The 144,179-nt window shown below is 37.2% G+C and overlaps 1 protein-coding gene across 3 annotated transcripts; it reads right to left on the bottom strand.

Annotated features, from left to right (window-relative positions):
* Positions 1-79,542: 79,542 nt before the first annotated feature.
* BRD1 (bromodomain containing 1) lies at positions 79,543-139,853 on the bottom strand. Of its 3 annotated transcripts, none has more exons than XM_030961034.1 (13): positions 139,446-139,853; positions 133,951-135,330; positions 122,436-122,592; positions 116,051-116,182; positions 112,821-112,949; positions 111,578-111,890; positions 110,541-110,801; positions 106,840-106,944; positions 91,705-91,840; positions 90,402-90,529; positions 88,428-88,537; positions 86,022-86,176; positions 79,543-83,303 (listed from the first exon to the last, which is right to left on the bottom strand). In XM_030961034.1, the coding sequence occupies exons 2-13, from the start codon at positions 135,297-135,299 to the stop codon at positions 83,120-83,122; spliced, it is 3,159 nt and encodes a 1,052-aa protein (XP_030816894.1). In that variant the 5' UTR covers positions 135,300-135,330; positions 139,446-139,853; the 3' UTR covers positions 79,543-83,119. The 3 variants fall into 3 exon arrangements, with proteins under 3 accessions (XP_030816894.1, XP_030816893.1, XP_030816892.1); XM_030961033.1 differs by lacking the exon at positions 139,446-139,853 and adding an exon at positions 136,266-138,959 and having other exon boundaries at positions 79,544-83,303; positions 106,840-107,328; XM_030961032.1 differs by having other exon boundaries at positions 79,545-83,303; positions 106,840-107,328.
* Between the last annotated feature and the right edge of the window lie 4,326 nt (positions 139,854-144,179).

Below are 144,179 nucleotides of genomic sequence, written 5' to 3'. Positions count from 1 at the left end.
ATGTATGCCAGTAGAGATCTTGCTTCGCTTCAGAGGATGTGTGTCTTGCTAGATAAAGCCCAGTTTTGTATATAAAAGGGGATTTCTTTTGGGATATTTAATTAGGTTGAATACACCTTGAATTACAATGAAAGTTCAAACAGAATTAATCCATTCAGTTCTATTTCTTGTGTTTTCAGGATTCCATTCTGATTTGTGAAGCCTACATTGAAATACTCTAGGGGTTTGGACTTGTGAGTACAGTTTCACTTAATTACAGGTAGAATTATGTGTTTGAATTCATATAATATACATCTTGCTAGAAAAAGTTCTTCCTGAAACTGTCTTTATAAGCCTTGCAAGGACTCATGAGGACCATTCAGCTACTTCCTGAGAAGATTAACTTAGAATATTTCTTTACAACTGGAAATTTATGCACCAGCTTGAACCAAAATGACAAGAGAGACCCCTGGGATATTCTTTGGAATATATTTTAATAGCACAGTTGCATCAAGCTTTGCATTTAGAACAACATAATATCAGAATGATTACTAAACAATGCATTTTTCATGCATGCAATATAGCAAATCCTTTTACATTGTGTCATGAAAACTAAATTTATTGATCTAAAAACTTTTGTAAATGTTGTGTTCCTGCATAAATTACATTTTCTTTTATTGTTCCTATTACAAAGGGAAGATAAAGAGGAAGTGCTTTGAATAAAAGTGATAGGGCACAAATGAAGCAAACTTACACTTGGGCTAAAGCTCTTTTGATTACCCAGAAATAAGTGATGAAATATTTCACTTAATGCACAATAGAAATGACAAGCCTCTGGTGCCTCTTTCTCTCCCAAGCAGACAGGGTGAATTTGTATTAGTCAGGGGATTTTATTCATTCACCTTATTTTAAATGCAGAGGTCTGGAAAAACTGTATCTGCAAGTCTTGTGAGAAGCTTCTGTCTGCCTCCTTATTCTTTAATTCTCATGCAGTTTAAATGAAAGTAGAGATGCTCTTATGTAAATTTCATTTAATTACATTGCAGTCTTTTGAATCTAATCAGTAATATTCAATTTGTCCAAGGAATTGGTGGCCATTATCAAAAGGGTTAGATGCAATGTTAGCTGTTATTTATTTGAATAGTGAAGATGCAGTTAGTGCCTCATTTCTGCACTAATCAGGATATTTTTCTGAAGTGTGTGTACACACACACACACACACACATATACACACACAGATATGCACCCATGCAATACTTGAGCTCTCCCCAAACACTACAGTTTTCTGTCATACAGATATTATTTATTACCAATAGAAACTAAATCTGCGTAATTATGAGGTGTTTTAATGGAAATCCATTTACACATTTGACATGTCTAATGACACTTCATTTTGTAGAAAATAGCATTTTCATGAGATCCTACGAATAAAACTGTTGCTATCATGATATTTTCAGCAATATTACCACAGGTTAGTATGTACAGTAAGAAAGTAGCCCTTGTTTTCTTTTCCAATCTTCAGTTTCTTTGATGAGATATTATTTTTCAATTCAAAATTTTTGATGAAGAAAATGAAGATGTTACAATGATTCAGGTAATCTTTTTTGCAGTTTGATTCAGTGTTTGAAGCAATTAAAACAAAGCATGCATTTTGCTAATTACAGTGTGTATTGCATACAGTTAGCTTACAGGTAAATGCTTTGCTGCACATCAAAGCAGTATTCATTTTCAGACAAGTAGGACAGTCTTACAGATGCACAAGCATTTTAATTGCAGTTAATCAATTTGTCCACAGTCTTATTCACTGCTAATGTCCACACTCTTATTCACTCACCATATATAATACAACATAATTAAGAGTTGGATTTTGAATCCTGGTATTTGTCCAACTAAATGAACTTCTCTGTCAACATATCTTAATGAAGGGTGTGACTAGACTTTACATAAACCTAGCAAGGGTGTATTAAACATTGATCACCTACTGTGCTGAAGCAGATCATGTGTTCATTTAATCTATTATTAAATTAGCTCTTTATTTTAGGATTAATGTTTCTGAGCACTTGAATACAAATTTTACTGTAACTAAGCCACTTACAACATTAATTTTAAATGGAAAACCAGTCAGCAATAATTTATTATTACAGTCCTAAGCCATATAATTTGTATGCAATTCCAAAATTATACAATACTATGAATCAAAAGTTCAACAAAATACTTTGGGACATGATTGAAGGATTCCATTCTTAAGAATCAGGACTGGATCAGTGACAAGACCTTGCAGGGCACACAGAAGATTTGACAAAATTAAAGAGAGAAATCTTTTTCCAGTTTACTAAAACAGTGATCATGAAGTATACATTAAAAGTTACCTTCAAATAAACTGCCATGGGACTGAGCCTGGGGATGTTCAGTCACATTTGACCAAGTTCTTATCTCCAAGCACATGCTGCTTCTCCCTGTCACCAAAGCCAGGACATTGCTTGTTCAAATCATCCCAGTGTCAGAAGCCTCCGTGCAAACCTGAACCAGGAAATCTGTCTCCCTATTCCTTTCCTTTCTCCCCAACCCTCTCCCTGTATTTTAGAGAGCACACACTGTTTTCCTGACCTTGAGTGAGCTGTCACACTGTACAACTGAGCTGGGTGATACTGGAAGGACAGCACACTCTTGATGTGCTTCAAAAGGGTACTGAAACAAATATGAATTGTTCCTGTAATAAGTAGCTGGATAGATCTGAAATAGTTTCTGTGAGCTTTGAAATATCGTCTGCTTTAGACAGGTTTTCCAAATTTTTCACATGATCATACCACATGGCTGCATATTCATGTTCTGTAGCTACTGCTTTCTTAATAACTTTCAAAACTATTGCTCAAATCTAATGAATGGGATAGAGGCTTCAAGGATGCTAACATAATAATAATGTAAAATACATTTACTGCTGTGCCTAATAAAGAAAAATGCTAATAATCTGACAGAGGTCTATAAGACTCCACAAAGAGGGAGTATTCAGTGGTCTGTACTTTTCTCAGCTCTGCTAACAGTTATTTTTATTTACCACTCAGGGAGGAAGAAATTAAAAATGAAAAACAGCTTAAGGCTCAAACTTTTCTTATATGGTATTGTAGCTGCAGATTTAAAACATCTAACTGGACATCTTCTAAAAGAATGTATTAAACCAGCACATCAAGAGCCAAAGAGCTTTACCAATTTTTATACCTTCCTGACAGTGCCCTTAAAGAAAGAATGAGAATCAATGGACTCAAGGAATTAATGGACCTGTCAGTTGTCTGAACATCTCTAAGAGGCATGATCTAGACAAGTGACCAAAGATAATGGAAGGAGAGGAAAACAAAGGCACCAGAGAGAGGAGACTGAAATCTCTTCTGAAGTATTTCAACATTTTTTTTCCTTTCTTCTTTTCTACTGTGTTTTTCTGCCTTTGTCTCTTGACTATCTGTTGTAATTTAGTTCAAATTACTAACCTATTTGCCACAATTATTACAGGTTGCTATAATTAAATTGTGAAAGGATCACATATTTTTGTTTCTCAGGCACTCAATAAAGGAACCACATCTTGAAGTGCATTGTGATTGCAGTATTTGCTGCGCTTTAACAGGGCAGCTAAGCCCCACACAGATGCTCACTGAGTCCGCCTCAGTGGGTTGAGGAAGAGGCTCAAAAGGGTAAAAGTGTGAAAACATGTGAGTTGAGACAAAGACAGTTTATTGTGGAAAGGAGAAGCTGTGGTCCCAAGCAAAGCAAAACAAGGAATCCATTCACCACTTCCCATGTGCAGCCAGGTGTTCAGCCATGCCCAGGAAAGCAGGGCTCCACACATAACAGTTACTGTGGAAGAAAAATACCACCGCCACCACTCCAAATGTCACACCTTCCATGATCTTCCCCTAGATTATATGCTGAGCATGACACCATATGGCCTTGGGGCATTTGGAGTCAGCTGTCCTGGTTGTGTCCCCTCCCAACTCCTTGTGCACCCTGAGCCTCTTTGTTACCATGAGGAACAGAAAAGGCCCCCACCCATTCAGCACTGCTCAGCAATAGCTAAAACACTGCTGTCTCTGATTTGTTTTTGTCACAAATCCAAAACATAGCACCATGCAAACTGCTATGAAGAAATCCTTGAAATTTTTGAAGACAAAATAGAGTATAGGTTTTCTGGCACTTAGGCTCTAATGTCAAGCATACTTTTGTGTACAGGGACAGAAGAGCGTAATTGTGTTCTCATTCTCTGCTCAGAGTAGTTTCTTAGAACATCAAAACAATGCTTGCCTTATAATTAACAATGAAACTACAAGAAAGCTTTTTGAAGAAAATCTGCAGTTTATATATTTTCTTGGATAGAATAGACTTTTTCTCTAGTGATGTAACTTTCATTATTATAATATCTTTATTACTTGTCCTAGCAAATACTTCAGTGATGCACTTTCACCATTCTCTCTGAAAGCCATTCCTTAAAGTACACTGTACTTCAGGCAAAAAAAAAAAAAAAAAATTTTCTGTACTCCAGCAAGATGCTGATAAAATAAAGAAAATCAAATCACAAAAAAGAATACTTCTACCTCAAGAAAAACAAATCAACAAAGAAAAATCCTGTCAAGACACAGAAATGTGCTCTTTGCCATGTCCTTTTTCTCCCTCTACACCTCTTACAAATCTTTCTTTGCCTCTGACTTCTGTTCCGAACTCCACTGTGATTATCCAATCATTATCAGTGAAGTGAAATTATTTTCTTGATTGGATTTAGAATTTGGTCTCCCAACATTAGATCTTCATATATATTGAGAGATCACGGTTACTTCTACTCTAATACTAAGCACATTTTAGAACATTTGAGATAACCCAAACCCTTCTCATCTGTTTCAGAAAGTGACCTAGTCTGAGCTAGGTGCAAACAAAACTTTATTTCATGTAGATAACCCAGCAGAGATCCTGACTGTGTAAAATAAAATTTCAGGGAAGGAAGCATTATCTTCAAAAAGGCAAACACTCTACACTCTTGCTTTGGTTGGTTTTCCTTTGCATTTCTCAAGCTTCTTCATGATAATGCTAGGCTAAATTAATTTTTCAGTTCCTTGAATCATTCAAAATGTATCCAGGCTACAATTCCAGTCTGAAGTCTGTACTGGTGTATAGAACAGAGCACAACATTCTGCTCATCTGTGAATGTCTCTGCATTTCGACGTGACCTTTTTGACTTAAGCATAATAGAACAAATCAGACTGAAGATAATTCTTATTGATAGCTGACTTATACAGTGCAACTTCACTCATTTCAGGGGAGAAGATGAACAGAGAGCAATAGTAAAGGAATAGGAAAATGGGAAAATAATATATGGATATGGAGCACATGTAACTGAAAGCAAGAAACTGACATATTCTCATCCTCCCTAGAAAGGATCTGTGGCAAAACAGAAATGGATGTAGGGTATGAAACAGACTTGTCTCTCCAAAGAGAAATTCCAAATAGATATTTTCTGCATGGAAGAAGAGGTTAGAATTAATAAGGGAAAGTATAATTAGAGTATCAGCAAAGAGAGAAAGGGCAGGTGCAAAGATGGATTAAGATAAAACAAGAAAAACAGAAACAAAGGAATAAATAAGAAGAAATACATAAATAGATAAGGTCAGAATGCAATATGCAAATGTCAAGGACAAAAAGCTGACTGGGAGATAGAAATGAAACTACAAAGTAAAAAATGGGTAAATAAGAACTAGTAAGAAGAATATGTTTTGAAGGATAACTAGATAAACATAATGGAGCTTAAGAAAAAGACAGACAAGTATGGAAAAGAAGAAAATACTTTTTACCAAAGTGAAAGGATGCTAAATATTCCATGTGCTGCTCAGCTGCTCCCACAGCCTAATGCAGCAATATTCAGACAACAGTATTTTGGGTAAATGGAGAAAATTGGAGCTAAACATCCAAACACCATTGAAACAAAAGGTGATGCACATGAACATCCATCTGAGCAATGTAGCTCTTAGCAATTTCTTCCTCTATAAGGTGTTGATTTAACAGCAGTGAATAATAGAAAAGGGGAAATAGGTTTGAGTTATAGCCAGAAAGGTGTTATTTCTCTTCAGATATGTGATTCACAGTTCTTAAAACTCGAAGGGAACTGAAAATTTTTCCTCCTCATACAGGTTCGGATTATAGCAATGCATTCAATGTATAGGGCATCTGTCAGGCAAAGTCCTTTCATCTTAAGGGAAATCTGAGAATGTAGTAGTTACCCTAAAGGCAGAGGGAATAGACCAGACCAATGCCATACCAATTATCCTGTTTCTCAGAGGGATCCATTACAAGCATTCAAACTCCTTCAATTCTACTTCATAAAGGCAGTCTGTGTCAAAAGCTGAAAGCCACTGGTTGAATTCTAAGCTGCAGATCTTCACTCTCAAGGATTTGGAGAAGTGGAATATGTCTGATGCCTCCCATAGTGATGAATAATCTTCTTTGAAGTGTTAACAATTGTGCTTCGTGTCCCTCATTTCTTTATTTGTGCACAATTCATATGCAGGTAATGGTGGATTAAACATGCAGGGGAAAACAGCTATAACTACAGCACTGGTTTTCACTTTTTTTCTTTTCCCCGCAAAAAGAAAAGAACAAAGCCAGTGAAAATATTTTCTATACTTTAGTTTGAATTTAAAAGGCTTTCTTTTTTTCTCCTCCTTGGGCCATGCTCATTAATGATGATGACTATCTGTTAAAAATCAGGTCTTTATAATCTTTCACTTATCTCTGTTGTTCAGCTGTTGGTGAAGTACCACTGGGAACTTTATGTGGGATACCAATCTACCCAGGAGGGGGAGGAAGAATGTACTCTGAGGTAGGTAGCAAGATCCCCGTTCTGTCCTTACACAGCTTGGGAAATGGGAAAGGTCACACTACAAAAAAATAATTTCTGCTGGAGGGGACATCTGGAGGTCCCCTTATCCATTTCCTACACAAAGCAGGATCAACTTAAAAGTGCTATTCTGTTTCTAAGGGCCTTGTCAAGTTACTCTCTGAATATATATCTAAAGATGTAGACTCCACAGCCTTGGACAACCTTTTTCATAGCTTAACCATTCTCTTGGAGAATGTATTTTTTCCTCCCTTGAGTTCGATGTTGTATTGCTACAGCTTGTGCCCACTGTGTCGTGTCCTTTTACCATACACCTTTGAGCCAAGGTTGTCTTCATTTTCTCTATAACCTCTCCTTCAAGAGTTAAAGACAAGCACTCTTTCTTTAGCCTTATCTTTTTCAGACTGGAAAGTATCAGTCCTCTCACATCATATGCTTACCTAAATCTCTGGGTAACCCTCCTCACTGCAACTGCTTCAATGCCGTTCTTGTGTGGGGAGCTCAGAACTGGACACAGAACACCCTGTGCGGTCTCACCAGGGCTGAATAAATAGGCATAAAGAGGCACTCGTTCTGTACAGGCTCTGACCACCTGCCCCACTGACATAATAACTCTCCATTGGAGTAGGATGATGTGGGTATGCACCTTTTCCCCCCAGAAAGTTGCAAAAACAATGCTTATGAGAGATAACAGTGGCAACTTTACATTAGCAAAGAAGCAGAAAATCAAGGAGGACTGTCTTGGTTTGAAAGACAGGTGACTGCTGAGGAAGGCAGGAGCCCCTCTTGGAATGGAAAATGTAAATTTCCTCCCTCTGAATTTTATAATTCTGAAATTAAGGGGTTCTCAGGCAAAGTTCTGGGCATAGGAATAGCAGTTCTTTACTAGTATGTGTAACAAGGCAAACGAACAACAACAGCTCTGGCACTGACCCCACACAGAGCCCGGTGCCCCGTCCCGCCCTTTAGGCCGCGGCATGGTCAGCAGGGGCGCTGCTGCTCACGCGGCGCGTTCCCCTCGGTGCCGTTCCGGGCACGGCCAGCAGGGGCGCTGCTACTCCCGCGGCGCGTTCCCCTCGGTGCCTTTCCGGGCATGGCCAGGAGGGGCGCTGCTGCTCCCGACGGGCGGGGCAGTGCAGTGATTCCTCCGCGACTGCAGGGGGCGCTGTGGCGCACACGGCAATGGCGGCTGGGCCCGGACGGGCAGGGATGGAGGAGATGGGATGTTTGCTCCACAAACCCTGGGGCAGCCGGTCCCGGTGTGTTATGAATAGAAAAAGCTGCCCATTTTTTTAAAAAGGTTGCAGAGTTAACAGGTTGGGCCAGTTGCTGCCAGGGTGGAGTTCTAACTGTTTGTTATTGTAATCACCGGTTGGTTTCATTAACTACCTGTCGTTGATGGTTAAGAATTCCCCCTTTTGTCGAGTGACACTCTGCTGCTTCCTAGAGGATGACACCCAGACGGTGAAAGGGAAGGGGCATCGAGTCAACATGCAAATGACATCGGATCCAGCTTGCAGCAGGAGAGACCCCTCACCAAACCCAGCCCTAAAAAAACCCCTAAAAAAATGAGCCAACACAAAATTGACGAATCAAAGTGATTACCAGACATGAAGAACAAAGTCCAGAGCCTGCAGAGACGCTGAGACCCTTTTTTATCCCTCGCACCCTAGCCACAGAGGACCTTGGCTAGAGGCAGGACCGTGGAGGTCAAACCAAAAGAACAAAAGATTTCCCAATGCTCTCGTGAGGATGGAACTCCCAGCTCTGCCCACAGACCAGTGGGCAAAGCTGCAGTCTTCCTCCTCCTCCAAGTCACCCCTCGGAGCAGTGGTGGCGTGAGTGCGGACCCATCGGTTCTCCCCACCCGAGCTGATCACTTTTAACAAAGGCATTAGAAAGGAGAAAGGTCTCCTGCCCGTGTTTATTTCAGCTGCACAGGCAGGATGTCTCAGCAGGCAGGGAGTGAGGGGCTACAGTGCAGCGAAGTCTCAGAGCAGAGCTGAAGAAGCAGCGGGATGGGGCAGCAGCGGCCCAGCTCCCAGCAGGACAGGGAGAGAGCGAGCTCAGGATCCTGCGCACCGAGCAGATGGGCAAAAATGCCTCTTTTAGTGAGGTGCGTGTTAATGAGGTCCCAGTCCCGTGGCTCCTCTCACAAGCAGAGGCAGAAACAGCAGCTCCAGGCTGGGTTCCGGCAGCAGCAGTGAATTCCCTTTCCCAAGCATCAGTTTCGACCATCCTCCTCCAAAGTGAAGCAAAAAAAAGCACCAGCAGCTGCCCCAGCCCCGTCCTTTACCTGCCCAATTCCCATGGATCTCCCTCCTCGGAGAGAAACTCCCAGATAGGAGAAGGGCAACCAGATGCTCTCCTCCCCTGAGCTTGGCCACTCTTTTTGTTTTCTTAAGTACCCAGTTGTTAATGTGTCTTAGCAACTTATGGGAAAAAAATTCTATAAATAAAAAGGAACAAAAGGAAAGAAACCTAGCCCCCAAAGGACCATTCCCAGAAATTAGGCTCAGGACCATAAAATAGGAAAAGGCATCACCATTGGCTAAGTCCAGATTTTCTCTTTTATGGTTCATGAACAATTTTCCTAAGTGTAAAATTAAAGGAAGGTTGATTTACTGGGGCTTTCCAGAGACCAAAAAAATTCGTTCAATGAGGAAAACACGTAATTTTCTATGGATAATAGTTTTCCTAAAAGAGGAGAGAGCAAGGGTGTCTCCAAGAGGGGCACTAGAGACTAAGTGCGGAGACTCTAACTCCTGAAGACACCGTCTCATGCCAAGCCCAGTTCTCCAAAGGGCCTTGCAATTATGTTCCCTTTCTGAGTGCTGACCATGGAGTAGGTGCCCTTGTTGAGACCAGAACCTGTCTTCATCTGATGTCAAGCTGTGTTGCTGCCTAGAGCCTGTATATGTATATACTGTAGTATATGGTAGAGATAATTCATGCTATTTATGTATAAAATATTGTAAAATCCAAGCTATGTCTTTGACCACCCCAGCTGGGGGCAGAGTCTTATTTTCATTCAATTCATTCCGGAAAACTTAAGATAATATCAAGTCTGTTAACGTGTGAATGGAACCTTCCTGGGCCATGATCACTGACTTCCCTGGAATGTCCAGGCCACTCAAGAGTGATCTGCTCAGTGGAGATTGCATCTACGACCAGCACCACCCTTTACACGTGAATACTGACTTCTCCAGAGTGCTCTGACATCATCTGGACACCTGGAACTGGACTTTTGTCTATCCCTGCACATGTATGGCCCCCGTTCTGCATGTGAAGAGACACAAAGGAACATTCGGTCATCTCTGCCCCAGGCAGAATAAACTGTATATAAGCTCACTGTGAGAAGCAATCGGGGTGAACCACAGGGGAGACCCTGGCACTTTGTTGGTCTGATCCAGGTTCACCCAGCGCCAATCCCGGGGTTGACGCTGCCTTGGCTGTGGTGGTTGCTTTTCAAAATTCTATTTTGCTGACAATCTAATAAATCATTGCTAAATTTTCTCATAAATTTGACTTCCGATTTGATCATTTATAACATATACCAACATTGGTATATACATGTTCACAGAAATCAGAGATATTCCTCTCTATCCACCAAATTTAGCTTCTGTTCTTTGTGGTATCTACTCATCTTTTGCTGTATGAAGAGAGAGATGCCTTCATCAGTATACTTCTTCTCTAATTAAAAATCTAGATCAATGCCAAGTAATAAAATTATTTACTAGGAAAAGCTGCAGGGAACACTTCATTTTTTATGTTCTGTTTGTATTTAGTGCCAGAATGAAAGGAGACTGGTAACAGAGAACAGAAATCAATGAGCACCTGAGGCACCACTCTAAATTGGATGCAAATTGATAGAATAAGAATTAAGAGGAGGCAGTCATGCAAATATTTAAACAGAGCAACCTGCCTTAATCTATAAGGAAGTGTATTCTCAGGTGTTGTTGTCCTTACCTCTAGGTATCAGCTCTGTGTACTTTGTTAGCTTTGAGCAACAGAAAAAAATTAAAATCTCTTTCTTTGTTACAGACATGGGGTATTGACTAAAGCTACTTGAAAGAAAAACTGTTTTATTACATCACACAGAGGAGGAGAGACTGTTTTCCATATTTTTTTAACTAATCACTGTTTGAAATTATTCTTGGGATGGTTTGTTTACTTCTCTTCCCCATCCAAAAAACCCATAGAGGTTTACTTATCAAAAAACAGTTTTCACTAAACAATTGATAACAATCACAATTAAATTTAACCTGCAATTTCAAGTAACTCAAATTATGCCTCTAAGCTCTGTGGCATATTCACTACTGTTCCATCAAGTCTCACTCCTCATCAAACCTTGAAGTTTTGCATTCCCCTTGGACTGCATTTTCTTTTCTATCTTTTAATGCTATAAACACTTCTAACAGTACAAAAGTAAATAATTTTTTCATTAATAAGTTTAGTCAGAATGTCAGCTTCGTTTATTTCTCTTGTAACTTGCCAAAGTAGGATTTTTATTGTCTTTGTTAAAATGCATGTACCTTGCAAGTATTCAAAATCAGTTTTATTATTTCATTTCCTTGTCTCATTCTTACATGGTGGTACTTCTTGTTGAATAATATGAATGCAATTTCCATAAAGAAAATATAAAGACAAATTATGTGTAATTTGTTAAACATATGCAATATGGCAATATCCTGCTGACACCATTGCACAGATGTGGAAGCAATTTAATTACCAAGATGTTATTCTCTCAGTAAAATATTGAGAGGTGCTGAGAAACAAGACATACACAACACTTGAGCTTGGGTCTTTTTTCCTATTTCACCTTCATAAACATCACATGTATTTAAAGATAATGAACATGGGACACAGACCAAACAACCTTACTCAACCCTTTTCTAGTATGACTGTTCAATCATGGCGCTAAATTTATGTAATTTAAGTTTTAATGGTCTTCAGAAGCATTATTAAAAAACCTCAATTTCTATTTACTAGTTATAATCTCATCAAAATTAATTTCTAAATCAAGTTAAAATCTCAATGGAAACATTTCTTTTCATTAAAGAGCACATATGAAGTTCAGGAGATATATTCCTGTCAAAGTGAAAACACACTTTTACATTGATGAAGCTGGACTTCAAAGATCAGGTCCTAATGATGAAATTATTAACCACAATACTTGTGACTCACCTAAATGTCCTGCAAAGCAGGAGGGAAGGGGTGCAAAGAGTATACCCACAGATTATATTAATCCAGACATATTGGCAATCTAAGGTTCCTGAGTATAAAATATCACAGAATCACAGAAACTCTTAGGTTGGAAGAGACTTCCAGGATCATCAACTCCAGCCTTTGAGCGATCACCACCTGTGATCTTATCAACTAGACCATGGCACTAAGGTCCTGTTATTTCTTGAATTATGATACATATACTCTTGAATAGAGTCACAGGGATAGTGACTCTACCACCTCCCTGGGCAGCCCATTCCAATGCTTGACAACCCTTTCAACAAAGAAATTGTTCCTGATGTCTAACCTGAGCCTCCCTCTTGAGACCATATTCTCTTGTTCTGTTGCTGGTTGCCTGAGAGACGAGGCCAATCCCCACCTGGCTTCAGGCTCCTTTCAGGTTCTTCTAGAGAGCAGTACAAGGTCTGTCCTGAGCCTCCTTTCCTCCAGCTAAACACCCCCAGCTCCCTCAGCCACTCCTCACCAGACTTGGGCTCCAGACCCTTCACCAGCTCTGCCACCCTTCTCTGGACACACTCCCAGCACCTCAAGGTTTTTCTTGTAGTGAGGGGCCCAAAATGAACACAGCACTTGAGGTGTGGTCTCACCAGTGCCCAGTACAGGAGGACAGTCCCTGTCCTGGTCCTCCTGGCCACACTAACTCCTGACACAAGCCAGGATGGCATTGGCCTTTTTGGCCACCTGGGCACATGCTAGCCGATGTTCAGCTGCTGTCAATCTTCACCCCCAGGTCCTTTTCTGCTGGGCTGCTTTCCCCCAGCCTGTGGCCCTGTCTACATTTCTTGTGACAGAAGTGCAGGATCAGGCACATGGTTTAGGGGAGCCTCAGCATTTCATTTACAAGAAAATTATGTCTGCTAATAGTACAGCAAGTATATTTTTAGGAAAAAGACAGCACTCATAGTTACATTACCACATACAAGACCAGCTTTCTTCAGAAAGCTGACTTATACATGATTCTTTGTCAGTCCAGTTTAAAATGGATTTTGAATTCCTGCTGTCTTCAGTGTCCTGGAGGCAGTGACGCAATCTCCACCTCATGAAAAAGCAGTGGTACAGCAGTAGGTAGTGATTCATTACAAGCTATTGCCCAACTCCCATTGCTAGCACGATGAAACTTCATTGCAAGTTAAAGCTGGCTTCTTACTGTTTGCTAAATGAGTTAAATTGGAGCACTGTGAATGCCAGAATAGGCGTAGGAGCAGTTGGCCTTCTACACTTTGCAATTCAGGTTTCATTTGGTTCTAAGGTAGCTAATTAGCAGAAGACATCACCCTTTTTCCTCAAGTCTGACGCGATGTATCTGTTGTAAATGCAAGTGGAAAAGTGTTTGAGAAAGGCATTCCTGAGGAAGAGACTTGTAATAGCTCAGCTCTACAGATTTGTGTACATTAGCTGAAGTGTTATAGGGCCAGCCCTTCAGCTGGCCTTTCAGCTCCATTAACTTTCAATAGCACTATAACAAATTACATGAGCTCATGATGTGCCCCGTGATGTTTTATATCTGACAACTGGAGAAAAGTGGATTAAAGCAACATCAAAGCATAAAGGCTCCTAACTCTATATAGATCAGCATGAGTTTAAGCTTAGATTTCTTTTTGGGTTTCATCCTTCACTTATTACTTGTTTCAAGTGTCATATTCAAAGGCAGTGAAAAATTGCTTAGCTCAGATTGGGAATCAGGATGATTATCCACTTATACCATAACACAATATATTAAATAGTTTTCTACTTATTCAAAAAATAATTTTGAATTTGTTTAGAAATGAACATATTTTGTGTGTTTTAGTTTGTCATACTATAGTATGTATGTAAATATAAAACATTTAACATGTCTATATTTAATTGCAATGAGGATTATATGTATAAAACTTCAACCATCAGTTGCACAGACTTTCAGAACATTTATGTAACTATTTCTGACGATACAGTACCAATTCTGACAATACCCTTGTATCGATAGTTTGGTATCAGACTTGAAGTCTGATTTTAAAAATAAATAAATAAATAAATAAATAAATAAAATAAATAAAAAGTTACACAGTGAAAGGAAGTAGTTACAAAGAAAATAGACTTGTTCTATTTAAATAATGCCTACCTTTGCGAAGCACTTTTCCCTCCAAAATCCCGAAAGCAGTGTTTGACAACAGTAAATGTATCCTGATCACAGACTGAACTAGTGTGCACCATTATCTAAGAGGTTTTCCACAATAATAATTCAGTTTTTTTAAAAATCAATAAAATCAGACAAACAAGCTACAAAATAATAACAAAACCATATAGAAATTATTTGGTGTCAAACTCAGTTTCTAGGATATTTAGTGTACTACCCAGACTGTGTAGGATTGTCACAACACAGGTTTATCCTGGATTCTTTAAATTTCAGTAACTGATTTTACCTTTTTCTAGCCCGTCCACCTTCTCCTCTGCACCAGAAAGCATAGCAGTCATTTACTGCTGCTCCACTGAGGAACAACCACCAATACAAAAAACTGGATTGTGCCAAGATACACACCAAGCTCCTCACACTTAGGAGCAAATTTAGTCATATGAGCAATGACCAAAAACCCCTATTTCCACATTAAATGAGAAAGCTGCTGTGCAGTCATCTCTTTAGCACTGACTGGTAACAAAATGAAGGCCAAGCAGCTTAGTGACCCAGTTGCATTAAGTAAGATAATTTAAATCAGTATTTCTTTGAATACCTTCATTCTGTTTGCACAAAACTACTTACAGTGTGTCCTGGTAATAAGAAAGCAGATTAGAAAAAAAAACAGCTCTGGGACCTTTTTCATTGTAGAGAGGATTATTCCTGACAATTTTTGTGCTTAGATTTCAGAATCATCAGTGTGTTTCTGCTTGCCCATGAAAATTTTAGTAATACGCTTGAAATCCTTGTTTCCAGTTACACAAAGGCTAGATGGAAGCATTTGAAGCCAAGGTCAAAGCACAAGGACCAATGCACAGGAAAGCACTGGAATGCAAGCACCATTTGGAAACAGTGAAGAAAGTAGTGGTAACTAAAAAGAATCAAAAATTGGTTACAATTTCTTCTTCTAGATATTTTCCTCACTAACTTTACCTTTATTAAAGCCATTTTAGCTGAAAAAAAAAGTGAGTCAAGAGGATACTTCAAAAGTACTCTATCAAAACTTGATCCAGAAATTACATGGAAAAGTATTCATGATCACACAATTATAATACATCTTAACCCCATGAAGGAAAAATGGCAAACAGTTTGAAATATAACATACAAGAAAATCTGACCCAATTCAAGTGTTGTTAGGTGTGATATTAAATTCATGTCACTGGAGCAACACAAAATAGCAAAAAAATCTAAAACCACAAAAAGCACTGCAGGTTTTCTAATTTTACCTGGAATAAAATTTATTTGAATAATCTGCCTATTTTCAATTTTCAGTTTTGACAAAATTCCTCACTATGGGACAGTGCTGGAGGCTGTGCTAATACTTTAAAGTACAAATATGCAAGCTCAGCATCTTCCTCGGAAGTGTATAGGGTTGAGGAGAATCAGGATCAGATGATAACTGCAAACAGAGGGATTAGCTACAGTCCTCCTATAAAATAATACTCATGGCTGCTTATGTTTAAGAAAAGGCTGAGGGTCATTTGGCTGAATATTGAATATATGGCAAATAAAATTGAATTAGTGACTCAAAACCATATAGTGACCATTTTTTTTCACTGTCTTACAGATTAAGTCAATGTGTTGACCAGACTAGAACCATAGTTTTTATAATTTTTCTGTATATATCAGCTGTACTCAGCTATCATTTGAACTGGATACAAATTGTCATCCATTTAAATCCTCACTCTTAAATCTGCAGCAGAATTGCACATGAATTTGAACAGGTAAGAGATTTCCATCTCCTATGGTTAACACAAAGTGCTTTATAGTACAATTCGTACATTTATATTTGCATCATTTATTAGGATATATTTTGAATCTGAATATGACAATTGAGCTGAAAATAATTATGAAAAACTATGTTTTATTGCATAATGTCAATAATGAAATTGAAAAATTATTGTCTTTTTTCTACTCTTATTCTTGCTCATGTGCTAGGAATCTCTGGAAATATGGTCTTTTAATTTAAATGACCAGCATTTCATAACTAGATTAGTAAAACCAATAAGAATGCTCTTGGCCTGTTTTCTCCAAAGAAAGTAAGGAAGCCTGATATTTCCATATATATATAAAAAAATGTCTTTGGGAAACTGACAGTTCTGACATGTATCAAAAGAATATTCATATGCCTTTATGCTAGAAAGTCCATTAAATCCAAAACTGTAATCCAAAGAAGGACACCACTTTGTTCATGGGCTTCTACACTGGCTTTCTGTAGGCTATTAAATAAAAAACAGTCATATTATCTGTGTTATCTAGATAGTGAAATCAGGGTCTGCTGAGGTTAATCAGTGTGTGCAATCAGACTCTATTAAGCATGATTCTTAGCAGACAGTTTGGCTTCCAGAGAGATTAAAATAAAGTTCTGCAGGAGCAACACGGCAATTTATTGACCACCAAAATAAATCTGCATGTTCATTTAAAGTTTTTGCGCTTGATTAGCTTCACTAAATCAACAGGGAGGGTGTATTAATGTTTAAAAAATTAAGTACAGGTGTAAATTTCTGCAGAATCTATGTCCACATGCTTCATATATTTTGTAATTCCAAATGGTCACATTTTTCTGTTATTCAAGATAACCAAGAATGTATGATATTCATAAAAAACTTCTGACTTTCATCATTTTAGGAGCATTAAAAACCTTTTAAAACATACAATATATCTTAAAAAAATCAAGTGTTTGTGAATCTCTCATTTTTCTGTAACTAAAATATGGCTAATTCAAGATGTTGTCAAAAAACTGTCTTTTGGACTGAGAATATGAATTCCAGGTTTAAACCCAATGAGGATTACAATGAGATTTACAATGGAAGCACTGACAGATCTTCAGTAACAGTAGAGCTTTCAGGCACAGCAATAATACTAGCAACAGTTGTTTGCAGATGTTCCTGTCATTTTAATCATCCTGTTAACAGAATTAGCAATGATCCACAGTTGACTTTAGTATTCTGTCTGCAAACTGTTACATTGTGAAAAGATGAAGGGAGTCATAACAGCTTAATAGAAAAACATTAAGTCTTTTCCAAATTTATCACTTACAGTATTTAAATGTGGAGTGCTGGTAAAACTAATAAAACTTTTATTTAAGGAACATTTCCCTTATATTATTTTACTGCAATTTCCATCTAAAACAAAGACTGCTTGCCTTCTATAACTGTTAGTGCTAGATATTCTTGCACATTAATGCCCCAGCACATAATACCAGCTTAGCTATTATACGCATTGCAGCCATTGCCTTTAGTGCTCTCAATTATGTATCAAACATATGATAAAAGCCTTATTGAGATGCAAAAGGAATGAAAATAACGTCCACAGAGTTAAAGAACAGACAAAAAATGTATTATGGCGAACCTGGATTTTATTTTTCCAGTAGTCTACTCTACACCTTTGTCTAGAAATTTTGTAGCAAATTTTGGTTGAGACAGGCTCAGGTACCAAAGGATTCAGCTGCAAGAGATATGAAAGGCACACATGAGGTGCTTCTGAGCACAGAAAGCCCCAATTATCATGGCTAAACTGCTGTCTGCCCCCAGGCAAGCTAGTTTTAAAACAGAATTGGCATGTTTACATGTGGTACAGTCAAGCCACTAGACTGAAACACAGACATATTAAAGATGTGCTGTAAGTGAACAGAGAGATCATATAGGCTGACAATTTGGGCCATACTTTCATGATTCAAGTCATCTTCCTAAATACTACCATTAAAAGAGTGCCTGCAGTCCAGCCAAGAATCAGACTCCAAGTTGTGTGAAGCACATTGTAAGCACAGACTAGGACTGGATGCTCCCCGAGGCAGGATTTAACTGGCTGGCTCATGGACAGCCTGTTGTTCACCAAGACCCCCAGCTCCTTCTCCATGGTGCTGCTTTCCAGCAGGCCAGCCCCAAACCAGTGCTGGTACATGAGTTTATTCTTCCCCAGGTGCACAACCCTGCATTTGCCTTTGCTGAATTTCAGTTCTCTGTCCATCCCTCCAGCCTCTCAAGGTGCTCCAGGAGGGCTGCACAGCACTCTGGGGCATCAGTCACTCCTCCCAGCTGTCATCAGCAGCCTTGGTGAGGAGACATCTGCCCCTTCATCCAAGTCATTGATGAATAAGTTAAACAGTACTCGGTCCAATATTGAATCATGGGGGTCACCATTAATGACAAGCCCCTAGCTGATCCTTGTTCATGATCATATCTTTGATCATGACCCTCTGGAGACTGCCATTCAGTCAGTTCTCATCCATCTCAGTTCCTAAGTTTGCCTATGAAGATATTGTGAAAGATGTGCTCAATAATCTTACTGTAGAGTAATATAATACTATATCTAGGGAAAAATAAACGAAGCCATGTCTGTGCAATGCTGACCACAAAAGTAGCAGTTGCAATTCAAGAGAGAGCCATAGAGATCATCTACAGTTCACCAAAATCATGAGATCTGTATGCAATGGCAGCCAAAATGATATTTGGAAGAATACTGGGACCAAGACAAATGTATAATTTTTATGTCATATAAAATCAACAGGTGTCTGTCCATATCCCAAACGGTGTGTTGCTCTAATGTTGGAGATTAGCTGATGTGCTAAAAACAATAAAGCAGCTATGTTAAAAAGAGAGACTAAAGATTCTGACTCTCTAGTTTGGAAAGCAGGTGGAAAAAAAACATGATCAAAGTTTACAAAACTTAGGGTGTCAGTGGCTAAGACAAATACAAAATGAAATTGACTAAATTCCTCAGTGCAGAATGGGGAGTATTTGATAAAAACAGTAGGAGTTCGATTTCAAACAAGTAAAAGAATAGTCCTTTGAACAGAATGTAAGGATGAAAGTCATATTACTTTTCAAAATGTATTAAATTTATGGAATGTAGAGGTTTCAAAACCAGAGGAGGTTTTGAAAGCAGACAGCATCAGCAGGTTTGGAAAGGTACAAAAATTCCTGAGTGGCAAAACCATAAACAAATACAAGTAAGCAATAGTAAGGAATTCTTCCATCTGTAACAAGACATCTGTAGGTGCCAAAATGCCTACATGGAGAACAGATCACAGGAAGTGGTGAGGCTGGTGCTCTTCCTAAATAGCTCTTTTTTTTGCTACTACATTTTTCCCTATTTCTGGAAGGATTGGCATTAATAAAAGGTAATGCACAGACTATGCAGAGCTAGCTTACAGTACCACTCCCAAAAACATAGTTCCCAAACCAAGGACTATCAGATATTCAACTGTTAATAGCAAAAATTGAAGACTAGATTGATTGGATGGATATTTTTTGTATTCTTAGACAAGATTAAAGCCACAATTTGATAACCTCTTAACTAATCCATTTCTAAGGCTGCCAATCTTCAGTACCATATCCTATAAGAGTACTCTTCTATTTTCCACAGTACTCTTATATTTATATTCATCAGTCCCCATGCCTTCAAGCAACAGTGTTTATTTACTCTGTAGCCTCAGTAGGTTGCTTACACATCCTTTGTCTTTCATCCAATCCAACACCCAGCACTTCCTCACTTCTTTTTTTCTCCAAAAGTCCTCAGGTTTTCCTTTAGGAAAAGTATAACAACAAAAGTCAGACAACAGCTTCAGGCTTTCCCATGTGAAACCATCCTGCTCCTAAAAGCTTTCCTGCTTGTCTAATTCAGAACTTCCATCCTGAATAACAAAGTCCCTTCAGGTATGGAATACAGCTTTATACTGTAGCCATTCAGGGGAGAAAAAAGTTAACAACAGCTAGATGAGAAGATTAAACCTTCATTTCAAAGCTTGTCTCAAATTAGTGTGCTCCAAAGAGAATGCATCAACAACCATCCATACCATAAACACTACTGGGAATGCAGGGGAAGTTGTAGGTAGTTACACACAAACACAAGATGATTCAGGTATTCTACTGTGCCCTGTGCAGCAGACTACCTTGGGATTTGTACTATATATTAAAAAAAAACCCCACAGTTGCAGTGCAGTGTAACACAAATATCCAGCAGAAGCTGGAACTGTCTGATTAAACAACATCTTGTTTATACAAGAACTAATGTATCTTAATTTCTCCTGGTTGGAAACCTTGCAGTGACATTGTGTAGGGACATACTGCTCTTGTATAAAGCAGTGATTTGCAGCTTCTCACCCCATGGGGTAATAATACTTACCTCAGACGTTCCTTTTCATTAGGCTCTGCTAGAATTATCCTAATGCACATGGTAGAAATAAGACTTAGGTGTTTGGCTGAAAATTTGGAAGGCTGATGTATTTAAATTATGACTATGCATCATCATTTTACCACTGGATTCCAACTTAAGCCCTAAATGGTTAAAGTCTTGAGCAAGGTGCTGTTGCAGCTGTATATATAAATTCTGACTTAGTTGAGAGTTCTCATGTACTTAAAACATTTTATGAAATACAGCTTAAACCTATTAGAAAAGTCAACTATCTGAAGCTTTGAACTTTTGAAAAGAATCTATAGTCTCTTTATATACTATGCACTTGATCTGATTGAGTGTTTACAAAGGAAAAATATGGATCCAACAATACACTGGAACCAAATCTGTGTTTTTTCTATTCGCCCCAGAAAAGACAACAAAACCAAGAATTAACACTTTCATACCCTATCAGGAGAGCTTTTGGCAAGTGCACTCAAATCAGTCTGAACATAGGCAGAAATTGAATTACATGAACTCTGCTTGGCCAGCTGTCAAAAGTATGCTGTATACTTACACAAAATATTTTTCTTCCTTTTTTTTTTCTTTGATACGGCAACTCGGGCAGTCTACCACTACTTTAGTACTTTAAATATATGTTCTGAAGCTGAGTGGGGATTCCCTGTATATTAGGAAGTTAGAGAAACAATGTTGAATCTCATTAACACTGGATCTTCTCTACTTCTTTTAGTAGAAAAGCACAAAAAAGGCAGTCTCCTTAAGGAGCAAAACAGGATACTTTATCATAAAAGTGTGTATAAACCTGATTTTGTTCCATTTTCTAGAATTCTTCACTGTCCTTTCTTTCTGAGCTGAAGCAAGTAGCACCCATCATAGATGATAGCTTATCTAAAGTCTAGTTTACCCTCCCCATCAGTATTATTACAATAGTTCTTTGAAGAGATCATGGTGCTTTAACCTCATGGTTAAATTAAGAATTTCACCTGACCTCAGAAAAAAACCCCAATAAAATAGCTCAGAAAACCTAAAAATTTGGGCATTGTGCCTCTTAAAACCAACACACTGAGAATCTCTCACAAAAGGCCAGGTAAGGTCAGTAAGGTTCTGTGCTCAGTTCTCCCTGTGAGGCTCTGGCACACTGCATTCTATGCATTGCCTGTTAGTTCTTTATCCGCAGCCTCCTACAGCAAAAAATTAAATAAAAAGAAAATAAAACCTTCCCAAAATTATTTTAAAAGTATTTATATGTATGTTATGATGATACTGAGTTGCTTAATTTCTTTTTACCTAAGTACATTTAAATACCTCTATAAAAAATAAGCTTTTTTGTTACTGTAACATCACTTGACCTGGCAGGTTAATACTATTGCCTGCAAAATCCAGATATTCTTACTCAAAGCCAAATCACTGGCATTTAATTAATAGAGAGAAACTTTATTTCACCAGACAGACTTTATATAAAATTTGATCTCCCAGAGCTTTGTTTTATATCTCATGGAAATACAAAATGTGCTGTGCACTTTGATTCAAACACAATCCATGACTTACAAAACATATCACTGTTTGAGTAATGTGATGGAAAAGATAAAATAATGTTCTCTAACCAATATCAGTGAATCACCAGATAAGGAAATAGTTATATATTAATCTTCCCTTAATCTTATAGAAAACTACAACTTGATAGAGAAGGATTACATGACACAAACAAATCATCTGACATTTACTTCTAGTTTATCAAAAAATATTTGCCCCTCCTATACAGTGAGCTGAACCAACCTGGAGCTATAAAGAAAGAAGGGAATGAGAGTAGTCTCCTTACTCTCATGTTCAACACAGACATCAAGAGCAGAACATCCTTTGAACAGTTTAATTTAAACATGTTAAGGTATTGATAAGTGTTGCTGCTTTAAGGTTTGTACTACTTATCAGCAGATTTATCAGATGGTCACAAAATCTTTTACATGAAGAATAATAAATATTTTTCAAAAAAAAACCCAGTAAAGCTACACATTATTATTTTGAAAAAAACCCCAAAACTAGAACAAAACCAAACTAAACTAAAAAACCATTAGTATTTCAGATGGCTCCTCCAGAGAAATCTTGTGTACTATCTCTACCCTTCATTTGCAAAAACAATTGATAAAAAATTATAGTTCAAATTTTCCATGCACTTGAACCATTTTTTGTTTAGAACTGTTCCCTGTCTTCTCCTTGACTAATTTAACAGCTAGCAGTTTTTATGGCAGCTGTTGTAAAAGATCTTGTTATTCTTGTTATTCTACTTGCTGTTATGAATAAGAAAATTGAGTTGCATGTAAAATAACCATTATTAGGAGTAGCTCCTCACCTTAGAATGGATGACTGTCATTCTTAGATATAACTATTCCTTCCAGTAACCTTATGTGGAAGGAGGGAGAAAGAAACACTTAACCATGAAGAAAAATGTAATTTTTAACTGCCAAAAAAAATGTAAACTGAAGGTAATTCTACATGCACTGTAGAAAATTACAGGATATAAAACTACTTGCATGATTTATCAATATGTCCAGGAGAATGTGGAAAAAGCTTTTAATCTTGTGCATTCTCCATTAAATAACCATTTAAGTTGTAAAAAATTGTGAATGATCTCTTCTGTATTTCCAATATGGCAGAAAATAATTCAACCCTAAATTTAGGTGGTTTATCTGAAAAGTACTTTTGAAAATGATTATCCAGATTTATAAATAGGTAACACTGATGAAGAATTTCTTTATTGACATCAATAATTCTCATCTTTTAAATCCTGTTTATGTATTTGTCCAAATTTGAACAGTTGTGCTTTTCCAGAATATTAATAACTGTTCTTGTTATTACTTAAAAATCAAAGAAAAATATTTCAGTGTTACAGTGTATTATTTTTAAATCCAGAATGTCAGAAATACATCATTGTAGACTTCACATTGCTCAGATATTAGTCAATGAATGTCAGAACTCCTGTTGATTACAGAATACAGGAAGAAATTCCTTTAAACATATTCTCAGTTTAAAGTGTCTACCTATGTGTATGTATTTGCTTCTATTTTAAAACAGAGTAAAAAAAGCAACAAAGAGCACAGAACAGAACGTCTACTAACACCACCACTGCCCTTGGCTGTGGAATTGGACTGAATATTCACAGCAGTGTCAGGTGGAGTAGCAGAGGCTTATTGTGAAGGACAGGACAGATCACTGGGTTGGTTCTTAGTGTATCTCAGCTTGGGACAGTTTGTCATACCTCTTATAGGGTATCTGAGGCCTCTGCAATCCCTACTGTGAGCTCCTCAAGTGAATGTCTGTTATTCTATATATCACATCTGGAACAAAGAAAACTCTTCTCTCTTGGCTCTTGGGCACTACTGTAATGTGAATAATAGGGATAACATATTACAAATGAAGTAACAGCTGTGCTGGGGAGCCTGTGGAAGTAAAGTAAGGGCCACATTACCTAAGACAATCTTTTCACTGAAGTCAATTTTAGAAACTGCATTTTATAATGTGCAGCATACGCCTGTTTTGATAGAAGGGGGGCACTGCCAAGGCAGGAATAACAAGTACAAGAATCAAGTACAATAGCACTGCACCCAGTACTTTGGGCCAGAATATAAAAGCATTCAACAGCAGCTATTTAGTTTTAACCACAGTGACACCAAAAAGCCACTTTTGCATTTTCCATAACGGTGTGCCAAAAAACCATGATCACCTTTAAAGAAATTAATTGAAACTCTGTAAGAACTCTCCTGCATGGGGCATGTGAAACCCAGCTGCAGAGTCAGTCATTATAAGGGATTCTGCTTGCAGCTGCAGCTAGAACTATATTAAATCCCACTAGCACATTTGGGGAAATGAAAAAGAGGATTTTCATTGTAAATTAATGCTAATTTTCTATTCTTGATGCATCTAAAATTTCCATGACAGTCAAGGAAACAGTCAGTGAGGCCTAGCTATAATGACAGGTAGGTGTTAAGGCACTTTGAACACTGCCAAGAGAAAGAGACCTGCCCTGTCACTCTGCCTACAGATGTAATTTGAACCTGTGAGTTCCAAATGTGGGAAGACTGCTCCATGCTATTGACTGAATTTAAGAACTAGGCACAATTAACTAGGGTTAAACCACAACAATTACAGAAACATTAGAAGAAAAACTTGAAAACATTACTGCAATTGGTTGACAATGACTAGCACCTGCCCACCCACATGCACCTTCATCCTTCTTCACCAAGACCACCAAAAACATGATGCAAAAGCTCAAGGATTGAGACAAAGACTAGGGGAAAATTAATTTTTTGCAAATTAAAACAGATTCACATAGCAAGAAACAAAAATAAAAAATTAAAACAATACCTTTCTCCCACCCAGTTTCACATCTCCATTTCTTATTCTTCAACATCTTCCCATCCTGAGTGGCACAGGGGGACAGGGAATGGGGCAGTCCTTAAAGTTCTTATTTGCTACTTTTTCCATCTCACACTTTTCCTCCAATGTAGGTCCAGCCATGAGCTACAGTTCTTCTTTGCTTTACAGAAATTTCTCCATGGGCTGCAGGGAAATCTCCACTCCATAGCCTCAAAATCCTCCTCCTCCTCCTCTTCCTTCTCTGACCTTGATGTACCGATGGCTGTGTGACATTTTCTCACTCCTCTTGCAGAGCTGACGCACAGTGGGTTTACCCTTTGTTAAACACGTTATCACAGAGCACCAGCACTGCTGAGGGGCCCAGCTGTGGGCAGTGCCAGCTCTGTGTTGGGGCTGCCTGGGATCCTCTCAGGGCAGCCCCATCCTCTCCTCACAGGGGCTGTCCCACAGTTCCCACAGTGACACCAGTACTCTCCCCTGTGGAAAATTGCCAGTTAGGTGCTCCTGGTTTCATCATATTGCTCACACCATAAAAGCCAAGAATGCTATTAATACAACTGTGATTCTACCATTCACTAGTTTAAGTGGTAATTGTTCACTGTTCTTAAAATCAGTGTGAATTGAGATGTTGTGGATATAAACTACAACTCAAGAGCACAGCTACAATTCACTGCATAAGTGAATTCATATTTACAACCATGTTTAAATGACTAATATTAATAAAAAAGTTTTATCTTTTTGAAAGGCTTTGACAAACACACTTTAAAAAGGGATTTTATAGAAAAAAATACTTAAGGAAGTGTTTAATCCAACCTCATACCCTGTAATTGTCTTCATTAATATTTGAGAGTCCATTTTTGATGCAGCAGCTAGCTCACAATAACTCACAATGTCTTTCAGAGGAAGAATCACAAATTATTGACATATGCTGTCACAGATACACACATTACACAAGACACCTTTTTCCTCAAATAGTAGAATGCAACCCTCTGTCTCTAAAACACCTATATCTGTCTGGCTTTCAGGACACTCAATTAGAATAGAAAGAGATATCAGAGACCACTCAATTCATATATTGTAACAATCAGGTTTAAAACAAAAAAAAAAAAACAAGAAATCAGAATAGAAAATCAACTCTATGAGTCTGGGCTAGACAGTTTCCTAAAAATTTCCCTTATAAAAAACCAGTAGCATTCAAGGTCAAAAAGCATTTGCAGTTTCTACTCATGCAAGCTAGTTATTGGGGTCTTTTCCTATGCTTTTCTGTTTTAAACATATTAAAGTAAAATATTTCCATACTCATTAAGCATTGTCCAGATGCTGATATCTTCATTCACATGTGAGGTACAGACCAATGTTCTAAAAGAATTCCAGCAGCACTCAGATTCATGGACAACAGTGTGACTTGAAATGAATGTGGATACACATTCACAAAAATCCACCCTATGAATGATCTTCAGCCTTTTTTTTGTTCTCTTCTAATTTTGCTGTTGAAAGAAAAATCCATAAGCACACCCTTCATTTAAGCTATGATAAATGTACCATGCCATCTCCAAAAGGGGCAGATCAGAGACTTAAAATGGTTCTATATGGAGAAGCTTACTCAAAACAGATTTTTAAGGGTCTTTTTTTCTCAGAATAGCAAATTTAAGTAATCTTCATTTGTGTCACTCTGTATGCAAAAAGGCATGTATACAATTGCTTTTAGATAAATCTCTGTGAAAATTATGGGGGAGTGAATCATTAAATAGAGGCAGATGAGGAGACTATTTTGAATTTTTTTCTTTAATGCTTATAGCTAGTGGGCTTTAGTAAGCAGCAGGTGTTTTGTTATCTTCCCCAGATAATCAGTAAATTCCCTGCATTGTGTATCTGTCACCTTTGCCATGACTCTTTCAGTGTCTGTTGTTATTTCATAGAATCTGGGGGTCTTCAGTGTAGCTTAGTCTCCTGACATCTATATTACAACTTCTTACCATCACATCTATTCTTCCAGTTTTCAAAAACATGGAAGTCAGACCTTTTATTTCAATACTATTCCCTTTAGGATATTTAATATGTTTTTTCTTAGAAAGGTGAGGCATTTACTGGTGAAGTTTAGTGCATCATTTTGGTTTGAGGTTTATTTTAGTATTTTTAATGCTTCAAAACTTCTGTGAGATTCTAACTAAAGGCATATTTTTTATTCTAGCAAAAGAAGCCATGCAAAGCTAGAAGAACAGCAGTGCTAAGTGCTCATACATGCTGGGGTGCTGAGGAGTAAGGGAGGAATTACAGTCCCTTGCAGGGGAGAAGAGGCTTTTCATCTTCACCTCTCAACACATTCAGGTGAGAAGTGCCCAGAGTCAATGTTCCAAGACCCAGGAAGTTGTGAACAACCTGCCCTAACACCAACCCTAACCCAGGGTGGGGCAGTAGGTCACCTACAACTCAAGCCAGTCTAGGATTCAGTTTCTTGCTCCCAAAGATACTATTCCTCAAATCCTGAAATCTTATCCCTGACCTACTTTGTCCTATAGGTCTTTCACCTTTCCCAGGCTAGGGCCTCTTTCAGCCCAAAGTGTCTCCCACACTAACTTACCGCCTTCATTTTCACCAGACAAGTCTATTCACTCCATCTCAAAACCCTCATGTTTATCTTGATTCCACACCAAATAGTTTCATTATTCTGTAGTTAATTCTTTTAAATTTTAATTTAATGTTGTAGTCTTCTAATTCTAAAAGGAGAGGTAGCATAAGTGTATGTGTGTGTTTGTGTGTGTGTGTGTGTTCAATTGGGAATAATTGGCACTTTTTCTGGATGCAGAAAAGAGAAGGCATCAATCAGCCTTCTTATGAGAAATTACTGACTTTCAGGTTTCACAGGAGTCACAGTGATTATTTGCTACTCAATAATGTCACTATTTACACCAAAATCAAACCTGTCTTGGTAAAGCTTTGGGAGAAAGGTGACTAAATGTTTTATTGCAAAGCAAGGATCAGGAACTGACTCACAAATGGATGATGGGAGCCTGGACTTCTGCACAGCCATTTTCTCCTACAGAATATTCCCTTAGCTTCAAGAGAGTTATAAAATGAAAAAAAACCCGAACAAAACAAAAACCCAAACAAACAAACAAACAAACAAACAGCAAAAAACCCACCATAGTCTGGCTTAAGTAGAAATAAAGACAATGTGTGTCAAATATTCAGTCATGTACGAGTTTCGATTTTTTGGACCATACCTTATTTTTCAACAACTGTGGTTTTCTTTTTCTTATGGAAAAGTCATGAAAGGCTTAAAAAGGAAAAAGTAATAGAGTCTGAAGTATTACTGCTCAGCAAATAGATCCTTCTCAATTCTGAATCCTGAGATGAGGCACTATACAATCGATTTTCTAATACTCAAAACTGAAACATAACTACTTATTGAAAGACACATTGAGACATTATTTATAATGAGATGACATCTTTTCATTGAAAAAATCTTGTAACATTGTAAAATCTTATATTTTTATATATTTTATATATTTTCCTTTTTCACAGAAAAAATCACCTATTTTTAAAGATTAATGTTTTTATATGGTATGTATTTTCTATTAAAAACATTTCTAGATTTCTATTAAAAACTAGATTAATTCTATTAAAAACTATTTTTAATAGTTAAAACTAGTTAAAATAGTAAAACTATTAAAACTAGTTAAAATAGTAAAACTATAAAATAGTTAAAACTATTTTAATTATATTAAAAACTAGCTTAAATCTATTAAAAATAGATTTCTATTAAAAACTATTTTCAATAACCAAGTAGTTGTATTAGGCCTGGATAAAGGGCAAAATCATTAACTATTCATAATTGTATTTTTAAATAGAATCACTAAATATAAATGTATAAAAGTATAAAGTAAACAATGGAGAAAATGAGAAATATTTACACAAAGGCTATTTATTCCTACTAAAAAATATTGACATGGAACTTTTTGCAGCTTTTTCTATTGTTTCAACCAATCATATCACAAGCAGAAATCTTCTAATCCATATCTCAATAATTTTGCTAAAATAAACTGCAGCAAATGGCAAGGTCAGACTAAATATCCATCTGAATATTCTTAATGCTGATCCTATAGCAGCTTATGCAACCCTATAGCAGCTTATGTTTAATAATAAAATCCAGGTTTATTTAAAATCCATGTATGTTTAATAATAAAATCCAAATTTATTTCTTTTTTCTAGAAGTGATTACATTCCCTGGATCTTCAGTGGGAAAGTGGAGACTAAAACATCAAAGCAGAAAGAAAAAAGTCTAGAAATACTTAGCAAGTGTGATGCTATGTCTGATCCAATCCAGTCTGAATAATAGAGGCTTTTATTTCAAGCTTCAGCCTTTGCAGACATGTCTTCTGCAAATGTTTTTCATACACATTTTTCTAATAATGAGGAGTTAACAAAAGAACATGGATTAACCAAAGTGATTTTTAAAGTATTTTCATACATTCTTGAGTGTACTCCTTAGAGAAAAGAAAAGAACTGAAGTGGTAATGTTTTAGTCTGTAATGTTTGCTGATAATTTTTCAGAATGCAGTTTGCCACTGGCAAATTTTTTCTATTACTTCTTAAGTAATCAGTAGATGTACTTTCTGGAGTCATTCAAGTGGCTTACAATTTTTAAAATAGCAAGAAATTGTTTCTTGCATTTCATATTTTTCAAGGGGAAGATAATCTCCAAATCAAGTGTATATTATGATATCCAAGTTTTTGGATATTCATCCTCCCAAAATCATGAGTTTTGTAAGAAGCTGTCTCACATTCAGTATTCTCCTTCAATAAGTAAAAGGGCTATTTATGTTTTGTAGAAGGCTCAAATCATGAAAATATATTCATTTCTACCTAATTCTGATTTATGGTTCTAACAGTTCCACTTTGTTTCTCACTGAGTTGCTTTACAGCTTTGTGTGTCATCAACAGAGCAAAGATTTTCCTGGCACCATCAAACTTTGCCATCTTTTGAGCCCCTCTCTTCATTTTTGACAAAAATATCTTCTTTCAATAAATTAATCTAGAAATATTTATGATTTCTACCATATATCTGTCATCTCCATTCATATGCAGTGGGACACAGTTCTAATGTTGATATTAAGTCTACAATTTTCTTTCATTTAGGTAAACAAAACTTTTGCATTACTATTTGAATAAAGTTCTAAACAGAAATTCTTACATGCAATCTCTAGTAAGTTATCTGAATCCCTGACATAAGGTACTGGAAAATTCATCTTCCCTTTTTTAATGTACAAGAGGAAAACATCTCAAGCTTTATCTGCTTTCAAGGGAAGGATGAAATGTTTTTTAGAAGACAAGTAGAGATATCAAGGAAAGTAAATATAATTCAAATCCTTTAAATTACTAAACCATCATTTTAAATACCAAATAATTTTCTAACTAAGGCATTTTTTTTCTCTTTTGCTAAAATTAAAGCTAGCTGAAACTACAATGGTACTACAATTTACAACCATGGCTGGATCATTAGGCAAAAAGATTGCCTTGATGATTTCTTACAAGCATTGAAGTGGTCCCCAATTACTCCTAGAACCTGTTTTATTCTACCTAAATGAGTCAATTTTTTTAAAAATCTGCTACTACTTTTTTTTTCCTGAACATTAAGTATCTGGTTATGGAAGCAGTTGAGACATCAGTGCCTTTCAAATGGTGCAATTGGTCATCTAGAATACATTCAGATGAGAGGTATCTATTACATGTGCTTGTGGAGATTAAAATCCTTGTCTGCTAGAGTCCATTTTTGGAATTGAATCACACAGTTAAAGAACAAACAAAACCTGGCATTTCTCAGACTACTTTTTTAAAAACATAAATGTTCAAAACACCAAACTCATAAATTATACAATTGCATATTTTTGTCTATTACGTCTTAAGTAATCAGTAGATGTACTTTTTAGATTCATTTCTTTACAGCAAATCTGATCCACTAAAAAGTTATATTAAGGAGTTATACCACATGCAGTGGATGTTCCCCCAGTAATCCATTTTTGTTCTATTAAACACTATTTTTTGAATAAACAATATCCCCTGAAATAAAAGGAGCGAAATTCATCAGCAAAACTATTTTTCATTTAATTAAAAGTTCAAACCTTCCATTAAAGCTGATTTTTGCTATATCATATAGTACCATTAGAGGATTTTCTTGGAATAGAACCGCTGAATTAGGTGCAGTTCTTTGTATTCTTGGAATAGCCTGATAACTTGGTGCTGACATGAAATTATAAATGCTTGTAAGACATAAATAATAGTCATATTCTATTTCTGCACAAATACTTCTAGCTGAAATAAAATTTACTTCTCTCTAGGTGACTTGACTCAAAGGAAATAAATTGTCCTTCCCTCAGATGTCTGTATAGTCCTCATGATTTATTCCTGTACCTGACTAGCACCTTTTTTTAATTTCTGATATCTATTAAAATAACTTAGTATTAGTTCATTCCCCTAGAAACTCTGTGTAAAGGGATGTACAGACAAGAAATGGACAAGCCTTGGCAGAAGTTTCTGTATATCTGAATTCTCCAGCTCTCACACAGGTACTCTGTATAGCCAAAAACCTGTATGGGACCAAATGCCAAATGCACAGGCCAGGGTGCAGCTTTGACTTAAAACAAGACCTAGAGCATCACATTTCCTATCTCACAGGAAAATAATAGTGCTTTCTTCCCATTTACACCTTCATGGGTTCTAAAACTGTTTAAGACCCAAGACCTTGGATCCAGCAGCTGCTACCAAGCAAGAAGAGTTTGGCTGATGTTCTGCTGACAGAGAACAAAAGGCGCTCAGTACACAGAGAGAATGTGCAGGCAAAGAACCATCACAGACATACCTGGGCATCCCAACAGCTTTCAAGTTCAGAGTTCTTACAGTCCCTGTAATTGTTTTCCAGCAGAACAAACCTTTTGCTTTTTGAAGAAATGAAAGGGAGAAAAGCATTCCAGGAGAAAATTTGCAGGGATAGTTTCTGCTTTACATTTTTCTTTCAATTTTTCTTCCAATTTTTCTCCACAACAGGGAAGAGCTGTCCCCATATTTCCCATATATCTCAGACCTGAAAGAAGAAAATCACTAATGTTGTTGTCTCATTGTTTTTTCATTATCATCAGGGAAAATTTTAGTTGAGCACGATACACTTAAAGTTATGTAATTATAGCAATTCTACCTTCCTAAATCCACTACATCCTTCAGTGTGCTGCTTAGATCTTCTAAGGTGGATAAGTGCATTTACTGATTTTAGGTATATTCACTATTATTTGCAATCACGGAAATTGCACAATTGTAGTCAATTTTAAAACAGAAAAAATGAGCAACTATTTAGTAATACTACATGTTCATATTAGAAGTTTATTGTGGAATTTTATTCACTGCAGTACTAAGAAGAGTGGAAATAAATGACACAGCACAAACAGAATGAATGTTGCAAAACAGATGTTCAACAAGTCTCTGTCTAGCTTTATTTTTTGCCATAACAATCATAGAATTCACAACAGGTATGAAGCTTTTTCAATAACAGGATCCCTCTTGTGCATGAAATAACTCTTTAATGTAGCTATTACTCAACAACATTGTTATATATTTAAGGATAGGTGAATCATCTCATTGCTGCTCTTTGTTTGGCATCATTTTTTTGATTATAGTCCAAGTTGCATGTCAGATAATACATCAAGAAAATTCTCATTCTAATATTCCTGCAAAAGCTGCATTAGGTTTTAGTTCAAATGAAATCCAATGGATTTACCTGGACTAGTTCCAACAGTGCTTTTGCATTTGTCTGATCTTAAGTTAGTGCAGAATCTAGACAAGTTAGCCTTTAATTTGCTTCAGATAATCATAGTCAATTCATCTGTAAGTACCCAGCAATCCCACAGGAGGTGGTTGTCATTCTTAAGACCTCAAAGAAAAGGATAAATGGAATATGAAATGAATGTGTAATGAAATGTTTAATACTCTGACTTATAACAAAAGAAGAAAGAATCAAAGTTTTAGTTCCCAAAATCTCTGCTCTAACCAGAAGCCATGAGGTAAGAAAACCCCACACCCTTGGTATAAGCATAGCAAGTCTTAATGGGATACAGAGATGCCCTAGAAGAAATAAAAAGGAGAGAAATACAGACCAACAACCAGACCAGTACATTGAGTCCCACTACTGAGCAAATACAGGCTGAAATAAATGTGTTTCTATCTAACTTTCTAAAGCAACAGTTCTTTGAAAAGCAATAACATCCTTCTGAATACTAGTAAGATAGGAGTCAGGCTCACAGTTTATCAACAATCCAACAGTGCCATCTATCAGATTTCATTAGCATTATATTTTTCCATATGGCAACATGTGTTATTTTCTAATGCTAAACAATTTCCAGATTTGAACTACAAAAAGGGTACAGAAGACTGTTTATTTATACATTTAATTAATGCATACAGAGTTCTAGGTAATCATAAAGCTATCAGGGTGGAGAGTGGGAAGGAAAAAAAGGAAAGCTTATCTTTTAAAAATGCTACAGCTATTTACAAGATAGCAATTGGTTACATTCTTTTTCAGCAAATTGGTTATCCTTTCTTCTCATGTGGTTGTCAACTGATTTTAGAAGTTGAAATCCTCTCTGAAACTTACCACCTAACAGGCTTACAAATACAGTCTGTGCCATCTAAAATAATGAAATAAGACACAGATCAATGAGCACAATTTTTTAAAGTTAGTATTTGAAAAATAACCATTAGCAAAAAATGTGTCATTTCTTCTCCTAAAAAGTCATCAGGCAGGATAAATATAAAAAGCTAACCTACTTTAAAATTCCCCAAACTCATGCTGAATGCAATTAGAACTTCAGAAGTACAAGACCTCTACGTTGTAGCCGACTTTCAATTTAACATGAAAGTTTCAGTTTCTTCTTCCTTCGATGAATTAAACTGCTTTGTGCAAACTTAAAATAATTCAAATAAAGGAAACGTTCATGTGAGTCAGAGGACAGGCAATACTCTCAAGATAGAAGGTGCAGGTAGGGAAAAATTCATGTCATCTGTACAATTAAATAAAACTGTGACTTCTTAAGATACATCAGGGAACAAAGCAATGGCATTTTTCAGAATTCAAGTGGAACTGCTTTCTCTTAAACCAGACTTGGAACAGACTAGTTGTCACTGGGGAGTAGTAAACATGAAAGAATATAAAAATCACGTTTCCAATAGGCACATAAGTTCTCTGGTGCTCAAGGGGAAAGCGAGTAGATTCCACTCCTCTATGCTGTATCTACAGAACTTGCAATTAGTTGCAACTGTAAAGTATTGTGCAAGGATGTTGCTATTCCCAGACCAGTAAGTAGTACAGGTCTATCACAAACCAATATGCAGATTTAAGTCATTCTATGATAAAATTAGATGTTTCTGGTCTTGAATTTATGTGATGAGTTTTACTCCAGACCACAGCTATCTGTGAGAAAATCAGATTAAATATTACTTGACAAATTCTATGAAATTCATTACATAAGTTATTCAGTAATATTTTTCTTACTTTTGCCAAATGTATAGAAATAGTAGGACAATTAGTAAATTATTCAGATATATATTAATTTCTCTTCCAGGACACTGGCTTTGAAACATTCTATAATGTATGTGAAATATGATATTCTTTAAGCAAAATACAGTAAGTTATTTGTTAATACAACCAATGTCTGAAATTTTTGATCATTTGTGTCTGTTTAAATTGACAATACTATAAAGCAGATTCCTGTGTCTCAAAATGTCAAGATTATCATAACAGAAATCCTTTTTTTTTTTTTTGCAATAAGTAGGAAAATTAATTCAGTTATATATTAAGTAAATAATTATGTCTTCTGTTCTTTTCTGGACAACTTCAGTAGGAAGATTTGTCTTGAATAGCATGCTGGTTGGCCTTGACTTGGACACCTAATTTTCCAGCACCTAAACTTGGATGAGACAAATTTCATCAGATACTTTGAAATCATTGAACTGCCCAAACTTACAGTTAAATCTATGGTTTTCGTCATGAATAATCTAATAATATTTTTTAAATCCACATGAAGTGAAATTTTCAAAAACCCACAGTATTTGCATAACTCTGCCTCCATTAAAGTCAAAGGAAGTTTTTACACTGACTTGAAGGGAGTACTAAAGAAGCAGAAGAGGGATGATCAAAAGCATTTGATATGGAAAACCTGACAGCAATAGCTCAGGACTAAGTGCTTTAAAAACTCTTGCCCCAAACTCAAATGCATTCTTAACTATTTCCATGCATTTACAAAGTATGAAAGCGAGTTTCATAAATAAAACTACAGTGGATCCATATGTTTACTTGAAGCTATTTGGGGGAGGAATAAACTAAATAAGAATTCAGTGTTTTCTTTTTCCCCAAGAGCAATGCCTATTCAAAAAACTATTTCTTAGTACAAGTCTTAAAACCTCCCTCAACATTATATTTCACTGTCTTAGCTGATATGAGAGCTTAAATCTTGTGGACTAAATGCAGGCAATAGATGTGCTATAAGGATAGTTTAATATCACACTGAGCCTGTATTTAGAGTAGAGAGGAATATATCAATTGCCTCTTGTGCAGATTATTTCTTCTGATTAAAGACTAGTGTATCTGAGATGAAGGACAACAAGGTCACAGAAGTTATTTTAGATCCAACAAATATATTTTGATCAGAAACATTTTCCACTTTATCTAGAAACGTTTATGATTTCTAGCATATATTATTGTCATATCTACCCTATTCCATCATATGACATCCTATTATAATGAGCATGAATTCTGTCATCTTAGGGGAGACCACAATATGGGCATTCAAAATCTACCCTTACAATTCCTCTATGCAAATTTAGCATAATGGTCATGTATCTAGCTGCAGTATACAGCCAAAATTGACCTTCTATGTTAGCTGTCTTCAGAAAAAAAAACAGCAAAACAAAACCAAATTTTAAAAAAAATAGTTCTGCAGCAGTAATTGATAAAAAGAGAGTACTGTTTTAAATGAGCTAAATGAAAAATTCCTCTGCAAATGCAAATATACAACAACTACAGTTCTAGCAGTGGTGCAGCAGTCCTCTGTTTATAACCAAACACATTGATATTCAATAAACAGTGCTGCATAAATTTCATCTCCCTGTGGGGAAAATTCAAACTTATTTTATTATTCCATTGGAATATATTAAATGAGAAAAAAATGAAGATAAACTGCAGTTGACCCTAGGCATTACAAATGCCATTAAGGCTCCCGCTCTGTTAGGCCCATCTGTTGCTTTTCAGGCCAGCTATTCATTAACCTTATTAGCACCAGCCCCCATAGCCTTGAGTTGACATTTCCCCGGTTAATATGGAAAGCCCATTTCCTAGCACACATGAACAGGCTGATTAAAGAATTTTTATGAATTTTCTAATAGATGCAGTAAGATACAGAAACAACAGATCTGTTTTTTCCAAATCAAATACAAAATTCCCTTCTGCAGGCTTCTAGGGTACTGCAGTGTTCTAATATATTAATATGTAGCTTTGCACAGTTACTGTCCTAATCAAATCAGCAGAAAATCAGTCTTCTTGGCATCAGTAATAATCTCTATCTGTTGCAGCAATATAAATCCAACTGGTATAACATCAAATTTTGTACTAGATTTACTGATGAGCCAAAAAAACAACAGCAAATGTATTCATTCCACTGATACACCCAGCAGCTTAAATTGATGTGAATACATAAACTGTTTATCATGTTTAACCCATTCATATGAAGTCACAGTAAGGTGAATTGTTTAGTATTTAATCTCAGTGCCTTTTCATGCTGGGCATTCATGCAAATTTTTTATCCACGCAGAGAATATTGTGAGCAATTAAATTTGCAGAATGAGTTTAGAGGAAATGCTTTTCTGTCTCCATTTTGGATTAGGTGTTGCAAGCATAAACAAAATTCTGTATATTTCTCAACCTGCACAAAATAGAACAAACATTTCAGAAAGTAAACTATATTAATTCCTCTCACATCATAGATTTGATGGCAACAGCTGACATAATTTCACACTCTAAAAGGAAAAATGAATTTTTCTGTCGAGGTTTTTTCAATTTTTTTTTCAGAAAAGTCTAAGAGTAAAACTAAACAAACTAATGGGTTAAACTAGAAAGGGACAGTACAGCAGCCTTTCTCAGCATCCCTTTGGCACTTCTGATTCTTCTTGTATCTGTGGCAATAAAAGGTAATTTCCAGATAATTTTTCTCCCATAAGTGGAATGCCAAGATAATTTATAGAGATGCCCTATTCTTCCTGACCAATTTATTTAGTTAGGAGTAAGCCTTTAAAGATTTTAAGGCTAGAATTAAGACTGTCCTTCTTAAAAACATCCAATTCAGCAATTCAATTAATTAAAAATAAGATCTGACCTACAGAAGGAACTACAATTACTATAGATAGAATGTATTGGAAAACATACAGCTGCCCAAATCTCTTTTAGTGCAAGGATCTATTCATCAAGTATTCTCCCTCTGTTAATCATTGTGTGTCCTTTCTTGTAAAGTTATCTGTCTCTCCCATACCTGTTCTAAGCCAGTGTAAGACATAGCCTTTCTTTTCACATCTGAGTCTTTTTCAACTACCAGCAGCCCAGCACTAGTTTATAGGTAAAACAAAAATAATAACAGTCATAAATGGTTCTGGTATTAATCAGAAGCTAGTGAAACCAATGCAAAGACTCGCAGAAACTGTGTGTGGTTTTGGAGAGTGTGGAGTCCACTGAGGCTCTTGCATAATGGTGTGTGTCACTGATAATGTTACCTACTCCTCCTCACGTTGTCATCACTGGGATAATCTCTTTCAGCTCAGTGTCTTGACTTTTGCACGCCTGAGGTCTGAGCCTGCGTCTTTATTCCCTCAAAGAAATCCTGACATTTACAAGGGTCAAGTAACCAAAATTTCATGTCATGGAAGCTATTTAAAAGATGGAGCTAATACAAATATAAAAAAGCAGCATCTGCTGGAATTTCTACCAAAAATGGATAATTCTGAAATATGCAATTCAAGCCTTATAAGCACCTCAAAGTTTGGATGCCTATCTGAAAGTTTTTGACTAAAAATCTGAATGACTTACAGCTGCTTGGTTTTGCAGGGAAGTTCAAGAAAATAATCTGCTTCTTGAGGCATAGTTAATAGATACAGCTGAAGACACTAAAAGATAATAATGAAGTAAAAGATCTGAAAAAAACCAAAAAGAAAAATGGATAAATTCTTCAGACCTCAGAAACATATTTGACCCAGGACATAGGTTAGGAAATTGACTCATTTATACATTTTATTTATGTCATCACTTGTAGTTGTTCATATTACTTCATTTTTTCATTTTGAAAAAACCCCAACCCTATAGCATGTTAAGAACTGCTTAGCATTTCAGTGAGACCCAGAGGGGGATGAAAAGAACAGAGAACAGGTCTGTCTGTTCCTCTGCCTTCATTCCTCTGCAGTGTGCTGAGAAACAAGCTGAAGCTCTGTAAAACAGAAAGCTTTCCTAGTTCTGGTGCAACAGATGTTTTCACAAATGCTTTGACTCCCAGAGAAGCAAGGCTGGAGAAAACTACATAAGTTTCCTCATCCTAACAGAACAGCACACTACCTGGCAATCATGAAGCAGCTTTTATGTGAGATTTCATATAAAAATATAAAGTACCAAAAAAAGAAGTTTCACACCTAGGAGACTACTGGGGTTTTTTTTTTTCCATGTAATGATTCCTTTTTTTTCCTGCATATGCAGCTTTTCCAGCTTCTGTGGATGTGACAGTACATTTATCCATTTTCTGGCTTAAAATTTGTGCTTTGCCTTAACTTGCATAGTGCTGCCTCATAATTCGGTTCCTAATTCAGAACAAGGTTTCTTTTACAGAGTCCTGTATACACAGAAGAAAAGGCTCTGTACCTTATCCCTTATAACTGAATAAAGATAAAATATATAAAGTGTGAGAAAAATAGATACTCTTATTCCTGATTTTAGATAGAATTTTCTTTTTTTTCTTTTCTGTGGTTCTTTGTTCCCCACCACAATAAGGCCTAGCCCAAAATTCTGAAAAAGCAATTCTAGTTACTACTGTTAAGAATTATCTAAGTGTGTATTAAAGAAGATATTAAATGGCATTTTTTTCCTAGACAACTAGAATAATAAGTAATCTGCCAACTTCTTTCAGCAAATTAAATAAAAGCAGAGATCTTTATTCCATTTCAAAACAATTGTTCAGAGTTTTGACTCTACTGGAATGTAAGTGTTTTTTTAGAGTATTTGAAGTTCATATCTAACCCAGCAGAATTTAATACATATTTCTTAAATAATCTATTTGAATGCGTATTACTCAAATACCAAAAAATCTCATTCAGTCTAGGAAGAGAGCATGTCTCAGTCTTAGAGGAATTGAAGAGATGGACTGTCAAGGTTTTAAATGTGCAGGTAGCAGGTGAGTTTGTAGTGCTGATAGCAAAAAAGCAACCCAATAACAACCATAAAGCCCTCCTTGTGAGCTAAGTTATGTAAATTGAAGAATGCCCTTACTGGCAGCAGGTATATTTTTTCAAAGAAGACAGACAACTGTGTTAATCTCCCTTCTGCTTAATCCCTGTCTCTCCACAAATCATCACGTTGACAGTTTAAACAGATTTAGATGTGACTGAAATCAAGAAGAGGAGATAGTCTCAGGATGCTGAGGCTGATGCAGGCCTCCAAGAGGTAATTTTGTTTGTGGTAGAGAGAGAACACAGGAGAGAGAGTAAATCTAACAAATCTAACAAAGCAGCCTTCTGGCCCAGCCCTAAGGATCAAATCCAATTCCACCAAGATACACATTAAGCCCTGTCTATCACAGCTTTGCCCTTGAAAAGACAAATAATGATGAGATTCACCTTGTTGTGCTTGTCCCTGGAGAGAGGAGACAGAAGACATTTAAGGAATCTGCTCTGTTGCTTATTTCAAATGCCTTTTATTATTTAATTCTTAGTACCTTAGAGGAGGGGTGAAAAAAATAGTTAACTCCGTTAGTTTAACCACTTGCTGTCCCTTCAGTAAGAAGCAATAATCACTAGAATAATACAAACAATCAAGAATCGAGTAAACGGTGGTCAGTGGAACAGTGGCTCATGTGTTATGCATCTTGACCACATTATTTGTTGCAAAATGCATAGTTTTATATTTCCTCTTTTAAGTGAAAAGGACCAATTTCTACTTACTGCTCTGCTGAAAATCATTGTGGAAAACATTTTCAAAAGACTGCTCTGAACTTTTTAATTTAATAATTTTCTGATAGTATGAAAGTTAGATTCCCATATATTCTTCCTGTGCCTGGGCTGTGTCAAAACCAATCCTTTAACACTATTTTCCAGTACTTAACAGTCAAGTTTTAGATGAAAGAATCCTTTTTCAATAAGATTTACCAGCATGCCACTCTTGAAGTTTTTAAACAAAAATTCTATCATTTAATCACTTTAGTGTTAACTTTTATCTGATCAAATTAACATTTGCTAAAATAACAAAAATTGTCTTTGGAATAATCTTCAATGCAAAGAAAATTATAATTACCTGGGTGGTCTGAATGATCACAGCCTGCAATACTGTGTCTTAGAAGAAAACCAGAAAATTAATTAGCTAATATTAGTGATACTCTTTGAAGATGAATAGCTATATGAAAGTGCTGAGAATTATTACAGTTGTTAGACAGCACAATAAGCTGCTAGCCACAATATTAAAATTGCAGTAGTTTAACTGAGCTAAAGGGGATGCCACTGTTTGCAATTCCTTGGGGCAGCTCCCCAGAGTTTAGATGGGTTGAGGGGAAAGCAAAACAAAATCTGGGCAGATCATAACTGTGCAAGATTGCAGGACCTTTTGTGAATGACCAAGAGTTCAGACTTCTGCACTGAGAGTGGCCAGGAGCCATTCTTCAGCTTTTGCAAGAGCAAAATCCTCTCTGTCCCCTTATCTCAACAGGTACTGCTTCCCTTCTTGCTCCTTGCTCTGGGGTCTCTCCTGCCTGAAGAAAGGCCCACAGAGGGCAAAGGTGGGTTTATCTCACCATATGGGAAATGGAGCTTGGGCTTTTATTCTCTTTGGAACATTTATAGTCTCCTCTGAAACCTTTCTAATCAACTTCAGTTGAAACTATTTCTGAGAAGGACTTCTGTGTTTGGCAAATTAGCTTTTAACAACAAAGAAAGACTTCCACAAAATGACTCTGACCTATTCTAGATGCAGAAGTTCACTCCCTGGACCACCAAGGTGCCTAATTTGGAAGACACTGCCTCCTCACTGGCAATTATTATGCTGTATTTTAGCATTTTTATCTGTTGGTAGCCATTCATTCATTGTGTCCTTTTGAATACATTACCGTGTCATTCAAACATGGCCATGCGTGGCAATTGCCACTTAGAGATTTTTTTATGAGGTTTAAATTGAGTTTACAACACCTGCTGTAAATTTCATTCTCAACCAGGTTTCTTTACTTCATGAAATATAATTTCTTAAATGCTTTTAGATCATAGGGAAGAAAGAACAAAGTATAAGATGCAATATTCAAATTATGTATAATAATATTAGTATATAATTCAGTTGAGAATGAATTGACAAATTTAGATTCCCCTTCTACACTGTGCACCACCTTTCCTGGAACTATTCATAATTCAGGAATATTAGAAGAGTCTTTAAATATGGTATTTTACGGACTGTTGAATATCCCTAACTTAAACCATACATATTCTTAAGGAGCTCAAAGATGCTACATAATGAAATTTCTATTCATTGATTGCTTAATTTTCATGAAGATTTGCTTGTGTCTGCAAAATCAGAAATAAGTTTTTGTTACTTTCTCATCACTTTTAAAATTTGCTTCAGGAAAGCACATTGTTACTTCAGGAAAGCATACTTTCCCTGGATACATGCCACAATACGCTAACCCTATTCTGCAGGGGTAAAGAAATTCCCAATGGCAAGTTAAAATTCTTTGCCACAGCCACCTTGAACTTTTATGTTTTCTTTTTCTATGTGCATAATTAATCAACGTTTCTATTTTTTAAATTGGATTTCTTTCAAAAAGTATGAAAGATGTGAATCATTGTGCTCATGTGTTTAGTGGCCCAATGCCACTTCAGTCATCACACACATGAATGGCATTGAAATCAGCAGTGAGCGAAAATGCAGATCCCTTAAAATAAAAAAAAATCACCTTGGCAAGAGAACTGGGTTTTGCAAAGATCTAGAAAATGTAGTGATAATTAAATGCAGTAAGAGAAATAGTCTCAAAGTTAATTAAATAGTCAAAAACACTGAAGAAAGCTGTGCCAGCTCTATTGCTCTCAACTATTTCTCTAAAGGAATTGTCTCTGCACTGCACTGGGGAATGTTTAAGGCTTGTGGCCACTTTAGATTGCCTAAATGAAACCTCTTTAGAGACTGAAGAACAGAGAGGGGGATGTCTGCAGTGGCTGAGCCATCATGAGTATTATAGTACCAAACAGCTCCACCTCAGAGCGGCACAATTAGACAAGAATGCCCTCTTAGGGTCATTAGCCCTCCTAGTGCCCAGATGCCACGTTAGTAACTGGGTGCCAGGTGTGAAAAGATTAATAATGCATCCTTCAAAATACAGATAACATAGGATCTGTCTCTGTCTGCAAAAGCACAGAACCACCACAAAATCTGAGCAGTTTGTGCTGTTTGTGCTCTTTGTTTGCACTGCCTGCTCAGCCCTGAAAATCAGCCTTCATGCAGATGAGCGCCAGGGTGTGACAGAGGGAGGTGTGTGCTAAGTGTTATCTGGCGATGCAGTCAGGCCCATTTCGTGTTGCATTGAGAGATTTTGAATTATTCTGCTGATCTTTATGATAGGCTAACAAAGTACTGCATTCACTGAGGAAGGAGGATGAGAAGGGAGTAGCTCCAGACCTGGGTAATCCAAAATGTTACTGTATTCCATGACTACCTGTACCCCAAATTGTTACCATCTATTAAGACCTGGCAGCCAGAAACAGAACCATGATGTCAGCAAAGGGGTGCTGCTCTTTTAAGGTTGGTGTTGCTCAGGCAGGAGCTCTCTTGCCTCACCCTCCCATTCCTGCCAGGAGAGCTGAGGCAGTGAGCACACGGCAGACAAGCAGCCACAGCACCATGCCAAGGAAAATGGAACATCCCTGCTCCATGCAACCACCCCAGCTCACCAGCAGGGTCAAAGTGGGAGGGCAGGGAGTCCCAGTCACTGCAAGCAGCTGCAGGCTGCTTTTGCCAAGGAGAAGGTGAAGTCCCTCCACAGGTTCCACCTACTAACACAGTTCAGCCACCAGAGAGTTAAGGGGCACATTTGGCTGGTTTTGGACTCCAGGTTTTCTTTTTGTTTTGTCCTTGTTCCCCGTTGGTTGTTATCTGGGGAGAAGAATGAGTTTTTGTAATTGCAGAGGTTCGCTGGCCATGTTGTTTTCTCTCTTTGTTCTCTCCGCCCATACACAGTGGCCTGTGGAGGGCATCATCTTGGGCGGAGGGGTTATCCACCACTTTTTTCTTTGTTCCAAGTCCATGAGATTCAAGAGCTTTGTAGCTGGTGTTTATCACTTTTATTTTTTCACCTGTTGTTCCATTTTTTACTAAACTGTTATTTTTTTACCTATATCTTCTCATATTTATCTCTCCTTATTGGTGAAAATGGAGTGGTTAAAAAAAGTGGAGGTAACTCATTTGGGAGTGTCCACCCCCTTAAATTGTCTTTATTGTTTTTATTGTTTCAGTGCACCCTGTATTTAAGCATTTTAAATACCCTTCTTGAACTAAAAGTAATCATCTTTCTGGTTTTTTCCCTATTCTTTAGTTTCTAAATTTTATTTCTCTGTTCCACAATCTAGATAACACTGATGAACAAAAAGAATTGTTATCATGCTTTTCTGTCCAGTCTGATTTTTTTTTTTTTTGGCTGAACCTTATTATGATGTTTGAATTCATTAATATCTTTGTGATTATATTTTAAGTCTTCATAAAGTAACAGAAGTAATTGCAACTGATTAGTGTGTTCTTAGACTACTCTAAGGCCTTTGACTTAACACGTTTTGCTAACAAAAACAGAGCAATAGAAAAAGAATGTGAAACCTATCAAAGGATTAAAACTGGCTGATAATTTTACAAATGGGTAAGAGCAGCTCCCACCTTCAAGAATCCACCTCACCTGCTAGTTTGATTTCCTTGGTTCTTTCTGTAGGTATCGGAGAGAATGAAAGAGAAACTTCTTCAGAGGGAAAAATGTGATTTGCATGCTCAGAAATAGTCTTGGAAATAATTACCTCAATTCTGTTAGGAACTCTAGGAGACTGGTAACTGAGATCACTAAAGATTTGATCCCCCAAACAGAGAAGGTAAAATAAATATCATTATTTGCGCAAAAGTGGACAGCAGCTAGTGTTTTAATATATGTTGCATAATGTGTTTGTAATTGCAGAGAAGTAAGGACTTAGAGGGGACATAAAATAAGGTACTTTACTTCTAGAAGACATAACAGTGCATAAAAGACAAACAATAAGGACAAGTCACTAACACTAAGAGTAGATCACATGCTAAAATGAGCAGCAGTGCAGGCATTCAGTATGGCTTTGGGTGCTTTTTAATGGTTTTAATAGATCCAAATGTAGCCAATGCTTAAAAAAACAGAAGAATTTGTCTCTTATTTTTTATCTGAAGTCACAGGTATTAAGAGACCTGTTCAGCTAATAGCTAATTCAACCTTCAAATGCAACAGCAAGATCAAAACCAGTCACATAAATCCTGTTTCACTAAACAGGATATTTATTTGGAATAGATAAGATATCTGTATTTCTGTGCTTGGCAGTGGTACAACACCTACAGGGATATTGTGTTGTCCAGCTTCAAGGCCTGCATTATTAGAAAAGTGTTCATAGTGTAGAAAATGTTTATACAAGTTCAATTGATCAGAAAATACCTCTCACAATACATGTCCTTCAGTAGCTAATTCATTCAGTCTTCCTTAATAAAGGGAAGGTTGGGTTGTTGCATGCCTTAAGTCTCCATACCCACATGACAAAAAGGCACTTCACAATATCAGATTCATCAGTGCAGCAGGTAATTCTGTAATGAGACCAAATGATCTAGATGAAGTAATCCAAATTCGGATCAACTGTAAAGCACTATAGACTAATAAAACATTAAAATAATTTGCTACTGATTATGGCAGACTTATCTCTGGAAACACTTTCAAGATTGGCTATTTCTCTAAATGGAACACTTTAGTTCATATGGGAATTAATTCCAAAATCTCCAATGGACTGTGTTATGCAGGAGGTCATAGCAAATGATCACAATGGTTCCTTCTGGCTTTTATGATCTATGAATCTCTGAACTTGGTTCAATAAAATAAGTACAGCTGCCTAGCTGCAGGCACACTAGATAATGGACTGAGCTTTCTCCTCACCACTGATATGTAAGCTTACATTCAAAACTCTTCAAAACTCCCAGCAAAACGTCCGCTGAAATAAATTAATATTCCTCTTGATACAGGTGGCTGGTGCGTAACACTGAAAAATCTGTGTTGATTGTGTTACGTTTAGACAATTTGGGCCTGAATTAAAAAGAAATTTAAGTACCTAGAAGAGGCAGCCTCCAGGGATGGAAAACAGTGCAGCAATGACTGGTAGTCAGTTACAAACCCAAGAAATTCATGTAACCTTTCTCTATAATCAGATGAGAGGTGTAGATACCCCAGAGAGGTGGCTCCAAATTCAAGTTAGATGTCCAGGAGAGTTGGAATGAGTGAGGTCTGAAAGTGCCTTTCTCCCTTGCTGCAACAAATGCCTTGCAAAGACTTAACAGCCAAAGTGCAGAGAACTAGGTAGGTGAAACCTGAGAATATGTGATTAAATTCTCTGTCACACTCTCAATGACTGCCTGACACTGGCATTCCAACTGAAAATACAGGAGGGTGTATTTATATATGTATATATACACACCAGTCAGAAAATTAGAGATCACTGTGATAGAAATATTTAAGAGACTGATAAGCCAGGCCAGTCTCAAATTTCAAAATGAGGATTGACTAGATTGCTGCACATGAACAACACACAGTCACAGTGGTTGCTTTGTAATCTCTATGAATCATTATCAGGACATAGTCACAACATTCAGTCCTTACCCATCACATCCTCAATTATCTGTGCCTGCAGAGTGCTGCTGAACTGACACAGTACAATTACCTGGCTGACAGCTATGGGCCTTGACAGCCCATCTGGCCCTCTGGCAGAGATGACCACATCCAAGAGCTCTTCAATAAACATAGAATCAAAGTTATAGAATGTTGAGGGTTGGAAGAGACTGTAAAGATCATCCAGTCTCAACCACCCCCTTCATGGCAGGGACAGCTCTCCCTAGACCAGAGAGGCCTATCTTGGCCTTGAACCCTGTCAGGGCTGGGGAGGCTGCAACATCCCTGGGTGACCTGTTCCATCCTGATCTCACCACCCTCATAATGATGAGGCCTATGGCTTTAAATAGTCAACAAATATCTCTTGGGATTTCAATACACAGAAGACCTTGCAAAAGCATTAAATTGAAAGCATTTAACCTAGAATTTGCATAAAATAATAACTGCTATTTATTGTCATTTTAAGTTCTACTTCTCTATAGTCAAAATATCCATGTAAGCAAAAATAAGACATCCCTTGCACATGGAGGCAGAAATTTATTTTTAGGCTAAGTAAAATCTTAAAATTGTTTGTTTTGATAGGGACTCCTTCTTCCTCAGCTCTACCGAGGTAGATATAATTTTACCATTCCTAATAAATAACCAAGTGGTTATTTAAGCAGATGTTTCAGCCTTCTGCATTAACTGGATGGTATTGCTTTATGTTGAATCACATAAGAAAAAGCTTTCCAAATAGATAGATGGCTTCCCTGTACCAGCACAGGTGGTATTGCCAATCCATTCCTACTCACTGAAAGATCTGACTGTAGGTATGACATTCGTTCTAGATACAGTTCGCTTGTTGGCAATTACGACACTTCTCCTGCTGAACAGAAAGATGCTTCATTTCTACAATACCTGTGAGAGTCAGGGAAGATAAACCTTAGAGAGCAATGAAAATTGTGGTGTACTAAACATTTTAAATCCAAACCCATAAAACTGCAATCAAATGAGAATTCCAGAATGTCTGTTTCAAGGTTGTGGAAGGACAAGAATGTATGAGTACAAATTCGTGTGGCAACTTTTCTTCTGAGTTAAAAGAGAGTTGTTCACTGTCTTGATGAAGGAACAGGGCAGGTGATCTACAGGAAAAGGAAGAATATACTCAGTATTTAACATATCAACATCACAATGACAGCTCATACTGATGGAGTCAAGATAAACAAGAAAGTCTCTGGTTATCACAAGAGAGAAAGCACAATACAAGAAAAGGAATATGGTAATGACACATCCCCTCAAAATGGTACACCTTCCATTATAAAACTGTGGTACACCTTCTATTAAAACACTGTGGTATACCTTCCACTATAACACTGTGGTATACCTTCAGTTATAACCCTAAGGTTCAGTTTTGAGTACAAATGACCTGAGAAATCATAGAATCACTTTAGCAACCAATTGAATAAACCACTCTTGGCACTAATTCAAAATATAAATGACACAGTGTGACCAATTCCTTTCAGTTTATTAACTTTTCCTAGATTTAACTTATAAAGAAGCAGAATCAGCCTTTCACATTTACTTTTCTGATGATCTTGGATCACCAACGAAAAAAGTTAAAGATGAAAACCCTGCAATCTTGTTTATCCTATACTATAAGAAATTGTTCTTAAACTGGATGAGTGAATAGATGGATGGATGTGTGGATAGATAAATGGATGGAAGGATGGAAAGAGAAAGATGATGTATATGTGAACATATTTATGCATACACATTTTTCATGTGAATAGAAATGTGTGTGTACACATGTAGCAAAAAACGTATTTGCTACAGACAAAGCTTAGTTCAGGCAGACCCTGAGGAAATATATTCAAAAAGGAAAAAAAAAAGGCTCTCATGAAGTTACCTGACAAGCATCAATTTCAAACAGATTCAAACACTGTGGCATGCAGGAAAAGTAGACAGTTGTGGAAAATAGAGCAGTTTTCAGTAGAAAGAAAATATGATGCTATGCAGTAGCTAAGGTAACACTTTTGAATTTAAGAATCAAAAACTAAGAACTTCAAAAACCCAGAAATTAAATAGCTGCAGTACAGCATATATAGCTTATTAAGTCAGTCACAACATTTCAGGTTTGTGCTCCTGTGTTAACAACAGACTTCTGATTTTTAAACAAAGCTCCTAATCTCATGCAGGGTTAGTCTAGATTTTAAATTCTGATAGAAGCACTTTCATATGTTAGAGAAAACTCAATAGATGGAAAATAGATTGTTTTTCTTCAGTGATTATTTTGTTCCACAGATCATGGAGTTGCTTAAGGCACTGGGATGCTCCCCTGTGGTGCTTTTTGCTTGGTGTTTGTCAAGTGAGTTGCAGAATTGTTCATCCGGTACTAATAAACAATCTCATTAATGCTGTCTGAGCCCTGCTGCCTGCTCCAGCAAATCTGTCCAAACGTTCATAGACTAGTCACCTCTACTGCAACACACTCTCTCCCTTGTGTGCAGGGAGAGCTCCTCCTCCCGGCTGCATTCCTCATCTCCCCAACTACCTCTCTGTGGTCCAGTCATTAAAAGAAAAAATTATGTAGCAAAACTAACATACTCATTTAACAAGTGTATATTGCTTTCAAAATGTACAATATAGTAAGGAATACAAGCCATGCGATCATGGGGACTGATAATTTTTCATCCCTCTATTATTCAGGGACCTTTAATATTCTCTGTAAACAGTCCATTAAGACAGTAGAGAAATCTGATAACCAGCAAGATATCAAATCCCATTTAAGGGTACCTTGGATCTCAGTCCTCTAGGAAAGTCATATTAATTTGCTCTGCTAGAGCTTAGAGTGGCTCAAAAAGCAAATAAGTGTCAGGATTCATTCCTATTGTCTGCTTAGACACTCCTCAAAATTACTAAACATTGCCCACAAGAACATTTTATGGTGGATCCCAAGGAATTCCACAGGTAGAAAGAAGGTGAAATAATGAACTACACTTAACTATAGAAGCATCCAACGCTTTTGTTTCTCTAAATAAAGAGGTAGGTAGATAGCCAGTTCTGTTTTTCTGAGAACAACATTTTTGGTTTGAGGATTTAAAAGCTTTAACTTGGGTTTTTCTTATTCAGTTATTATTTTTGTCCCATGTAGATTCTTTATATTGTATTTGTGCAATAGGCTTTACAGTTCAAAAATATATTTCTCTGAGTATGAGAAGAGGAACCATTAATGACAAAATGACAAGTCAGACTATCCTTAAAAGAGAAGGTCTGCAGATGTAAAAGTGTTGAAAAAAATGTACAGAGCATCTATACAATGCAAATATAAGATTTGAAGGCTCTTAAGCCTCCGGAGTGAACAAATTCAATGCAAGAAACATGAAAATAACAGAAGGTCATTACAGAGACTGTTTCTGAACAGCCAGAAATATCTACTCCTGTATTGAGGGCAAACCTACAACATGAAACATCCACATGACAGATTTCTTTGGGATCGGGGGAAGGCATTCATGTGTGTGCATTTCACATCATCCCTCTGCTCAGTCCATTCAGGTAGTGCAATTTCAGGACCCTGCTCTTACGAAATTGTGATGAGAGTCATTCCTCTCGGACTATGCTAGAGTGAATTCACATAAAGTGATAGCTCTTTCCAAAGGATCAGAAAATAACTGTTTAATGAGGAGACAGGTAGCCTACTTTGGCTTTCAAAACTTGCTTAGAGCAATAAGGGCATCTGGATTTTTGCAGGCTTGCTCAGAACTATTAATGTATATTGAAAATCTCATTTATTTTATTTTATTCTTATAAAATATGCTTGGCAATTTACTCATGTCAGACAGGGAAGGAAGAGGATTCTTTACCTTTATATTCAGATTCTGATTCAGAACTGAGAAGCAGATATTTAAAATTGGGTGGAGTTTCGTTGATGCTGTTTCATAAACTTTCCTCTTACATCCTTATCTGAAACTACATCCTGCCTGGCACAGCAAACCAAGGAGCCGTCCTATGACAGTCCCTGCCATGCCTAGATCCACCATTCAAGATGGGTGAAATAGGAAAGGCCTCATATTATGCTGTCTCTGCTTTCTTACATCTTTTTCTTTATTAAAAATATATTAAACATAAAAGAGTTTCCAATATTGTTGTATTTGAAAGGAGTTATCAAAAGTGTAAATGCTTTTAGCTATTAGTTCTTGGTGAATACAAGTCTTCTTGATATAAGAGAGAGATTTTGACTAAGCCTAAAATAGTTCTTAATGCCGTCATGAGGGGAATTCATGAGGGGAATTCCTGTGCATAAAAAGTTCATGAAACACAGGATAAACACCAGGAAAACAGTCCAATACATCTCATGTTCTTAACTGAATTAAATGCTTCTGATATAACTTGTGATTAGCTGATCGCCTTGTTTGCTACAGAAATGCAGCTTCTATCAGCTATCAGGATGAAATAATCCCAATGTATGACTCTGCTGAATATTCAGTCAGCTCAGCTATTTCAATACATCCCAACGCATAACAATCTACCAAAAGGAGTCAGAAATTAATAAACAGACTTATCATCAAATAAAACCAATTAATTCCTGATCAATTTTCTTCCTATTGCCATTGTCCAGGTTCTTCCTCACCATTCCTGCTCATTTCGCTAAATGCAATTATGCATTTTTTTATCTCTTCTTCCATTTTTACCTTTTGTCATTTCTAGTTATTTTCACCCTTTTTATGTCATCTCTATTTTCTTTTTTGCCTTTGCAATTCTCGTTTAAAGGCCTTCCTACATTCTTCATTTCTTTTCTATATGGTGATTTATTCAGTTTCTGCAATATCCTGCCTAAATTTTCTACACAATCTTGTGTTCTGAACATGCACTTCAAGGATTTATTTTTCACTTTTTTTTTACTGAAATACATTTACCCATGCTTATGCTACATTTTTCTTCTATTTTTCAATTCCAGTAGACATTAGCAATGTGCTGCAGATTTGTTAAGATCACACAATCACAGAATATTCTGAGTTGGAAGGGACTCACAAGGATCAAGTTCAACTCTTAGGTGAATGGCCCATATGAATATCAAACCCACAACCCTTGGTGTTATTACCACCATGTCAATCATTTCATAACAAAAAAAGAAAATAAAAGAAAAGAAAAAGAGAAAAGAAAAAAACAAGCCAAAACATATTCAGATAAGGAAGTCTTATATTGAATACAAATGTTTGGAAATTAATGTTTTCAGCATAATTGAACAGCAGAGGGGAAGATCTCAAAGGTAGTCTAATAATCAGCTGCAATTTAGAAAAAGTCTGCATTCTTTATTAATGCAACTGCATTTCTTTCAGTTCTGGACTGCAGACACATGACCTTGACTACTTAGAAATATGCAGGACTCCACAGCACATCAGAGCCCAACAGGAAGCTCTTTGGTTCTGCAGTGACTGCCATATTGCAGCGAGGGGACATGCAAATAAAACAGCCCAGGTCTGGAAGCAGTAAAATAACTTCTGGTCAGTACTTTATCTGAATAATTGATACCCATCTCCCCTTGCATGACTGAGCTACAGAAGAATGCAGCTGCACTTCTCTCCTTCTGGGTTCCAGGATCCCTTCTTCCTCACTGTCACCTAAGCCTTACTTAAGCCAAATATCTCTGCACTCTCAATGCTGTATGGCTCTTGAAATGACAAGGGACATACTCTTCTCTAGCAGTATGGCTGATGGCTTTTGTAACCTGAACAGAAGAAAAGCTGAACCCACATCAATATGCAATTTTGCAATATTTTATTAATATTTAGTTAGATGTTAAATTCATTTATTTATTTATACTATTAATTTTTGGGGACTCTGACGAATATATCTCTAAATCAGGATGCCAGTGTGATGAGGAACATACCAGAACCTTCACTGAATTCCATCTGGAAAAATACCACTGAGATGCCAAGGACTGGAAAATGTCTTAAAAATCGGTATCTGAAGAAAATTCAGTAAGTTATCCTGATAAATACCTAAAAAGCTTTAGCTGCCTATGAAGGGTTATCCACAGACAAGCAGCATATCACATTAATATAAGCAAGAATTTCTGACAGCAAAACCAGCTGTTTTGACAGTGTAGATGAAATCACCTCCGAGTTGTGTATGCAGGACTGTAGCAAACACTGCAGAAACGTGTTGGGACCCCTTATCTTCAAAACTGATTGCGCAGAATTGATTACTCTGATGTACAGTAGTGTACTGCTGTTTATGTTATCATAAAGCAGAAATCTAAGTCTCATATTTTTGTTGCCATTTATATTCAGTCGGTCTGATTCTGTCCTTGAGATTTACTTTTAAAATTTAGATCCAGAAGATTGATCCATTTCTGGATATTATGTATACTTCTGTATCTCAGCCTCAGGACTCATCAACCCCATCCTAAAAAGGCAGTATAATTTGCAACATTCTTCTATGTCAGGAAGCTAATCTAGCACATCAAGCACAGGACTACTTCCCAGGCTTGTGCTCCACCACAGTGCTGACTATCATGTAATGCCCATCCAAGCATAGTATGTTTGTCAACACAGCACTGCCCCACAGCACAGGAGAAGATCCCTAATTCAGCACTGACTTACATAACAGCTGTCTCCTCATTCACACAGAAGCATGATCACAGAACCATTCCTGTGCGTGGCAGGCAGCAGGCTCACAGAACCATTCCTGTGTGTGGCAGGCAGCAGGTAGCCCTGGGAGGAGTGTGTGTGTGTGTGTGTGTGTGTGTGAACCCACCACTCCTGCACCTGCAGCACTTGGCAGCCACTGCCGCGTTTTTGTGGTGGGCTGACCTTGTCCATCTGCTGCTTGTGCCCACCCAGCTGCTCTCTCACTGCCCCTCCTCAACAGGATGAGGAGGAATAGCATGAGAATGCTCATGGGAGATGAATACAGGGAGGTCACTTACCAGTGACTGTCATGGGGAAAATAGACGTACCTTGGAGAAAACTAATTTAATTTATTGACAATTGAAATAGATTTGCAAGTGAGAAACAATGATTAAAACCACACCCCAGCCCTAGAGCAGCACAAGGGGATGCAGAATGGGGACTGATCAGTACAGAGCAGCTCCTTGCTCCAGAGTGGGTTATTCCATGGGCTGCAGTCCTGCAGGATAAGCCACCTCCAGCAGGATCTCTCCAGGGGACTATCTGATTGAGCACCAGAAGTACATCATTCCACAGCATCTTGTCTGACCTTGCTGATTGCAGAGCTGTTTCTTGAACCTTTCCCCCTCTTCCTTGGCCTTTATGGCCTTTCTGTGCCCTCCCTTAAGCACATCTTCACCATGTGGCCGTGCCCAGCAGTGGACAGGCTGGGATGGGCAGGGTCCCTCACAGAGCAGGGGCAGGATGGCCACTTGCTGGCCCACAGATCTGAGCACAAGGACGCCTCAAGACAGGCTTAATGGGCTGCCCCAAAATGAAGGGATAGAATGTAAGAAAATAGTGCAGAAGGTAGTCTCACCCCTGAGGAGCTGCAGCTGTACTAATCACCAAAGATTAGGAGCAGGCCTGCCCTTAATAGGCCGCAGCTGTGTCCAATAAGAAGACAAGTGCTACAAAAGAGATGGAGTTTGTTGGCTGTGCTGTGAGGAACTGCTCGTGAGAAATCACCAAGAAGGTATGGGAACTTTTGCAATAAGATGACAACACCCCAGCTCCTGGCTTGGGCGTGTGACAGAGCAGCTGCAGCTGGGCCTTGTTATCACTGTGGGCTGGGCCCTCAGAGCATGAGCAGCTGCCTTGGCTCACGGCTATGCACCAAGGCAGCTGGGCAGAACTTTCTTGACTTTTGTTTAAGCATCTTTGGATGCTTTTGTCATTTTGTCCATGACCAGAGACGTATACTTATTACACGAAAAGTTGCATTTTTTACACTTTGATTCCTTTGATCTCTTTAGTTTGCTACAAGGTCAGCAGTGTGTTTTAGCTCAGTGCAGTGTCTTAGATCAAAAATGCGCCCTGGCATATTCTGGTAAAGGTACAATCAAAACTCTTGCAGCTTTCCTTACTCTAATAGCCAAATGGCTTGCACCAGTGATTGCATTTTCACCATTTTATACTGTATGAACAGATATATATGTTTTTAGGAGCTGTACTGTGAAGATCCTGGAGGATCTGGTCTGTAGGGGTTAAGATGTATCTTTAGCAAGTTCACGCATATCAATGCATTCTTCAGCAGCTCTGAGCTCAGTAAATGTTTTGCTTCAGATGTTCCCATTAAGAATTAACATAATAAGTCAAAGACAAAAAAAAGTTACAAGAGAAAAACAAGAATGGAAATACATTTGAGGAGAGGCAAAACATGAAATAGTTGCTGACAGTGTTGGTGATTTACACAGACAAGGGAGAACAATGCTCTCTTAATGAACCAGAAGAAAATCCTCAATTTTTATCATATTTTTATTCACTAAAAATAATCCCTCGTTATTTATACTTACATCTGCTGGGTAAAGGTGAGTTAGGTGTACAACAGATGACCAAAGTAGCCCCTGGCCTTCACTGAAGAAGGCAGGACTAGGATGGCTTTAGACTGCAAGCGTCCTTGAGCAATGCTGCCACAGGGACATGAAAAAGTTAATACAATGCAAAGCAGGTTTAGCCCTAATTTTGTACCAGACCTCCTCTGGATTGTAAGACCTTCCAGGGACTGTAAAGAACCATACCCCCTCAACACAGTCTTTTACTCCACCAGTAAACTCCCCTCTGCCACAGTAAACTCTTAAGTACCTGGAAAATGAGGTATTTTGTCCCTTTGAACTGCTCTGAGAGAAGATCAAAAGCTTATCTAGGCTATTCAAAAAGATGAATTTGTTAGCCCTCTGAAACTAGCACCAGACACTTGAAGTCACTTAGCTGAGAGAGGTCTTTGCACAGTACTAAAATTGTTTGGAAATGTATTGTGGTTGAAATAAGTCATAAATTGTTATTGAATATATTCAAGACTGATATACTATGGATTCTTCAGTGGAATGCATTGATAATACCAATGATTTTGAATGTAGAATGTAACTTTCTGTAGCTGCCTTTTCAAATATTTTCACTTATTTCCCTCATCTAAGATTTACAAAAAACCTCTTAAAACCCAAACAGAATCCCTGAGTTTGTTTTCCACTGCTGACATTCTTTGACTAAATCTGTATATTGGCTAGGATGCCATTCGCTGCCAAAGGATAGCAAAAGGTCTTCTCTGAATATAGCAACCTTCAAATGTCTGTTTAATACTTTAACTGCCCTTAATTTAGTAGCCAGGCTGAACTAATTATCATGAACATCAAAAGGTTTCCAGAAATACAGTCATTAAATATTTTTTCTTTTTCATAGCATTAAAAAGCAACTCCTGGCTTTATTAGCACAAGTTTTCTCTTTAACTGGGTGCTAATGATGGTGCTTTTTCAAGGATTTTCACAGCTAGTACCTTGGGGTAAGTAAACATATAAATAGCTCTGGTAAGCTTAGGGGCTGAAATCTCAGGTTAACAGCATCATTATAGAGAGGATATACAATTACAACTAGAAGTACTGCCTGAAATTATTGCTGGTGCTTTACATTTCCAAATGACTGATAATATGACTGAAGTAATTAATATATGCCTAACCATTAAAGAAATAAAAGTTATATTCTTACAGCTTTGGTCCACCTTTAAATAGCTATTTACTGAATTTCAGTGATGCTTTTTTTTTTCTTTACACTGAACATAACATGGGGAGGATTCCTCCAGCAACAGCCTCTCAAACAATTGGAATGTGAAGAAACAGGATCTCAGAGGAACATTTTTAAATACACATTTTGGTTTTCCATGTATTTAATTAAGACTATTTGCTCAGTATAGTCACAGCTGATGTTTATTGGTATCTTGAGTCCTGTAATTTACGTTGCATTTGACTTTGTACCCAAAGATTCCAGGAAGGCAATCAAGCTCCTGTCCTTCTTTGTGGCTTAAATGAATTGAGGCTAAAGCTCTTTCCTTGTCTTTTCCTTCTGGTGGTGCAGGAGGGTATGGAGGAGTGAGGGCTGTCACTGATGACATTTAATGCACAAGATTTGTCAGTGATGGAGCACTGTAAGTACTGGTCCTACCCTCCCTTGCTCTAGTGGTAACACAAGCCATTATTCTTTAGGAAACCCGTAACAGCCTGCTGTCACCAATCTCAGTGTGCAGAGCACTGTCTTACACCAGAGACTGGCTCTGTTCCTGTTCTCAGGAACTTCTGTTCTGAGATTCCAGGAGAAGAACAAATCAAAATGTTATTAATGTGTTTTATGCACTGACCTTAACAGCAGTGACTTTAGTTGGGAAAACATTACTTTTTAGTACGTATTCTTTCCCACAAAAGTGCTTCATTCTCTGTAGCAGACCTAAAGTTTCCCCCACTTAGACAAGGAAGAAAAGAAGCAGCGAGTGAGCTACAATTCAGCTATTCTCCAGACATCATAGGTCAGATTTCCTTTTATAATAGATTTTTAAATACAGAATAACTGCCATTCGTGTGAACTAGAAACTCTACTCTTTAGGAACTCTGACATTTTGATCTAGATAATAAACTGGTTAGCCTATGAAATAGGAACAGAGGAAAAAGTAAATTAGAAAAGTTAATACTGAAAAAGTTCACTTTTGATTTTTGTGTCTGTTTAGAGCATTTTATAGTCTACTTAAAATACATTTTCTTCGCTAAATGAAGAACTGAGAATTAGTTTTTTATTTCTAATCAAAAACTTCACTGAAAGCAATAAGTTCAAAGGAAACATCTGACAGGTGACTTGGTGACTTTGTTTCTCAACACATCATGAGGTGCTCACAGGTAGGGGAGTACTTGGTGTGTACATGGACATTGAGGCAGCCGTCACCAGGAAAAAACTGTGATACTCTATTTGCACTGTGGAGTCTTGGCATTTCCAGGGTTGCTGCAGAATGTTTCCTGTGGTATTGAATCACAGATAAAATGTGCAAACTTATACTTAGTCCCATGCAGCTTTTTGAATAAGCCATATAAATATAGAAGATACTTTTTGCAGATCATTTTCCTAACATTACTGTGAAACTACTCACAGTATTACCTCCTAATGCTAAAATCTTACCATTCTAAAGATTTTCTAGGCACAGAAAAAACCCCAAAAACAACCCACAAATTTTAATGATTTTACTAAGCAAGCTCATGTTGTGCTTTAGATTTTTTTATTTTCAGTGTTGAAACAAAGCAACATCTCATTGTGACTGAAAAAAAACCCTACTTCAAACCAATTGCCCTCTATTGCTGAATAAGGTGAGATGATAATAATTTGCCAGACAGAGACCTGAACCTTACTCTTTACAAAAGAAAAGTTTGCTCACGAGGGTCTTTGTGCTTTTGGCTATAGGAATGCATCACCTTCTTTAACAATGCCCTCTGGTCAGCTGCCTTTCTGCACTAGGCATTCTGCTCCAGACGGATGTAGGGAATATTAATCATGACAGTGTTTTACCTCCTACTGCCCTGACCTTCACTGGGGAAGTGAAGATCTCAGAAACAGAATATCTGAAAGAGTAGATTAATTTGGGATGAGTCCTCTTCGTTTTGGGCCAGATCCCAAACCAGAGTCAATCTGAAAACTCTGCTGAAGGCAATAGAATCTTGTTATTGAAACCAGTTGAATGTCTTCTGCCACAGCACTCTCTGCATGCTTAGGAGAAATTTACTGTTCACTTGATTCTAGGATACCTAAAATATTAAAACCACTAAAGTAAGTATACCCATATTATATGTAAATTGTACCATTTAGATTCTTTGGAAGTCAAACTAAAACTATCATGATTGGCACCTTGCAATTTTGACTGTAAATAAGGATTAAATTGATTCTTGCAGTCTGGTCCTCAGATGATTTTACAAACTATCTTCTTCCTATAATTGCTGGAATTTGTTTTCAGCAACTTACTAGTAAATATTGTGAATATATAAAAATGTTCAGTCTTGATTTCTTATTTCCAAGGAAGGTTCTAACTACAACAAGAAGCACAAAATATGTCTGTAATATTTAGTAACATCAAAAATTTACATGGCAATTTAAAAAGAAAACAAAACCAAAGAGTCCCCACAAAACAAACTGACTCCTGAACATTGAAAACAAACTAGTGATTCTCTAGAAAGCTGTTCATCATATTTCAGTTTTTGAGGCTGGCAGTGCAGCTGTTAGTCCCATTTCACAATTGAAGAAACTGAAGCATGTTTTGGATTGATCAGGGTGAGGTACTTTGAAAACGAGCCAAGTGTTAGGGTTCAGAGACAGGAGGGACCACTAAAGTTCCCAAAAGCTCCAGATAAAAGCTCAAATTATATTCAAATACCTTTTAGAGTTCATCATCAGGTAATGAGCTATTGCCTCAGTGAAAACTAATCAACCCTTGTTCTTTCAGGGTGATTGTAGTGACAGGCTCTGTTTTGGAAAGCCAGAGACCTTCACTGTAAGCCAGCATGCAGTTCTCCATGCCTTGTAACTCAGTGGAAAATCTCAGCAACAGATGATTAGCCAAATTTGTGCAAAAGTAATTTATGCCAGTGTAAATAATATAACAAATCCTCACAGATTACTTAACTAAATATGATACTGGAAGTTGGCAAAAAGCCTTTCAGAGAGGAGAAAAGAAATTTAATTAGAAAGTGTACTAATGCCCTCTATTTTTGACAAGGAATAAATCTTCATGAGACCTATCTCATCAATAGTTTGTAACTTCCTCAAAAAGCAGCCACAGCCAGGGCAGAAGCAGAACAAGCTGCCCCACTAATGAGCCTAAGCTCTTGTTTGAAGGAAGAACAGTGCCAATGACAGGAGGTCGATAAAATTCTGACACAGAGGAGGGCAGAGGGGCTGCATGGCTGCCCAACTGTGGTCACTTCTCAGGACTGTGGAGCACCTGCCCTCTGGGACAGACTCATACATTGGCATGAGCCAGCACCTGCTGTCAGGGGGTCTCCCGAGTGCCAGGAGCTCATGTCCCAGGATCAGCTCCCACGCTGCTCGAGAGCAAAAGGAGCACCAGCTTCCATCCTCTCTGTCTGATGGGATCCTGCCACCAGATCCTGACTCAGCCACAGTCCTGAAAGCGAGCTGCTCCACTGTTTGCAAATAGTGAGCAAGTCACATTTACACTCTCCAGTTTTCCATTTTGTAGGAAGACGCAGTCCCACACCTGTGTGGGAGTAAGGTAACTTTTCCCACAGGGCTGGGTGGTTCACCTCTGCAGGATGAGGTGAATTTCAGAAAAGTTGGAAGCCCAGAAGCACCACAACCCCTCAAGGTGCCTGTGCTGCCGTGGCTGCCACCATGGTGGAAGAGCAGCTTCCCAGCAAAATGGTGCACACACAGGATCCTTGTGTGCTCAGCTCTTGCCCCAACTTCAAAAGAAAAAAAAATCTTTTAGTAAATTCTCTTTTTTTACTCCTTCCTCCTTATCTAGAGAATGCTCCCACAGTTTAATAGTGGGAACCAAGGTCCTGTATGGAAGAACTGCCAAGAGACACTTTGGAGCAGCAGTGCGATGAGAACATCCAACTGCACCCAATTCTGCACTTCCCTCTAAGTAAAACCAAGTGGCATTATAGTTTGGGTTTAGGAGAACAAATGCTTTCCATGGTGTTGCTATACAAATCTCAGTTTCCAATACAATGGGTTCTTTACACAGTAATTAATTTAAGAAAACAGTTTTTTAATTATAACACTTTTTATAATAGTTTCCCTGTGATAACCTACAAATCCAAACACGGTTTCATGCCCTCTGAAGTGATTTCTCTTTTAAAATGTTTTTACTTTAAGCATAATTTTTTTCTTGTACTTCTTAGTGTATGCAATAAATAAAAGGATAATATTGATCGTGCAGTGTTTACCACAGAGAAACAGTCTCATTTTAATTATTCTGCAAATAATACAGCTTTAAGTGTAGAAATATAAGCCAGTAGTTTATGCAATGTTCTAAGAAATGGTAAAATAAGAGAAAAAACTCTGCTCATGTATACACACTGTAATGTTTCCTCAGGCAGTTTGGATTAAAAAAGAGCTCCTGCTGGGGCTTTTTAAGAATAAAAGCAATTAACACAACTCTTCACTGTTTACATTCTCAAGACCTTATCTCTCTCTTATTAAATGCAATTGAAAAACTCCCCATTAAATCACAAGACTAAGGCCAGACCTCTAATTTTTCTGTCACCTCTCTACACTCTTATGTAGGTGTGTTGTTTTGCCGGCATTTGAGATCAAAAGAGAAATTACATGGGTAGGTTTTCTCAGTGTTTAGAATACCTTTTTTATGAACTTTTTACACAATTATGAGGATCCGGTCTAACCTGCATTTTTGAATCAGATCTTTAATAAGATTGAGATATTAAGGAAAAATTATTGCAGCCTATTCTAAATTTATCTCATAGTCAACTTTGTCAGTGGAACACAAAGACACTATAATTCAGTAATATTGCATTCTGGTAAGCTCCTTTTTTTTTTTTTTTCCCAGAACTATTAGTTGGAATGTGCAAAATACGATTTTTCTTATACATTTCTAACCAAAAAATATTGCAGGTGATGGATAAAAGGTAAGATATATTTATTTAAATACTTTGTCTAGTGTCTTGTAAAACCTTAATATCTGCAAAATTTATTTCAATTGGAATAGTAATGACCAAAATAGTACTAAGTGGAAACTATCCAAATAACCATAAATACATGACAGTGATAAATAGAAAGGTTTTGATTTATGGGAATAAGTATTGAAGATTCAGTTTTGTTTGAAGTTCCTCCATCGAATTTGGAAAATCAGAAGCAAATGTGGGAAAAAAAAAAGAAAAAATGTATCTTAAGAAATTTGGAGTTTTAAGTTGGAAATTTGGTATCAAAAAATGGGACAACTTAAGGCACTTTAGTCCCATCTCTGAGTAAGACTCATGCAGATCAAAACATGAAAAAAAGGAGAAACCAGGAAAGCATTTATATCAGAGCTGATGGCACAGTCCTGTCACCATGTGCCAGCACCCGCTGCTGCCAGGCTGCCAACACCTCTTTTTTTCTGGCAGTGCCTCAGACCACGGCTTCAGCCTGTACTGTTCTCTGTGACTACCTGAGCTTTTGTCTCCTTTTCTGAGGGACATGGAAGAACAAGCTGGATTTCTTCATTTCCTTTCCACTAATCTTTATTGTTTTAACTAAGCCTGGTGATAGAGAAGTCACAATGGTCTTTGTCCACTTTATGCTCTAAAGAAAGGTAATAGAACTGCTTTTTGATGCTCAGAGGCCTTCAGTAACACAGAAAATATAAATAAAATCTAATGCAAGAAAAGACAAAACTGTTAATCTTATTTTTTTGGCTTCTTTTCAGATAATTTCCCTTTCCTATTAAATTCTTTAATGTTGACATTTCCGTATCCCAAATTCAAGCCTTGGAAAGATGAGATGCCCTAAATAGTAATGAGTAGGTGCATCTTGTTCATTGAATGAATACAGAAAAATTACAAAATTAATCGTGATTTTTTCCACTATGATTAGCAAATGAGGGTTTGTCATTGTCCAGGTTTTGAAATAATATTTTAAGCTGGAGGAAAAAAACTAGGCAACCAGAATTCCAGGATTGATACACACTGTGACGCTCATGCTCTGCACGCCATCCTGCAAACACCTCCTCAGGGCCTTGTGCTGCCCATTTCTGAAATCATTCTCAGGAAAGCTGATTTCTGCCCTAGGACTACATTACCAACTACACCCTGCTAAACAGACAATTTTTGGATTAAAATAATGCCTTCATATCTTGGAGTGCCCCAGGAGAGGGAGGAGGTGCACCACGGTGGTAACACTGAGTTCAGTGGAGCCAGATGAGTTCTCATAGCTGAGAAGCTGCTACTGTGGTGGCTTCTTAATGCTGAGGATCACATTTTAGGTCTATATTTTCCAAAATATTATCAGAGGTTTTAATGCTGTGGGGTAGGGTAACATGTATACTGAGCAGATAATGTGCAATATGTGGTTATGTTCGAGGCTTTCATTTGAATTAAAAATACTGAAGCTGTTAAAAGGTGTTTCTACTTCTAAATAGCCTCTATACTTCTAAAAAGATTGTTTCAAAACTAGATGCCTGAATGAAAGTGAATATCAGTGAGGACTGGTTAGACCAAAGGAATGTGTTTTCTGCGCTACTGGAGCTGCAGGCTTTGAGGGTACTGGGGCCATCAGAACGTGCCTTAGGGCTGCTCGCAGTGCAGCCCCAGACATGAGCACAGGATAACAGGCTTCCAACATGCTCCCAGAGTTGGAAACAGCAGCAAAACTATCAGCAGAATAATTTGTGGAGACAATTTCAGTCCAAGATTGCCATCTTGTGGACTGCATCTGCAGAAGAAAATTTTTACAATCTATATTTGCTATCTTGTGATCAGTGCTGACAAAATAATTGCACTCTAAAAAAAATATATTACTTTTCAATGAATCTTTAAGATCAAATTAAGGATGTTCAACTCTTCTGAAACAATCAAGAATTTCAGTTTGCAAAAAATTAATAGTATATGATAATAAATATTTTACAACATCAACTTTTTACAATTACAGGGAACATTTTTGTGTGCAAGAATTATCAATCTATACAGGGGGATGAAGGGACTGAGAACAGCCCTGCTGGGAAGGACTTGGAGGAGAGGTGGATGAGAGGCTGGACATGACCTGGCGATGTGCAGCACAGAAAGCCAAACATGTCCTTGGCTGCATCCAAACCAGTGTGGGCAGCAGGGAGAAGGGAGGGGATTCTGCCCCTCTACACAGCTCAGATGAGACTCCACTTGGAATGCAGTGTCCACTTCTGGGGTCCCCAGCACAGAAAGGACATGAACCTTTTGGAGAGAGTCCAGAGGGCCACGGAGATGGTCAGGGGGCTGAAGCACCTCTGCTCTGAAGAAAGGCTGGCAGAGTTGGGGTTGTTCAGCCTGGAGACCTCATTGCAGCCCTCCACTACCTACAGGGGGATTATAAAAAAGATGGGGACCAATTTTTATTAGGGCCCGTTGTGACAGAACAAGGAATAATGTTTCAAATTAAAGGGGCTACATTTAGACAAGATATAGGGAACAAAGTTTTTACAATGTGGATGGAGGAACAATGGAACAAGTTGCTCAGAGGGATCGTTGATACCCCATCCTTGGAAACAATCAAGATCAGGTTACATGGAGCTTTGAGCAATCTAGTTGAAGATGTCCCTGATCATTGCAGGAGATTGGGACTAGATGACCTTTAGTGGTCCCTTCCAACCCATAATATTCTATTCTAAAACTATGATTAATGGTTTATAAATTTAGACATAAAAATTTAATTAAACCTTTCAGAAGGTGACTTGGTAAAGTAACATTCTCTCCCAAAAGACTTTAGCTAGAAAAGCAGCTTTAATACGGGAAAACTGCTCACCTATCAAGTTACACAAGTAACTGATTTATTTAAAAAAGATTAGTAGGCATAAATTTTTTTATTTACTCAGTATTTGGATCTAAAATATTTTAACATATCTGCATCCTACTTAAATATATTTTAGAATGCTGATTTAAAAAAAAATACCAAAACACATAACAAACAGTCTGTTCTCAAGGAAAGATGTCTGTAATAACAAAAGATTTTAAGCACCATTATCTGGACCAGACAGCATATATCCAATAAACATATATGATGTATATATGTGTGTTTGATTTACTTAGGTTTACCATTGCCATACTTTTGAAACTGCCTGTTTTGTAAGCACACTGCCCTGCTGGACTGGGATTGCTGGGCTTGGAAATCTCTGACATTCCCTACAACAGGGCACATCTGGAGAATGCAGGTTCATCATGGGGAACGCTGAGCCCTGCTCCCTGCTCTGTCATCTGCTGCCAGTGAGACTATTTCATCCAAAGAGAAAAGCTAAGAACATTGTTTTATGCTTTCCAAGACCCTGCAGAATGTGCAGCTCCTTCTCTGTACTGTTAATGCATAGCTTACAATGAGACCCCAAAATGCCATGCTCATTTGAGAAGCCAATGAGCCTGTGTTGAAAGGGACCCTTGGTCAATAATAACAATATATTGGGGATACATGATATGAAGGGTGTCAAACTGGGACATTATTGAAGATATACTGCTTTTCTTTAAACATTTTGTATTTTATTTCAGAGCTACAAATGAGAAAAAATAACAAGTCTGAAATCTAATTACGTAGTAGCAATCCAGTAACAATCAATTACTATCAGCCTGATTTGCATTTAATTTACAGCATCATTTTCGTAAATGGAAGCTTTCTTTTAATACTTTATACACGATTGCTGTCACTTTAAACTATGCATTAAATATATAATATCAGCTAGTTAACTGTAAGAGATTTCTAGTGCAGTTTTCCATAATATTTTACATAATGATCACTCATTCTCAGTTAACTTTGTCTCAGCTCTATTTACTCTGCTCTTTATTTGGTGTGGTAATACACAGAGGAGATTCAAGTAAACACACACGACTTCTATCACAGAAGTTGAAAAAATGCAAATGTATTCAACCATTTGTGTCCATAATAATCAGACGAATTTTAACAGTGAACATTTATTTTGACTTTCCAAGTTGAAATTAATCATGCATTATTTTAAGAGGCTTTAAAATTCTTCCTGTCTGAATTAAATGAAGACAAATGTTGCTCCGCTTTTGAAAAAGAATCATTAATACCTTGAATGGGCCGTGTACAAAAGATTGTTGCATTTGAGAACATACAACATAATGCCTCAATGGACATCAGTGCATGTCTGAAAAGCTCAGGTCTGTAATACAGCTCACATGGCACACTCTAGAGCAATGTGTGGGGAAATATTTCAATCCTTTAAAACAAGAAAGGCAAGCAAATAGGCTGGCTCTTTCCCCCTGAGGTGTGGATTTGGCTGAAAAAAGGCACTCCCACATTAACACACTCACACCTTAGCAGAATGATGGTCACAGACTCCATTCTGCTGTTATTAAGTCTGTGACACAGACGAGATTGACATAAGCAGACATAAGACCAAACAAAAAAATCCATGTCTTCTTGGTATGTGTCGTTGCAGTAAGCTTTGTACATCTTATTGCTTTATCTTCTCTTCAAATTTTGCAACTTTTCATTATTATAAAATGCTCATACAAAGCACATGAGTAGGAGCAGATGTTGTGTCACAACAATAAAAAATATACATATCCTCATGTGATGTATTTTGACATGTTTACATTATCACCTTTCTGTTAAATTGCAGTTTTGAAGAAAACATCAGATGTGACATCAAACATCATAAAAAGGAAAATAAATTGTACCTATAGAGAATAACTTCATATGGGTATCTCAAGAGGCCATGTACTGTCAGTGTCCTGTTTATATCAGCTGACTAAATCCAAAATTCTGAAAGTGTCTACTGACACTAAAGACATAATCATTAAGTCTCCTCCAGTTCTAATTACTGTTGTATCCCAATGTTTCTTTCAACATGGAACATTAAATGGGTCTATTTTTAAAGAGCTGCCTAATGCAATACTAATGGCATGGAAAGCAGTATTTCCACTGAAAAGAAGATAAAGGAATAAAACCAAGTGAGCTCCTGAGATAAGCTACTTGTAGCTTATACTTTATATTACCCCCCAGAGAGACACAGGGACACAGAAAATTCCACATTTAATGAAAATTCCACCTCTGCCTGGTGCTGCAAAGAGAAATATGTAAGGAATCCTGCTGCAGACCTCAGCTAATAATTCCTCAATGAAATTAATAGGAATATGAGGGCAAAATCATTGTTTGCACATTCGAGTAGTAATCTGCAAATGTCAAAAGTTTAAACTAATACTAGAAAACAGGTTATGGGGGGTTTACTCCTTTGGGAAACATCAAACATCATTAGAAATGTTTTAGACTTTTATCTTGGTCACCAGCAGCACCTTTCAAGCAAGGGCTAAACTTCTCCAGACTGACTACGGCTAACACACTTTATTCATGCAAAGTAATTTATTATTATTATTATTTTTAGCACATAATAGAGTCTGGAGCTTACTGGAAGTCCTTTTCATCTATCAAAACAATAGTGATTTCTTGGGAGTTTCTGAGTACATGTATTAATCATCTCCTGGTCCATATGTTTGCTGCAACCAGGTGCTGAAGTTCACTTTAAAACCTCCATTGATTAAAAAATGTCCCAGCTGTTTCTCAGAAATACGTTTTTCTGTAAAGACACTTGGTCTGCTTCACTCAGTTTAACAGAACCTCTGTATTTATAAGGATACTAAAACATTACTGTGCAGAAGCTGACAGAGCAAAATTTCTTTGCAAACCAGCTTTAAGTTTTAGTGGGTTTAGTCTAGAATAGGCTTTAAAAGCTATTTCTATAGCAGAATACAGGACTTAAGACCCAAAGGCTCAGATTATCCACTCTTGCCTGTGAAAGAATACATTTTTAATCTCTCTGAATATTAAGCCTAGACATTTTTCTACCTACTTTCTCTACCTGTGCAAGAAGATAATCTTGGTGGAATTACAGTAATAATTTTAAGCAGTGCCACAGCATGAGCCTTGCCATTATCACTCACAGGACTGTCACATTATGGGAATTGCATGCAACCCAGTGATGAGAAGATATTAATACTGCATAATTACATATATACTTCATACTTTTTGCAGACATTTTTTTATGAATCACTTACTAGGTTTTTATGGTGCAACAATATTCTGGGCTCCTCTCAGTTGTTTGGCAGCTCATGGAGTAACAAAGTTAAAGCTGTGGGTGTTCTTTTCTACGGTCATTTTGGGGCCAATGATACAATGAACTTGACCAGAACACTAGGGCAAATGGTTTCTGCCATAGCAATGGTGTCAGCTGCATTCCACAGAACTGACCAGCACAGGCAGCCTCGGGCTGCTCCCACAGAGCCTATTCCTGATGAAGGGAGCAGGGGAAGGATGAGAAGCTGCTGCAGTGACCATGAAAGGCTGCATGTGTGGTAACAGCCAGAGAAACACAGGTGACACAGAGGGAGTCCCTGTCCCTGGCTCAGTGCTGCTGCACAAAAGAGGTGTCCTCTGCATCCTGTTTGGGATGGACAGATACCCAAATCATACACTGTTCTCAAACAGCAGTGACTTTGAAGGAGAGCAAATGTACCCCAGGACCCCAGAGGAGTAATTTTAAGAATTTTTCCATTCTTAAAAAATGGAAATAGAGCATAATGCAATATAATTAATCTCTGCTGTTTTATCCCTAAATAACTCAAGTTTTGCCCTCAGTACTTTTGTAGTTGTTTTTTTGCATGAAAAGGAGATTAATTTCAAAGTCCCAAGTAAACTATCTTTGAAAGGTGGATCATGGTTTTGCACCCAAAGAAGCCATAGTTCCATCTTAGAATCACATAAATATTTTAAATGAACATATTCAGGTTCTCTGAGAAGAGCTGACCATCTGTCAGGAATAAGGAGGAATCCCTCCAGATCTGGTTTGGACAGGAGGATGTGTTAACCACCTGTCTGTACATATGTCTGTAGGGACATCTGGGACCAGCTCAGTGTGACCTCTGTGTTCATTTAGATTTATTTTAACAGGCAATACGTTATGCTGAAACAAAACTGTCCCTGTGGTATCACCCATCAAAGAGAGTACCTGCAGCATAAAGAGCAGGCCTTCAAGGGGGAAAACACACCATTCTCTTCAAAGTTGTCAATATTCTGGAGTTTTTACTCAAATCATAGCTGGAATGTTCTCTGGTAAAAGTTGTGTGCAAGTAAAAAGGGCATGGTCATTGGAAGGATTAAAATAGGATTTGGATGTGAAGTTTAGTTAAGACTGACATGGGAAAAGCCCCACAAATTACTATATTCTACTATATTCTGCTAATTTCTGGTAGAAAACAGAGGAATCTCCTGAGTTTAAGACACAGATTTTAAGATGCGAGAAACTTTCTATGAAAAGAGAGGTTTGATAAGGTTTTGGTGACAGCCAAACTAGATTTGTAGTTTAGGCTCTCCTTTCTGTAAGCCTCCAAAATGTTCCCAGGCAAATTTTTTATCAGACTGCTAATAAGAATTACAGCATCAAACCAGGATAAAAGATTCATATTTCAACCACACAGAGCTTCCCTGTTCAGGGTACATTTATGAGCTGATAGCAAACCCATAATAATGAAATTATTTCCTATTAAAATTATAATAAAGTGCTACACAATGTCATTGTAAGTATAAAGATGTTCTTAGAGTTTCCACTACTCTAATAATTTCAGTATTATTTTAATACTGATGTTATTTTAAATGTCAGTGCCATTAAGTATTTCACAATTAAAATTCTAAGTGTGATGAGACTTGTTATAAATACTTATATCAATGTTATAAATATGGATAGCACCAGGAACATAAAAATAGCATTCAAATTAAGACATATTTGTGTTTAATAGATCTTGTGAAATGCCTTGAGCATGAGTAACTGCAGTTTCCATAGAGTCATTTAGTTTTGATGTTTTCCTTTTTTAACACAAACAAAAATTCCAGCAAAAATAAGAATATTACTTATCTGTGTCACTTGTCACTGATTACTGAAGTATTGATGGTAATTACATCTTGTAAAACAGTTTGTATTTTTATTTGAAAATTTCTAAAACCTTGGTCCTTTTTTAATGTGTGCCTTTGTAGTTTTCCACTTGGAAACATTTTACTTTAGATATTGGTCTATCTTTAACTGCCTGTGGAGTTATCCTCCTCTTGCCAAGAGGAGAAATGTAAAAATGGTTCACATCAGATGTAAAAGTCTTAACCACAAGGAATTTGAAGGAAAAGACAATTTAAATACTACTATACAGAAAGGGGGGGAAAACCCCAATGTCCTGAAATAGTTTAATTAATTACTCTGCTAATATATAAAATTATAAAAATTCCACAAAATCTCTCAGCCACCTAAACCTGAGCTGTGAAAGTATCAGTATTAGGGAGCTTCTTTCCTACTGTAAAACCTAAAACATCTTGACATCAATTGAAGCCTGTTTTTTCTTCTTCTACACAAAAGTTGTTGCAGAAAAAAAGTAGTTTGTTTGTTTTTTGTTGTGTGGAGGGGTTTTTTTGTTGGTTTTGTGGGGGGTTATTTTGTTTTGTTTGGTTTTTGTTTTAATTTACTTTTTATATTTTGCAGGCTCACTTCTGGCTCCTCAGAGTTAAACACCACCAGAAGGCTGGAGTATCAGATACTCCTCTTTCTTGAAGATGAAATGAAATCTTTCCTGTTGTCTGAGCACAGAGACAGCTTCATACTGCATGAAACCTCCCAAAGGATGAAGACAGCAGGGCTGATCTGCTTTGACTTTTCCTGTTGCTGCTGTTAGGAGAATTAGAGCAAGAAAGGGATGGGAAAGAACTGACTAGAAGAGTAACTTCATGAGGAGAAAATGATCTGTGGATGTTTCTCACCCCAGTTGTTATTAAAAGTGCACATGCTAAGCATATGTGGTCTCTTTTTCTGCAAACCTTATTTATATAAGCCTGAACCCTGCAGTCAGACTTGTGTTACCACACTACAAGGGAAGGACATCCAGACCAGTAGTGTCAAAAATCTGCAATAATTGTCAGGTGTATGCAAAAGTGGTAGCAGAGCTTAGAACAACTAAACCTTGCTGGCTTTTCTCTGTAGCCGTATGTCTAACAATACCCCTTATTTATGCCAATATATGAGGCGGATGGGGAACAGAAACAGTGCTTCAGCCTCTTTAAGGGTCTTGGGACATGGCTAGAGGTTGTCTGACCCATTTGTTAGCTTTGATCCACTTCAGATGTCTGTGCAACATGAAGAGCACTCAGCATGAATGAAAATTCCCTATGTGCACCCATTCACATCATATGGGTTTGCTTACACATGTTGACACATAGAAGCTGAATTATACAGGTGGCACTCATCAGAACAACATTTTCTTTAATTATTAGAAACTGTTTCTTATTCCTAGACCTCAGTAAACTTTTAAAGTCTTTGCTTCAGATTCAACAACAGAGCTGCAAATAATTGCAGAAAGATGATATGCATAGATTCATTTGGCATATACTCTCTAGATACCTGAAATTGTTGCTTGCTCTGTTCCCTTTGAAGCAGGAGTCCTTTCTACTCTACCTAGTTCTGCAGCCTTGTGTTTCCAACTGACTATTTAAATATGAAAGCAAAGCTGTACTATTTTGAAACTGATAAAACAGTCACCACTCAGCCTTTGAGATCTGTTCTCACTTTAAAGTCTTCATTAACAGCAGAAGAGCAACTACCTTGAAATATCTGCTTTAGCATCAGATCCCTCCAAATTGTGCTGTGTTGGTCACATACACTTCAGACAGATGGATTTACAGCTCATCAGTCCAGTAAATATTGATTTAATGGAAAGTCACTCAATATTCGCAGTAAATTTTAGAGAAAACCAGCAAATGCATTTTGATATATTGGACAGGTAGTGATGAATTAGCATGCAGAAACAGCAGCCCTCAGAATCAGGGAAAGTAAGAAGTTAGTTCTAGCTGGTTGGCTTGTGGACAGTGGGAAATAATAGCACTCTTCAAATGGCCTAAACAAAACAAATTTGGAAAACATAAATAAAAAGGTCACCAAATGACATTCCCAAATTATTCTAATTCTGCAGCAGGAGTGATCCAGCAATACATTTCAGCTTTACATTTAAAGTGTAGCAGCTTAAAGCATTAGAATCCAATCCCTCCATGGGTAGACTTCTATGCTCATATGCTCATTCAGTGAATACCTCGGTAGGACTTCTGTTGATTTAGTTAAGAAAACAACATTTTTCAGATAAATAAGTGTATTTGTTTCAGAAGATAATTTAAATAGTTTGAAAAATTCAAATTCAAATTCAATGCCTTTTATTTACTTCAAAGCTCTATAACAAATAAAAGATATGAAAGCAATGAAAGTATCTACATTGCATATCTGATTTAAACCCAAGCTTTTCACCAAAAGTTCTTTAAAATCTATAGAATCATTGCTTAGCTGAGATGCCCTTCACTCCAGAAAGCCTCAGAAAGTTTGCAAGGAGACCTGTCCATTCTCAGCATGTTTTAAGCCCCCCAGTATATAATATATTGCATAAAATATGGACTGAAAACCAGAAATTAACAGTCTTTGCCAGATGACTACAGGATCTATTTGGGTCAGCACAGTTTTCTTGTTCCAAAGCAAAGTCAAAGTAATAAGCTTAAATCCTCATGGTTAATTATTTTGCCTGTGATGAGAAAGGTCTTTATCACTGCTAAGATTATTCCACTTTAAATAATCAATTAAATATTTACGAAGAAATGAATCCAGGCGTTTTATATCTCAGGTTTGTTCCCTGGCCTACAGAGTGAGTCTTTGTGAAAACAGTTTGAAATTTACCAGAGCTGAGCAGCTCCACCAGAAAAGAAAACCATGAGTATCTGCTTGCACTGTAGACATGAGGGTAGCAGTGGAAGTATTTGCATGGCTGTGTTCAAATTCCTTGGCAAACTCCAGCAGGGCACAGAGTTGATCTCACAGATCCATCCTGCATGGTTACTGCCAGAGTTGCTTCCTTGATAGGTGTGGGGGCCTGATCTGACTGAGCACCCAAGGCACTCTTTTACTCTCCTCCACAGCTGGACAGGGGAGAGAAAATGTAAAAAAGGCTCCTGGGTTGAGATAAAGACAGAGAGATCTCACTCAGCAGTTACAGGGAGAGGTTACTCAGCTGTTTGATCAGAAGGTCCCAGGCAAAACAGACTCAATTTGGGGAAATTAGTTTAATGTATTGTCAATCAAATCCAAGTAGGTTCAGAAGAAATAAAATCTTAAAACACCTTCCCACCCATCCCTTTTTCTTAGGCTCAATTTTGCTCCCTATTTCTCTAATTCCTCCCCACCAGCAGCTCAGGGGGATGGGGAATGGGGGCTGTCATGTCAATTCATCACACACTGTCCCTGTCACTCCTTCCTCCTCAGAGCGGGGACTCCTCACACTCCTGCCCTGCTCCAGCATGGGGTCCCACCCCACAGCCCACCCTGCTGTGCTCCAGCGTAGATCTCCCATGGGTCACCAGTCCTGCCACCAAACCTGCTCCAGCCTGGGCTCCTCTCCCTGTGAGCCGGCTCCAGCGTGGGCTTCCCACAGGATCACAGCCTCTTCTGAGTGTCCACCTTCCCTGGCATCAGTCCCCTGCAGGGGCTGCAGGGGCACAGCTCCCTCAGCATGGGCACCAGGGGCTGCAGGGAATCAGGCTCCATTGCCTGGAGCACCTCCTCCATCTCCTTTTGTACTGCAGGGCTCTTTCCCACATTCACACTCCTTTCCAGCTGCTGTGCAGCTGTTTCACTCCCTCCTTAAACCTGTTATCCCAGGGGCACCACTGGTGAGCTCAGCCTTGGGCAGCACCACATGTATCTTAGAACCTGAGGGCATTGGCTTCATGAGACATGGGGGAACCTTCTGGAATCTGCTCACAGGAGATACCTCTGTAGCCCCACTGCTACTAAGACCTTGTCACTCCAATCTAATCCAATAGATGAAATAGGCTCCAGAACATAAATTTTCAAAACCACTGTCAAAATTTCTCTATTTCATGCAAGCATGGGATTCAGCAAGTGATCTTTTTTGATAAAACAAACTTTTTAAAACTGAAATGTTGTTTAAAGCCTAATGGCCTAGATTTATCCTTTGCCAGCAACTCTGCCTCTGAGAACAAGTCAGGATTTAATTATGTCCCACCCTAGAGATTCCCATGACCTTCTAAATAGTTAACTTTCACAATTTAGTCTTAGAACATTATAATCTCCTTTGCCAAAGGCCTACTGATATTGCTATTGTCTACATTATCCTGGAGACATCATGAGCAGAAAGTCAACTCTGTGACTTCAGTTACCGTCAAAGGACACACTCAGCAAACTCCCTCTCATTTGTGAACTGCATTAATCAAACCATGGCAAATAGTAATAAATTGAGTGAAAGGACTGATTTTATACATTATAATATTTTTTACAAGTGGTCCATAATACAAAAAGAGAGTTCTATCTAAAAAGTATTAGTTCATCAAAACAAATTGCACATGAGTCAGTTCTACTCTGCAGAATACAGGCATATATACTGAAGAATAAACTGGTTTAACTACCATTACATTATTTCTGTACATTGTTTCTGTTTGAACTGCTAGTTGCAGAATATTGTCTGGAAATCAGCACCTCTGCAGACTTGTATTTGTCTGTAATATGTATTGTCTTAAAATAGGTAATACAAGAAATGCAACCAAGCAGCTAATTTAAAATTTCATATTGGATATGTATTGTCATGCAATTGTAAATGTTGGTTGCCCAAAATTCAGCCTGCCTACTTCAGCAGGCCTGTTTGGGTGCACAGGGCAGGATCCACATAAACTGGTTCTTGTGCACCCTCTGAATCTCACATGGTGCAATGATAAAAGCCCCATGCTGAAGATGTGCTCAGTTTGTTCACCTCCTTCAGAGTTAACAATTTCATTTCCCCTCTCACAGCAGAGGAGGAGAAAGAAAATCAACTCAAGGGAAACCTGACCGTGACTGTTAAAAAGGCCCCTAAGAAACCTGAAAGATAAAGCAAGACAGAAAATGGAAAGCAGGGCCACATCCTCTTCATCTCTGTCTCCAGGCAGTTACTTTTACAGTTCCACCCTTGGGAAAGATTATCAGAAATTATAAGGGATGAGCAGAGAGAGGGGGAGCAACAAAACACAAACAAGTAAACAAGCAAGTAAACAACCTTAATTGAGGAAGAGAGTCAGGTTTAGGTTTTTGTTGCAAAAACTTTGGTCCATGGCTGTAATTTTTCATTGATGATACATAAATTTTAGCCCAAGCCTTAAGTTTGGGCAAAATTCAGCCCATTAAAGTATCTATATTTTGATTCTGAGGGAAAACTATTTAACTAAGGTTGTACTCATTTAGCGAAAATGAATTACGTTTGTGAAATACTTAAGTGCAGTTTATAATTTTACTGTGTTTTCACAATAAGCTGGTTTTAATAAGAAAAGTTTTTCACAAGAAAAATTATGCCTAACATAGTTCTCCTTTCTCTTCCTAGTATATTTGTACTAAATAAGCAGCTCATCTATCAGAATTAAGTGCTCAAATCCCTCAAAGACCACTGTGCTAATTTCTTTCTCTCCTTTGATTAAAACATGGTGCCTCCACTTTTCCAAAACAAGGATTTTTTTTCTCTTTTTACTACTTCAACATGCATTTAGGGAATAATACTTAACAACCTGTCATCTTTTTTGCCCAGAGATATAGCAGTATGAAATTAACTTAAATTAAATGTTAAAACATTTATATTTTTATCAGCACATAAAGAAATGGAAATAGAGTTTCTAAATGAAACGGAGACTGGTTAAAACCCCATAACTTGAAACACATTACAGATGAATTTAAACTCTTTAACTACACACACTATTTGCTTTGGTAGTCCCCAGATGCATTCCCAGAATGCACAGTAGAACCTCTATTTCAATACTGTCATGGCATATCCATATAGATTGTAGACTGGGAACAACTGGTACCAGCAGTCAAATAACAGTAAATAGATTAAGATCACTTAGTATCTGTTTCATAAGAGAAAGTTTTATATTGTGTTTCACATCTGCAACACAGGAGTAGAAATAAGGTAGAATCAAGATGTATGGGTAGATAAGAGACCAAGATAAATAACTGTACTGAAGCAAAACTTTTTTATATAATTATTAAGCTGGTTTTGGTAAAATTTTTGACTTTCATTGAATCATATTTATTTCAACAAGGCTTTTTTTACAAGGCTTCCTATTTACAGAATGGATGGTGGTTGGGGTAACAGCATCCAGTGTCCACAGGATGGAATGGGAATCTGTCTCCCATATCCCATAGGGCTGCTCTGCCTGCAGCACTGTTGACTATTCTAACAAGAGGTTAGAGGACTTCTGCCTTAAAATAAAAATCAAAATTTTGCTGTAACAAAACCATCGATGCTGATACAAAACAAAAGCAAATTGAAAAAAAATCTTTAACTTTTGTGAGCGGTCTGGCTGGCATGTCGCAGCAGCTGATATTGTCTCGTGTTCTGGATTTGTGACTGAACTGTGTTGATCACATACAAGTGTTTTGGCTCCTGCTGAGCAGTGCTTGTACAGCACCAAGTCCTTCTGGTTTTCACTCTGCCTCTCTGCTGGGAGGGGGAAGGAAACTGGGAGGAAATGCAGCCAGAGTAGTCAACCTGAACTGCCCAAAGGCATATTCCATGCTCACTTGTTAAGCTGTTTAATCTTGACCCACAAGTTTGCTTGCTTTTTCTCTTCCTCTGCCCTCCCACATCCCACAGGGAAGGATGGAGTAGCTCTGCTTTGCTTTGCTGCTAGCTGGGGTCAGCCCAACACACTCCTTTCCTAACGAAATTCACTGAGCAGCTGAGCCAGTGATCAAATTCCAAATCTATCAACTGATTAAAAAAGACATAATTTTGTCACTGAGGCAGAAATGTGTTCAGTTTGATTCCTAGCTCTGTTCCAGGCTTTCTCTGTGGCCCTGGACAGTCTGAATTTCTACTGTCCTTGGAGAATTCACTCAATTTCCACCAACAGGAGTTTTACCAAAACTAATTTAATGGTAGCAGCAGCAGCACTAAGCCATATATTGCTTTTGTCTTGCTCTGGAATTGTTTTCCCTCTTGTTTGTAATCAAATTAATCAGTAAGAGGTTGTCTAAACTTATATCCAAACAGTCTGTGGTCTTCTTTTATAGCAGATCCCATGAATATCAGAAAAGAAAATGGTAATTTGATTATGTGTGCTTGAGAGGACCAGTACGTACTGCAAAGGTTTCCTGTGTACTCTTGCTGCAAATGCAACAGCTAAACAGGCTCAGCTTCAGCCTTGCAACTGTGTTTTCACTTGCAAGGCTGTTTGTTCTTTAACTGGTGATTGTACACATATAGCTGACATTAAAGACTGTTGAATACAAAAGCTAATACAAGCTTCAGGCTGTCCCCAAAAGTAATTTTTAGAGAGACAGGTAATAAAACAGACTTGTGTAGTTCATTAGCTACACCTAACCTGACTGAATACATCACTGTCAACTCTAGTAACCTTGGACACAGAAGACAGTGTCACACTAACCAAGATTAATGAAACTACTCAATGTTAAATATAAAATAAGACCAGAGTTTTCAAAACTAAAACTTTTTATTGCTGAGGTGTTAAAATGCTAATGATTTATTTTTATGCAAATAGCTGATATGAAGCATGGGAGGCTTGACAGACACTTTGAACAATTGCAGTAATAAGCAGCATCAACAGTCTCTGGCATATGAGGCTCTGGAGGAGGTGTCATGTGACTATCTGCTGCTGTTATTGTCTTTGACCTTATTTTTTTTTCTTATTCTAACTCTAAACTGAGAATCCTGCTCTCATTTTCTATGCAGCCTCTTTCCCCTTGCCTAGAAATTAGGACTTTTAGAATAAAAACTATTTCACTGTTGTGAGTTCTTTACCTCTTCAGTTTTCTTTTCCTTTTCCTTGTATTTTCTGATTGACAGGCATAGTCTATGGTTAATCAAATTAGTAACTTCTCTTAAATGCTAACAATTCTCTCTAATCTTTATTTTGATGAGAAGTATTTTTCACTCCATTCCAGAAGGTCTTCTGAAAAACAGGAAAAAATTACAATATTGGATGACACATTTTATTTACACAAAATATCATTATCTTTATATAACTAGAAATTTTATATCTCTTAATGATATGCTTGTATAAACACCACCACAATAGTAAAAAATACCATGAAGTAACTAATAAACAGAATATGAAAGTAAGTAAACAAAAAGGAAAGCAAAAACCACATCATGTTTGCTTCTCTCATCTTGGGAACCATTAATTCTGATTATTTATTTTGACTTTAACATATGAACTGGGGGAGAGAAAATTAGACTTAAGAAAATTAGGTAAAAAGTCATATTTACCTGTCATGAGGCAGCTTAACAACTCAGAATTAACACCATAGCATTGAAGAGACCTTCTGGACCATCATGGACAATGACCTGCTATTGCATGGCTCCTGTCACAAAATTATTAAGTTTTTTGTTTAGTTTTTAATGCTCAGTTGTCTTTACCCCACTGCTTCAATGTCCACATGTCAGATCCATGCAGGATGCTTGTTTGCTCACTTTGCCCATGAGTTCCTGCACTGTGTGATTCGTGCAAGGGAAGCACTGGTACACAGAGCACCTGGATGGGGATTGTCCAAATGCCTGCTCTCATCTGTGTGACATCTTGTGTCTTCTGTTTTGTGCTTCCTGACAAGTATTGGTTTGCTGTCAGTCATTCTTAGAGAAAGAGGAGCAGCTGAGGAACAACAGACTATTATTAAAGCAGCATTAAAAATCAGAATAATTAGAAAAGTTAAATAATAGGTAAAGTGGATCCCTTTGTTCTACAATATATCATCTTCATTATTTTAAGATTAATATTATAAATATTATATCTATATTATGGCTATTACATGAATTATTAAGTTTTATGGTTATTTTTAATTAAGATAATTTTATTATCTTATTTTCCTTATAATATTTTCCTTATACAAGAGCTAAACAGAAAATCTTAAGCAGCAACACTTTTTGCACATCTTAATCCTAAATTATTTTTAAAATAAGTCCTAAGAAAAGAAGACATGATTGGTTTTCTTACAACTGAAGTAATTTACAGTGCTACAATACCTCTGTGAACTCTGCACACTGAAAAATTAGACAATCTTCAAAGTCCCAAGATCCTACATGTTTCATGGTAAAAAATTGCTAATGTTTTTCAATAGTTACCTATTGATTATTGACAAAAATGACTCATATTCCTGTGGTTCTCCAGCTACTTGAGCATGAGCAACAAGTTTCCATGGCCCAAAATTACAGAAGAGGGTATTATCAACTTTTTTTAACAAGGACTAGGAGTCTGAAAAAATGAACTGTCACAATCTCAAATACAGTGACAAATAAAGCCCAAATCATCAATCAACTCCAATCCTTCATCATCTTTGCACCATCTATTAGCAACCGTTTTCCCATTAAAATGAGAGGTGTAGATTCTCCTTTGTCCTCCTTGTACTTTCCATGGATTGAGATAAGATTTTTATGTGTTTTTCTTGGGTGTTTTTTTTTAATAAGGATGTGGAAATTCTTATCCTCATAGAGCTTGAAGTGGACAGTAAATGTCTCCTCACAGGGCCAAGTCTGGAGGAGTGAAGAACCCAGTAATGACCATAGGAGAGGAAGATGTGTGAGCATTCCTAACCCATCTTAGAATAAACTGACTTGGGACTGTTGCCAGGGAAGCTGAACAGAGAATACAATTACATCTCCCTAGAATTCACAAGGTGAAGCCCCTTATGGGGGAGAAGGGCTCCAGACAGCTGAGACAAGACCAAAAACACAGCTTAATAGGAGAGATAAGTTGGTATCAATACATAAAATTTCATGTAAAGAGGAGCAACCAAAGACTGCACATGGAAACTATTCACATTACTCCAGACCTCTCTGTATAGCCAGACTTTAGACACTTGAGCCCAGGAAGTGGACTGGTTTGCTGACAGTGCTGGCTTATTGCAGTGAAGACTTCAAAACAGATCAAAACAACCAAAAAATGAGCTGAGCTTGCAGGAACTGTGAAAATAAAAAGGACAAGAGCAGCACAAACGCAGCAGAGCAGCAGCATGATGAGAAGATATTTTATATCACGGGGATTAATTAAAAAATTTAAATAATATTAGAAATTATTAAAAGGAAAATAAAATTCTTATTCTGTCACCTCTGTCCATGCAGTATAAGCAAAAACTAGAATAGGGTGACTGCAATCACTGCACTGTTGGTTTAACACATAGAAACAATTGAAAAAGATCATTAACAGTGTTAAAGTACAGCTGCTGACATCTTGTATTTTCTTTCCTGACCATCAGAGATTTGGTAGCAGTTTCTATGCATAGCCAATAAAAAATGAGTAAGTAGGCAGGTAAAAATAAATTTATAGCCCCTCCCCATCAAATACCAACTCCCAAATGTTTAAAAAAAGTTTTTTAACTTCATGCTATTCCAAAATACTATTTTCCAAACTTCCATTACCTTGAATTTACTCTTTTTCTACATTAAAAGTTTTAGAGGAAACAAATCTTTCAAGGAAGTACTGATAAAACATACAAGTCATAGTAACTGCATGTTAAACAAACCTCTCAACAAGGTAACCCAAAGGTGCTAAGCTGGATGTGGACAGTAAATGTCTCCTCCTCCATTTCACTTCTGTATTTTCTGTTACAGATACAGCGGGGGTGAGAAAGTTTGTTCTCATATAGGCAAGAACCTTTACCCATACAATCAAAAGACTGAGATGAATTTATTTGATTCCCTAGCACACATGCTCAAGACAACCTCCCCTTGCCAGGCTGCAGGAGAGAGCAACTGCCTCATCTGGAAACTTCACCTCCAAACTTGAGTATTTCTGCTAATTGATGCGTTTGACTTGCACTGTGCTACCAGCAGCAACCACCTCTGAGTCATTTTCTAACACCAAAGAATGCAACTGTGAAAAGAAAATCAACAACTAAATGAAAGTATAAGTTACTCATCTGTCACTTGCAATTAAGACATGAGAGCCAGAAAATCCAGAGCTATTCGTCCTTTATACTAGCTCTAGTTAAAATTAAGCATTCCTGAATCAGCCCACTTGCAGCACGGACATAGAAAGCTACTTTTGATGGACTAGAAACACTAGAAAAGCTAAGAAGACTTACTGTTTACAAGCAGTAAGTTTTAATAGCAGCATTTTGAAAAGGAAAAACTGAATACTTATTTTGTAATGTTGATGGTCTGTGTGCATTGCTCCCTCTAGTGTAAAAGACAGAAAATCACAACAAACATTCCCCAAAAAATCACTGAGATTGGTAACAAACTTTTTTAAAAAAACATTATTCCCTAGTCACATTTTCCCCCTAAATATTTATACAATTATCGCTCATATTTTGATACAATAAAAGACATTTGCACATCGTTTCAACTGATGATGTAGGTCTCACACTTCTATTAACAGGAAATGATCACACCAGAACTGAGCAGTGAATGCACAAACTTACACCCTGTACTTACAACTGCAACACTCCCCAAGAAGCTGGCAAGCCAGAATGTGGTGTTCCAGTTTTACTTTCCATTAGAATACTATTTCCACTCTATTTTGTTTATTTATTTCTGAGTAATTATTTTAAACTTTAACCCAATCTCAAGAGCCACTGGATGATACAGGACTTCATCACAAGAGAGTATGGGAACAGCAACTGACACTGCAGCAATCTCAACAGGGTCTGGGAAGAATTTCTGGGACAGCTTCCAACGGGTAACCAGAACAAAAATAAACGAGCCTTTCATGTCAGTTTCATCAGAAGAAGATGCAGAACAAGCTTATTTTAATCAGTAAAGTTTTCCAGCTGATAATTCTCATAAGTGCATACAGTCCCCTGTAAGATGAAGGCAGCACATTTTCCTTCTCCAGGAACTGATGAAACAATTTCTGAACAGAAGTCATAAAATAAGACTCAGAAGTCTGAGCAAAATTCAAAACTAGAGCTTTTTCTGACGATGTGATTAAAAAAAAAAGTTCAAAAATAATTAATGTTCTTTTTTGCAAAGGATAAGCTTTTATCCTCCCTGCAATGTTGCTCGTGTGCGAGGCAACTGAGAATGTACGAAGCCTTTTGAAGAATCATTTTGCAACTCTATGCTTTCTTTTTTATGGCCCTTCATATGTCACAGGTATCAGCATCCTCATCATACAAGTACTGTCATCTTCCAAATTCTGTTGTAACTGCATTTCAGCTTTCCAGGGTCCAAGACAGAAAAAAGGCCCATTTCTCTGTGCATCCAAATGGGGTTGTGAATCATTATCTAGTTTTACATTTTGTGGAACCAGTCTGAAATAAAATCTGCTGCAGTGTATTATTTTAATACCTTTAACAGAGTCCTAATGATGACAAGTGGTTCTACTGTCTCAACACTGCCCAAATTAGGCTCCATTCCCTTTAAAGAAAAGCATGATTATATGTCAGATCCTTGAAGTCATTATATTAAATGCAAACCACCAGATTTTAATTTTTCTAACTGATGTGGCTGTTGTGGCCATCAGAGCAGCACAACTCAGTGATGGTCCTTCCAGGGTACCTGCCATCACTGCTCTCCCTAAAGCTGTGTCTGCTGTCAAGCCTGAGAAAACTATTTGCTTGATCATTTGTGAAGTTTATCCAACTCATCATCCCTAATTACCACGGTCCATCACAGGCAACCGGTCTCAGCTAAGTGGAATACCTCCTATGCAAGGGGCTCAGTAAGGACAATGCTGGGTGCCACAGGAGAACATTCAGCTTCTTGGCCCAGTGCCTCTGGAACAGCTCAGTCATGGAGTAAGAAAATGGGCACTGCAGCAAAATCTCAGGGGCTAAATTCAGGACAAAATTTACAGTTGAGAAAGAAATTTTATTTCAAGCTTCTACGGGGGTATTACAAACAATAGAGAATAAAAACATTAAAAACTATTTAAAAAGTAATTGTCCCTTTAAAATAAAGATTCAAGCAGGTTTAACAATGAAGTATGCTATTCAATGAAGTTTTAAAAAAAAGATTTAAAAAGTATTGGTTTTGCTGTATTTGCTAATCCTTTATAAAAAAGCTGGGCATAAATACTTCGTGCATTCATATGCATTATTTGGTGTTTCATATAATATAACTTGGTACAGTATTTACGATATCACTGCAAAAGAGTTCAAACACAGTGCATTTATAAATAATGGAGCCATTATAAATCACATTGCAAACATACCTTGCCATTTTCATTGTTACAAATTCAGTATCTCAGTGAAGGTAGGAATAAAGTAGCTACAACAATCAATATCTTGACTTTATTTTTCTTTCTTTTTAATATAAAAATGCAGTTCTGGAAACCCACCCTCCTTCTTCCCCCTGCCCAAACATAATGCTTTACTTCTTAAAAATAAAAATAAAGTACTAATTCTATATACATCACATGTACCATACAAAAATGTATCCAAAGTTTCTATTGCTACCAAAGTGTTCTAAATTAAAAGTTACATAAATCCCCTCATTGGAAACAAAAGATTACAAGTTACCAAAAAACCGAATTACACACAAACCATCGAGTTATTTTATACAATTTCCAATACATTTTTCTCCCAACGCAAGTTGTCTTCTCATGTGCCTGTATAAAAATGCATATCAATATATTTGTCAATTTTATTTTTCATTATAAAGCAAATTAATACATTTTCTACAATAAATAAAACACAGGGAGGCACACAAATCAACAAAATTTAACCAATGGGAGATAAATGGGATATGGTTTTGAAAGAAATAATGTGCTTGCAGGCTTTAAGCCAGGTTTGTTTAAAACAGTAAGAACCTTGAGTCATTTTGGGCAACAATGGAGTGTTTTTGGTGATTTGCAAGTGATGTACATAGTATAATTTTTACTGATGTCTTTCCCACAAAGTACCCTCCAAAATAATGCAACTTCCTTTCTGAAAATACATATTTGTAATTGTAAATTTACATCAACCTTAAATATGTGGTACTTTGTGCAAAGAGCAACAATTTACACAAACATTCAGAAGTCTTTTTCAGAAGCTACAGACCAAGGAAGAAATGATACAAGCAGCACCATACTGTATATGATTTAGGCAAACATATATTTGATGCCATTTTGATATTAGGCTTTAAGATCAACTAAACACCTCAAGCTGGAAGATGGTGCTTAGGTAACTTAACCTCAGAAAGAAAGAAAAAAAAAAGTAAAAAGCATGGAAAAAACAAAAAATAAATTCCCTCCCCAACAAAATTATAAAAGGAATTAAGGAGCTACTTCTAAAATCAGAATAAGTTAAGTGTTGAATATACATTTATGTACAATTATGAACACTATGAACAAGACATTTTAACAGGTTTAGTGGAAAATCCTCCAATCTACAACACAATAAAATAATTATCAATATGGCAATGGTGATTTAGAAGAATTGCTCAACTATTTCAAGTTTGCAGAACTCAGCCACTGAATCAACAATTAAGGGGTTGTATCTTCAATACATTCTTTTAGACAAAGAGGTTCATTAGTAGAGTTCAAGTCTCTGTGGTATTTTTCATGCCTTGCTAGAGAATCTCTGTTAGTCAATATCACTGAAGTCACTGACTGGTTCTCCATGGACTCGACTCAGGTGATTCATAGCACGATCAAAAGCAATTCTTACTGCTTTTCGTATGCTCGAGTTACGTCCTTCCATCATTTTTAACTTGTCTATGGTCTCATCTATCCCAAGGGGAACCATTTTGGATTTGGGAAGCCACTGCCTGTAAGAAAAGGGTAAAAAATAAATCCGTTAAATATAGAATAAAATCAAGAAGTCTGTCCAGAAATGTCAAGGCTACTATGCCATGTTTCTCATATTGCAGATCAGCTTTAACCACCTTAAACAAAACAATAAAACACCTTTTAAGATAGTGCTTACTTGCATTAAATATTTAAAGAACATGAAATATTAAGAAAATCTCTTCCATAAAACAGAGACTGTATTCAGTGATATGTACTTAGTGATAAAGTATTAATAGAAAAAACTTAGCCTAAAATACTGATGCAGTTAAAAGAACAGGCAGCAGCAACTAACAATGGACATGGCTCAAGATTCACCTGACACAGTATTGTTTCCCCTCATTCTTTCCCTTCCATTATGACAAGGATTTTTCAAATGATGGATTTTTGCCTTACATTTCAGGCACCTTGATTTGTTCTTTATGAGGAAAGCTAAGCTGGCAAGGAAGTTCTGCTTTAGCATTTACTCTGCAGTATGAAATCCCACTAGCTCTGTATTCAGGGTACTTCTCTGTTTCAAGCTCCATAAATATCTTCAAATTCTGGGCACGGAGGAGTGATAAGGAAAAAGCTCTACATCCCATTTTTCTAGTTAAAGCATTCTAAATATTAACTTTAAAAGTATAAATTAAATTTACGTCATTTTCATAAAGGTTGATTGTAATCCTGTGTTCCAAAGTTACAGACATTGAGGAAAACAAAAATTAGGTCAATTAATGAATATATTTAAGATATGCTACTGTAGTCTGCAATCCCAATCCTGCAAAAGGCAGAAGCCCTCCTTTTATATAAAAACATTATTTTGGGAGGGAAACCATTTGAAGCCAAACCAACAGGAGATCAGACAGTCAAATCTTCAAACATTTTCTTTTAAATAAATAAAATTGGCTATTGAAATATTTTCATTTTCTTAAAGGACTCTAAACTAGAGCCCTATTGTATTGAGCACACACACTGAAATAAAATGTGAAGAGTCAGTACAAGGACACAGACAGTATGATAACAGCATGAAAAGCATCAGTCTAACCATTATCAGTTTTAATACAGATCAGAGAAGTTTTAAGAAGGTATTTTTAAAAGAAAGCTTTGCAAGTCCTCCAGATATAAGCAGGGAAGAAGAAGAAACAAATATGAAAATCCATAGGAGATAGACACTGGTATCACAGAATGCAGGTGACAGATTCCCTGCAAATGAATGAAAATCACAAACAGGGGTTCAAGACTACAAGAGACACAACAGAGATAGAATTATGAGCACCAAAATAGTCACAATAAAAGAATCACTACCAAAACAAGTTGGTGGGGTCAGGGTGGAGGGGAGGAAAGGAGCTGGAAGAAGTACTGAGTCTTTTCCTGTCCATCTATGCAGAGTACCCATTAGAGACAACTTTGCACAATATTTACATGATTTAGGACCACCTGCATATAGAGACCAATTAGAAAAGTTTAAGCTGCTGAGGACTCCCCAGGTCAAGAAGCAATCAGAGCAATTATTAAGAAATTGACCAGGGAAAACATGCATTACATTAGCAATACCAGTAAGAGAAAAAAAAATGAGAAACAAGACTGAATATGTTTAAATGCAGATGTTCTCTGCAAACAAGGCAGAAGAATGCAGGATCTTATGGAATCCTGAGCAAGTGAACAAAGATAATTAAGATGAAGTACCAATTAATTAAGAAAATAACTGAAGAACATAAAAATTATGCCAAAAAACCTAAGGGGCAGAAGAGTAAACATCAGTTATAAATTTTAAGCAGAAATTTATTTAAGTGATAGCGTACTGGCACAGCAGGAGTCAGGAGAATGGCAGCATCACTCAATGCCAGATCTAATAATCTAAAGAGGAAACTGATAGCTAAAAGTAAGCCAATTCAAGAGAAAAACAAGACATGGACAGATTTACAGTTAGCTTGACCTGTATGGAAACTAGGAAAGGAGAGAATCTACAGAGAACATAGAAAAGAAATAAACAGTTTGATGAAAGGTAGATGACAAGCTTCCCTGTCTAGGAAAAACTCACCAAAACCAAAAACAACCCTAATAAGCAAAAGAAGACCAAAAAACCTTGTGTGTCTCCTCCTACCTCCCCAGAAAAACCCTATCAGCCCTAAAACTGAAGACCATGGGGGAGGGAAAGAGAATGTTTTGTTGTGTGAACTATCCCCCCTTCAGGCTCTACACAGCATATTGCTGATGCCAAAATAATTGGAAAGAGGGAAGGTTTAATGAATAAAAAATATAAAAGGTTAAGTGAAAGTGTTAATAAAGCATTGAGTTAAAGAGAGGTTAAAAATTCAAAGAAAATGTACTTGAGCAGACTGGGAGAAGAAGTGTTGTAATTCAGAAAGCAATGATGAAGGATAATAGAGATAAATGTTGGACTATTACTTTTAAAAAACTTATGAAACAATGAAGCAATTTCATCAGGTCAATAAATGAAAGTTGCTTGTAAATAAAAAAGACTATTAATGACTTAAAATATTTTTTTCCAAACTGACGATAAAAAGGTATCTTTCAGTGATGATACATACCTTGGTCCAAAAATAGACTCAAATATGAAATTTTAATCTTACAGTTTATACTTCCATAGGAATTATATCCATGGAAATATAATGTTTCAATTTTCTTCTAGACCAAAGGTACAGGTTCTTAAAATTTTAAGTCACTGCATCGAACAATACATTTCAATAACATACCAACTTCTTTTGTTGTCAAAAAATAGTACTAAGAATAGTTTCTCATCTGATTTGGTCTGCATTTGTTCTCCAATTTTCAGTACATCTAGAGGTGGCACTGGTATAGTAACACCGTTGTGATGGCCAGCAACACGAGGCATCTTAGGGTCAATAATCTGTAAGGGAGAAGAAAGGACAGTTCCTCATTTTTAAAATGATGTAATTAATTTTAAGAAAGTATTACAGATTAAGTTAACAAGAAATAATAAAATAAACAGCTACTGGATATGAATTGACTTTGTGTTACACAAAACTTTTTGACATTAGCTGAATAGGCATAGTGGAGACCTAGTGGCAGACTTGACTGTAAACACTGAAAAAAGCATTTTTCATGCCTATCAGTTCTTCTTAGAAGTCCCATTTGAATTCCACTTGGTACAACTTTGAGACTGACAAGCAGGTTTTAGAATGAAAAAGTCAAATCACGATTTCTAGAAGCTGTAGCTGACCTCAAATTTTAGTGTTTGAATTTCATATACCTTAAAGAATCAACCGATGTTAAGGTATAAAGTATTTCAGGAAAATACATGCTCCATACTCAAACTCTGGAGCAAAAATTTAAAAACAAAAAAAAGGTGTATCTTTCAAATATCTTGCATATCCAATTTAATGACTCAGTCTTCAATAAAACATACAGTTACAGTCACAAAGTCTTTCTAAACAAAACTTGAGGGAGAAAAAGAATATGCTGCTCATGTTAAACAAACCTTCCTGATGGAAAAATCCTTTGCAGGCAGCTCACAGCACTATGAAGTGCTTAGCTTCTACTCAAAGAAAGGTTTTTACTCCATGCTTGTTCCACCCATCTACTCTATGAACTCCTGTTGCTTTTCCACCATCCACACTGGCACCAATCTTAATCTACAGTAAACTGACTTAAGGAAATAAATTAATAGAAAGCTAATATTGTGGGGAGCTTGTAGAAATCAGAAGAATTTTCTTCTCTGGCACCTTCTTGAGGTTTAACTCCTCTATTGACTTATCCCACTCTCAGACACACCGATGCTGACATAAAGGAGAAGGCAGAAAAGGAACCCTTTGGTCTTCATCAGTTTAAATCTAGCGCTAACACCTTTCAAGAGACAATCATCAAATTTTCAGCATCTGACCCAAGTGTCTTTGAGTCACCCACTGCGGGTACTTAAACTCAAGTGCTCTGAATGCCACCTTCAGAGGTTTTAACCTGACTCTGTATGATTACATTTCATGTTGTCTTTAGAACACACATATTAAAAGTCGTGATTGTCCAGACTCATATATGAATCAAGCCAGTGTATGAACTGTTCATATAACCTCAAAGGCCTAAAGCCAAACACCTCATCAGTATGTTCTCTGCAAGCTTTGATGTAAGCAGAACCGTGTCTGCTTTTCCTTTACTAACACACACACACACACACATATATATATATATATCCTCTATTAACAACAGCTTTAAGTTTCCAGTACATCATCCACAATTGGCTGCAATCAGTCCGTTTATTCCAGCTATTGAGTTTTTTGTTTCTTTAATGAGCTGCAGCATCAAGAGTATTTTTATACTCATTTTGCAGCAGAAATAATATGTAACATAGAAACAAAGACTACTGAGACAAGTATGCTGGTTTTACCAGGGATAGAGACAATTTTCTTCACAGTAGGTGGTACAGGGCTATGTTTTGGATTTGGGTTGAAAACTGCATTGACAACATAAAGATGTTTTTGTTAATGCTGAGCTGTGCTTACACAGAGTAAAGGTCTCTTCACCCTCTCACACTGTCCCACCAGTAAGGAGGCTGGGGGTGCACATGGAGTTGGGAGGGGACACAGCTGGGGCAGCTGACCCAAACTGACCTTAGGGACAGTCTATCCCATATGGCATCATGCCCAGTATATAGAGCTGGGGGAAGAAGGAGGAAGGAAGGGACATTCAGTGTGATGGTGTTTGTATTCCCAAGCCACATGTAAAGGAGCTCTGTGTTCCTGGGGATGACTGAACACCCGCTGCCCATGGGAAGTGGTGAATGAATTTGCTCTGCTTGTGTGTATGGCTTTTGCTTTCCCTATTAAACTGTCTTTATCTCAACCCATGAGTTTTCTCCCCTGCACTCATCATACTCCCCCTCCACCCACAGGGAGCGAGCGAGTGGCTGCGGGAGGCTGCATGACACAGGAGTATTGCACATCTCCATGGGCTGGCAGGGCAGCAGAAATTATTGACTTAAAAACTGGTACTGCAGTAACTTTACAAACTCAGTGCATAGTAAAGAGGGCAGAACAAGCCACCTTTCTCCAACCTGAATGGGAATTTACCAATTACCTTAAGTCTGTGCATGGTGTTTTCAGACCAGAAACAGTCACTACTGTACTTCTGGGAAGCTGGGCACTTACCAGAGCTGGGTAAGAAGGATATCCACTGCATTTGGCCCATACTACTTTCAGAGGCTCAAGAACAGATGTTGCAGCATCAGTTGAAATCCACATACTGCTATGCCCAACTTCTAAGAACAAAGAAACATAAAATTAAAATGTTCCAGAATGAAACCTCTGACAAATCTGCAGCTCTTGGTTTCCTATTCAATAGCTCATGATCCTTAGAATCCAAATACTAATACCAACTTTCACACACATACCAATAAAAACAAGGTAGTATTCATAAGAGCTCTTTACATGATATTAATACTTTTTTTCCAAACTTACAGATAAAGAACAAGAGTTTAGACACTTCTAGAAATAGCATATTCTAAAACATCTTAGTTCTTAGACAGTGTCTGACAAATTCCAATGATTCTTTCCCTTTGAAAAAGCTCCAAAAAACCCCATAAAATTATAGTACTTCAAATAACAGTTTCTTTTACTGTGATGACAATCCTGTCACAGAGGTGATGATTTTCAAGATCCAATTTGCACCGTATATATTTCCAAGTGTTGGATACCTGGATACCCACACTGAGATTAGCACCTCATAACTTAGCAATACTGGTACACCTTTCCATTCTTATGCCTATTCTGACCTGCATTTTGATTTCCATTTATTTTCAACAAGTTTTCTTGGTCTCTCTTGCCCTGCCCTTTCCTGCAGTCAAGTTCAAAAATGTCAACAGGTTTCTAGGCAGCAGCACTAGTGTTTTAGCTCTTCTCAAAAAGCAGGGTAATGAACAACAGAGTTTAAGTTACTGTGCACTTCTACAGAATCCTCAATTTTCTTCTCTGCTGCTCAGCAATGGATTGAAGCCTGAGATAGGCAAAAGCCTTTCAGTCAACCAAAACCACAACTGGTCCCCTAGATACAGTCCAGAGACTGATCAGAAGAGTGAGTTACAACCTCAAGATGGAACTGGGGGTGGTGATCAAAGGGAGAAAAGTGATCCAAGTTCATATGCTGTGAAGGTCAGGCAGCACTTATTGTATGAGGAAACCTGGTACCAAGATACAGTTCAGGGGCTGCAGCTGCACTTTCTTTCAGTAGTCAGGCAATACTTACTGCTGAGAGAAAGTGCATTTCAAATGGGCACTGCTTATTTATAATGAAAGCTGGCATGCAGATACACGTTCTATCTTGACATTACAAAAACATTCCAGGGTTTGTTGTTGATCTTAAACCATAAAAGTGGTTTAAGATCTTTTAAAAGTAGAAATAGCAAGAAAAAAGTATTTAAAGTCATCACATTAAAAAAAATTAGTTCAGTCATTCTGCACAGTAAGTTCTGTTTCTCTGCTCTGTTAGTAACAGTTTGTAAAGTATTCACATGTCAATTAGAAAGAGCCATGAGGGTTTCAATTAATTCATCCCTTATTTACAGACTGTTTCAAAAATATGTACGTAGAACTGTATCTGGTATATAAAAACAGTTTGAGTCCTTCAGGACAGCTAACAAGAAAGAAATCTACACTATTCTCGGCTGCAAAGAAAATTTTAATGCTGAATAGAAAATCATACATAAGCTGACAGGATGCATGCAGCCAGACTCAGAGACTTCTCAGGTGTATATACAAGTGAGAGTCTCAGAATTCTTCCTAGTCAGAGTTTATTCCACATGGTAGTAAGAGGTTACTAATCTAATACATAGGATTACTTATTTTCTTTTAAAGATCATCAAAAGAAAACTCATCTTCTCTTGTTATTTCAAAACCTCTTTATTTCCTCAAGCAAGGAGAGAAAATTAATCAAAATCAGAGTTTGATGCTATTCTTTAAAAAGTCTTTAAAGAGTCAAAAGCAGAATTCAGTAGTTTCTGGAAGGATATCAACAACATTTTCAGACGGCTTAATGTATTCAAGCAGTAAAAATAATAATGTTAAAATCTGTCAAATAAATGGAAAAAATTATACACTATTATTAAGAATTCTATTTTTTATAGTTACCAGCTGCAATTCTTGCTGCTTTGGCATAATTTCCATTTTCAATGCATGATATCAGTTCACTTCGATCTTCCAGTGTGTGTCTCCGTATCAGGGCAGGTTTACCTTTACCACACTTCGGGAGACTAAAACTACAAAAATATTAATATTAAAATCGCTACTTGATAATTAACATTGCTCACTATAAATCAAAATTTTGAATGAGAATTTACATTTCATCAGTACAGGGTAAAATCAGTGGAGTAAGCTCTAAAAATATTTTGAGTAACAAATACAAACAACATAAGAGCCAAAACTCTGATTATTTTCATACAAAGAATTGCCTGGTTATCAGCAAAAGACAGGTCCACTGTTCCAACAGTTCTACTACACAGAAAACACAACTATTCTTTCTTTAATTTTTCAGTAAATATTTCAGTCTTTCAATTGTGAAATGTCTCTTCTCAAAATGGGAAATTTGCTTTCTACACACTTGAGTTTTCTTCAAGAAATCACAGAATGTGAACAACAATTATACTGATAATTTGATCTAGAATATCACATTTAAAATAGATGCAATAGTAAATCATCTTTGTTTCTGAAAGCCTGTTTGACATGACTGCATTAACACCATTCCCTTAACCTGAACATATGAATAAAGTCCCCTATTTCTGTCTAACAGATTTACCCTATACTGACTATCCTGTATGTCCCATCCTCATAGCCCAGGACTGGAGACAGCTACCTCTCACCCAGAAACCAGTGTTCTTTCAGAAGATACACCACTGGTGATGGAGACATCAATGGTGGCATAAGTGTCCATTCTGACAGTCCTGCCTTTAACAGCAGACTCCACGGAGAGAAAGTCAATAGCTGGTACAGAGGTACTATCAACACTGTAGTACCTACCCAGCAACCCACAGACTGATAACCTACAGTTCCAAAGCTATCAAACTACCTTTTTTGTGTACAAGACTCTGCTTTGTAAGTTGCTTCTCTTATTGCCTTCACAAAAACAAACACACACATTTTTAGTGTTCCAGGAAGGTAATTAAGCCAATATACTATATGTAAAAACATATCTGTATCTTTACAGAGCAAGAGAAGCACAGTCAGTTTAAAAATATAACTGCCTGGATATGCAATAACCTGAATTCAACAGAAGAATCCCAGCAATCCTGAAAGGTATCTCTGATCTGACATAACTGAGAAAACTGAAATACACTCTTTTTTCCAAAATTTATGCAATCTTCCAACGTGGGTCACAAGCACTATAGAAAACTGATATATTTAGTCTCAAATCTGTATTTCATATTCACAGTTTTACCTTGAGTTACACAAGAGACTGTTACTAGATGAAATACTAGATTCTGATGCACAGCGGCGACGAGGTTCAACTTTTCTTCCTGGAGTATCGTCTAATGCTCTCTCTTTACTTTCATCTCCAAAACCATTTGATAGACCTGCAGCATAACACAAAAAATAAACTGCATCAAACTGGAAACCACACCATTTTCATTAACAACCTTTTGTATTTACACAATGTACACAATTATTGTTTTGTTCAAGTATTTTGGTGTGATGAAAAAGAATGTGAATATTAACAAAATATGTAAGTTCAAGGAAGTATTATAAATAGGAAGTTCCTGTTGTCCAGGTTTTAAAAACAGGATAAACCTTTAGGTAAGGTACAAGAAAAAAAAAAGCAAGCAGAGATTGTAACATGAGAAATACTAACAGAAGCATCAAATCAGTCTTTGCAGTAATGTTTCCAACTATTAAAACAATCACGCTGCAAAAGCTAAGTAGAAAAAAACCAAAGAAAATAAAATGTTACAATTCAGGCAGATTACCAATTCAACGAAAGGCTTATTTCAATGCAATGCTATGATCATTAAAATCCTTTTCAAACACTGGAAGTAAAGACTGATATGGATTTCTCCATGACACTATCTAATTCTTCCTCGTAGGGTTTCCATTTTAGTAAATTCAGACTGACTGACACTATGATGACTGTCTTCTGTCACCAATAATCAATAATATGCACGGTACTGTTTTTAATTAACCTTCCCTTTAACACAAGTTTGCATACATCAAAGGATATTACATTTTAATTTCATAATTGTAATGAAAACATTAAAAAGGCTTTTATATTACAATCCACTTATTTGATGGGCTGTTGCCAATCCTGCTCTGGGTTTGCTATACAAACAGTACTGTCCTTATTAAGCCATTTCTATACTTGATTAAAGAGGCAAATGAAAGGTTTTAAGATAGCATTCTGAAGACTTTCCAGGGTGTGTGGGAGTGTATGTGGAGGTGTGGACATTAGGTCTACAAGGAAAGAATCCCACAGAGACTCTAGAATATGATCAGAAATGCACTCAGCTAAAGGCAATGGTACCAGCCTGCAGTCAGCCACTGCAAACTGTAGGCTACAAAGAGAACAACATTTTAAAACAAATTCAGTTCTGGGCATGCCACTCCCAACACAAGGAAGACCTACCCATCCCAGTCATCCTTACCACTACCAAAGACCTGAAGGCCATCATGATCATTGTACATTCAGACACAGACAAACTAGGTTATGTAGCATACCCCTTCACATGCCCCTCCACAGAGCCTTTTACTGTAAAACAATTATGGCAGAACTCCCTTTATTAATTCTTCCAGTCTGTTTGCTACAAAGACAAAGGAGGCTGATAACTAAGGAGCTTGAGCTTAGCAAGTTACTTTTTACAATCCAGTAATTTTTCAAGCATTTCCATATAGTGACTTACGGGGTTTTTCCCCTCCACCCCAGGAGACATTCCATTTGGATTATGAACACAATTTCAGATTTTTAAGAGAAAAAGGAGTATATTTACTCAAGGTTCTGAAAGATTTACATATAAGCATTCTCTTTCATTGTCATTTAGTTTACACTATAAATATTCATTTGAGAGTGTTTGTTTTGTAACTCCTATATTTACCTTTGATTTCCTACAGAAGAAAAATTATAAACGTAGCATTGTCCTGAGTGACAAGCACCAAACTATTCATCAGTGGTATTAATTAATCTTGTTCTCACTCTCAGCAAGTTGATAAAAATATCTGCAGATTAAGGAGGAATTTGGTCTTAGACTGTGATGAAACAGAACATGCTTTATGAAAAAGTGTATAGGGGAATTTAAGTTATCACAGTACATTTCACACGGCATTTGAAATGAAAAGCTAAAAAAAACATTCTGCAAAGGACATCTCCTACGTCTCTGCAAAAATTACTTGTTATACTTCAATATCCTGTCAGATTTATCTTTCAAGTGAGGTGTATAAACTGTTTTGTTTTCATCCTGCGACAAGCCGGAGACACATTACTCAAGTTATCACTCAGGCATCTAGCTAATGTGAAGCAGCTATCAGCAGAAACAAGTCAGATCACAGACTGAATTTTAAACAGGAAGACAGATCAAGTAATGATTGCTGCCAGAACAAGGGCACAGCTCGTATCCATATATAAGCCAAATGTGACTTGGATGCTTATCTCTGCATACATTGGTTTTGTACATGCACACCCAGGACAAAAGGAGCAAAATAATATTTTTATTATTTCAATCAGTTTATGACTGCACTGTCACCAAAATGGACATTTTGGCACTCTCAGTCCCTGGCAATGGTGGCTTCTCTTTGTCAACAAGTCAGTACCAAGAAATGGTAAGGAGCCAGTTTTCAGCAACACAGCGGACAAAGCAACCATGTGATGGCCTGACTGCTGAAGTTAAGAAACAAGGGATACGGCAGAAACATGCAACTGTAGCAATCAAGGCAGCTCTCTAAGGTGGCAGTCCAGCCCTATTCTAGTTTAAATATAAACTGTGAGTTTAATGACTCATTTAATTCACTTCAGATTAGAGTAAAAAATGTTTTATCAATCTGCAGAATAGTTACTAACAGTGGTGTCCTGGTTTCTGCTGGGATAGAGCAAATTTTTTTCTGAGCAGCTGTTACAGTGATGTATTTTGATTTGAATGTTGATAACACACTGATGTTTGAGTTGATGAGCAGGGCTGAGAGTTAATTAAGGACTTTTCAGTGTCTCATGCCCTGCCAGTGAGCAGGGGCACAAGCTAGGAGGACCACAGCCAGGACAGCTGACCCAAACTGGCCAAAAGGATATCCCATACCATGGAGTGCCACGCCCCATAAATAAAACGGGGGCTTGGGAGTTGGCTGGGAGGGGCTGACCACTGCTGGGGGACAGAGCTGGGCATTGGTTAGTGGGTGCTATGCAGTATCGCACATCACTTGTTTCTCTTGGGTTTTATTCCTTTTTCACATTATTATTATTATTATTACTACTACTATTTCATTTTACTTTTTTTCAATTGTTAAACTGTTCTTATCTCAACCCAGAGGTTTTACCTTTTTCTGATTCTCATCCCACTGTGAGGACCAAGGAGTGGGAAGTGAGAGAGTAGCTGGTTGGCACTTGGTTGTCAGCTGGGGTTAAACTACTGTAAGTGGGGAAAAAAACCCACTTACACATTTTTGACAAAAAAGGAATACTAAAGTGCAAAAGAATTTAGAGCTTCCCAGACATATTTCTCTCTTGCTTGTGGAAGTATGAAAAACAAAGAACATGCAATCTAGCAGCAGGAGTAATTTTCCTGAGCACCAAGCCCCAAATGACAGGAGCTTACACAATCTATGAGACTCCAGTTTATACAGTTCATATTTTGGAAGGTATAAGGAATAGGCATTATTTTAAGAAAGGAAAAACTCAAGGCTTATTTTAAACAAAACACACTCATATCTAGTCATAGATGAAGTAGTTCACAAGTGACCTTGTAACTTGCCAGAAAAAACTGAGGCAATAAAACCTAAGTGTTTTATGGTAGTAGCACTGATGTGCAAAAAAAGATCAGATATACTACATGATTTGGTTTCTGTTATATCATTACAAAACTACTTTCTCATGAATCATGAAACACCCAGTGTCCTGTAGCTGCTAGCGTATGTGAAATTAAAGATCTCCATTTGCTTTAAGGAATTTACATTTTATAGAATCAAAAGATATAACTAAGAAGGCCAAATAAAGAAAATCCATGAGACCTAACTCATCCTGCTTACAACTTTTCCACAAGCTCATGATTTTGTTAGATCAAATGAGCTTTCTCTACAGTCATGGAGTGAAATTTCATGTCAGGTACTAAACTTCTTACACATACTGCCTCCTCATCAATACCACTGAATGACAACCCTCCTCTTCATCCCAGAAGTCCTGAAGATCAAACTAAAAGCCTTTAATTAGTGGTTCATTTCCTTTACTTTTCCACTCTGTTCTTAAGTTTCTTCAAAAAAAGCAGTCCACTCTCAAGAGGCAGAACTTAACCTTTTTCAATTAAAAAGGGAATTCTCTAACAATGAAGTCTGCTATCAATCTTAAATGCAGGGTTACTGCTATTTCTAATCTTCAGCTCAACTTCTATTTATATGGAAAATTCACTGCCTTGCAAATCACAGCATAACACAACCATTTTGAAAATAAAGAAATGCTAACTAAGAAGAAAAAAAGTAAGGCAAAGACAATCAGCCTGATACTTTTCCACAGGTCTCTCACTGCACTGAAAACTGTATTAATCAGGCAAAGTTTTAACTTCTTCTCAACAGTGCCAGTTTGTTCTTAGGCTGCATTTAAAACTTTCACTGACTACCTACATCAAGCAAGTTGGAATCCTTTTGCCCATATTAAATAAATAGAATCAGGAAAAGGTAATTTCCAAAAGAAAGCAGAAGTTTGGAAAACATGATAGAGGAACAAAGCTTAAGAGCAGCACAGCATGTCCATGAATGTACAAAATGCTGCCCCAGAATACAGAATTGTACATTTCAGACTGTAATACACCTTACAGTTCTGCTGAAACAAAAAGAAAGCAGAACTTGCACAAAATTATTTTAAAGTAATTAATTCTGAACTATGTGCAGCTTGATGCAAAACCAAGCACATCAAAATATAAGATGAAGTGCTCTCCTACAACTAGACCTGACGAGCTGAAATTCAACCACTAAAAAACCTGGGAGTATTCAAACAATGACTGCACACAGTGCACCAGCACTTCTACAACACTATTTAGCGTCATTTTCAGTCACGACTTGAGCACTTACCCTGAACACTGGTGTTACTCTTCATTAAAATATATATACAGCAGAGGAAAATGTGTATTTTATTAAAAAAAAAATTTTTTCTGGTAGGTTTCACTTCTCCACTTCTCCAAGGAAGATGAGACTGGTTTTTCTGGGAAAGGGAAGAAGATGGAGATGTAGCCTTCTTAGCTAATCTGCTCTCACAGAACATGTTCTGGGAATAAGAATGTCGGGACTGGTAAAACTCTGCGACCAGCGTGTGTCACATATACTACAACACGTACAACTTTGTAACTTACGGAAATGGGGCAATATATTGAATGAAGAGCATAGTTTCATATGTGTCAATGACTTCCTCCAAGAGTGTTCATTTCTATTTGTTTTTTGTTTTAAGGATGGCTGGTGTCTCCAACATGATCCAAATTAATTACTTCAAATGTAATTGTCTTTCTGCGTTCCAAAATGATCATTTAATTGAATTCCATTCCATGTTGAGGATAATAGAAAATAATTAGGATCCAAAGAGATAAATACCCAGCATGATATTAGTTAATATGAGAACCTGGAAGACAGTGAAAAAGTCATTAAGTCTCTCTGAAAGGAAACAGAGCTTTCAATTAAATAAGCCATCCTTACAGCAGTGTCCAGAGATAGTGAGAATGACACAAGTGTCCTGTGTATTCTATCACTAAAACCTAAGGTTTCTAAAGGGACTATCTAAGTAAGTTTCACTTTGATTCAGGCCTCTGTCTTGAAAAAGAAAATACTGAAAGTCATTGAAAACACAGAATACAACCTCCACGTGCATGATATGCATCAAGAACACAGTTTAGAAATGTAGCTAAAAATACCTCCAGTAAGAGTAAGAAAGGGGATGCCACTGATTTAGGGAGATTTATATATACAGATAAGCACACACACAGGATAAGGGAATACTTGAAGGTAATAAATCATCAAAAGTTACTGTATTCTTAAAAATGCAAACCTTGGAAATGGGCAGACTGCAGACACAGGAATGTATCCACTAAGTTTTGTTTTTCACAAGTAAGAGCCTAAGACCCTAAGAGAAACCCACTAAATGTTATTTCAAACAGTAAATTCTAAAGTGCAACAGGAATATTAAACACAGTTCTTCTTTTCAGAATACACAGATGAATATCAGAGCACAGCACAGCTTCCAGTACTTAAAACAGTCTTCAGTATGCAGACAAAATGGAAGCCAGTTATTCAAAGACTACAAAGCCTGGTGTGAAGAGTCCCCTTGGAAATAAAGCTTTTAAAATTTGGTCATGGCTAAAGACAGCAAAGACAGCTCAGTATGAGCTCATGATGCGGCACCTACACACTAAACAGCAGTACCTTTCAAGATCCTAACCAGAAAATCTTAACCTTTAAAGATTTAAGTGACACAGAACAAATGCAGTTTGGTGGCTCAATAAATGGCCTGTTTGATGGGTTCCAAAAGAATGCCAAAGAATTAATCTTGTAACTACTAATTTTCTTCAAATCTGAGAATAAGAAGTGTCTCTGGCAAATCAGATGAGACTCTACTACAACAGCAAAATCTGATTTACACAACAGAAAGGAAAACTAATCAGAATTTAGTAACTACAGCTTCCATAAGATAAGGATCATACATTGCTTTGCATTACAACAGGATCTCTGTACTGTAGAATGAGTGTTCAGGGCATTTCAGAGCATGCGAGTGGGAGGCAACCTTAGTGGAGGAGTCTGAAAACACTCCAGAAAACTCTGAAATGAAAAGAGAGCATACAAGAAGAAACATTTCTCAAAAAAAAAAAAAAAATTACAACTTCTTCTAAGACAGTATCAGCTGTTCCAGTGGTAGACTGATAGACTGATGAAGCAGTAGAGTAGAAAATGCCATTAAAAAGTGCACACTCAAAACCTAAAAAATTCAAAACTAACTTTACAAACTGAATTCCTGAATCAGCTTTGGTTTATACAATTTATGACATGTAAAACAGATGACTGCAAAATACAAGCTTTAAGTGCCTGAATCACATACAGACCAAGGGCATGTCATTCAGGATCCAGAAATTACTACAGAAAGCCAGTAGTATTTAGGACCATTAATTCTAATTACCTTGGCAAAAATTACTTAAGAGGATTTAAGATCAGAATCTTTTTTCCAAACATTTTTTACTGATTTATGCCCAAACAGTTAAGAACCTTAAGAAAGAAAAAAATTTTTTAACATTTTCCATTTGAAGATTTTTACTTTCTCACCTACAAAATCCTGAAAAAATCTTTAGAGATTTCTTAAAGACTTAAATTGATATACATTATTTTAATTCACAACTTACAATAATCAAAAAGCATTATAATTATTTATCAATACACTGCATGAAAATCCTAGTGGCCTAGGAATCTTTCAGAGCAGACCAGCAGGACCTGACACCTACAAAGAAAAGCTGCTCCATTTCCTAAACCAAGATGTTCCTGAATGGAACTAACTTTTGGAAATTACTGGCTACAGGATTTTACACAGAGCAAAAATCAACACAGATTTTTTCTTCATTGAAAGTAAGGGATTCCCTGTAATTGTGAGAACACAACTTTTAGGTATGCTATCCAATGAAAAGGAAACAGATAGACAGAAAACTCCAGAGCTCTCCTATGTAAGGAGGTCAAGCAATCTGATTCTATTAAAAATAAATAATTTAGCATTTATTTGCCTTCTACAGCTATTTAGGAAAATTGGTGCATAATTTGTTCCTCTTTCTAGGATAGGGAACAGAAAATGAAGCTGAAGTTGCTACTTGAAAGAAAGATCAAGGCAGAGATCTGCCACTCCTGAGATGACATACAGGACATCACAGTAAAATGTAAATATTTTAATTACTTCAGTAAATTACTCAGCTGCATTCCCAGTCCTAATTTTCCAGGCCTTTTTTACCTTGAGAGGTACTTCACGCAGAGAGACTAAAACTTCCTGTGATTCAGTATAAAAGATCCAGTGCTTTACAGCCTCCTTCTATGGCAGCTTGCAGAGTACTTGAAGAAGTGCATGACCTGAGTCCTTTGAGACTGAAGCATCTTACTAAAAAATTATTCCAGCCTAGCAAAAATCAACAATGCTTGCTATCCTAAGATTTTCTTCCTGGCTTCATTGACAGGATCTGGAAAGACCAAATGAGATGTTTCACTGCTCATGCAGTCAACCTGACAGTGCATGAAGCATCCTCAAGTGAAGATAACCAAGAGCTATTAAAATACCAGCCCAGCTTTGCTATTTTTAGGCAAAACTGAACAAAAGAGTTAAAATAAGGCTGACTTGCATGTTCGTCTCTTTGTATCTAATCAGATGAATCTATAGTTGCTTTTTTCCCCTCAGACATGAAGTACTTTTATCTTCAACACACAATTGTTTTCAAGAACTCAGGAGTTAACCATGGTTATCAACTGAAGGTTAGTTATTGGCATCTGCTTTTGTGTCCACTTTTTTCCAATGCCATGCTGCTAGGAAGTAATTTCTGAGCATTATTAAAGCTTAGGAGGGAAGGGAAAAAGGAAAACTCAAGGAAGAAAATAGAATAAAAAGAAAGAGAAGAGAAAATGAAATCAAAGTGGGAGCATTACCACATTAGGACAGCATGACCAATGACCGCTGTTTTGGTGGCAACAACACAAAGCAACTTTGCTCCAATTTTACCCCTTCTTGAGTATTACATGTTTCTTTGTATGGGATATCTTCTTAATGTGTACCCTTCCCCTGTGCATGCCAAAGAAATTACATCTGGGTACCACAATGAGAAACATAGCAGAGAGCTATTCAATTCAAACTATCCCGAAATACTGGGCTGTGTGTGTGATACAGGGGACAATTACATGCTACCATAATTACTCTTTATGAAGGGCATTCCTCTATGCATGCAAATGTATGATCTAATCTCTTCTAACTGAATGAAAAACGGGAAAAGAAAAATAAAAAACACCACAAATCCACACACAAACTTTCTCTGGGAGACATTAATCTGCAGTCAATCACACTGTGTAAACTGTCCCACTCTCTCCACTCACAGCAGAACGGGCCATAAGTGACTGGTACGTTTGCATGCAAGGTTCAGTGCCTGATGCTGCTGTTGGAGCCACTGGATTAACCTTTTCTATTGTCCACCTCTTAAATCAGACCTGTAGATGAGTATGTGGGGGTTGGACTGGATAACCTTTAAAGGCCCCTTCCAACCTGAACTATTCTATGACGTTCCAAACGGCTCAGCTCACTTGATCCACGCTGATACACTCTACGTCTGGGAAGAGGGGACTTCACCATATTTAAGCCTGTGAATTTGAAGGTAGGTCATCTATACTCAGCCACAGCACCACGGCAAGCATCTTCTTAAATAAATTAAGAACAGACTTACAAAAAGTATAGTGTGACTCTCCAAATTCACTAACTTTTTAGCTATTTTCAATAAATCCCACAGTTCTGTTTACCATCTGCACCACACAGAAAAAAATAGTCTTAAATGTCACAAATTAAGCATGTAGGGGACTATGACATTTAATTCTTTTACAAAGCCAAACCTGGGCCAAGAAATGAGCTAAGTATTAAAAAAAAGAGAAGAATAAAAAAAGCAGCACTAGAATACCGTAAAAGGCTCCACAATTCCTACAGCATCAGGAAAAACAGAAAGGCTTCCAGAAACATTTGCTTATTATTACAGAAGATTTGGTTATAATCATCTCAGAACACACAGCAATTGTATGTTGGGTGCTAATAATTAGTATCTTAAAAATAATCCAAAAGACATCACTTTCAAATATATTAACATTTTTAAGATCCAATTTTTTATTCTAGAAAAATGTCCAGAATACTAGTGTATAATGGACCTTATGTATGCACACATCTCACAAGCCTTGAAAAAAGCACCACATTGCCATTTACCCAGGTGTTCATCAACCCCCACCACTCTCAACTATGTTGCTCAAAATTCGCTCTATTTTAATAACATAAATCAAGAAATAGGAAAAGCATTTTTCATCATCAGGAAGTTAATACTATGATTATTTATATGAAATAAAACCAGAACGAACATTTATGTTCTTGAAACACATTGTGAGTGTTGATTGGCATAAAACAGCTTCCTACCCCCTCTTTCTGCCTTATGCACTAATGTTATTCTATGTCTATTACAAAACCGTTCCCTTATCTCTCAAAATGTTCCCAGAAATTAAATTGGCATAAATTTTCACAGGCCTGGCAGAACTCCTGGCTTAAGTTTGAGTGGGCCAAAAAGAAATTAAGAAATGCAATGAGGTTCTTTTATTTTTTTTTTTAATCATAATTTCTTTCCTTAATTTGCTTTATTTTCTTAGTAAATGGTCCTACATTTCCCAGTGGCCTATCAACCTACCAGAAGACCAATTAACCAAACATATTTTGACAACTGAACAGCCAGACTCCTGTGCTCCCCATGTCTCTACACTGACAAATTTAACAATCCAGAGAATAATTCCTTTTAGGCCTTTGTAACCTCCTCACAATCTCTAATACTTTGTTTGCAAATACACCTTAAAATGTTTTATGTTTCCAAACCTCCTGGAGTCAGGCAGCTGAAGTTCTTGAACACCATTAAGTGCTCAAATAATTAAATTTCAAATCAGACTTTACATGAAACAATCACTATGCATTTCAAAACAACAAACCAGGACTGTGGATTTGTCAATAGATTTAGTCAAATTGTTGCACTTTATTAATGAATATCAATTATATATATATATAGATATATATATATATATATATACATACACACATGTACTGTCATTCCTGTCTATGCTAACCACAAGAGATATTTGGGGCTTATACCAACTATACCAATTTGGGGCTTTTTTTGCTGAGGAACCTTTATTTTAGTTTTTTTATTTACTTCGAAGATGTAAGTTTCTTAGATATGCATGTTTTACTTTCACTTCCTCCATTTAATGAATGGTAATGAATGTTGTGCATATAAAGCCTGACTTTTAGTCAAATGGGCCTGTGGTCCAGAGAGGCAAATATTCATTAGAAATCAAGTACTCAAGAATTAAAACAATGAACTGTGCTCCATTTCACTCCAGACACAATGTCTACCCTTATCATATCAAAATTAAGTAACAGCTGTCCTCACTACAATATTAAATTCTATCAAATACAAATGGAATTCATATACAGGTTACCTGCCATCATTTTATAACACTTGAACAGAAACAAAGTCAGCCCAACATTTACTAAGAGATTTAATAAGGAATCTGTGTTGTATACTGATAACTGTATGTGAAGTATGTATTAAGAAATTGTAAATTCCCCCACTCTGTGCTTTTTACTGTGTGAATATTCTACTTCAGTGATCCATATTCTAAATACTTGTTTACATGAGTTTCAGTACCTTGAGAAAATCTGTGTAGCCGGAAACGAAAATATGAAGTAAATTATATACTTCACTGAAATTTCCTACTATTGCATTTGGACAATAAATAATAGAAACACAACATACTATAATAATCACTATCTGAAATCCTGATTCTGTGGTAAGTTACAGTGGTTGTTTTAGGATAGTGTATTTTAAATCCTTACTTTCTAATTAAAATAGAGAGTACTGTAACAGCAACTATCAATTTTAAAACCTAAATTTACAAAACCTTAGACATGATTAATAACACCAAGTACACAGGCAAGTTTCATCTGATCATAAGCTAGCATTTCATAATGTTAAAAAGGGTTTCTTGAAACATAAATTTGTTCCATCTGCTGTCTTACTAATACACAACTGGTAGAGGCAGATTTTTAATGGTCAGTAAAATCTACCTTCTATCCATTAATCAATCGCATTTTTCTCTGATATAACAACTGCACAAAATATTTCCCTGAAAGACTGATTCATCTTTGGAATGAAAGAGGAAGGTAAGTAAACAATGGGTATTTGGAAAAGGTCATTAAACTTGTCACAGTTAAGACTTGACATGCCCAACCTTCAAGAATCATACATCAATCTCTGATGTCACCAAAATTTCCTAGGTAAATCAACAATCTTCTTTTGGAAATTGTTGCTAGATACCATATGAAGCAAACCCAAAATACATCAAATATGTACAGGAAATTTTTAAACACGTCTCCACTATGCAGCTGTCAGTTTCTACACAGGAACTACAAAGACAGATGTACTCTGTGATAATGTAGAACACTACAAAATTTAAATTTAAGATTACACTACACTCCTGCTTCATATATTTTAAAGATGCACATATGAAAGGTCACAGTATGGAAATGAACTGCTTTCAGTTCTCCTTGAAGGCTAACTCATGTTGTTCAATAGTCCTCTACTTCTGAAAGAGCTGGCATTTCAGTAATCCTATGTATGAAAACCAACAGCATCTGGGACACCACACTTACAAAGGAGTGTGTCAGTGGATTCTATATGTGTCTTTCTTGAAAATAACTGGAAAAACATCAACCCCAAATGTAAGTCAAGAGAGCACAATAAAAGCAGTCTACAAGAATAATGAAACAACCAGGTAGGTGTGGTTTCACTCAACTAAATAAACTTTAGAGTCCTCCTTTGAACTTTGTAATGTAAGAATACAGGAGTGACAAGAAAGGGGGAAACACTGAAGAGACTGCAGAGTAAGGGACAGAAACAAGACATCCTTAAATAATGTCAAAAACCCTCATATTGGCTATGAGTAGGTAAGAAAGAAAAAATATGTGACAGTGCAGCTCTCAACCACTTAAAAATTTCAATCCTTGGCATATTAAGTGGTTCTTTTTCATGATTTTTTCTGTATTCAGTAAAATTAAGGATAGTTAATATTCACACCATTCAAAAAAAACTATGCAACAATAATTCATTTTCAACTGCAAGGATTTCCCCCAAAGCTGGTAACTCAGTCAATGCACACAAGAAGCCTGTTGCATGCCTTTTCCTATGACTAGATGGCTTTGGAAGAAAAAGCTCTGCTGGATTCTACTGAATAAAAACATTCTTACCTACAGCACGAGATTAAATTGTGTAAAAAATAACCATAGAGAAAGAATGTATTGCTATATACATCACCTAATGCATTTTTATCATAACACAGACATCTCCATGAATCAATACCAGCTGCACACACAAAAAATCTCAACTGTTTTTAAATCTTGGTAAGTATCTGACATTTGTGCTGGTTTCCTGCTGAACTGTAGCTCAAGATAGCTGCCAACTGCAAATTACTTAAATCAGTGTGGAGACAAATTTGAAAATAACACGAGGAATAAAATTTTCTATGTGAAAGCAAAATGTTTACTTGCCAACGGGCAAACTAATCAAAGGAACAAGATCTGATAAACTGCCACTTCTATATGAACCATATATGCTTAAAACACAAGATACTATTAAAGAATAACTACAACATTTTCAGGTGAATATTAATTGGCCAAACTGTTTCAATTCACTCTTCTTGAACAAGTACCAATTCTAACTATAAATGCCCCCTAAGTTTTAGTTCTACACAAATTTAATTCTCTTTATATCTTTACTAGCTTCAGAAAAAGACTACATAATTTTGTTTTAAATTAACAATAGAAAAGCTTTTTAACTTCTGTATTTTATTCCTGTAACTAGGTTGTTAGTTTTGAAGATAATCAAAAGCACATTTGCTTTACATACACCTAACTCCGCAGAGAGAAGGAAAAATGGCTGAATTTAAATGTATTCAGAAATCTGGTGGGTTTTGGTTTCATAGCTGCCTTTTTTCCCTTTAGGAATTAAGTTAGTTTTCTTACAAAATAAAAACCTTTCCTTCCCCTAAAAAAAAAAATTTACAATGTTTAACACAAAAATTTCAAGGAATTAGGACTAATTCCCAGTGTGATCTAGCACAAAATGATTCACTGTGTGTGATAAAATGCAATCTATGCTCAGGAACATAATGAAATTATCTAGGTTATACACTGGCAAATTAAGATATTTGGAAACCAAAGTTTTTATATTATTAATAAAGATTAACTAATTTCTATTATCACACTGCCTTCACTTGGTACTTACTTCAGAACTAAAGTACCAGATCTAATCTGCATGCTCTTTCCAAGCTGTTAGGAAATTGAATGCTAGTTGGGGGTTTCTAAACAGGCAAACAGAACAAAACCCCAAAAATATAAATGAAAAACAATTCCCCTCACTGCATCTTACATAAAATCTTCTCATACTATGATTTCAGCATTAGAATCATTAGTGTCTTCATGTGATCATTCAAATAAACCCCAGCCAACCAACCAATCAAAAAAAAGTGCAATGCCCCACACCCCGAAAAATCCTGTTATTCAAAAAAAAATTCCCACCAAACAAAAAAGAAACAACCTAAAAATCAACAATACTTCCCTTTTCCCCAAAAAAATCCCCCCTATCCCTCCCCCAGCTTTGGAGTACATCTTCACACCTAATGCTCAAATTAAATTCCTATCTCTTTCAAAGAGACAAATCCCCACATGCTGTTTTCATACCTGCATAAGGGTTCCCAACATGACAATGAGACAGAGTATTTATTTCAAAGGTAGTATAAAAGTCATAGCAATGGCCATGGATGACATTAAGGAAATACCCATAAGTAATTTCCTGATGCTGCTTTTCTTCCTCAAAGGTTTTATATGAACTTCTCAAATAAATAGAACTATGGTGTGCTAAGAAAAGATATAATTAAAGTTTTGAGAGATATAATTATTGTCTTGAGCTGTTCCACACTAATGTATCAAGATAACATTTTCTTTCAAATATCCTTTAGAGAACTCTCAGTAAGAGCATAATCTCACCTTCAACTCTACTGAAAGCGCATAGACTAAAAAGAAAACTACATGAAGTGTCATTATATGTTGGGCTTTTAACACTTCCATAAAATACATGGATATACAAAGTGCCTCATACACAGTCATCAGTTTCATAATATAAAAATATGCTTGGAGTAACACTCAGCAAAATGAAATCATACCTGGCACAATATTTTTCATGCTCCTGCTTACTAGCCTTCTACTTTTGGCATGACTTGTCAAGTTTCCATGTAGTTTTAACAGGGAATTTGCAAAAAAGCAGCCAATTCATCTTTCCTACAGGTTTCATATACACCCATATGTGTACTTAAAAACTACATCATGAAACTAAAGAACCCAAACTTGGTTCAGTAAGTCTAATTGTCAAGGGCCAACACAAAAATGAATAACAATTTTTTGAACTGTAACTACTCAACTGAGAGGACAACCTGTTTCAAGTGCTAAAATCTGAAGATTAACAATCACATGTAGGTAAAAACTAACAGGTATGTTAACTTTCCAGATGCATCCATTCAAATAAGTTTTGTAAACATTTACCTGTATCCAAGCGCTTTACAGGGGACTCATCATCAACCTCAGAATCTCCACATGCACTCCTTGATCTTTTCCTTGGGTGCAGAAATGTCTCCAACCTTGGAAGGACTACAGACAAAAAGGTTTTGGTCCCTAGCTGTGGAGAAGTTGGCTGGGTTTCAGTGTTCTTTGCAGACTTTTGGGGGCTTATACTTTTCGATTTGCAGAAGAGAATGGATGTACGTCTGTTTACATCAGTTGATGACTCAGCTACAGCAGAAACAGTCGACTCATTGAGATTACTGTCAAGTAAGTGTTCTGGAGTGTGTCCATTTATTTCTTTCTGAATGGAAGTGCTATATAATTCATTATCAAATTTTACTCTTTTGTAAAGCTTACTCTGCTCTGGATTGAGTTCTACTGGTTTGAGGGTTGGTGGTTCTGAATTAGTCTCCAAGTTTGAAGGAAGAGGTAATGCATCTGATGGTTCAAGTTTAGGGGGAGATTTATCTCCTGAAAAAATTATAAATAGAGTGTGATTTTTGAAAACCTGTAGTTATAAAGTCTATTATAAAACTCACTATAAATGTGCAGCCCACCAAATAAATTTTTGTCTGGAAACAAAGCATAACATTTTAAAAGCAAAACTTGTCTAGCAACAATCTGTCCTAGTTAGTAGTTCCTACTTTTATACTGGGAATGCAACAGGGGTAGAAAAGAAGACATCTATAGTTGGTGTTAACAATTTATACCTGGATAAGTACTTGCTTCTTCTCATGCAGTTATGTTAGTTTCATTAACTAAAAACTACTAAAATTTTTTCATTAGGAAGTTGGGGTGGTGGATGATTATCTGTTAAATGCAATTATACTGCCATTCAAGTAAAATTTTTTGTAAGATACCTTTTTTTCTACTTCATCTTATCAATATTCACTTTACCTACCTATGAAAAATTTTATTAGATAATCAATAAAAATAAAGGTACTTGTAACCTCTTCTACTTGAGTGAACTAAAATGTGTTAAAAAAATCTACACAAGGGCATGATTTGTAAAACCTTTTTACAATTGTGACCAGAAGTTTTATCTACGAAAAAGTAATAAAAATGGAGAAGAAAAACCCAACATCCCCAAAATCATGCAGCTTGATTAGCCTCTAGTTGAAAAATAACACACTTGATAATGAAGATTTGATATGAGAAATCAGAAAAACCACTCTCTAACATTTTTCTCCCCTTCTCCCCCACACTTTAATATTTTTAGTATGATCATGTCCCACTCAATTCCACTAAATCCATGCTGGGAAAAGACAATAGAGATATGACAGTGAGTGTACAAAAGTAGTTTCAGTTTTTTATCACAAGTAATGGGAAAGAAAATAAACACCCTATTATTGCAGTATTCCCTGATACAACTAGGATGCCCTAATCCATAATCATCAACTCAAAAAGATGAAATCTAGCTTCCAAAAGACTCTTTCAAAATACAAGAAAGGAAATACTTATTCTAGAGTAACTGTATAATGCTAATGTACTATTTATGCTAAATAAATATTTTATGTGATATATTTTGTCACATAAAATATTTTAACTTAGTTAAATTTTCTATGCCACCTGAGGAAAGGTGTAAAATCCCAAAGTGTTTAAGTTCACTATTTGCAGTTTATTTTGTTTGGTTTTGGCCCAGCAATATTTACTTGGAAATCAATGATTTCTAAGCGCAAAAAAAATCTTTACCCTGTTGTTTAAGGTTTAATAAAACAATAGCATAGTACATATTAAAAATACCTGGTTTCAAAATACAGTGTGACTGGGCTTACATCATTTGCAGGCATACAGGTATTAGAATTGGTAACTAATATTTCAGGAAGACTGTAGAAGGAAATGTACAGTCAGATAAGCACAGTAAAACTATCAGCCATTAAAAAATCCTGTGCTTTAAAATCTCCATGGTGCCTTCCTTTGTGAACAAATTCTGATTTTCTTACAACTAATTAGAAAATATTCGCAGAAAGACTGAAGAACATAAAACCACTTGAGAATTATTTAGAAATAAAACCTAAATTTCCCAGGGTTATTCTGGTACTGTATTTTCCACATGATCCAAGATTGGGAACAGAATTGCAAGGGGGTAATTCACAGTTCTATCAAAGTCAGCTCCTGTAGAGATCCTGGGCACAGGATTTTGTTTTTGGTTTTTTTTTTGGCAATTTGTTTTCTTTACTCCTCTATGTACCTTCCATTTAAGAACTGAAATTTGAACTAATTATTATTACTCTCCACTAGATCAGAACCATAACAACCATACCAATCAAACCTGGATCATGCCTTTCATCATGCTTTATTTAAAAAGCCTACCATAAATATAAGGAAACTACCTGTTCATTTTGGGCTACTTTTTTCACAAAAAACTGCTGAAATGAAAGGCTGTGGCATCAAAATGTTAAGCTACAAATTTAAAAAAAGGTTGTGGATTCATTAGATGCCAAACCCCACGTTCCTAAAGAACTGTATTTAATACCATAATCACTTGAAGATTTAAAAAATAGCCCAATTTAAAAACCCAAACCATTAAACATTTTGAGAACACTTAAAAACCTCAGAACAGGATAATGTGCTGATTCATGTACACTTTTTCTACCAATGCTCAAATCTCCAGCAAGTTCTGTTTGGAACTAAACACTAAGTTGCTGTTTGAATGGCAGTTAAGGACAATCATTTAATTGACTTCACCTTTCAAAAATTTTGATAGCATCAAGCCACAACAAACAGAGATTATTTTATTTATTACCATGCTTCCACTTTCCCTGGAGCTCTTTCCTCCTCCTATTCAAGGCACTTATTCAAAAATGAAACACATCTCTTAACTCTCCTAAAGAAAAAGTTTAGTTCCTTAGAGCTAACCATGAAACAAAGTCAATAGAATTCTTATTTGAGTGACAGATTTTCTTTCCATCATTTTAAAATAAGCAATAAAAAGCTCAGAAACTAGATTAAAAAGCTAAAAATGCAAATATTAAATTGAATTAAAATATTAAGTTAGTCCTTCCAGCACACTGCTCTCATTGAAATCAATGGCAATTAGCCAAGAGTAGACAGTTCTCAGACAAATGTTTTGAGGAGGAAGAGAAGCAAAAGGGGAAGAGGTAGGCAGATGTGGCTGACTTGATTCTACAACATGAAATGTCTTAAGTCTTATCAATATCTAGCTTTATTTAAAATAGATAAATAAATAAATAAATAACCCCAAAGCTTACCCACCCTCCTCCCTAGAGTCTGGAGTAGTGAATAAAAAAAGTCTAGAAACACAGTACAACAGCCAGAGTCTTCATTACCATTGACCTAGGCTCACATGATGCCTAATACATATTTTGACATTTAAGTGTATTTCCAAAAGTAAAAAGATCTTTTCTACTCAGGCATTTCCAACTGCTTTTCATCTGATATTGTCTGCACTTTCATTTTTTAACACTTAAGTTTTTAAAGCCTTGCTACCATGAAAAGTAATGGATGGAGGTTTTCTTCAGAAGATCATTCTACCCTTAAAATATTTGTTGTGATTAGGCAGCTACTTTCATATTTTCAAACTATTATTTTAATTTTAAAATCAGTATTTTAAATTTAATATTAGTTAATCAAATTCTTTAATTCACTCTATTACTCACATCACAGCACCTGACTGAAGCAGTTCAGACCAGTACTCATTTAAACCTGGTTTACAGTCTTACCTTCTTCTTCTCCATCTTGTTCTAATGCTGCACTTTCTTCCTCGAAACTTCCAATACCTGACTCTATTTGAGGAGCTTGGTTGTGTTGCTGACTGAGTTTGTTGCGAATAATGCTGATTTCTTTCTTTAACAGCTTTGCTCTTTTGCTCCTTGACCCACTGGATTTCATTGCACAGGTGAGATCAAGTTTTTCTAGCAGCTCTCTCAGCTGTTCCTCCAAGGACATATGTGCTCTGTTTGCAGGATTCAGTAATCTATCCACTGAAGTCAAAACACATACAATTGAAAATGTGTTAGCATCTCCCAGAACATCCTCAGAACAGTAATACAACAAAAGGAAAAAAACTGAATTCACATGCCAAAATAGAAAATACTGTCAAAAAACTATTTAGATCATAGTCAGAAATACTGAAATTAATTCCTACTATACAGTTACTATTTTTCTTAATCAGCATTTTGATCAAAAAAACTAAGCAGTAGAGCAAAGAAATAAAAGGTCAGAAGGAAGACATAATTAATCCTTCCCTCTTTAACAGATTAATTGCTTCTTGTTAGAGAAAAGGACAAAATTATGGTTATAAAAGAAATGTGTTAATTATTCTCCACTGCCAAACCTTAGAAAACTCATGTGTATGTCAAAAAAAAAACTATTTAATTCTTAGTATTACAAATGTGCTCAATTTTTCAAGTAAGTTACTCAGGAATGTGCTGAAGTTTATGAACACTGGTATTCATTTTCCATGCCTTACAAGCATATACGATCATGTGAAAGAAAGCACTCAACTTAAAAACCTTTTCTGCGTAAATTGTTGAATTAGGCTCTTACACTGCCAAAATCAGAATCCAGATAGCACTGATGTCTTATGACAGATCTGGTAGAATAGAAACACCAGACTCTTTCAAGCAATGCTTTTAATGGGGGGGTGGAGAATCAAGTTAGCAAACTGGACAGCAACAATCCTAAACATCTGTATGGAACATACACACTGTATGCAAGGAAAAATGCAACTTTCCAAAATAACTGAAAAGCATCTTACCATCTTCCCAAGAGAAAGGCTGGGGTGACTCAAGTTTAGGCCGTTCTGGTAAGTGCATTCCAGTTTCATTGTTATAACCAATTCCTTCAGCATCTCGCCTGGCTTGCCTGAGAACTACACCTCCTTGATCTCTTAACCGCACTGCAGCTCTATAAAATATTGTATCTTTTGCATTGTATTTCATACAGTTATCTATGATCAGATTGAAGTCTTCTTCAAACTCGGTGAGGTTTCTATAGCCTTGAGCTTCTAACCGTTTCCGCATGGTAGAGAAATCCATAGGATGTTTAATATGATCCAAATAGTCTGGAACCTTTGGATAAATATTTAAAACACAATTAGGTAAAACTGTCTTATTACAGAGAAAGTAACATTAGTTAGAACTGATCCACTTTTTAAATGTATCTTGTAACACCTCAATACAAGAAATTGAAGATGTAACTTAGAATTGCACATCTAGATATTGCAAACATTTGCATGCCAACAGAAGTTTAGATATTATAATATTCTGCATGTTGGGTAACAAGTTTGAGCTCTACTAAGAGATGCTGAAACTTTTTCTTGGGAATTCTGTGGTTTTATGTACTCCTACTTTCAGGCAACTATGACAGGACAAGGGAAAATGGCCTCAAGTGGCACCAGGGGCAGTTTAGATTGTATGTTAGGAAAGATTTCAACACTGAAAGGTTGGTTAAGAATTGAACAGGCTCCTCAGGGAAGTGGTGCAGTGGCCATCCATGGAAGTGTGGCACATTGAGATAAGGTTTAGCTGGCATACTGGTACTAGGTCAAAGACTGGACTTGATGATCTTGGCAGTCTTTTTCAACCTCAATGATTCTACATATAATAAACAGATGTGTATGCAGTATATGGATAAATGCACATCATATACTCTAAGTCTGTCTAGTTTCACCTTCAAGTAAGAACACAGTATCTGCATTGCAATTTTTGATACCCTTCGAATTTGCTTTACCAAAATTGTCTTACTGAAAAGCATCAGTATGTACCCAAAATACTATACAAGAATGGGGTATTTCCATACAAGTTATTTCCATACAAATTATTTTGGTATATAAGCATAAAAAGGCTTTCATAGCAGTAGACCATAGCTCATAATGTTAATTATCAGAATAAAGATTAAAAGCTAACACTGCTTCTACCTCTGTATGTAATGACTTGTTTCCTGTACTTAAGTGCCACCAAGCCACATGTAAACACCAGGAAACACAGCTGCAAGCATACCTCTTTAAGGTTCACTGGCTGAGCAAATATACGAGCAGAATCCTTTTCCTGCAGCTGATCCAGAACTGATCGCAGAAGTACAGTGAATGGAATAAGCTGAAGCTCCATAGTAACCTGCTCAAGCTTGACCTAAAGAAGTAACAGTCATCCAACTGAGCATTTCCCCTTAACATACTGTATTAAAGATGTTTAGCAGCAATAGTATAGTATTTTAAACAAGAGATAAAATACAAATACATTTAAGCAAATGAGTTCAGTACTACTTTCAATATCTCAGTTGGCATTTATCTGACAGGTTTTCAGCTAATGATTTTATAAGAAAAAAAAAAATCACTCTCATTCCTTCAACTCCAGCTTCCCAGAACTCAAATTTGTATTTTATATGCAAGAATTTTGTTCCACTTTTAAATGTGTTTTTTTAAAAGATGCTACATAGCAACAGCTTCACAATTCACCAACAATGTGAAAACAGTAAGAATTTAAAGGTAATGTTTCAAATTAAATTTCAGTTGTACAGCTATGTTCGAAGTTTAAACAGCAAATCTGATTTTCAGGCTACATAAGACCAAAACAAAGAGTAATTGGAAAGACAATGTTCTACATAAATTCCAAGAAAATTATTTCAAAAAACAAAATTAACATCTCCAAATACTTCAATATCCTTCAGATTTTTTTTTATTTCTGACACTACTTCAATTCCTCTCTAGCTTGATTTTCAAGCCATTTTAAGAGTTATCAACAATGAAACAGTCTTGCTATGGCTAAAGTAAATTCTTAATGAAAGACTAAAGGTGTGTGCACATATATATAATATATGCATGTAAATAAAGTATAAGCAAACACGCATATGTAGAGTACATGCATATAAATACATGTGTAAAGCAAGTGATATGCGAATACACGTGAATGATGCATAGAATTCCAGAAAGCACTCCAGAAGGACAAATTATATTAGCTTGCAATGAATGTTCACAGTTTGCAGAAGTAAAAATGAAATGGTGTTTTTACAAATAAGGACCATTAAAAACTCCTAAGTGCAAACATTTTGCGTTCACAAATTTCATGTAAGCTTTTATCTTTTTGCATTATCACTTCCTCAAATCTCTCCTCCTGGCAACGTTAACTGTAGAATGCTGTAGGATTTCAGATGTAGCTTTTATTTTTGCTTTTTTCATGACAGAAGGATATACAAGTGATACTAAGTATATGGACGTGTATTGAGAAAACCTGCACAGGTCAAATCTTCTACAGTTCTTCAGAAACCAATCATTTTTCCAAGTCTAATAGAATGTCTTCTTAAATAATTTCTCTATACCAATGCACACAGCAAGGGCAACAAACAGAAGGAGCTGGTGGTCAAAGTGCTGGTAGAGAGCCACACCCTAATTTCCATTACTGAAATTTGGTTGGATGAATCCCATGACTGAAGTATGACTAGGGATGGTCAGAAGCTGGTCAAAAGGGCAAGGAGCATACCGAGGGGCAGCAGGGTTGTCTTCTGTACTGAGAAATGAATATACTGTGAAAAGTTGTCTCAAGAAAAGCCACGAGCAGGTTGAAAGCTTAAGCACCAAGGTGAGAGAAGGAACCCTGTGGTCGGTATTTATTTCAGATATAGGGGAGCCTACTGACAAAGCCTTCTTGCTCCAGCAACAGACAGGCACTGCTTTTGCAGGCTCCTGTCCTGCTGGGGACTTCAACCACTCTGACATCTGGAAACATAGCATGACAAGCTGTAGGAGACTCCAGGAGTGCATTATGGATAACTTCACAAGGCAAAGCTTCCATGTGGGGCACAAGATGATGATTCAGGACAGCCAGCACAGCCTTACATAGGGCAAGCCCTGCCTAACTAACCTAGTGGTCTAACCAACCTACTGGACTTCTATGATGGAGTAACTCTTCAAGCAGACAAGGGAAGATGTCATCTATCTGGACTTCTCTAAGGCCCCTGACATGGTCCTCAACAACATCCTTCTCTCTAAACTGAAGGGAGATGGAGTCAATGGGTGGACTGCTCCACAGGTGAGGAATTGGCTGGATGGCTGCATCCAGAGAGCAGTGATCAATGGCTTGGACTCTGGATGGAGAGCAATAATGAGTGGTGTCCCTCAGAGGTCTGTACTGGGACCAGTAGTACAGTAAGTATTTTCATCAATGACATGAGACCAAAGGATCAAGTGCACCCTCAACAAATCTGCACATGACACCAAGATGAATTGTGCAGTTGATACACCTGAAGGACAGGATCCCATCCATACACAGACCAACTCAAGAAGTGGGCCCCATGGGAATCTCACGGGGTTCAACAAGGTTGAATTCCAGGTCCTCCTGCACCTGGGTTGTGGCAACCCCAGGTATCAGTACCAGCTGGGGTATGAACAGCTCCAGCCCTGTCAAGAACTTGAGAGTACTGGTGGATGAAAACCTCAGTATGAGCAGGCAGAGTACTCTTGCAGGCCAGAAAGTCAACTGCATCCAGGGCTGGATTGAAAGAAGTGTGGCCCGCAGGTCAAGGGAGGTGATTCTGTTCCTCCACTCTGCACTCATTTGGCCCCAGCTGGACTGCTGCATCAAGCTCTGCAGCCCCCATCATAAGGCATAAAGCTGTTGGAGTGAGTCCAGAGGAGGGCCACAAACATGATCAGAATGGAGCTCTCTTCTGAAGAAAGAGTGAGGGAAATGGCGTAGCTCATACTGGAAGAGAGAGTGCCCAAATGAGACTTTATTGCAGCCTCCCAGTACTTAAAGGAGGTTTATAAGTAAGGTGGGGACAAACTCATTAGTAGGGCCTGTAGCGACAGGACAAGGGGTAACAGTTTTAAACTAAAAGAGAGTAGATTCAGACTACCTATAAGGAAGAATTTTTTTACAATGAGGGTGAAGCACTGGAACAACAGGTTGCCCAGAGAGGTGGTAGATGCCTTATTCCTGGAGAAAGTATAGGTTAGATTGGACAGAGCTTTGAACAACCTGATCTAGTTGAAGATGTCCCTGTTTATTGAAGAGGGGTTGGACTATATAATCTTTAATCCTTCCTTTCAACCCAAGCCATTCTATGAAAATTTTATATATTTTAAATAGTTTGAGTGCACATGCATGTACATATGTTACTTGACCCTATGTAAGCATTAAAATACAGCTGGTCCTTCTACTGAAAAAATTGTGAGAATACTTAAATTATCTTTCCTTCAGAAAAGCTTCACCAAATTAAAAGGTGCTGCATTTACCTGTTCTCTTTTTAATTTTTCACGCTTACGTATAAGTTCTATCAATAAACGTGCTCTTTCAAGATCATGGCGCAGCCTTTGCCAGTACTTCAATTTTTCTTTTAAGGCTTGCATTTCTTCATCATCTTCTCTCTAAGAAAAGAACCAAAACATTTTCATGAAAAGAAAAATGCATACCTCTTTTTATAGGATAGTTCTCTACAACTACAAAATGTATGCACATAATAGGAGAATCTACTGCGAGCAAGTTATGGCACTTGCTCATAAACTTCACAAGCTTCATGCTGCACCAACAGAAAACCTGTGGTCAGGGTATCTTCCAGAGTTACTCAAGGGTCTAATTGAAAATAAAATCTAAACTAGAAAGCATTCCTATGGCAATGGCTATTGACATCAGAAGAAGCAACACAGCAAACAGCAACCGAGGAATACAACACCCTGCAAAATACAATACAAGATTTTCACATCAAAATCCAAACTAGGTGAACCATTTTCTTCAGAAGCTCCAGCCTGGCAGAAACAAATTACTCATGTGGTCAACACAGTCCACCGCCCTCACACCCAGCAGAACTAGGACACACTTGTAACAAAAAAAAAAATATTATGGCTTATAAGGACAGGAAATGAAAAGCTGTTTATTAGATAATATAGTAACTTCAAATGGTATTGCAGGTGAATAATGCAGCAATACACCCTTTTGGAAAATGGATGAAAGAATTTAATTTACACATTTTTCAGAGTAAGTAATGTTTAAACACTTGTAGTATTTAGATTGATTTGTACATAAAAAACACAGAGTGTTTGTTTGCCTTTACTATTTTTCATAAGGAAAAGGAAGGATACTAGAATACTACTTCCAGGATTCAAATGGTATTGGTAATTCATCAGAAATGAGGCCATAAAGTAACTGAATTCCTGATATTAGTACCAATTACACAAAAGAAACATCTGCTTTGGAAAATTATTACATTTGAAAAACTAGTATTTTATAAAAGCATATCTGAGAGATATCCAAAGCTTTGCATGCTTGCCCGTAACTAGCATAATGCAATATATACTTGTTAAGTCATCTTGGAAGGCGTTCTAAAATCTAAAACAAAACCAGTAAATTCCATCAGCTTTTATATATAGAAGACAAAGGAATAAAGGAAAGTATTTAAGGAGATGAACAACAAACAACATAACGAATTATTACACCAAAAGCCACAAATTCTTTAGGAGAAGAATATTCAGAAGTACCATAGGTCCTCTAAAGGAAGTCTGTGCCGTTTTTCAGATAGTTGGCTCTAAAAATAGAATTACAAAAACTGAAAGCTTAAAAACATTATCTAATAGATTTGCCCGAGCTATAATTTTATCATCTGCATTGTATTTTATTGCTTCATGTACTTTGTAAAGGTAAAGCTTAATTTTATTCAAATCTCTGACTTCACTGAAGTTGAAAATACTTAAAATATCAACTACTTCTGTACTAGAATATACCAATCTGGAAATAAGTTTGTTCCTCTTTTCATTAAGAAAAAAAAACCCAAAAAACAAAAAAACAACCTAAAAACTGGAGCTAGAAACTTCTAGTTCCCTTTCCCAATGACTATTACAACTGACAGTTGTAATTTCTTTTAAAGAGTTAAATCTTTACACAGACGCGATAATTTAACTGCTGGGATCAGAATAGTTCAAAGTAAATTTTGACAGTTAATAGTATTAATATTTTCAGTAATTTTCAATTCCTTAAAATTCTGAGGAGACTCACTGAAATAGGAAGTCTACACTGCCACTAAGCAATACTCTCCTAAACCCCTTCATCTCTGAGTATAAACCTCATGCGTGGAAATGCAACCCAACTCTTCGTTGTACAATTTTTTCAGTTTTCCTGTTTGTCAGAACCAAAATTAAACTGCCAGAAGTAGCAAGCTTGTCATCCCTTTGCTTGCAAACACTCAGACCCTGCTTTTTGCCCTATTTAACTGCACAATTTAAGAAATTGGAGAACCGAGCCTGATGAAAGCTAAGTCAACAAAGTGTACTAGTTCTAGGGTGGGTGAGGAAACTTAAATACAGCAAGAAAAAATAATGTTACAGCAAGCCTTAGTGTTTATTAGACACTTAAGTACTTGGCTGAACCTCAAGGTGCAGTTGCACTCAAATAAAATAAAAATATTTTATTTTAATCAGTTGTTTTACTAATTTCATTCCCTATAATAGACCCATACTTGTCAATCTACAGATGTGACCCAAAATATCAAAAGCACCCTGCCTCCCTTTTTTTTCTGCACACATACACTACCTTTCTGAATGGCACTCTGGTTTGGAGATTAATAGCAAGCCTCCAATTTTTTGACACTTCTATGCAAAGTAATGCTGGCAGACAGTTTACAACGTAATAAATAACTCTCCTTTGCCCCAACCTATTCATTTTCTGACATACAACACACACCTCAATTAGATTAAAAGGTCAGTAAAAGTTGAAGAGAGTACGATGCACTGCTTTCCAACAACCAACCAGTAAAAACTCAAAATATAAAGTTTCTTTCAAATTTTTTAGCTTTCTGACATAGAACTTCCTGGTAGGAAAGTTCTTCTTCTTCCTTCTTTTTACAACTGTCCTGAAAACTACCAGGTTTCATCTGGCTGATGACACAAGAAAAATTTATAAAGAAATTCTCATTTGGAGAGGGACTCTTCATCAGAAACTGTACTGATAGGACAAGGAGCAATGAGTTAAAACTGAAAGAAGGGAAATTTAGATTAGATATTAGGAAGAAATTCTTGACCGTGAGGGTGGTGAGACACTGGAACAGATTGCCCAGAGAAGCTGTTAATGCCCCATCCCTGACAGTGGTCAAGGTCATGTTGGGTGGGACATTGAGTAACCTGGTCTAGTGGAAGCTGTCCCTGCCCATGGCAGCAGGGTGGGAACTAGATGATCTTTAAGGACCCTTCCACTCCAAACCATTCTGTGAGTCTATGATTTTCCAATGGACTTAGCTCTTGCTGAACACAGTATTACCTAGAAACATTACCTAGTATTATGTATTACCTAGAATAAGTATTAAGTATTACCTAGAATATTACCTATTTATTAATACTGAGGGAAGAGGAAAACATTTTTAAGTCTACACAAGGAACATGCAGCAGCTGAGAACTCGTCTCACCATTAGTATGCTACCAGTGTCTCCACACCAGAAGGAATACTGTCAGAGTAGCACCATATCCCTCCTTATGCTGGATGAGAATGTGTGAGAACAGCCTCATTCCTCAGAGAGACTGTAACTTAATATGATACAAACAAAAATAGAATGACAGTGATGAAACTGGACCTTGAGCAATACAATTAGTTTTATTAGCATGCTCTGCTGGACTTGTGTGGCAAGCAGACAAAACCATTTAGTGGCTGCAACTTGTGTTCTTAATGAAATCTTCGGTGCAGGTGTGATCTTAAGTCATCAGCACCTTCTCTTTTATTTCTTCTCACAGTGGCTTTAAACTAACATCACTACAGCAGCAGCAAGCTCGTACACTTACATTTCATGCCTTCTTTTCATTCAAGCGTTCTTAAAGTTCAGGGAAAAAAACTAAAATAATGAGGATATAAGTAGTATTAGAGTATTCCAATACCTTTCCTTAATTTCTCTAGGTGGAGAGAGAAGTGAGAGCATAAACCATTCTCTTACAGAGTTCCTTGTTCCTGCAAATGGTGAGGCAGTCCAGGTATTTTAGCCTGGTTTAAAACTCTTAGATCTTCAAAACCATACAATAAATGAACACTGAAACACATTTATTAGGAAGTCTAGATTATGAAGACCTCGCCCTTCACCAAATTTGTTCTAGTAATGTAACAGAGAGGGATCAAAACCACTTTCCACCATACATCCTGAAACCATTTTCAGGGTTTTGGTTCGTCATTATAACACTTCTTTCCTGTTTAAATAACAATTTTTAAAAAACCCTGAATCTTATTACATCACTGTTTATATCTGGTTAACTGAAAAATCTATCTAGGCTTCTTGATATTCTGACCCCTCACATAAAATAAAAAGAATTTTCCCATCTGCACTGAAAAGAATAATCATGTCTATCAAAAATTTTAAGGTTTTCTCACAACAGCTATGCCATTGCTGTTTATTGTCTTGGTTACAAATTGGTTTGTATTTGGGAGTAACAAAATACATTAAGTACCTTGCAGTTAAGACTGCTTTAATAAATAGCTATTGAAAGTGCTCTGGAAAAGACACAATGTCATACACAGGACACTTGCTACTCAACGAAAAGCACTAACTACACATTTTTCACCAACAGACTTCATGTAATACTCAGCTCACCTTGAAACTAGATTTTACTTTGAAAAGAACAAATTTTTCAACAGACCAATATAAACAGCTTCCAATTTATTTAGAATGCATTATTTCCTTATTTAAGAATTATTCTCAAATTAGAAAAGAAAATAAAGAACTACTGTTTGTACTGAAGTGTAAACAGGCAACTGATTTTTAAAATGCTCATATCAAAGGCCTATTTTATTTTAATCAAACATCAATTACAATAATAGTTTTATTGAGATAGTCATTATTTAAATACATAGTAGTTGCACCCTTATCATGCCATCCCAGAAGAAAAATGGCTTGTGTAATTTTTTGGACACTAACAATAGTCTAGTTCTATACTGCCACAATAGCACCACACTTCTGTGCTTGCCTTTAGTATTTTGTAAGGACTCAAGCTCATTTAAAAAAGAAGCATATTGTCTGACTAAATTAATTTCAACTATTATTAGATAACACTAATTAGGTACACTGCCAGGTATCACTCTTCAGAACCTCGCATGCAGAAGTAAAAAATTAATCAAACTTCAAAATGGAGTGATATAGAAACAATGAAAACAAGATAAACAAGTGGCTGATTTATATTCAAAGTTCACCTAAAAGGAGTCCACCTAACTGGAATTTGAGAATCTCAGCTATGAGGAAAGGCTGAGAGAGCTGGAACTGTTTAGCCTGGAGGAGAAAAGGCTCAGGGGCAGAAATCTCACCAATACACATAAATACCTGAAGGGAGGAGGCAAGAAGATGGAGCCAGGCTCCCTTCAGTGGTGCCCAGTGACAACACAAGAGGCAATGGGCACAAAGTAAGAACAGACATCAGAAGTCTCCTGTTTTTTTCTAAACTGTAAGGATGACCAAGCACTGGCACAGCTGCCCAGAGAGGTTATGGAGTTTCCACCCTTGGAGATAACTCAAAAGCCAACTGGACATGGTGCTGGACAACCTGTTCTAAGTGGCCCTGCTTGAGCAGTGGGGTTGTATCCAATAATGACCTCCAGAGGTCCTTTCCAATCTCAATTATTCTGTAAATTATTAATTAGTTTTTCCACAAGAAAAGCTAAAAAAACACACACAAACATGACAGATCAAATAATTAGGAAGCAGTGCTGACCACAGTATTTTTTATGATTACATCAATCAATGACTTAATCAGAAAACAGAAATACAATTCTAACAAAAATAACAGTTCTACTTCAGAGGGTGAAAAAAAAATCAATTTAATATGAGTAAATTATTATAAAATTAATTCCTACATTTTAGAAGCTTTTTTACAGGAAATCAAGTGCCAGGAGAATGGAAAGAATACACCCACCTACACATTCCATTCCATTAAAAAAGGTAACTCGGATGGAGTAAAAGTTTCCACATCACAATGCTTCACAGCATTTCGAAGTCTACATGCATGGACCCACACAATTTAGAAGTTTTAACTATTTTGGAAGCTATCCAGTAACTTGAATTCATAGGAGTGTATAACTAAACTTATGCTTGTCTACAATCCCACTTAACTGTGTCAAAAGCAAAACCAGAAGCTGAAATAGATCTGAACTTCATCAACAACTTCCATTTTGTTATGACCGAACAAGGTGGGCAATACACATCTGAATTTGAAAACTGTACACTAGCTGTCTAACCCCTTTACCCTGTTAAAATCCACATTTTTGTCAAGTGTCAAATAAGACATCTGCTTTGCATCTTTTGATGAATTTAAAATAACTTTTATTTTTTTATCTGACAGTACACTGATTAATGGGTTCCAAAAAACTACAACACTTGTCAAAGAATAATGGCATTATGATATTTGTGATGATAGCATTTTTGTGAAACATTTAAGCAAAACAGAAGAAAAAGCTGCACAATTTTTTTTTTTACATCTCACATATTAAAAAGTATTAGATAATTCCCAATTCCCAAAATAAGTAATACCACTTCAGAATAGGGTAAAGAATTTATTCAGTCCTGAGTAAAAAGAAGCTTTTACTTTGTGCTTCCTAGTTTATTTTTAACTCAATAAAAGAGAAAATTTCCAATTTCTTCTTATAAATAAAAAGTATATCACATACCTGTTGTGTGTTTCTTTGTGACTGTAAACTGGATTGCAGCCTTCTCAAGAGTGGAACACCATTCCTAGACAGTCTTTTAAGCAACCAGTAACTGTGCACTCGTTCAACAAAATGCTTCTTTCGCTGAATGGCCACCTGATTCATAATCTTATTTAATCTAAAACACGGAAAAACTGATATTGTATTTTTCACAGAAAAGCATAAAACATATTTATCTACGGAAGATAAACATCACATATATATATGAATGTATACTGTAAAACCAGAAGTCATCACTATGTTACTAACTTCCTTCAGTAAGATCCCTTCTAATACAATTATTTCTGAGCAGTAAATTACAACCAAACACATCTGCTTGACACTGCAGGTTCTACCAAATGCATTAACATACTTCATAAAGCTAAAGGGAATCAATTTTTTTGAAATCATTATTGGAAGAGCAATCCCAGATTAGGGCTGAGAATAAAGCTTTATGTGCAGCTGATTTTCCTATTGAGAATGAAATCAGATAAAAAGCTCCAAATCACTATGAAAATCATCAGATCATTTGTTGCCATGTTCAGAAAGATTAGTAGTTTATTTTACAGACAATACATCTTCAAACTCCTCTCATAAAAACATGCAATCAAAGTCTTGTATTACTCTATTAATATTAACTTTCTGACAAATAAACCAAACAAAAAATATAAAACACAGGAGCAATTGTTATTTTACCCCACACATACAAGAAAATAACCAAACAGAGAAGACGTGAGGACGATGCAAACAGTTAACAAAATATTTTGATCAAAATTAATCAGTATATTCTCTGAAGCAGCTTTTTAACCAAAAAAGTATATGCATATACTTTTTTACAAATACTCAAGGAAAGTGCTTTATGAACATCACATACCACAATATTGATTCCTATTTTTCAAATAATGACATGTTAGATGACCAAGTCTCAAACATGACAGTGGCTTCTGAAAACATACTGAAAACAAAGCTTATCTGAAACAAATCTTCAGCTGTTTGTGCCTACAATACCTTGAAATTATAGCAAAATAGAAGTTAGAAAAAGCTAATAGTCGTAGAATGAAAATATTTTCTCTTTTTATGTTAATGCTGGTATTTGTAACCAGTGGCAGCCCTTGTAAAATGAAGGCAAGACGCCCCAAGCTACCAACCCCCTGCATTGCAAGGGATAGTTCCTTCATCTGGGGACAGGGGTGAGCTGGAAAGAGAGCAGGATGTTAAACAGGGACAGAAAGGACAGTAACAATGAAAATAGAAATATGTTAATTCTTCACTCAGAATATTACTACTACCCATAGCAAAACTCTACAATTGATAGTAGAGGATTTATTGCATATTCTCCAAAATTTATTCCTAAACCAAGCAAATATTAAGTCAAGAAGTATCTGATTTGTAGAGCAGTACCATGAGACATTCAAACAAGAATCACGATTGTATATACATACTAATGTTTTTCTACTTTTCCCCTTTTTGTATTAGGAAGAAAGCAGTTTTGCAGGCAAGTGATAAAAGCAGTCAAAACATCTAAAGAAAATGTAAAGTTAGAAGTAAGCCTTGGGTAAAATGGTTTTTAAGAATATTGGGAAAAACTAAATATTTTTCAGGCTAACATACAAGTGAGTGTACTTTGACTTCAAAAGTCATCTATCCCTGGGATTTTTTGGACTGTGTAGCAGATAAGGTGCAATAGGTCTATTCAGTGCTAGTTTTCAGTCATCACCAGGTAGAGGCAGAGCAAACCCAGATTTTCTTTAAAATACAGTGCTATTGTGTCCTTTGGTTTCTCAATGACATTTTTTAAAATTAATAACTAAACTAGTTAGGCATCCCTGAAAAATTCTATCTTAATTTAAAGCTTAGGTCTGCAGATGGACTTCAGACTGTCTTGTACATCTTCCACTGGAAGGCAGACACAGGCTCCACAAAGATTTACTCAATGCAGAACAGATGTGACCCTAGTAAACTTCAAACAACATAATTACAATTAATTATAGAATGCAATCAAAGTCAAAACAACTGCTTTCACAAATCTCTTGGAAATGGTAAAACCTACAGAACCAAGTCAAAAAAAGCACAGCCAAATACACAGCTATTTGGAAAGATCAGAGAATCATAACATGAAGAAAGGTGCCTTGGCTTCATGCCCATCAGATGTGGCAAGACTAAGCAAACATCTTTAACTACAGCTTTAAGTACATTTGCCAATTCACATAGCAAACCATTCTATTCATATATAGTTATAATAGCAGAGTGTTAAAAGAAGCTCAAGAAAGATGTTCATAGAAGACCCTTTCCAACTTTCAAAATATAAACAGACAGAAGGTAATTTGGAGTGCAGAGACTACTTTAAAAGTAGTTGGAAACTACTCATCTCTGCCTTCCCCTCTAAATGAAACCAAGTATTTCATTTAAACAACACACATGGGCAGCAGCTATATACTAGTCAAAATACAGAGCTCTGAAACCCGTCACGTGGCAGGTATCTACACATCCTCTACACTATGAACTAAGTGCTAGCAGGTTGTTACATCAGCTGTTAGACTCTAACTACCCACTACCTATATCACAGTTCTTCAACCATCCTTTTGCTTAGTCTGGTACTTCCAGGCACTTTTACTGTCCCAAGCACCATAAATTTTGATGGGCAATACAACTATTTTGGGGAAATGAGACCACTTTGCTGTAGAACCCTTCAAGACACACAGACTGATTTTGAAGCTCCCGCCACGAAAATGAATTTTCCATACATTCTACTTCCTTTTTTTCCCCCATCAAAGATGTAATAAAAACCCCCTGAAGATTAATTAAAAAAAAAAAGGCATGTATTTGGGATAGGTAAGGTAGAGCTGTTTAAAAACATCATCATTTTGCAATCCAGGATCTGACTTGGACATGACAGGATTAATTGCTACAGTCAGTACACTGATAAATCCCCAATTCAGAGGCAAGGCTTAGAGAACTTGGGGCACCTCCCAGAACTACAGAAAACACCTCAGAGCAAAGGCATTTTTTTGCTAAGGAATCTGTTCACATTAGCACTTTTTCCACTATAAGCACATAAAAAACCACCAGCTTTCTGTATTATTTTCTAAAGGCAAGTCAAGCATATCAACTACTCGGAGAAAAAAACATCATTTTCCCTCCGCTTACCAGTTATATAAAATAAAGTACATTGACAGAGGAATTTGAAAATTATTAAGAATGTGACTGTTCCAACGATATCCAGTGACTGCTGCTATCTAGCTGGTCTCATAAAAGAACATTAGGTTTCAAGCTGATGACCACTGCAGCCTTTTGATGTTTTAGCACTAGCAGTCATAGTGATTCTTAGTTTTGTTGTTTTAGAACTACATGCCAAAACTACACAGATGACAAAAACATTTTCCAGAACTGTTTTAATTGCGCCACAGCCAACTAAGTGAGCCAGAACTACTTCCTTGCCCCAGCCCTAGCCCTGTAAAATACTGATGTGCACTACAAATGGGGATATCATACAATTCCCTGCTTGTCTTTAAACAGGCAAAGGTCCCTTTTGAACCAAACCCTTGAAATAGCACCTACAGTCTCCTCACATGGAGACACTGGATGGATAATCTGCCCTGTAAAGGATGACACACTTAATGCACTGGTCAATGCATTCAGAGAGCTGAGTGTGTTACTCAGTCCTTGCTTCCTCACCTTTTACAGAAATGCATAAAATATATTTTGTCAATGTAAGAGATATGCTTTTAACGTCTTAGCAAATCTCACAGCTGCCTTCTTTGACTCATGACTTCCAGTTTCAGTTACATATCACTGTGGCAACAGGGCAACTGGTTACAGGGAAAAGTGAAACCAGTATTTTTGGTAACCAACGATGTGGCAGTTTAACCCCAGAAAGCCGATGAGAGATAAATCAGCCACTTTTTTATCGACCTTTACTAACCACTGCACAGACCATACATGCTTTTTAATTCCACAGGTCTTATTTTACCTCAAGATTCTTAAGTTTTTGACATATAAACTGGAGAGAACGTTTTGTTGAGCAAGTATGTGATTTTGACAACATTACTATAGTAACTCAAGCACAAAGAACTGAATATGAAAATCTGTATTAATCAAACACCCAAAGAAAGATCATATATCCATTAAAACTAAGCAATTTTTGAACATGAATGAACCCTGGTATTTTAATTACCATACCTGTCCTGAGTCTCCAGTTTTATCAGTTTGTTATTTTGCATTGTCCTTTATCCAGTATAGCACTACTAAAGGTACACACAACACAGGAAAACTGTATTATAGCCTGTAAAATTTCATTCAGTATCACTAACATACCAGTTTCTCTTGACCTATGCTAATACCCATTAACAATCAAATTATGTTCCACTTTACAGAGTAAATAAAATACCCATCTTTTCCCACACAGACTGCAGATGTGTTTAAAAACCTGTCAGAACAAAATGTTTAAAAAATTTATTGAACAAGCTGCAACAAAGTAAACTGAGTTTCCAGAACACTTCAATTTTCAAGCCTTGTTCCACAAAATGTACTGAGACTTGTAGGACAAAGAAAAGATACAGGACTTCTCTACAGACAATTATAGTAATTCCAATGACACTTACTGGAAGACAATTAGCATAAAACTAGAATAAAAAGCTAGGAGAAACTTATTTGGGGAATTGAAATTAATTCTGGAGCCTTACCAACTATTCCTCCTAGCTCCATATTCAAAACCTTCAGTTTTTGAAGACCAGAATGCCCACCTGGATTGATGAAACTGTCTCTACTCTTCTCATGGAAATCTGTGGCAGCAGCTGCTTATGAAAGTGTTTGTAGAACTTGTCCTTCAATACACTTTTTTTTTAAAACAGTGAAAAACCACAACTTTGTTATCCTATTCTTCAATAAAAGATGAAACTTACTATATGACTTATTAACTTAAAAATAAAAATCCCCTCAAACTGTTCTTTCAACTTGAAAGACAACACAGGCAAATGAATAACTATGTAAAAATCAGAATCTATCTGCATGTCTTTATTTCCTCTTGAAAAAGGATAACATTCCTTTAATACCAAGCAGATGTAAGACAGATGCCCAACAGAGTGCATATCAAATCCTGGAAAGACTGGAAAATATTTCATTTAAACTTTTGCAACACAAGTCTGCAGAATCCACATGCAACAAATACACTTTCTTATTTAGAACTACTTTGCAGGTTTTATTCCTCTTGGACAGTTATGTTTTAGAAGTCTAGCTACTGAATTTGCCTCTCCTAGGTTGAAAGTCTAACAGTATATATTTGATCTACTGATATATCTTCTGAAGCCTGGAAGTCTCTCCCGGTTCCTGTTCTTTATTCAACATTTACTGGTATTTAAATAGTATTTGATTTTGAATGCACGTGTAAGAAGCACTTTGTCTTGCTTACATGACTGTGAACCCCCTATTTTTCTATTTGAGCAAGCAGCTTGTAAAATTTTGCTTGGACAGGAAAAGTAGAACAGTGAACTGAAGAGGTAAGAAAGCACTGTTTTTTCGGTTAATTCTGTTATCTTCTTCCTATTCTAACAACTAGAGTTTGTGATATTCCAAAACGCTGGATAAGGAAAAAACCTCAAAACAATAAATAAAATAAAAAAACAAAACCAAACCCATCTCAAACAATGGAAACCTCCCACCCTGTCACACTGCGAAAATCTCTTCAGAAAAACTATATGCACACATTTACCTCTGGAAGTTCCTATACATATATAATGACCACACATGATTTTGAAATCGAATATCAAAAGGCTAAATTTACATCAGATGTATTAATCAAAAATCACATTTGGATCTGTAATAAGAGGAAAGCTCAGTATTTATCTTCTAATATTTTGTGCGCTCTGTAATTTGATAATTGAATAAAAAAACTGCCAGGACACCATTCTTCACACAATGCATTCTTTAGATGTTTTTCTATAGCACAAATCACAACATACTTGGCACAAAAAAACCCAACTGAATGGAAGTTCACATAACTGGTGAAACTCAGAAGTTCTGAAAAACAAAATCACATAAATTTTGGTCTTCATAACTGCATTATCACATATATAATCACTATGGACCAAACCCCTTAGGAAACACACAGAATAATAATGATATGCCTTACAGAGGTAACATGTTAATTTGCTTTAAGCTCTTCTTGGCCTTGTACACATAAAATAAACAAAAGAAAAATATATATTATTTTTACTCAAAATCTACTTTTACAATTTACTAAATAAGTTACACTTCTTTGAACACATTAATTAATCCTTATTTAATAAGCCAACCACTGTCAAGATGAACTAGCTTCAAAATAATGCTCTAAAGTTACCTTTACTTTTTTTAAACACTGCTGAGGCAAAACTAGTGAACACCAAAGTAGCTTTTTTAATTTAGGGAAAATTACTTTTTTATTAAAGCAAAGAGATCAGGATGACATCAGGAGTAGTTTCTACATGTAACAGAAAGTCAAAGTCAAACAATGTGACAAGACAAGAAACATCAGCAGTTGAAGATTTCTGGCATTCCCCTCAGGTGATTCTATGATCCAAGTATTAGGTACAGTCACAAGGCATACCTACATCATGCTCCCCTGGAATTAAAATAAGCATTTTCACACGATTCTGTAAATTATACATACATGTATATTCAAGGATAAAGAGCTAACACACATTGGTCTGGATTTATTCAGCTTCCAAGTTCTTTGCAATGCTGGCCCCGGTAGTATTTTTAATAGCTTTTATTATAGTGAATTTTAAGCCACATGTCTTGCTCTTTCCCCCCACCTTGAAAACTTCCTGAACTTATTAAAAAAAAAGAACCCTAAAAAACGTTTTAAAAAATCCCCAAAAGAAATCCACAAGTTACATATATGAATAAAAAGCATGATCTGTGAATGCAGACTAACACTGTCTTGAAGGCTTTGTTAATATTCCTTTCCCCTTATACTGCATTTCAACACTTTCTGTTTTTATTATTTTTCTGGTCCATACTTCCTTTCAGAGACAATCAATATTCCTGTGTCAAGATAACAAGACTACATTTAATTACTTGGTAAGAAAGTTCAAGATAGCTCAATTGGGTAAATCATAAACCTAAAGAAAATATTGATTTTGCCTTGAGACACAGTACCAGAAATTCAGCTTACTACCAGCACAGTATTCCTCATAATAAAACCAAAGATCAACACAGAGAAATCAGTTAAGGTGGGGCACATAAATGCTGATCAGTCAGAAGAGATTAAAATGTTTTTGTAAGAGTCTCAGCAATTTTTGCTCTCAGTTGTCAGCTCTTACTTACGTTACTTTCATAACAATCTTATAATTCTCTTTTAACATTAATGATGCAACAAACCTCGTGGAACAACATATAGTGTTCCTACTTCTAATAAAAGCGGGGCTTTTCTCCTTATTCTTTACTTTCTATACAAGGATTGCATTTCTAATGTTTTCTTAATTTCAGACATAACAAACATGCCATGTTTGCACAAAGAGAAAGTAAGGATGAAAGCAAATATTTATATGCTTTTAATGCCAGATTCCATTTAATAGAGCAGTACTCACAGGAATGGCATTTTAATAAAGCAGATTACACTGTATCTCTGTGTATACTTTTAAAATACTGTAGATTAAATATTTCATATCACAATCTATTTCCCTCCAAGTATATAGCTACAATATTGTAGTTACACAGCATTTTTAAATAATGTGAATATTGACACTAGCTAACAACCAAATATTTTTAAATGTCTCTTTTGACACCTAAGACCAAGAGGCTACACAAAACCAATGCTGTTTGTACTAGAGAATCAAGTCCTCAAAAATAAGAGAAACCATGTAGTTTTGCCAACTAACATTGTAACATTTCTCCTGCACATACCCATCCTGCTTGCTGAATAAAGTAACATTTATAAAGGACAAGGAGGAGCAGCAACAGATTAAAAAACAAAAAACAAGAAATTGAGCAGTCAGTGCAAGATAACTGACAGAGAGAAGGAGCTAGATTTAGATTGCCAAAACAACCCCAAAACTTAGGACTTCCTAACTTGAAAATTCTGGACCTGCAGTCTAAACAAAATCCTTCTAGTATTTTTTTCTGGGGGCTGGGTGGGAGATGGAATCTCTCTACAAAGCAAAATTACATTGTTGCACATCCCTAGTGGCACATACTATACTTCAAGAACAAATCTGCCTTTTTCTTCAGCCAAACTAGCTGGTGGCAGTGGGAGGCTACTTTCTGACCACCACTTGCCAAGAGTAGCAGGTACTGTCTGTCCCTCCCATACAGTGGAAAAGTTTTAGATGTCCTTTCCCACCCTCCTCCTACACAGCACAGCTGCTCTGGCACTTCCCAGGAACACAGCTTTTAGATGATCCCCATTTCTACCTTTAAACAAACAAAAAACCCCAAAACCAACAAAAAAGCCCACCAAAACCAGGCAAATAAAAGAAGCTATTGAGTATGAACAGTACAGTGTAAGCCACCACGTTCAAGAGTTTGTTATTTCAGTAAGAACTGAATGCAATTTTCAAGTAAAGAAACAACACATCTCTGTAGCCAGGTCTGACATACATCCTCCAGGCATAAGAGTTCCTTGGTAGTCCTGTACATTATTACCAGCACTAAGCAAGTTACAGGTCAGCATTGACAGCACTGAAAACTGAAACCACCTTAAGGCTCCAAGATGAACTACTGCACCTTTGGAAGTAGATACTCAGGTATAGACTTTCCAAAATACCTAGGCAACAGGACAGATATAGGCCCAGCATTAAAAATAAATTACCAAAAAAGAGAAAAAAAAAAGAGGCAGGGGAGGTAAGCATTTATCTCCTATCATCAATGGATCAATGGTTAGCAACTTCTGATCTGCACTCCTAAATCACTAGTTCACAGATTAAATTTTGAGAGATCATATAATTAGATTATAAATTACCTAGAGAATGACACTATCTATATAATTTAACTGCAAAAAGTGTAGAATATGAGGTCTGTTTAAGAAATTCGGGTAGAAGTCATTCAAGGCAGTAGCAGAGAAACTCAACCTAAGGTAAGCTCATCCAGAAATTCATAAGCTACAAAAGTTGTGTAGAAATTATGAAGTATGCTGTTCCACACGCGGTCTTTTTAAAACATCCTAAACATTAGGATAATTGCTTTGGAAAACACAATTATTAAAAATTGTGTTGCTAAAATGCTCAGTCATTCATATACTTTCACTATCTATAAAAGGATACAAATCCTTCTCCTTAAACTGGACATAAACTGCAAAATAGTTTTCCTCAAGCTACACCAGATGTACTCAGGGGCTGCATCCAGCACGTATTTTCCTCCACTACGATCTTCATATCTGTACACTCTTCCAACTACCAACTCTGAAGAGCCAGCAATATGCTGGGGAGGTGTACAGCCTAGGTATTAACAAAGCAATCCAAACCAAGCATCTCCACCTGTGCCTCAATTTCCAGAGATGTTGAAAACATATTAAAATCAAATTCTTCAGGTAAAAAAGCACTAGTGTTTAAACATTGAGTGTATATATTTTTTCTCTAGTAAATTAAATCACTTATTTGCTCTTCCTCAAGGCCTCTGAAAAATCATGCTTCAGCTCCAAGGAAAAAAAAGAGTATTTAAAAAACAGATTAGAGAAAAAGAGTAATATAAATGAAGACTATTGTGAAATGATCCAAATAATTTTTTAATATTTTATGGGTATGAACTTAATTCCTACAGAAACATAAGAGTGTTTCCTAAACAGACAAAAATTGAAGAACAGCCAAAGAAAACTGGACAACTTTGGTTCTAAAACTAGAGATTTGGGTCGGCAGTGTAATCACTTTTCCTTTTAATTTGCCCATTTGTTTCACTTTTAATTCAGGGATCAGTTTTCTAGGACTGAACATGTTCATGTTACAAAGAGTACTTAAGGAAGGGTCTCTCTCAGCCAAAGACAAACAATTTATAATAAAGCTCAACTTTAAAACACCTTTGAACTGTACACTTTTTACACTTATGACATACAGTATAGGAATTGTACTTGTTTCTAGAAATATGAAGAGATGCATAAAAAGAAGAATGCTGAATTTCTCTGCAGTCTTGAAAAGAAAGTCCATCATTAACACGAAAAAAAGAAAGAATAAAATGCCTTATAGTTTTGCTCCTGGCATCCAATGACTATTTTAAAAAAAGCCATCTGATGACAGCATCTTTTTAGGGTCTGGTTTTTTTAAAAGTTGCCAATGGAATGAGCTGCCAGAGGCACAGCTAAGAACATACTTTCTAACCCTCAACTCTTGGTTCATGTTCTTTCTTACAGTGTCCCAAAAAAAGCAAAACAAAATAACACTACACTACTAATTGGGCTTATCCTAATTAAGAGAAAGCCAAATTATTATACACCAGCTTCTCCTTCCATGGACAGTAGTTTCTGTTTAAATAGCAGTATTAGTGGCCTACTGTCAAATAAAGCTTTTCTGCAATGCATCACTAAACAAAAAAAACCATTTTACCAAGCCAATCCTAACACAGAACAGAGCAATCAAGCTGACGTTTGTGAACACTGCATGGGAGCTGAAGGCTGTTTGTCAAAGTTAGTCAATAAGTAGCTTCTTACATTAACAAAACTTATTACAGGAAAGAACTGCAGTCTGTAAATACATACTTATTTAGATTAATTTAATCAGCTTTAATTGCTCCCTACCTGAGACTTGGAGTCAGCTATCTAAAAGGCATCGCATTATATTAAAAGCCCTCACTTCTGTGTTTCAGAGTCCAGTCGCAGGACGGGAAATGAGCCTGCACACGGAACTGGTGCCTATTTGAGAAACTTTCCAAACTACTGCTCTTAAATTAGTAAGAATTTAATTCAAGAGGTAAACAAATATACTGGCGTTGTAAACATACAAACATAAATTTCTGGAGAAGTTATTCTGCTACACAAGGAAAACACTTCCTTGAAGGTTTTTTGTAAAACTTACATAGATATTACACTACTACAAATTTATTCTTAATGTATGTGAGATGAACAAGATTCAAAACTTACATACACAATTGTAATTTATATTTTGGATCTCTTAAAATTAGAAAAAGAAGCTCAGAATCCAAAATTACCAATAAAGTTAACCTTGAGCTTGGCTTTTTTCCTTAATATGAAGATCAGCTTCATCTACTATTCTGAATTCAGCAGTTAATTCTTAGAAGTACAATGAATGACAAGTGGAAACACAACGTAACTCAGTCTGACAAAAAAACTCAAACCAAACGTTCTGAGGACAAGACAGATCACTTGATCACTTAGTAATTTCTCTGAGGAAGTTACTGCATTTTTAATGGCACTCCACAGAAGCGCAATATACATAACTAACAGCAGTTCTCTGAAAAAGGCCTTTAAAGAAAGCACATAAAAAACATACAAAAACTTCAAGGTGGCATCTAAAAGCACTGGTTGAAAATTAAATATATTAAATAAAGGTTTCTCATATTTTGATGGTTTGCTTACCTCTGGGGGGGAATATAAGGAGCAGATACTGTTGGCATAACTGTACAGGGTTCAACCACTGTTTTCTTGGCTTTTTTTGTCTTTTTCCTGATTTTTGATGTAGACCTAGCAGTTCTGACTGATCCCTCCTTTCTACAAACACCGTTTTTGATTTCAGCTTCTCCATAAATATTGAGCGGTCTCCGTGTGCAACCTGGTGGAGTATGTACATCACAATAGGCAGTCTTTTTCACAGAGAACGTTGTTCCACTGCCAGTTAGTTCTTTCACAGGTTCCATTTTCATATACAGACCAGCCTTTTGAGCACACGTCACATGGAATGCAGTATAGCAGTTTGCTTTGTGGCACTGGATGCAGGCACCAACACCTTTCTGTTTACAGAGGTAGCATGTTAACTTCCATCTGGCTGGGGGAATGTTCCTGACACCATCAATTGGCTCAATAAAAACCGTATTGGCAAATCCAACTTCTGGAATCCACAGAGCACACACCACGTGTCCCCAACGATCATCATCTGTCTTTTTAAAGGCACCTCCCTTGTTTGGGCACAGCACACAGTCTACAGGCCGAGAGCGGGACTGCAAACAGTGTCTGCAGAGCCACTGGCCCTCAGGTATATATGGCACCCCATAGCATTCCTGATGTACTGCTAAATTACACATATCACAAAACAGGATCACATTGCTGTTCTGACATTCACCATCCATGCATATACAACACACTGCATCTTCATCAATTAAAGACTGATGATCACCCTGTTTTTGGTTCTCACAATAAGACTCTTTTTCAAACCTATCCATAAGGAATTCAAACATATTTTGGGAAACAACTGACACTCCATCGCTTTTCCGCTTATCATTGATCAATTCTAACCATGCATAATCTTCTTCATCCATGTCATACTCAACTTCGTTATCAAGCTCTTCTGCTGACTTCTCAATGAATTTGTAATAAATTGGAGGTCTCCGAGGAGCTGAAGGGGGGCTGTATTCAACAATCCGTACTTTTGGTTCTGGAAGAGGAGCTGTTGTAGCAGGTATACCATGTGAGCTTGGAAGAGCTTCATTTTTCTTTTTCACTTTGTTATTTTTATGGCGTTTGCTTCTTAGACAAACTGGTGGTCTTTCACTATTTTCTTTATTGCTGTTGCATTCACTCATTTCCTGGGCAGTAAGATCATCTTCTAATATAATTTCTAAAGGATCAAAGATACTGATCCTATGCAGGCGACCTTCAATTTCTATTTCAACCATCCTTTGAGCTTGAGCGTATGTCAAGGTTTCTCGTGTCGGGGAGTGCTTAATACTGCACGGGAAGAAGAATGCCTTGCTGCCGATACTCGATGGCATCTTCCTTTTCTCCTCATTTGGTAATGTTTACCTAAAATCAGAGCAACAGTTAATGCTATGAACCTCAAACAATCATATTAAAATATTAGTTTTACTGTAGTAAGGGAAAAAACCTTTGGTTCTACAGCCCTCTATGCATATATTTAACTAAAAGTAAACAAAACCAAAAGCCTGTCACTCTTACTCAACAGGACTGCTCAGCTTTGTACAAGTTTAACCTGAAGATCAATAGATCTTCTAAATAACAGCTTCCCTGAGTAAACACAGCTATACAAAATCCTTGCTAGAAACCCTCTAGAAGCACTGTTGGCAAGATCACTGTGTGAGAACAAAAACATTTCAGATGAGTCACAGATTTAAAAAAAACGCGTTTGTTACCTTGTAAGAAAACCTTAAATACAATACTTAACACCTTAGGGGCACCTGCAGTTTGAAAATTTTTGCAACGGCTAGAGATTATGTCCTCTAGACCTCTCTTCAAAAGAACTAATGCAATTGTGAAAGAAAAATTAGTTTTCTCTTAATTTTTTTTCCAGTGCAATTTGAAACACTCATGTTATCAACTCAACTACTATAGCTATACTTAAAAGCTAGAAAAGCACACATACTTCCACATTTGGCAAGTGGGCAGTTTGACAGCCCTATACTTTTTTTTTACTTTCCTCAATCCTTAGTGAGCCCATTATTCTTTACAACATGACAAGAACATGACAGAACTCTTAGTGCCCAATATGGTACAGTATGGACTGCAACCAGTAAATATTTCACCTGTAAAGCAGATTTGACTTAGGGCCAAAACATGTTCCCTGCTTTTAAGTACACACAGTCCTCTCCTTCAACAGATTCTTTCAGGAGCTGTTCTCAAACCAACTGCTGATAGATAGAAATCTTCCTGTTTACAAACCCACTCCCAAGCTCTTTAAAACAATTTTTAAGTTTACAACCTACAGCAAAAAGATTACATACCATACAAAAAGACAGCTTTCTTCTCCCACTCCAAAGCCTCTTAACTAGGATGGTTACAGAACTTTTAAGTTAAAAGTGTCCATACATACTCATGCCTTTTGACATGTTCACACGGGGTGGGATTTTTCTCCTGTAAGGGTTGAAAATATTATAAACCTGACTGACATTGTCAAGTCTAAAATTCTATTCCACTTCTTCCTTCTTCCCAAGAAACATTATAAATAGCATGATTCAACCTCAGCTACATAAAAAACCCTTGATCTTTAATCACTGCCCAAAGTATTATTAAGGCCTCACCATTTCAACTCTGCATTTTGAGTCAGGGCTGCTCACCATAACACAAGTAGTGTTAACATGTATTGCCAAAATAGTGGAGAAATAGAGAAATCAAAACACAACTGCTGTGAAAGACCAGTATACCCATTTCAGGAAGCAAACAGCAAGCACTGAACAACTAACTACATTAATTACTCCATGCTGCTTGCCTTTTGCTTAAGTCTATGATGCCAGTTTCTAAAGGCCTCAAAGTACTGAGGGAACTCCTTTCATAGGAAGACTGCTAGATCACTTAGGCAACTAACCCTAAGACTAGTTCCCAAAAGGCTCTCATCTGTCTGCTCTCACAAACAGATTCTTAGGTTTTCATAACCTAAGCTAGTTTTATTATTCATGCAAGAATTGTGCTTCTCATAAATCTGACTTTTACACAACTCATTCTTAACCCTTATTACTAGTTTCTATGCCATGTAGAAAGTTCAGACAACAGTCAATGCTTAATCATGACAAATCTCTGTTCTGTTCTTTATAAACAACAGAAGAATATAAAAGGTTCCATTTCTTCAAACAACTTTGGAAGAAGCATTTAATAATTAAATTCTGTAAAACAACACAGGATTCCATCATACTAGTTCCTAAACTGCAGAAAACAGTTTAAACAACTAATACTGCCAAAGAAGGTCCAACCACTAAAACATACCAGTAATTTAACCAAAACTAAAAAGTAGTTTCCAGTTTCAATATAGATTTTGTAATTCAGAGACCCAAATGTATTACAATGGCCCTGATTTCTGTTATTGTGAACAAGTAATGATGGATTCTTCAGCTAAAACACACTGATGTGTCCATGCACAGCAACTTATCACAGATCAGAACGACATTACTTGTCAATCAAAAAACACGGTTTACAGCATGTTTACCTCATATAATTGCACTTTAATTCTGTCTAGAAGCAAAAGCTTTGGTACTTTTAATGCCCCTTCCTACATTTTAGCTGGTTGTGTATCTTTTGTAGTGGCTGCTGAGGATAGAGACTTGTTTCAGAAAAATACAGAGGGAGGGATGAGAGGTGACCTTCAGAAATCAAAAACATATATAACTTGTCCACACTACCTTAGCCCAGTACCACAGAAAAATATATTGCTATGTTTCCAAGCTCTCCACCTCCCTCTATTCCTAAGATTCTCGAGTATGGCTTCAGGCCATAAGATCTTTAATCTTGCTTAAAGATTTAGGACGGCTGTTGCAAAAGTAAAACGAACTGTAGGAACCAGACTGGTAAAAAAAAATGATAGAGCTAGCACCTAAGTGTACTGTAATACTCAACAGTAAATACATCTGACTTTGCAAGGTAATTACAGTCTCAAACACAGAATTGATACCCTACAAATAAAATGTAGTGCACACAAAATCGAAACTGGTAGTACTCAGGCCGAATTTCATGCAAATTTAGCGTGAATAACTTAAATGCCCCAGAGACCAAAGCAGTGTTTTGTTTCTCCAAAATTCTTGCTTGCAAATGTTCTACAGATATTCCGGATGAAGACCAGAGCTCTGCATAGCAAATTCACAACCCACAACTGGCTTGCTTTTCCTACACAGTTATCAGCTGGCACTTCTCCATCCTACCCCCTTCCCAGTATCCTGCAGATCAATAGGAATGAGAACCAAGATGTAAACTTGGAAGTGTAAACTAAGACAAGTTTCCATTCAATGACCACAAAGATACTGCACTAAACCGCACACAAAATTATTTTAATGCACTTCTGTCCTGCCCTCAAAGACTGCGGGATATAAACCAGGAAAGTTATCCACAGCTCTCATCTCCTAGAATTGCATCAGCTACTTGGGAAGGAAATCACCAGCAGACGTTTTTCCTTCCCACAACAGAAGTACATTAAGATAGTTTCTGTGAACTACGTGGTATGAGGCAAAAATAAAATTTAAAAAAGCTATTTACCAAGGCGTACGATAGCTAAAACTAATACGAAAGGTACAGTACCACATACTTCTAAATTACAATCTCTGCCCTAGTTACCTTCCTCCTCTTCAAATAAATTGTCTTTAGTCCCTGGATCCCTGCTCAATGGATTAGGGAATTCCACTCTCAATGGCACTTTCATGCAGACCATTAAAAAGAGAAAGACACAGGAATACTCTTTAGTCCTAGACAATGAGGGACGATAACCAAACAGTGCTTACACGCACTCTGGGCAGACACCACACGCGGCTTCAGCCGCGCAGTAGGAGCGATTCCCCGAGGCACGGCCCGGAGCGGGGCCTCATGGAGCCTAGCGAACGTGCGCGGGCACGGCCAAGACACGCGGGACCACCCGAGCCGTTCTCTCCCGGCGCGGCGGAAAAGCCCAAGCCGCCAGATCCCGCACGCCCCAGATCCCGCGGCCATCCCGGAATCCAGCCTCCCGCGCGCGGCTGCCCCCGCCCCCGGGGCCGCCCCCGGGCCCGCCCCCGCCGGTGCCGCGCCAACACTTCCTGCCCACGCCCAGGGAGCCTCCAACGCGCTCCCTCCCCTGCCGCTGATGGTTCCTGCCCGGCGCGGCGCTCCCCCCTCCCGGCCCCCGGCAGGATGGTTCCTGCCCGGGCCCATCATCTCCAGCCCTTCCCAACAGTCACTCCCTCCCCGCCGCGAAAATACTCGGCCCACAAATATGGCGGCTGACAAAACAGCTCCAGCGGCGCCCTCCCTCCCTCCCCCAGACCGCCGCGCTCGCCTCGCCTCTCCGCCCGCCCGCCCGCCGCTGCCCTCCCCCGCAGGCGGCCGTGCCCAGCCCGCTCTGCCCCTTCCCCCATGCCGCTTTCCCGTCCCGCCGCGGTGGGACCCGCCGGCTCCCGGCCCCGCAGCCTCCGCCCGCCCGTCCCCGCCGCCCACCCGGCCGTACTCACGCTGTGGGAGCCGCCGAGGAGCGGCTGACAGACCTCCCGCTCCGCCGCTGCGGCCGACGCTCGGCCGGGTTAATGGCGGAGGCCCCGCCGGTGCTGCCGCCTGGCCCCGCGTCCGGCAGCCGCGGGCGGCCGAGCGGGCGCTACGAGGGCCGCGCTGCCCGCGGCGGTCACCCGGCGCTGGGTGCGGGGCTGCTGCTGCCGCCGGGCGCGGCGCATTCGTGAGGCGCGGCGCGCGTCGCCGTCCGGCTGCGGGCTCGGCGCTCGGCTCCCGGGGCTGAGCGGCTCCCCTCCCCCGCGGCACAAACAATGCGGCTTCACCACAGCGCTGCGCCGACGGGGGGGAGGAGGAGAGGCGGGCGGGGAGGGAGGGAGCGAGCGAGTGAGGGAAGGGACGTGAGGGCGCCAGGCACCGCCCAACCCCGCCGCTCCCGCCGCCGCGGGGCGGGGCCTGCGCGCCGCCGCTCCCCGCGCCCCCGGCCGGCACCGGCCGCGCTCGGGGCGGGAACGCGCTGGCCCCGCGACCACCGCGCTCCCGCCCGGACCGGCCGGGCCCGAGGCCGAACCCGCCGCGCGTTCCTGGTACAACGACCCTGATTCGAACGGCCCAGCGCGGGAGCCAGGGAACAGAGGGAGGCGGGACGTGGCTCGTTACAAAACCGAGGCTAAAAAGTTGAAGCGACTGGTATTTATTATCTCTTTGGGGGGAAGTCCAAGCTCAAGATTCCCTACGGAGAAAATGTACTTGAAAGTCAGCTCTTTCGTGGTCGCTGGGTCAAGCTGCTGCTTGTAGATTAACTGATAATAGCCTTACATTTTGACAGAGAAAAAGGTTATTTCTGGCTTCCCCTGCAAAGGACACCCTTTGTTAGGTATTATTTTTAGACAGCCATTACAGCCGTATTCGAGAACTGGAGGATTGTACTGCAATACATTTCTGCAAGGCAGCTGCACCCATATACTTAGAAAACAATGTTTTAGCTGGCCCAGCCTAGCACAAACACTTGCCTGAACTGATCATCCAGAACAAGTCCTGCATATAGTAAAAAGCAAGTGATTCTTTTTATCCATCAGTATTTCACATCCACTCAGCTAAACTGCTGCAAAACAACTTACCAATTCATTGTTATGTTTTCTCTAGCAGTAAGAGGCTTCCTTGCATCAAAAACCAGTTGGTCCTACAATAAATATATGACTAGGGAATCAGAAATAGATACACTTCTTATTACTTGTAGAAAGTTGATTAAGGTCCAGAGAGTTTAAGCAACTAGGCTGTGGAAATCTTTTAGAATATGACAAGTACTTTCCAAATTATTTTTTCCTCATCAGGGACCATTTAGCACACTGATCTCTGAACAAAACACAAGCTATTAAAGCAGCTAACACTCGTGCAGTCCACACAGTATAGGAATAGATCCTTAGGCTTGGACACACAAAGTACTTTCAACTTCCAACACAAGAAAGTTTGTACAAACTATGGAGGCCATCTGGTCATTTGTGTACTTGCCTGTGAGGAACTACTCTCCAGTTAAATTGTTTTAGTGATCCTGCCACCAGCCTCAGAAGTCTTACAACATGCTGATATAAGTTAGTGTTTTTGCACTGGAATACAACCTGTGATAGAAACGTATTAAAGAGCAAGTATCATACCATACCATATCATGTACATTACTGTGCAGAGTATAAATATGAATAGAAATAATGTCAAAAATCTAATAAGACTATGATAAAGAAATATGTTGGTTAATCTTTTAAGGGATAATTCATGTATCTGCTGTGCAGCTGTACAAATACTTTTTAAGTGGAGACAAGTTTTACACAGAAACCTTGGTGGTGTCCACATTCTAATGTGTCTGACACACAGCAAGTCTGGCTTTTTTCACAGCAAGTTTCTTTTTTCTGCCAGGTGGGCTACAGTGTTCCATAGTCCCTGGACATCCCTTTGATAACATGGTATTCCTTATTGGTATTTTCACTATTTGACCAATTTGCTATAATTTAAACTCATGCTTCTATATTCTTCCAATTACTCTCAGTTAAGAAGGTGGTGTGTGCAGTTTTCGCTGTGGACCATCCAGGCTAAGATACAGACCTCATGTCATTCCTTCATGTGGTATTTCATAGTAATAGCACAAAGATCAGGGCACACTCAACAAAAAGCTCTGTATTAGGAATGTTAGACTCCTAAAATCATTTCTCATTGACCTTATGACAGGCTACCAGAGCAGGATGTTCAGTCTCTCCATCTTAAGTGTAAGTACATTAGCCCATGTAGAACAGTATGTAGTATTGTCTGGGGCATCTGACCAGTCCTCAGCACACATGTCTATAACCTCAAAGATCTGTTACCTTCCTCTTTTCCACCTCACAAGCGAGACATGGTTACTCAAAAGAATACAATTCTACTAGCATATGGTTCAATTTCAAGCCAAAAATAAGAAGCCCTCTGATCCCTAGTTTGATGGCAACAGACCCCTCAGCACCTTTTTTCACACCAGTTCAACATGTGCAAGGGGCTTCAGTCCCAGTCCTTCAGAAACCTCATACCCCTACCTGGCAGCATCAAACTGTTAAACAAATTGCCAGTGCTGACTCACTCTACATGGAAAACTTCACAGAAGGAGGATCTTCTGCCTACCAGCTTTCACCTCCACTAGTTGTCAAATTCTCAACAGAATCACTGCAAGAAAGATCACATAAAGAAACATAATCACTATTTATCTGCCTCGGCATCCTCCTCTATTTTTTCACAGAATCAAACTTCATGAGACACATTTTTATGTTTCTAAAGTGTATCAGCTTTGTTTCACAGATTAAAAAAAGTCAACTCAAGACTCACTGCAGCAGTAAATACTGGCAGAGGTACTGACCTACTTTGGATGCCACTTTGTATCCCTCTCAGGGCCTGGACAGCTGGCTGCTGAAGGGACAAGAAAGATTCGGAACTCACTCCTCACTCCTTAGAACCTGTAACAATCTGCATTTCGAGAAAGGTTTTGGACTGCCATAACATACACGTGTGGGTCTTCTTCCTATCATGATGGCAAATCTGCCTAACCTTGCATGTCATACATCTGTATGATGCATCATACGGTAATGTATCACCAGTAAATTTTCAAGTTTGGCTTCTCCATCATACAATTTACACCTTCACACTCATCTATGAGATACAACATTATTACCATGGTCCTCCATCCTACATGGGAAGGCTTTTAGATCTCACTTACTTCATCAGCCACTGGTAGAACACTTGCAGGCATGACTTCTCAAGTTCACAAAATAAAGGTTGTTCCCAGACCTCACAGAAGCCAGAACAGCATTCACCGCAGAAAAGATTGTAACCTTATCAATAGACATATTACGGCAGTGTGCTCACATAATTTCAGCTGTTTATTTTCAGTCTGTGGGGTGGTGGTGCAGGATCACTCTGCATCTTCTGGGTGATCTTTGCAAATTTTTGTATTTACAGAAAAATACACATTATCACTGATCCATCTCCTAGTTATGATTGATATCTTCTAAGAAAGACTGGTGTATCATACTAGACAGAGTGGGATATATGGTTCAAAGTCCTGGATGACCATCCTGGAATGAAGATCAAATTTTTTGCTTCAAATATATAAAAGAAGTGTTGGTCCATTTCACTCCTACTTGTTTACTGAATATATTCCTTGTTCTCTAGTTAGGAAGAACTATCTGGATTTTCCTTCTCACTCCTCTGATCTGGAAGTTTTAGCTGTATTATGACAAAAGGGGGAATAAAATTAAATAATATTGGTGTATATAATGTTCACCAACTGCTATGGAATTGAGGATTTTTGTTTCTTACAGCCTCAGTAACTTCCTGCACATACCACCCTTCTCATTCTCACAGCCAGAGTAGTTCTTTGTTTATGAATTGCTAAAACCCTTTAGTCTGACCCTTCAGAGCAGTTCATGTCGATCCAAACGAACAGTCTTCACCAAAGCACAAGTTTAAAAACACTGGGAGCTGTGTCAGTGCCTTTTATGGTATTGATGAAGGTCCAGAGACCTTTTATCCTCAGAGCTCCACCAGAAGTCACACTTGATCAGGGTGCTTGCTAAGAAATACCTCTGTAAGCTGCATCTGCAGTCCTATGAAATGTTATCTATAGATAAGCTTGAAGATCATTTGACAGCGTGGTCTTCACAGTAAAGCTGCTATGCAAGGGCCCTCGCCCCATTTCCATTTAAGCATTTGTTGGAACTACTACTTGGGGTCACCTACTGCAAGAAGAGGTATGTATCCTGTCCCTCGCTGTTGGAGATACACCAAGCACTTTGCTGAGATATGCAACTGACAGGGAAACCTACTGCCTGCTTTACTTATCTGCTATCTTGAATCCTTTAACATCATGTACCTTCAGGATTTTGCAGTTTTAAGGTACTCTCTACAGGATGTGCTCCTAACTGTTGCATGGTAGAAGGTGAGGATTGAACTCACTCCTCTGGACACTGCAGAGATGCAAAACCAAACTTCATGATTAGGATATACATGAAAACATATGTAAGCTATGCTTCAATAATAGAAAACAAAAAACTGCACCCAAATCATAACATGCTGCAACACAAGCACAGAACTTGCCCCTGTACTGACCTGTAGGTCTGCCAAAGAGCAAAACTATCATCTACTATTTTTGAGACTATTTTATCAAGAACAAACCCTTGGAACAGAGTTACTGACACTCTTATGTATGATGGTATTGCTGTTTCCAA

Source organism: Camarhynchus parvulus, chromosome 1A, assembly GCF_901933205.1.
Source record: "Camarhynchus parvulus chromosome 1A, STF_HiC, whole genome shotgun sequence".
Lineage (NCBI taxonomy): Eukaryota > Metazoa > Chordata > Aves > Passeriformes > Thraupidae > Camarhynchus > Camarhynchus parvulus.
This window is presented reverse-complemented; position numbering and strand designations above follow the sequence as displayed.

Excerpts from the sequence above, each read along its gene's own strand:
- BRD1 (XM_030961032.1), bottom strand. The coding sequence starts at position 135,299 with ATGCCATCGAGTATCGGCAGCAAGGCATTCTTCTTCCCGTGCAGTATT. Across the intron at positions 116,183-122,435 it reads CACAAAGAAACACACAACAG|AGAGAAGATGATGAAGAAAT; the intron begins GTATGTGATATA and ends TTCTTTTCTTAG. Across the intron at positions 110,802-111,577 it reads GCCTTTCTCTTGGGAAGATG|TGGATAGATTACTGAATCCT; the intron begins GTAAGATGCTTT and ends TTTTGACTTCAG.